Source organism: Elaeis guineensis, chromosome 1 (genome assembly GCF_000442705.2).
Source record: "Elaeis guineensis isolate ETL-2024a chromosome 1, EG11, whole genome shotgun sequence".
Taxonomy (NCBI): domain Eukaryota; kingdom Viridiplantae; phylum Streptophyta; class Magnoliopsida; order Arecales; family Arecaceae; genus Elaeis; species Elaeis guineensis.
In genome coordinates this window covers 152554861-152682633 of record NC_025993.2, presented here as the reverse complement: position 1 = coordinate 152682633, position 127773 = coordinate 152554861, and the positions used below count along the sequence as shown (strand labels likewise).

At 37.9% G+C, this 127773-nt stretch overlaps 6 protein-coding genes across 12 annotated transcripts in view; 2 read left to right on the top strand and 4 right to left on the bottom strand.

Annotated features, from left to right (window-relative positions):
• Positions 1-20883: 20883 nt before the first annotated feature.
• On the top strand, positions 20884-24201 carry LOC105039066 (uncharacterized). The gene is made up of 4 exons (XM_010915050.3): positions 20884-21136; positions 21304-21425; positions 23390-23445; positions 23636-24201. The coding sequence occupies exons 2-4, from the start codon at positions 21306-21308 to the stop codon at positions 23958-23960; spliced, it is 501 nt and encodes a 166-aa protein (XP_010913352.1). The 5' UTR covers positions 20884-21136; positions 21304-21305; the 3' UTR covers positions 23961-24201.
• Positions 24202-28035: 3834 nt separating this feature from the next.
• LOC105039065 (triphosphate tunnel metalloenzyme 3) lies at positions 28036-29148 on the bottom strand. Its single transcript, XM_010915049.4, has one exon. The coding sequence runs from the start codon at positions 28809-28811 to the stop codon at positions 28173-28175; it is 639 nt and encodes a 212-aa protein (XP_010913351.1). The 5' UTR covers positions 28812-29148; the 3' UTR covers positions 28036-28172.
• Positions 29149-36065: 6917 nt separating this feature from the next.
• Positions 36066-68279, bottom strand: LOC105039064 (probable anion transporter 6, chloroplastic). Of its 5 annotated transcripts, XR_012134691.1 has the most exons (17): positions 67753-68276; positions 65973-66118; positions 64927-65026; positions 64305-64357; positions 53150-53224; positions 51467-51547; positions 51151-51212; positions 46891-46991; positions 45768-45883; positions 42353-42389; positions 40344-40439; positions 38111-38252; positions 37976-38028; positions 37486-37572; positions 37190-37380; positions 36568-36903; positions 36066-36398 (listed from the first exon to the last, which is right to left on the bottom strand). XR_012134691.1 is itself a non-coding variant. In XM_073244144.1 (15 exons), the coding sequence occupies exons 1-15, from the start codon at positions 68128-68130 to the stop codon at positions 37285-37287; spliced, it is 1623 nt and encodes a 540-aa protein (XP_073100245.1). In that variant the 5' UTR covers positions 68131-68277; the 3' UTR covers positions 37189-37284. The 5 variants fall into 5 exon arrangements, 1 of the variants encoding a protein (XP_073100245.1); XR_012134693.1 differs by lacking the exons at positions 37190-37380; positions 37486-37572 and having other exon boundaries at positions 38111-38179; positions 67753-68279; XR_012134692.1 differs by lacking the exons at positions 37190-37380; positions 37486-37572 and having other exon boundaries at positions 67753-68278.
• Positions 68280-71257: 2978 nt separating this feature from the next.
• Positions 71258-82662, bottom strand: LOC105039063 (uncharacterized). 2 transcript variants are annotated; one of them, XM_073244141.1, is made up of 5 exons: positions 81713-82662; positions 80168-80233; positions 77804-78481; positions 77130-77720; positions 71258-71622 (listed from the first exon to the last, which is right to left on the bottom strand). In XM_073244141.1, the coding sequence occupies exons 4-5, from the start codon at positions 77616-77618 to the stop codon at positions 71512-71514; spliced, it is 600 nt and encodes a 199-aa protein (XP_073100242.1). In that variant the 5' UTR covers positions 77619-77720; positions 77804-78481; positions 80168-80233; positions 81713-82662; the 3' UTR covers positions 71258-71511. The 2 variants fall into 2 exon arrangements, with proteins under 2 accessions (XP_073100242.1, XP_073100240.1); XM_073244139.1 differs by having other exon boundaries at positions 77130-78481.
• Positions 82663-82808: 146 nt separating this feature from the next.
• Positions 82809-88630, bottom strand: LOC105039062 (pyrophosphate-energized vacuolar membrane proton pump). Its single transcript, XM_010915041.4, is given in 9 exon segments — positions 82809-83321; positions 83463-83522; positions 83607-83950; positions 83953-84016; positions 84121-84451; positions 84567-84653; positions 84746-85125; positions 85431-86005; positions 88274-88630. Coding segments are annotated over 9 exon segments (2295 nt in total). The 5' UTR covers positions 88521-88630; the 3' UTR covers positions 82809-83114.
• Positions 88631-122218: 33588 nt separating this feature from the next.
• The window catches only part of LOC105037686 (glycerol kinase), a 22756-nt gene continuing 17201 nt past the window's right edge, over positions 122219-127773 (top strand). Inside the window, exons 1-2 of one of the 2 annotated variants that reach the window (XM_073244126.1) lie at positions 122219-122509; positions 122728-122949. In XM_073244126.1, the coding sequence (XP_073100227.1) occupies positions 122364-122509; positions 122728-122949 (368 nt within the window). In that variant the 5' untranslated portion in view covers positions 122219-122363. The remainder of the gene's footprint in view (positions 122510-122727; positions 122950-127773) is intronic. The other variant, XM_073244121.1, reaches the window with a different exon arrangement.

Sequence of the window (127773 nt, the reverse complement as noted above, 5' to 3'; positions counted from 1 at the left end):
GCGGATGGATCAAGCTTTAAAATTTGATTCAAAAGTCGAAGTTTTCAAGAGAACCCAAAGATAATCTCGCTCTAGGTATCAATGTAACCTCATATGGATAAGAAACCGATATAAAGCCCCTTTGGTTTTGTATGTGGCACAAGTTGTTGGTCAACGGGGGAATAAAGTCTTCTGGGACTCTTTCGCACTGAGATTCGGAGGAACACGTATGCCTTTTGGATCTTTATTGGACTGAAATCTAGATTGACATATCATGCCCTACGGGGCTTTATCGGATTGGGACCCTGATTGACGTATCATGCCCTACAGAATTTTACTGGATTGAAATCCGGATTAATGTATCGCACTCTATGGGGTTTTATCAGACTAGAATTCGGATTAACATGTATCGTGCCCTATGAGGCTTTATCGGATTGAAATCCAGATTAAGATATCGTGCCCTACGGAACTTTATCAGATTGAAATTCAGATTAAGATATTGTGCCCTATGGGGCTTTATCGGACTAAAGTCTAGATTAAGATATCGTGCCCTACGGAGCTTTATCAGATTGAAATTTAGATTAAGATATCGTACCCTACGGGACTTTGTCGGACTGAAATTCGGATTTAGATATCGTGCCCTATAGGATTTTGTTGGACTGAAATTCAAATTAAGATATCGTGCCCTATAGGACTTTATCGGACTGAAATTCGGATTAAGATATCGTGCCTTACGGAGCTTTACCAATTTAAGAACCAAATCTCGATGCATGGGAGGATATGATTAAGATATCGTGCCCTACAGAGCTTTGTCGGATTGAAATTTGGATTAAGATATCATGCCCTATGGGGCTTTGTCGGACTGAAATTCAGATTAAGATATCGTGCCCTATAGGGTTTTGTCAGGCTGAAATTTAGATTAAGATATCGTACCCTACAAAATTTTATCAGACTGAAATTCAGATTAAGATATCGTGCCCTACAGAGCTTTACCAGTTTAAGAACCAAATCTCGATGCATGGGAGGACATGATGTACAAGAAAAACTCGTTAGAGCATTTTCATTGATAATATTTTTTGAGATTTTCATAATTTCAAGTGCGGAGAACAACAGACCCATCTAAATTTTTGATCCTATAAACCCCTGGGTGAACTACATCCGTGACTTGATAGGGTCCTTCCCAATTGGGAGCCAGTTTACCTTGCTCAATAAGCTTTAAAATTTCTACTCATCTCAAAATGAGGTCACCTTTCTGAAATGATTTCAGCTTCATCCGGGCATTGTAACACTTAGCGATCCTCTGTTTATGGGCTGCCATTCTTGTATAGGCTTATTCCCTCACTTTGTCGAGAAGATCTATGTCGGTCCTTAATTGGTCAGAGTTGATTGCCTCATAAAAATTTTTGACTCTATCAGACAATAAATCGATTTTCACTGAGATCGCAGCTTCAGTCCCATAAGTGAGCCTGAAAGGAGTTTCTCCTATCGAAATCCGATGTGTGGTTCGATATGCCCACAATATGCTCTGCAGCTCTTCAGCCCACAAACCTTTAGCATCAGTGAGCTTTGTCTTCAAACTATAAAGGATAGTTTTATTGGTTACTTCAGCCTCACCATTCGATTGTGGATGCCCAACAGAAGTGGTCGGTGATTAATATGAAACTTGAAGCAGAATTCTTTAAATTTGGGGTTATCAAACTGCCGACCATTATCAGTGATGATGATCCGAGGTAAATCAAATTAGTAGATTATAGATCTCCAGACAAAATCTTACATCTTTTTCTCTGTGATTTAGGCTAATGGTTCCGCTTTTATCTATTTTATGAAATAATCAATAGCCACCATCAGAAATTTTTTTTGACCTGCTGCCATCGGAAAAGGCTCCAGTATATCCATCCCCTAAATTGCAAAAGACCAAGAGGCGATGATAGAGTTAAGTTCAGCAGTAAGTTGATATTAGATATTAACATACCTCTGGCATTGGTCGCATTTATTGACAAGATCAGCTGTATCTTTTCGAATAGTTAGCCAGTAATAGTCTTGTCGGATTATTTTATAACCAAGTGACCTGCCCTCCAGATAATTTTCACTTATTCCTTCATACACTGTTTGAAGTGCGTAGTCAGCTTCATATGGCGTTAAGCATCGAAGTAGAGGAAGAGACAAGACTTCTTATATAAATGGCCTTCTTAGAGAACATACAACGGAACTTGTCTTTTAATGCTTCTGGCCTTGGTTGGGTCATCGGGCAAGATATTTTTAGATATATAATCCACGAGAAAATCAATCCAACTCGGCTCATGACCGACCTGAAATATAGATGGTACTTCAACATTAGGCCTATCTAACTATTCAATCAATATTTTTTGATTTAGTTTGAAAAAATTAGAAGTGGCGAGATGCGATAGAGCATCAGCCCAGATATTTTTCGATCTAAGAATTTAGAGCACTTCAAGCTCCTTAAAATTTTCGGATAGCTTTTTGACATTCTGTAGATAATGGGCCATCATAGAATCCTTGACTTCAAACTGACCTCGAACTTGATCGACCACAAGCTGTGAGTCTGTGAAAATTTTTAATTTTTTGACTCAAGCTCTTTTACCATTTTGAGATCCGTCGTTAGGACTTCATATTCAGCGTCATAATTAGAAGTGTTAAAATTGAACCTCTGGATCCGTTTAGTTACAAACCCTTCAGGACTAGCTAGAATTAACCTAACGCTACTTTCTTGAGAATTTGAAGCTCCATCTACGTGAAGAATCCAAAATGAATCATCACTTCTAGAGCTTACCGTGATTAACCCATCATCTGGGATAGTACATTCTGCAATAAAATTAGCTAATACCTGACCTTTAATTGTAATTCGAGGTCGGTATTAGATGTCAAATTCACTGAGTTCAATGGCTCATTTAGCAATCTGACCTGAGGTATCAACTCTTTACAAATTTGATCTGAGCAGTTGATCTGTCAATACTGCCACAATATGAGCTTGAAAATAAGGTCTGAGTTTTTGGACTGCCACGTTCAAAGTATATATTATTTTTTCAATCTTTTTATACTGGATCTCTCTGTCCCATAACAGTTTGCTGGTGTAGTAGACAGGTCTCTGAATTCTCCTTTCTTTCTGGATAAGAATCGAGCTGACTGCAAAAAGTGAGACGGAGATATACATGCACAATTCTTCGCCTTCGATTGGCTTAGAAAGAAGAGGTGGAGAACCAAGATACTTCTTCAGATCTTCAAAAGTAGTCTGACATTCTTCTGTCCAACTGAAATTTTTGATATTTTTCAATACTTTAAAGAATGAAAGGTATCTTTTTATTGATCAAAAAATAAATCGACTAAGGGCCGCCACTCGTCCAGTGAGCTATTAGATTTCTTTAATAGAAGTTGGGCATTTCATTTTCAATAAAGCTCTAATCTTTTCAGGGTTAGCTTTTATTCCTCTGTGATTAATGAAAAAGCTAAGGGACTTACCTGAGCCAAATACAAAAGCACATTTATTGGGATTGAGTTTCATCCGATGCCTTCTAAGTTCTCCAAATACTTTCTGTAGGTTGGTAATATGCCGATCCTCCTCAGTGCTTTTTACTATCATGTTGTCAACATAGACCTCTATGTTCCGACCAATTTAATGCTTGAAAACCTTATTGATGAAGTGCTGGAATGTAGCACCTATATTTTTAAGACCAAAAAGTATCATTTTGTAATAATGCAAACCTCTTTTGGTGATGAAGGTAGTATTTTCTTCATCTTCTGGAGTCATTTGGATTTGATTATAGCCAGAGAAAGCATCTATAAAGCTATGGAGTTTGTGATCAGAGATAGCATCTACAAGTTGATCAATTCTCGACAGAAAAAAATTATCCTACAGACAAACTTTGTTGAGATCTTTGTAGTCAATGCATATCCTCTATTTGCCATTGGCTTTCTTGACCATAACAACATTGGGTATCCACTTCGGATAATGAGCTTCTCTGATGAATCTAGCTTTTAAAAGCTTATCAGCTTCTTCATCAATGGCTTTTTGCCTTTTCGAAGTGAAACTTCTTTTCTTCTGCTAAATCGCTTGAAGTTTGGATCTATATTTAGTTTATGAATAATCACCTCGGCTGAGATGCCAGACATATCAGAAGCTGACCAAGCAAAAATGTCAGCATTTGCTCGTAGAAACTTAATTAGTCTCTCTCTTAAGCTAGGTTTAAGATTCATATCAATTTGGATCGTTTTTCCTGGATCATCTCTCAAAGAAATGGCTTCAAGCTTTTCCACCAGTTCATCCCAAATTTTTCCAACCTCATCCAATGTATCTGGTACATCTACTGGCATGGTTTCTCCCTTTTGATTTATTTTAGTAGAAATCATGAAACATTGTTGAGCAGTCGTCTGGTCACCACGTAATTCACCAACTCCTTCCTTAGTTGGAAAATATATCAGCAGATGGTAAGTAGAGATAATGGCCTTGAGGGCATTAAGACCAGGTCGTCAAGGATGGCATTATAAGTAGAGGAGATTTGAACTACCAAAAAAGTGAGCTGTATTATGGACTGTCTTGGTTCTTGTCCTACTGTAACTGGTAGAGTAATTTCTCCTTCAGTTGTCATCGAATTTTTTGAGAATCCGATGAGAGGAGTATCGATTCACCTAAGCTGTCTGGTCAGATTCATTTTTGAGAAAACATCGTAGAATAATACATCGACAAAACTTTCATTATCAACAAGAACTCTTTTTACATTATATTTTGCTATCATCATAGAAATGACGATAGTATCATTATGAGGGGTTTGGATCTTCTTTACATCATTTTCAAAAAAAAATAACATCTTCAATTCTCTACCTCTTGAGGGACGGGTCATCAGTGCCAGACAAGACACTGGATATCATATTGATAACACCGACGGTTGATCAGTTGTGATCATCAGAAGTTTCTTCTACTAGAGGTCTATATTCTCCAGGTTTAACCGGACTAACATATTTATCGAGATAACCCCGACGTACCAGAATTTCTATCTTATCTCGTAGCTGTCTGTATTTCTCGGTGTCGTGGTCATGATCTCTGTGGAAGCGGCAATATTTTTGCTTGTCTTTTTTCTCTGGTGGGGCCCTCAAAGGATCAGACCTTCGAAGATATCTCTCTCCTTCAATCTCCATTAGAATTTGAGCTCAGAGAGCGAATAGAGAGGTATATGAATTAAAACGTCGAGGTGGGCTCCTTGACCTCGGATTTTTTCGAAATTGATTTGAATTTTCAGCCCATTCATCACTCTTTCTTGGTCATTTTTTTTCATTCTTATCTTTCTTCATCTGCCTTAAGATAGCCTCTTCCTCCTCAACCCAGGCATATTTACGTACTCGATCAAGCATCTCATCGTAAGTATCTGAAAAGTTTTTATTCAGAAAAAAAATTAGATGATTGTTTCAGAGTCTCCTTTTCAAAGCAGACATAGCAACTGATTCATTAAATTTTTCATCTCTAAGGTGGCCGCATTGAAACAAGCCACGTACTTTTGAAGATCTTCTCCTTCATACTGCTGAATAGAGAAGAGACTATCCATATGCTTCAAATGAGATCTGTTAGTGTCAAAATAAGTGACAAACAACTTTCTGAGCTACTCAAAAGAAGAGATGGACCCTTGTGGGAGTCTAGAGAATCAAACCCTCACTGCTTTCTTGAGGGTTGCAGAGAAAGTAATGCATAATAGAGCATCAAAAGCCCCTTGTAAAGCTATAAGGGCCCTGTAGCCCTCGATATGATCCATTGGATCAGTAGAGCCATCAAAAGACTCGATGCCGGATATCTTGAATTAGTTCGAAATAGGTTCATCCAAGATTTCATGAGAGAAAAGAGATCGAAGATTAAAATTATTTTTATTCTGAGATCGATCTCCTACCTGGAGCTCCATCATACATCTTTCAAGATCTAGGACCTTGTGCTCCTAGTCATCCCCTTTTTGAATTTTCAGAGTGCTGGGGGCAAATTCATCGTCAGCCTCATCAATATGGTATTCGTCTTGATGTGCTGGTTGAAGGCTATGTTGAGATAAAGTATTTGGGGGAGGAGCTTCTTTCGATGGCTGTTCTTTTCTCTTTTGAAGCTGTTGAACAGTTGCCGTCAGGACTTGAACTTGCTGGACAAGAAAGTTGAATTGTTGAGGATCAATAGTGATTGGCTGTTGTAGTGGCACCTTCGGTACTCCTTCTGAAACAGAGGGAGAAGGATGTTGAGCTCTTGTTTTGACCATCTTTCCCACAAAAGAAATCAAGTGGCCCTTCCTCTAGCACCAATGTTGCAGTCAAGGGCTCAAGGCTCGGCACGTAAGATATTATCCACTTTGGCTCATAACCATCTTTGGACTTCAGTGGGTCTTGATCATTTAAAATCTTACGATTTTATCCTTCAAAAGATGCCTCATATGGGAAGAATAGTCCTTTCCTATATAAGCTAGATTCTTCCTTGACTCCAACCAATGTGGGACTAATATGTCCTTTCTTCTATACCACAATATAACCTCCTCAGTCAAGAAAAAATCTGTGTACTTTCATAGACTGTGTCTGTATACTCCCACAGAGTAGTGTTTAGGCGAAAGGAGCCCTATAGTCCATGGAGGGTGAGGCTCTCCTTCTAGTGCCAATCTGTTGCTTTAGGGCTCAAAATCTAGAGTAGAGTGAATCAACTAGGGTGAGATAGGGCTGGAGCAATCCTTGTGATCTGGTAAAAATTCTTCCAATCTACAAAATCAGTCAAAAAATCGGATGGAGATCCTTCGATTCTTGAGCCTCCGATGCTTATATAAGTTAGTCCGAGCCTTGAGAACAGAGGTGGAAAAGAATAAAAGAGCAAGAGAAATTAGATGGAACTAAAGGAGAACTGAGTAGGAGCCAAGAATTTGGCTTGATTTCCTACTGGCAGAGTTTCTTCTAGTTTCTGGGAGTTGGACTTACCGATGAAAGATCCCTGATCCTCTATTTATAGAGGAAATGATGAGACCGTTTTAGAGTTTGTTAAGCCGTTAGAAAAGTTTGTTAGGTGGTTAGAGAGTTACTTGTAAATAAACTGACGTACAGCTATACATACAGGCTGGACATGAAATCGTGGTCAGCTGTGGCCTGGTAGAGGAAACCACCGTGAGCATTTAGAGAATAGCCAAGTATATCATAAGAATAGTTTATCTCCGTAGAAGGCCGAGGTGAAATAAGGACGTCATAACATTCCAGTATAGAGAAGACCAAGGTTCAGGTCAGCATATATCCGACCTGAACATTTCTGTCAGGAGAGTCATCTGGGGAGTATAAGAATGTCTTTCATACAGATCGGTATTTATCGATCTAAATCCAATTTATAGGTAAGTTGGTATGCTGGGATCCGGCACTTTAAGATTGATATTTCTTTGATCTCCTATGATGATGCCGCGTGTCTTGAAGACAGTTTAATGCTTGTATATTAATATCATCATCATTAATATCGATGTCTACATAATGCACATATTGAATTTCTATTTAGATAATAAATGATAGATTAATATACATAATATATTAAATAATAAATTTTAATGATAGTCATCACATTAGCATTATCGCCATCAGTATCAACATCCATACAGTGAATAAAAAACTGAGCATTCATATATATATATATATATATAGAGAGAGAGAGAGAGAGGGAGAGAGAGAGAGCTCTGCACAAATTGGCTCAATATTTTAGATATATATAATAGATAATAGAGAATAGATTAATATCTACCATAGATTAATTAATGCACTTTAATAAGGATTGGTATATTAATATTTACATCTTTAACACTAATATCACAAATTTAATATACTTCAAAATGCTATGGATTTATGGAAATAGACCATCTTCCAGGACAAAGGCGACCTACAAGCTTTATACCCGTCAGATAAAAAGTGCAGGCATTGGACTTAGATTTTCATGTGTGGCCCTCCTAGGTGCATTTTATGGTTTCAAAACTTGCCTTCCAATATTGTTTCATTTCATGTAAAGTCTTCCTGATGTGTGATGGGGTGACTTGATACGCAACTCAATATCTCTTGAGCCACTACAAATATTGAGGTTCTTATTTCTTCTAATACAAAAGATAAAAATAAAAGAAATACTTGGGTTTGTTATGTGGTGCAGATTAAGTCGCAAATAGGTGATGTTGATTTTCTTCGCGAAATGGCCGTGGTAGGACGTAGAAGCTATAGGGACCGGATGGGTTCCATGCTTCAATACGAAGAGTCAACATAAGAATGATGTAGCAACTCAAAGATGTCCAATTATTATTTGTTGCCAGCTAGAATTGCAACTCAGGTTGATTCTTTTACTATGTCCACTTTGAACCAGTCCTCTCGTTGAGTCAAGTGATGTCAATTTTTGCCTGACTTGGGTTGTGTTGTTTGAAACGGTCAACAAGGACCAGGCAAACTAGTTTTGGGTTGAAATATTGGATATTAGATGATCCTACCGCAATCTAAATTTGTATAAGAGGGTTCGAGCAAAACTCCACAAGCATATACCCAAACCAATGAAGTCAAATCTAAATTCCAATCCAGCTTAGATCTCGCTGGCATGGACCACTTGGTCCAAGTTGACCTGACTTCGTTGAGAATCATACTTGGGTTGGAAAAAGTTTAGTGTTGCCAAACAATAGTAAATAAATATTTTTTGATATTATTTTTTTTTCAAGTTAGAGCCAATATATAGATACAATTACATAATAGTAATAGAAAATAATCTTATCCAAAAGAAACTAAATATTTCTATACACAAGATTTGACAACTATACACAAGGATAACTATACATAAGATTTGACAACCATACACAAGATTTGACAACTAATCTATTTGATAACTATACACAAGATTTGATAACTAATCTGATTCCTATAATTATGGAATGAATCTGCCAATTACAACCTACAGACAGCTCATGTCAACACTCCCTCTCAAGTTGGAGTATAGATATTTATCATACCCAACTTGTCAATGATATCATGGAATATCTTTCTTGAAACAGCTTTTGTGAGAATATCAGCCAACTGATTCTCTGACTTGATGAATGAAAAATGTATAATCTTTTGATCTAACTTCTCCTTGATGAAATGACGATCAACTTCAACATGTTTGGTACGGTCATGTTGTGCAGGATTTTGTGCAATTTTGATAGCAACCTTATTATCACAATAAAGATTCATAGATATTGCATATTCAATCTCCAAGTCTTTTAAAACATTTCTAATCCATAACAATTTACATACACCATGAGCCATACCTCAGAATTCAGCTTCTGCACTTGATCTTGCCACAACTTTCTGTTTCTTACTTTTTCAAGTAACAAGATTACCCCCCACAAAAGTAAAATAACCAGATGTGGATCTTCTGGTTGTTTGATCACCTGCCCAATCAGCGTTCGTGTATCCTTCAATGTTAGAGCCACCATTTTTTGAGAATAATAAACTTTTATCCGGAGCACCTTTCAAGTATCTCAAAATTCTATATACTGCATTCATGTGTTCTTCACTTGGTGCATACATGAACTGGCTTACGACGCTTACCGCATAGGCTATATCTGACCTTATGTGTGACAAATAAATTAGTCTCCCAACCAACTATTGATAGCAACCCATGTCTATTGGAACTTGATCTGAAAAAATTCCAAGTCTATGATTCATTTCCATGGGTGTTTCGACTGGTTTGCAAGCAAGCGTTCCGGTTTCAGTCAAAAGATATAGATATTTCCGTTGCGAAAAGAAAATTCCTCATTTTGATCTTGCTATTTCAATTTTTAAGAAATATTTAAGTTATCACAGATCCTTCATCTCAAACTCAGCAGCCAAATATTTCTGTAACAACTTTATTTCACACGGATCATCTCCTGTCAAGACCATATCATCAACATACACGATTAAAACTGTTACCTTCCCTTCTTTGTGTTTTATAAACAAAGTATGATCTGAATTACTCTGTTTATAACCAAATGCCTTCATTGCAGAAGAGAACCTCTCAAACCAAGCTCTAGGTAACTGTTTAAGCCCATACAATGATTTCTTCAATTTACAAACTTCATTTTTTCCAGAAGAACTACGTTTAGTTCCAGGTGAGAGCTCCATATAGACTTCCTCCTCTAAATTCTCATTTAAAAAAATATTTTTAACATCAAATTATTGCAAAGGCCAATCCTAATTTGCTGCTACAGATATGAGAATGCGAATTGTGTTGAGCTTAGCTACTGGTGCAAAAGTCTCTTGGTAATCCACCCCATACTTTTGTGTGTACCCCTTCGTAACTAATCCTGCTTTATATCTATCAATGCTTCCATCTGTTTTGACTTTCACGGTGAATATCCATCTACATCCTATCATCTTTTTTCCTTTGGGAATTGAAACAAGTTCCTAAGTAGAATTTTTTTGTAAAGCCTCCATCTCTTCATTCATCGCTTTTGTCCATTTTGGATCTGCCAATGCATCCTGCACACTACTAGGATTAGATACTTTGGATAATTGATTAACAGTAAGTGCAAATGATTTAGACAATTTATGAGTGGAGACATAATTGCTAATTGGATATTTAACATTGGCTTTAGGTTCAGGTTCATACTATTTCCTTAGGACACCCTTATTCGATCTTTGTGGGTATCTTGGAGATAAATTTTCAAGAGAAACATTTGTTTCAAGAGACTCATTAGACATGGGACTCGATATTAGACTAAAGATTACCTGAGGAGAAGAATTCTGGACATTCTGGGTTGATTCGTCAGTTAATAGTGTTAACATAGACAACTTGCAGCCATTGGTGATTGTGATTTGTCTTCGGAAGGAACTACCTCCTCATTCTCAAAATTTTGTGGACTACTTGTCCCAAACTTTTCATTCACTTTTTTCGGTTCAAAAAGCTCATCTTCTCTATTGCCTTCTTGTAACACGCTCTCTTTACTAAAGTTCTCCCCTTGAAGAGATGGTGTAGAAACTTTTCCTGAATAGTAAGATTCTGACTCACGAAAAGAGGTATCCAAAGTCACATGTAACTTTCGGGCTTGAGGATCATAGCACCGATATCGCTTCTAAAAATTTGAATAGCCAACAAATACACATTGTTTTGCACATGGATCAAATTTATTTCACAAAGTCTTGAAAATGTGAACATATACCGTACAACCAAAGACTCTTGGTTCAAGATTTGGGAGATGTGGAATTGAGAAAAAAAGATTGCATCTTTTGTTGAGGGGTTTGAAAACCTATCACTCGAGAAGGTATCCGATTGATGAGATAAATGGCAGACTTCACAGCTTCTCTCCAATAAAACCATGGCATGTTCATGCTAAAAAGGGAGGCACAAACCACCTCCATTATCTACCTATTCTTCCTCTCTGCCAAGCCATTTCTGTTGTGGAGTATAAGTACAAGAAGTATTATGTCGAATCCCATGTTGGCTTAGAAATTTTTCAAAAGAAGCGTCTACGAACTCCATTGCATTGTCAGATTGCCAAACACAAATCTGCCTCTGATACTGAGTGCCCACTTTACTATGAAATTTTTGAAATGCTATACAAACATCACTTTTTTTGTGAAGTAGAGACACCCAAGTCATCCTAGTGCACTCATCAATAAATGTAACAAAATAACGAGCTTTAGAAATTGAAAAAAATTTTGCAGGCCCCAAACATCAGAGTGTATAACCATAAAAGGTTTTGAACATTTATTCAAACTTGGTAAATAAGAAATACGATGGCTTTTGGCTAATTCACAAATATCACAATGAAAATATGAAGTATTAAAATTTGAAAAAAGATGGGGTTGTAATTTTTTGAGATGTCCAAAAGAAAGATGCCCCAATCTTCGGTGCCATAACCATATAGTTGCTCGATCTTTTTCTTCACTACTAATGTGATATGCATGACTAAATTCCTATCCTCCATTCTCTGTTAGTTCTAAGTAATAGAGTTTGCCCCATTTAACACCATAACCAATAATCTTCCTTGTCAGAATATCCTGAAAGACACAAAAAGAGGGCCAGAAAGTTACAGTATAAATAAGAGAGGAGGTTATTTGACTAACAGACAAAAAGTTATATTCAAGAGATGGAACGACTAGAACTGCATTCAGTGTGAGAGTACTAGACAAAGTGACAGATCCTTCTTCAGTAATAGGAGAGGTACTACCTTTAGCAGTAGATATAACAGATTAGAAAGAAGGACGAATAGATTGTAATTGACCAGAGTCTCTAGTCATGTAATCAAATACACCTGTATCAATAATTGAAGTACTATTCTTAGAAGTTGTAGAGAATATATTTGCTTTACCACCAATATCTTGGTGAGCAATGTTTGCTGTAGGCTATGATTTCTCCTCCACATTTGATCGGGCTTCCTCCATAAAAGTCACCATAGCCTTCCCTATAATTTTCTTTCTTGATTTTTTTGAAAAATCCCACCACTCAGGGTAGCTAATGATTTCATAACATCACTGTTTCGAATGGCATATTTCACCACAATAACTACATACAAGGTTGTTAGACTTTTCACCGTAATGACGGACCCGATTCTTTGCCAAGCCAGATGATGATCCTTGTCGAGTTTGGTTGGCTAGCATAGCCGAACTCTCAGAGATTGGCCATGAGACTCCCATTGTCTGTCTTTGTTGATATTCTCTCCTCATATATGCATATGTACTCTTCAAATCAAATTTTGGTTCTTTTCGTAAGATTTCTCCACGAACCTGATCAAACTCAGAGTCGAATCTACTCAAAAAGATATGAACTCGAAGCCTAGCCATCGCGGAATGCAACTGGATCACTCCTTCAACTGTTCCTTCCTGAGAGATAGTCTTTTGATCAATTTTTTGGAAAATAGCAACAAGCTCATTGTAGTATGTTGATAATGGTCTACCATTTTGTGTGGTAGAAAAAGATTTCTGATTCAATTCAAAGAGACGGGTTTCATCCGATCCATCGTAGAAGGTTTTCGACACAGCCTCTCATATCTCCTTGGCTGTGGAAAGACAGATAAATCATTGCATCAATGTTGGGCTCACTGAGTCAATAAGCCAGCTTTTCACTCTATGATTTTCGGTAATCCATGCTCCATAATTGGGATCTTCGGATGCAGGCTTTTTCATTTCTCCGATAAGATATCCAGTTTTGTTGCGAGCGCCAATACGCATCTCCATAAACTGAGATCATAATTGATAATTTGTCTCATCCAGTATGATACTAATAGGAAAAGCAGAATTATCTTGGTGGATGATGATAGGTGGTGTTGAGTTGTTCGATGCAGCTGGGACAATGGGATTGAAATCAGCCATTTAGTTTCAGATGGAGAAGAAGAGATGGAGATGGAGAACTTGGAGATGGGGATTTTCGTGTAGAGGCTTTGGAAAGCGAAATTCGATTCGGGTTAAGCAGTTCTTTTAGGATTAGAATTGCTCTGATACCATGTCAAACAATAGTAAATAAATATTTTTTGATATTATTTTTTTTTCAAGTTGGAGCCAATATATAGATACAATTACACCATAGTAATAGAAAACAATCCTATTCTAAGAAAACTAAATATTTCTATACACAAAATTTGATAACTATACACAAGGACAGCTATACACAAGATTTGACAATCATACACAAGATTTGACAACTCATCTATTTGACAACCATACACAAGATTTGACAACTAATTTGATTCCTATAATTATGGAATTAATCTGGCAATTATAACCTACAAATAGCTCATGCCAACAAGTGTCAACTCAAAAGTTTAGGATTTTAATATCCATGCTCGTTGTTAGTCCAAGTTGGGTTTTTTGGTCGGTTGAGCCATAATCGTACCTAATTTGTACCCTTGTTGCATATTTTTTTTTTAAAAAAAGGGAGCTTGATATGGGAGGGGATAAATATATTGCATAACTCCATATGCATATGGGGCATGATTCATTGCTAAATGATATCACTCTATCATCATTAGATGAAACTAAGTAAATTATACACCACAACCTATTTTTTGATCCAACATTGAGATAATACTTATGTGGCTTTCAATTTGATATTTTCTTCTAAAAATTTTTCGAGCAACAAATCTAAGTGAAAACCATCCAAATTTGAGCAAATTATATTTAAAATTTTCAATACGAGCCTATGGCTCGACTTTTGAAAACACAAAATTACATTCAATGAGGTATTTGAGTCATCCCTTGTATGCATTGATATTATATGTAGTCTAAAATATGCATACATTCTATATACTTTGAGCTTTTTTCATATATATTGTAATTTTATCAATATAATCTTATTCGTTCCATTAAAGAGACAAAGCTTGAAATGCAAGGTTAAGTGTATCGATAGCATATTATTTTGGTACATTCTCAATAACCAACTAGGCTAGCCTCAAATTACTAGAAAAAAAAATTTGTTATACATGTATATTCTTTCGTATATTCTCATCCTTCTCTATTATAAATTATAATCAGAAGTACTAAAATGTTAGGTGCAATCCAGTAAGTTTGGAAGATTTATTGAGGACTTGTTTATGATGCACATTTTTCATATGTTAAAGAAAATGTTTACAAAGCATTAGTTATGCTTGATGGGCCAAATAGGTAACTAGATTTTAACATATGCTATGCTTATGAAAGTGGAAATATAACATTATGCATATCATTTAAAGCTTCATGGATGCAAGATGCTTTGGATTTTCAGATACTATATAAAGAGTAATATTTGTTAGGAAAAATTACAAGAACAACCCCTTAATTTAGTTCAATTTTACTTACACCTCCTATATTTTAAAAAATATCAAATTGATCATTCTAGTTATCGATATGTTTTAATGTGATCCAACTATCTATCTCTATTTATAGAATTTTATAAAATGATAAAGATATCCTTATCCCATCTCCTCCTTCCTGTTTCCTTCATTCTCTCCAATTGATCCCCTCCTCCTCTATCGCTGGCGTCTTTCTTTTTTCCTCTTTCTTTCTCTTTTTTTTCTCCTCCTCTCCTTCCTCCTCATCTATTTCTCTTCCTCCATGGTGGCTTTTTTTTATCTCCACACACTTCTCTATCTCCTCCCCTTCCACCTCATCCATTTCTCCTTCTTATCTTCCTCCTCCTCCTCCAAACTACTCATAAACCATCCCCTTTCATGTCGGCCCTCTCCACCTCCATCCCTTCTTGCCAACAACCCATCTTTCTCCTCTTCTTTCTCTCCATCCTTTTCTTCTCCTTGTCCTCCTCCTCCAGCCCATTTCTTATCGGTGGCCTCTCTCTCCTCCTTCTTTTCCTCCTCACCACTTCTCCTCATCTTCTTCCTCCTCATTCTTTTCCACCTCCAAACCCACCTATAAGCCTTACCCCTCTATGATGGCCCCTTCCACATCCATTCCTTCTCACCGATAATCCATCCTTCTCCCTTTCTTTCCTCCTCATCCATTTCTCTTTCTCTATAGTGGCTCCCTCCATCTCCATCCATCCCTCCACCTTCTTTTCTTCTCCTAAACCTCCTCCTCCTCCAAGCCACCCATAAATCCATCCTTCTATGGTGGCCCTCTCTACCTCCATCCTTTTTCGCTGGTAACTTATCTTCTCCCTCTCTTTCTTGTCCATTCTCTTCTCTTCCTTGTCCTCTTTCTCCATCTCCAATCCATACTTTATCAGCCATCCTTCTCCTCCCCTTCCTCCTCATCCACTCTTATCTTTTTCTTTCTTTTCCTCGTCCAAGCCTATCCATGAGCAAGAGGTATTTTCATCCATTGAGAAAGAAAACTAACAATGTTTGTTGGTAAAATGAATGGATGGATCATATTAAAATAAATCGATAACTAGAAGGATCAGCTTGACACTTTTAAAAATATAGGGATGTAAATGAAATTAAACTAAAGTTGAAAAAATATTTTTATAATTTTTTTTATTTGTTAATGATGGTGGAGATACAACAAGGTAAGCTTAATTTTAATTTTGGTTGGTTGAGCCATAATCGCACCCAATTTGCACCTTTGTTACATTTTTTTTTTAAAAAAAGGAGTTTGATGCGGGAGGGGATAAACATATTGCTCAACTCCAGATGCATATGGGGCATGATTCATTGCTAAATGAAATCACTCTATCGTCATTAGATGAGACTAAGTGAATTATACACCACAACCTATTTTTTGATCCGATATTGAGATAATACTTATGTGGCTTTCAATTTGACATTTCCTTCAGAAAATTTTTCGAGCAACAAATCTAAGTAAAAACCATCCAAGTTTGAGCAAATCATATTTGAAATTTTCAATACGAGCCTATGGCTCGACTCTTGAAAATACAAAATTACATTCAACGAGGTATTTGAGTCATCCTTTATATGCATTGATATTATATGTAGTCTAAAATATGCATACATTCTATATACTTTGAGTTTTTTTCATATATATTGTAATTTTATCAATATAATCTTATTCATTCTATTAAAGAGACAAAGCTTGAAATGCAAGATTAGGTATATCGATAGCATATTATTTTGGTACATTCTTAATAACCAACTAGGCTAGGCTCAAATTATTAGAAAAGAGAATTTGTTATACATGCATATTCTTTCGTGTATTTTCATCCTTCTCTATTATAAATTATAATCGAAAGTACTAAAATGTTAAATGCAATCCAGTAATTTTGGAAGATTCATTGAGGACTTTTTTGTGATACACATTTTTCATATGTTAAAGAAAATGTTTACAAAGCATTGGTTATGCTTGATGGGACAAATAGGTAACTAGATTTTAGCATATGCCGTGCTCATGAATGTGGAGATATAACATGATGCACATCATTTAGAGCTTCATGAATGCAAGATGTTTTGAATTTTTAGATACTATATAAAGAGTAATATTTGTTAAGAAAAATTATAGGAACACCTCCTCAACTTTAGCTTAATTTCACTTACACCCCCTATACTTTAAAAAATATTAAATTGATCCTTCTAGTTATTGATATGTTTCAATGTGGTCCAACCATCTATTTCTATTTATAAAATTTTATAAAATGATAAAAATATCCTTATCCCGTCTCCTCTCTCCTACCTCTTGTTTTCTTCATTCTCTCCGATTGATTCTCTCCTCCTCTATCGCTGATGTCTCTCTTTCTCCCTCTTCCTTCTTTCTTTCTTTCTCCTCCTTCCTTTTCTTCTCATCTATTTCTCCTTCTCCATGGTGGCTTTCTTTACCTTCACATATTTCTCTATCTCCTCTTTTCCATCTCATCTATTTCTCCTCCTTATCTTCTTCCTTCTCCTCCAAACTGCTTATAAACCATCTTCCTCTACAATGGTCCTCTCCACCTCCACCTCTTCTTGCCGACAACCCGTTTTCCCCCTCTTCTTTCTCTCCATCTTCTTTTTCTCCTTATCCTCCTCCTCTAACTCATTTCTTATCGACGGCCTCTCTCCCCTCCTTCTCATCCTCCTCACCACTTCTCCTCATCCTCCTCCTTATTCTTTTCCACCTCCAAACCCACATATGAGCCTTACCTCTCTATGATGGCGCCTTCCACATCCGCTCCTTCTCACCGACAATCCATTTTTCTTCCTTTCCTTTCTCCTCATCTATTTCTCCTTCTCTATGGTAGCTCCTTTCATCTCCATCTATCTCTCCACCTCCTTTCCTTCTTCTCATCCTCCTCCTCCTCCAAGCCGTCCATAAATCCATCCTTCCATGGCAGCCCTCTCTACCTCCATCCTTTTTTGCTGGTAACTCATCTTCCTTCTCCCCTTCTTGTCCATTCTCTTCTCTTTCTTATCTTCTTTCTCCTCCTCCAATTCTTTCCTTCTTAGCCGTCCTTCTCTCTTCTCTTTCCTCATCCATTCTTCTCTTTCTCATCTTTTTTCTCATCCAAGCCTACCTATGAGCAAGGGGTATTTTTATCTATTAAGAGAGAAAGCTAACATTGCTTGTTGGTAAAATAAACGGATGGATCATATTGAAATAAATCAATAACTAAAATGATTAGTTTGATACTTTTGAAAGTATAGGGGTGTAAGTGAAATTAAACTAAAGTTAAGAGAATGTTCTTATAATTTTTTCTATTTATTAATAGCAGTAGAGATATAACAAGGTAAGCTTAATTTTAGATTGTTGCTAGGGCTGTTACAATGCTCGTATTGTCATGTCATATGTGCAGGTAAAAGGAGCTTTCAATAAATAGCTTGTTTTTTTTTTTTTTTTTTTAAGGGACAAAGGGATAAAGACCTGCCTATAATAGTTTATAGTTCAAAATACTTAGGGAGGCACTACATAGGACTTGAGCCTAGTTCATTAATCACATTAACAATGGCAATAACCATAAGTTGCAAATGCAGCATATCACTACTATTCTAGTATGTTTCAATATTTTTCTTGATTCATTCTAGTTATTATTGCAACATCAGTTGCATGTGCAAACGTTGGAGCATAGGTGGCTGAAAACAATCTTAGCTCTATAATTATTCTCTCAAGTGAACTGAACGAACTACATTATTTCTATATAACCATCGTGTGCTTGCTGGAATGGATACCCTAATTAGCACCATGGAAGGGTCTCAATTGGTCAGCCTTAGCTGTAGAGGGGTTGGGATAGATATAAAGTAGAAAGTAAGGATTAGCACCTCGTAATCTTAGAAAATCTATATTAACATGGATGTTGGGATTGCCTATCCCACCAATAATTATTATGGTGAATTTAAAGATTTACAACTAGGTTTTTACATGTAGTTCTTTTTTTTTTTTTTTTTTTTTGCAATAAAAAAAAGAGGCTACTTAATTTTCAATTATGATCTTGTGGTGTTAACATGGTATTGAAAAGTTCTTGTCAAGATAAAGGTTAAAACAACTCTATATTACAAAAGAGATAAATGATGCCAATTAGATGCGTGTTAGCCATGATCGTTGGCATATATGTTGAAATGTGTTACCCATTGGGGACATCTCATCTCAAAAGGCATGCAATTCATAGGGCACCTTCACAATGAAGCTCTTGAGTACTATCTACACATTATCCTACCTAATCACACCTTTATTTTTTATAGTGTCAAAAAACATTTTCTCCATGCATCTTGGATGTTACGCTAAGAATGATTGAGCATGGCATGATGCGGAGAATCACATACTTAAAGAGACCAATTGATTGATTGATTAGGATTTGAAATTTGTAACATAATCTCGTTAAATATAATTTTAGATTGCTAATTTCGTTGCTAAATTGACTAAAAATGTATCAATACTGATACATCTTCTCCATGTGTATTGGGCATCAGATTGGTTACAATGAGGCCTAACATGATGGGGAGAATCACATATTTATACAAACTAGCGGCTTGATTGATTATTTGAAGTTTGCAACATAATCCCATTAAATATAGTTCAATTTAGATTACTAATTTTCTTGTCAAATTCACTGATCAATGTGATGTCAATAACTATGACTGTATTTGTAATATAGTTCTCATGGCTCTAGCCTTCTGTCCACCAAGCAAGAGAAAAAAAAAACACTCTCATCTTATTTCAAAATCTTTTTAAATTTTAATAAATCAGTAATCCTTCACCTCACCTTATTTTTTTCAGAAAGTAACATAACTCATTAAAAAAAGATCATTACAGACAATCTTAGGCATTGTTGCCCTCCCAAGAAGACGAAGTCTTGCATGCTAACGTGCTGTGCTAATCTGATTGCGCATGGATCCCTGTAGTGCACCGCACGGTGCATGCCATCCATCATACAATGGATGGTATGCACGATCGCATTTGCATGTGTGTGGGATCATGTGCAGCTGTCCATCATGCGATAGATAATGGTGCGGTATATCACAATATCGCAAAGAATCTGCATCCAATCCGGTATCTTATATTTTCCTTCATTGATAGGAGGAAAGATGCATTAGAATTGTAACCTCTCTCCACGGTCGCAAGCTCTCCCATGCTTAGTATATTTCTACTTCTATATTTCTTTCTCTATACGCATTTCGGTTGGATCAATCTCTCTTCATATTTCTCATAAGACTCGTTTGGTTAACGAAAAGTGGAATGAGAAAGAGGTATTTCTTGAAAAGTGAAGAGAGGCATCTTATTTGGTTGGAGTTTTAAGAAGAAAGAATGAAAAAAGCTCTTTCCATGAGAAGTCACTTCCCATATCCATAAGGAAGATAGATTTTGATACTTCTCATGAGATGAAAAGTGGTGATATTTTTTTTTTTCTAAAATATCCTTTTAAGATTCACGATTAAAATTTTCAAAATACCAATAGATGGTTAGAATAAAATATTGAATAGTGATATAATATTATATTAATATTATCATAATATTTATATAAATATAATATTAATATTATAATATTTTATTATATTTTTAATATTATTTTAATATTTACACTAATATAATATTTTTATTAATATTAATATAATATTAATATATTAATATTAATATTATGTTATATTTATATCTATATTAATAAATTTATTATATTAAAATATTAATATTATATTAATATAATAAATTATTATAATTTAATATTATATTATAATATATTAATATTATATTTATAATATTTATATTTATATAAAATTTAGGATCAAAAAGATAAGATCTTATGCCTGTCAAAACGCTCCGAAATTTTTGATTCCCTCGTCTGCACAGACCGCAAAGTAATCACGTGGTAAATGATACAACCTGTCCGGTAAACAAATAACCTCAAACAAGCGTGCTTTTTTCCATATTTTCGACGCATACAGTTGGCATGCAAAGAGATTCCCACGTGTACATGCCCATGGCGATCACTTCATTTTTAGATCTACGCGTGAAGTCACATGGACCAGATCTAGCGTGTTACGTACATTTGTCTCATCTTGTTTCGTTCCTTTCTACTATTAATACTAATAATAAGATAAATAGCCACTGGACACCGAGTTTGAGTCCACCCACTTGTCCGTAGTTATAATAACCAGACGCCAACTTGCAAACCCTAGATAAACTGGGAGCCATCCTAAACCCTAACACCCTCTCTTCGCCCAAAACCCTAATCCAAAGCTCCTTTTTTTTTTTGCCGCTTTTTTTATTTTTATTTATCCATCTTTCCGTGAGCACGATTCTGAGAGAAACCCTACTCGCACTGTATTAATCTCGCCGGAGCCCTCCGCTCTTCTCTTCCTCTCTATCTCTTCGACTTAGGGTGAGGTTCTTTTCTCCTCTCTCTTAATTCGTAGCTCGAGTTTGGGTTTAATTCCTCTCTTCTTTATGAGGGTTTTGGGTCTAGGGGTTTTTTTTCCCATGTTTTCTTTCTTTTTTTTTCCCCCCGAAAAATAGCTCTGAGGGATTGGAATCTGGTGTTTGTTGTAGAGATGGAGGCTCTGTGCAGAAGCGAGAGCAATGGGCCTGCTATTATCTTCTCCATGATGGAACTCCTGGTGGCGGAGACCGTTTTGGCCGCTGAAAGGTCTCTCGTTTGGCTTCTTCTTGTGGTAAGGCCGATTTTTTTCCCTTGTGGTTTGGCTTATTTATGTGTTTTTTGTCTTGGTTTCGATTGTGGTCGCATAAAGTTGTGATTTTGTGATGTGGGGAATGATTTTTAGGGCCTTATAGGGTGCAGAGTTACATAGGTTGTGGGGAATTTGATTTTTGTTGGTGCTAGGGTTGTGATTTGTGATGGAAGGTTTTGGGGGTTTCTAGAATTAGGGATTTCTGTATTCAAGCGTTGGGGTTTGAGAGTTCGTTAGCCAATTCTCCTCTTCTTTTTTTTTGTCCAATTTCCCTTTTTTCTTCGAGTCGTAAAATGCATCGTTGGAAGATGTGAACAATTCGAATCTTATGTAACGTTTGTTTCTTCCTTTAGCCTTGGGAACGGGCATGTATCCATCCTGGGTTCACCTTAACTTGAAAGGCTGGATTTAGATTTCTTTTTTTTTTTTCTTTTTTTTTTTTTTAAGTTGCATCGTTAGAGAGTTTGAGATTGGGACTTCTCCTATTTTTTTTAGATATTCATTTGCTGGTCTTTGGACGAGCTTTCTGTTTCTTCTTTATTAATCTTTGAATCTTATATATATATATATTACCATGCTGCGGAAGTTCCAATCTGTATGCTGCAGAGGTTCCAATCTATATTTTCCTGCACTTGAATTAAGTTCTGTCGAATGGCTAGTAGCACCACCTATATTTCCTCAGAATTACAGGGGCAAGGATTGAGAAGTGAGCTGTTGCTATGTGATGTGGAGTTCTAGATCAACATTCAGGGCCACTGAGGAATTCATGATTGCTCTTCATATTTCTAAAGCTACATCGGGCCTTTTAAGAAAAAATATTAGACTTTGGGTCGAGCTTGTTGTATTCATCTTAACTATATCTGGTATTATATGCAAACTGAAACATACTTGCTCTACTTCATGGTCAATGGGAAGTTGGACACTTCCTTAGTTTTCTAAACTTTTTGGTGTTATCCAGATCTATTTTTCATGCTTTCAATTTATGATATACAAATATCGAAGAATAAGTTTTTTAATGTTATTTTCTTCTTTTATCTGGCAGGGCAAGTAAAGAATGCATTAATTCTCTTATTTTAATAATTTATAGCAAATCGATTTTTTAAAGAATTTATTTTGTAGACTAAATCAGGGCCTGTAGCCCATATGTTAGATAACAGTTTCCTGTTGAAAGTATTTTAGTTGTAGGTTGATGTCATTACTGATTCTGTATCTATGAATTGCTTGTGTTCTTGTTGGCTATTTTCATACTATCAACTGTTTTTTCTTTTTTATCTTCATAGGTTTTCCAGGGTTCAGCCTTTAATGGGTTGAGGCAAAAGGATGCCTTTTATTATTATCGTTTAACATATCCCTTATGCTACTTTCATGAAAAGACATTTCGGGGCATTGACCCATGACATGAATGTTCCTTGTGTTTGCTGTTTGTGGTCCTTTGTGTTTGCATGTAATCTCATGTACTCCAATAACAGGTTTCTGGTTGTTTCTTTTGGGTAAATTTGGTTAAAATCCTATGGTATTATTTCCCATCTGTTTTTAATTTATTTAACCCAGGGTCAAAAATCCTTTTTTTTTGGTAAGTAGAAAGCCATGTCCCATTCATTACTTGGTCTTTAGGTCCTTAAAAGAGTGCCATTTATATGCAAGGATTAATCATCTTTTATTTATTTATTTATTTATTTATTCATTATGGTGTTTTACAGCTAATACCCCTCCCCTTGTGTGTTCATGACTTGCCTGTTTCTTACTTTTATGGGCCTTTTCTTTCTTTCTTTCCTCTCTCCTTTTTGTGTGTGTGTTGATTTTTTTTTTTTTTTTTGTGGCGGCGGTGGCGGCGGAGGGGGGGGGGGTGTTGTTATAAAGTCTCTGGTTATTGATTGCTCTACAGATTTTCCTTCTTCTGAATCTTTCTCCATTTCATTGCTTATATAAATTGAATTTTGTCTCAGGCAAGCTCGTCAAGTGAAATTGATGCATTGGGTAAAAGGCCAGAAGTAATTTATGGGTAGGATCTTGATTTCCTTGCATTTCTATCCAATCACAGAATGAAGGCTAGTAAATTTGGGCTAGTCCTCAATTCTCGAGGACATCATAGCAACCTTGCTATTTAAGTTCTATATCCAGCTTGCTTACCTATGCAAAGTTGGTTCAATTTGTTTTAGATGTGCTTTATATTATCTGATGTTTTTCTGAAGGGCACTTGGAAGAAGCAAGGCTGAGCGTGAACCTGAGAACAAGGATGATGGTGAATCGGATGATGATGATGAGGAGGATGATGATGATGATGATGATGGAGACGATCAAGATGACGTTGGGGATCAAGATCTCTCAGGTGAGGAGGGTAATGATAATGAAGGAGACGAAGATGATGATGACCCCGAGGCTAATGGTGAAGGAGGTAGTGAAGAGGAGGATGATGATGATGATGAAGATGATGATGAGGATGATGAGGATGAAGACGAAGAAGATGATGAAGATGAAGAAGAGCTCCCACAGCCTCCTTCCAAGAAGAGGAAGTGAGGCAAGGTGATGCTACATTTAGTGCGTATAGCACCTGTTTCATTCGGATATCGTTTGTTGGTTAGAGGATAGAATTATGGGGGGAGGGGGTGGGGGAGTTTAGTTTGTGGCAGGGGTCTAGGTTGTCTTAGGGTAGGAAAAAGAGGAGTGACTGGTTGTGAATGAACTCTTAAAATTTTCTTCCTTTATGTGTTTTACCCCTGAAATATCATATTGCTGCTGGACATTTGATGTATTCCAATTGCGATCTCTCTCTGTGAGTTATGGTGGTGGGGTACATATGGCGACAGCCGGTATCCATCTAATTCATCGCTCTTAAAAGTGGATGCTTGAATGTCAGGGGCAGCTGCTATGGTTGGTGAGCCTATCAATGCAATCTTGTGGTCGAGCATAATGCTTTTCCCTAGTTTTATCTGTCAGCATTCCTTTCAGCAATTTTTGATTGTTTTGTGCAAAATATTATGTTAGGCCGTGCTTCGTTGGGTAAGCCATTTGTGGCGGTGAACTTGCTATGGAAAAGAATCTCCTTGATGCGTGATTACGACAACCGTGGGTAGCCTTTAGTTTTTTGTCTGTTCTCTGTTTTTCTGAACACTATCGCAATTGTCATTTTAGTGTCGTTTATGCTGGGGCTTTATATTTTATTTTATATATAAAGGTGTTTGGATTTGCTGATTGGACGACCAATCCTGGTGTCTCAGACTAGTTGCCTTGATCAACACGGCTGAGTGACTAATTGCAGCGTGATAAAAGGAAGTTGCCTTGATCAACACGGCTGAGGGACTAATTGCAGCTTGATAAATGGAAGCAGTCCCTTCTCTGTGTGTGAGTTTTGCCTCTCCGGCTACCAATGAGCAACTTATCTTTTCACAAATATCAATCTGTAATCAATGCATACCGTGTCCAAAGAATCATAGCAAAATGTTTTCTAATCCTCTGGTGGAATTAGCTTAGCAAATTATGAATAGAATTACCGAGTACACTGCAAACAAGGTTTCAATAAACCGTGCAAACCTTGCATTTCTTTCTCACTCGTCCTCGTTTCCTGTTATAATATAACTGATGGCCATTCCGTATCTCGAGCAGGCCTGTGAATTAGCTTTCTTGGAAATCAACAGTTACTGTTATCATATCCCTCGGGGGGATTAAAAAAAAAATTAATTATTATTTAAAAATAATAAAAAATAATTATTGTTACAACAAGACTTTTTAAAAAATAATAATAATAAATATTTAATTAAATTTAAATTTAAAAATAACTATCTATTTAAATTTAAGCAAAAAATCTTCCTCGTTTGAAACATACCTTAAGAGTAACTATTCAAATAGGATAAAATGATCCAATTATCCTTACAGTTATAAAGCAACATTATACTATTATAAAACAGTATCATACTATTGTAAAATTATACTATACTATTAAAGCAACATTACATTATTGTAAAATAATATTATACTATTATAATGTAATACTACGTTATTGTAAAGAAATACAGTACTAATATAATACAATAAAGTAATACTGCATTATTATAAAAAAATACTATACTAATATAATGTAACATTAATTTACTATAAAAAATATAGCATTAATATAATATAATAAAATAATATTAAATTATTATAAAAAATATTATATTAATATAATATCATATTATTTTATTGTAAAAAAATATTTCACTATGATAATATAATACTATAATATTTTAAAAGATTTAAAAATAATTTCAACAAAAAAATAAATAATTATTTTTAATTTATGTTTGAAATGGATAGATACTTTTACATAAAATTCATTTGAAAAGTTGCTTTTAAGCCGAAAGTAGAGCTAAAGATTTACCTCTAGTTCTCTAAATAAAATATCATCATGCAAAATAATATAAGGATGTCTGCTCCTATTTTTTTCAAAACCCAAATGGACAACGAGGTCTCTGGAACCGTTGTGACAACGACTGTACGATTCAAGGGCCTGTTGGATCATAGAGCAGGCTTGTATATTTCTCAGTTGCAAATCTTTCAGAAGTCTGCACAAGCACACGCAACCATTCAACTCAACTGTGATCCTACATCATCCATGAGTTCTTCAAATTACATGTTACCGTTACCAGGCCTTCTAAGCACCTACTAAACCAGCCAGGCTTCCACAAAGTACGTTAATATATAGGAGAAAGCAGCCAAAATATACATGTATGAGAAATAAGAGGATGTAAAAAACGACAGGCTTATAAAGTAAAAGTGTGTCCGTGTGTCATGGAAACCACAGCATTTCCACGGAATTTTGAGGTGATTTTCCATGATGTTTTCACCCCTTGAATGTGAGCTCTAAATTAATTGCTATTAAATATATGGCTGATAACACCAGGTTATAAAAGCAGGATTGAGATTGTGTGTTGATGGTAGACAGCAAAAGGCATGATGGCATGATTATGAAAGATTGCAGTGCTCAAGGTCCTCATAAAATTCAAAATGATTCAGTGCTTAATCAGTAGAAATAACCTTCTCGACTACCACTGGAGGAAGGGTTGTTTAACTAAAGTCGACTGCTGTGGGTTGATTTTCTAGATTTATTGGAGATGATCCACTAGCTATGACAGAAGAAACTAATAAATCAAGATGGGCATTGTTTGATTATTCTTTAGTAAATGATGCAATCATCTTAAAATAATTTGAATCCTGTTCTATGCTGATGTAATAGATCTTCGTAAGGGACCGACCAGATTGCCTGTTGCATGATTGAGGAGACAAGAGGGAGCATGGAGGGACCCTCTTATTTGGTCCCAAGCATGGTATCTGACACTTTAACATGGGTGTTGGTACAAGACTTGGGTAGGTGGCTGCAAGAAGAAAATCTTAAATGCTGAAAGAACCTGACACTCAAAACAACACATTTCCAACTAGATCAACCAAGAGTAATGAAGAACTTTGCCATGAATACAGCCCTTCTCGTTAGATATAACATTGACATAGATGGAGAAGAGGGCTGAATTGTGTTAGGATTGCAAAGAAATGTTTGCTCCCAATAAGTGGCGGACGAATTTAGCAATTATGTCCCACGATGGAGGAGGGGAAGAATGCATTCCAAGCTGAGAAATACTCCTAAACCAACAGCAAGTGTGTTGGCAGGAACTGTATTTTGAAGAACATATGCAGTGGAATACCATATAAGCAATGGATTCAAGGGAAAGGACCTGCATGATATGGAAGACTTAGAATTACAGAGATATTTTATCATACCATATGGAAACATTCAGATAACCAAAATTCCCTTACAACTCACCTTAAAGTCATTCCCTTTGAATTAGACAGACTATTTCGTCTGCTCTGAATTGGACATACTATTTTAATGTGGAAAGATCTACCTGAAAATGACTCATTCTGATTGCTTGTAAATGGCATTTGGGCTAGGATAAATTTTGGATCCACCAATTACAACCTTAATGTCCTTATGGCTGTAATGCTGGTTGTAAAATCTAATTGGCCTTGGAGTCCGCAACAAGGGCCTTGTGGTTGCAGATGAACATGTCCAAATGTTGTATAGAAGGGAAAAAAAAATCTTGCCCCTAACATGTAAAAGAACTATGGATGTATTCTGTTCATGTTCAGTAGGATAAAACCCTGCAAACATGGTTCAGATCAAATTTCTAATATCTATTTTGATATATTATAAACCAGAAGAATAATGAGCCCTAATCCTTTCAAATTCATAAAAATATTTCCACGTTCAAAAAATTGTAATATTTTCTACTCACTATTGATCTTCTGTCATCAAAATCATTTCCACAACTTCCATGCAGTTTCAAGACCAAGGAGAGCTGGTTAATTCAAATAAAAGAGCATAATTAGATATGCCAGCAGGGTTAGCTCCTTGCAACAGTTCATCTACGCCAATGGTTTAATACATGAGAATTCCAACTTCAAGAAGGTCATACCACACATGATCACTGATGAACAAATGACAAATGCTTGATGTTCTGAGATCACAACAAAGTTAATTTTTGAACCATATCGATACAAGTATCCATTGAAATGCATCAAGTCAACCTACTCAAAATAAATTTTTATCAAGAACTCTATATGATCAAAATATACAATTCATTTAAACCAACATCCACATTCCACAGAATCAAAAATTATTCAACATGAAGAGTTCTCTCTCAATTCAAAACAAACAGTTCACATATCTAAAATTTTTGAAAAGGGGAAAGACAAGACCTACGGTAAAAGCTTCCCTGCCCGGAAAACTGCGAACTTGGATGCCTCGGAGTAGGAGTAAGGGATCCCATTCTCCTTCAAGAAGCCCTCCAGCAACTCCTTGGCCCTTTCCGGATCGGCAGTCTCGCACTCCACCTCGTAGCCCGTACCGAAGTCGTAACGTGTCTCGTCGAGCTCCAGCTCGAGGCCCTCCTTCCACCCATACACCGCCCTCACGTTCCGGAACCCCCCTAAGCAAACAAAAGAGCTCCTTTCCTCCCCCTCTACCGCTTCACCGCCCAACCCGAACTCCTCCTCGATCCTTCCCATGATCCGGGAGGAGCCGGCCATGGTGGCGAGGCGCCAGGGCTCCGCGGCCCAGGCGCGGCCGAGGGAGGGGTCGATCTCCTCCTCGTCCTCCTCGACGCGGCTGATGCCATCGGCAAGGCGGGCGCGGGCCTTGAGGGAGAGGACGCAGCGGGAGTCGCCGTCGTAGAAGCGGAGGCGGAGGACGGCGAGGCGAGCGGAGAGCTGCCCGGCGGCGCCGTCGAAGAAGAGGTTCTCCTGGAGGTGGGTGCGGAGGTGGTGCGGCGCGAGGGCGTCGGAGAGCCGCTGGTGGGCGGTGGCGTCAGGGAGGCGGAGCTTGACCTCGACCTCCATTGGATTAGGGTTTCAGGGCTGGTGGAGGCCGATGCGCTGGGCTTTGGCGGCGGGGTCGAGAGGGGAGGGGTCCAGGTATTTATGGAGGGGATTGGGATTAGGGTTCGCGGAGTGATAGCCGTCGCGGGGGGCTTTGAGGGAGCGTTGGCGGAGGACTTCTTCAAGCTCTTCCCTGTCCTCCGCCTTCACTTCGATCTTGCTGGGTTTCCGCCTCAGCATCCTCCTATTATTATTCCTTCTCTCTCTACCGTGAGTCTCTCATAAAATCCCCTCCTCTCTTTCTAAAGTATACCATGGTGGGAGGAGGTGGCGTCACAGCGAGGTGAGGTCGCGGATGCCGGCCCTAGGGATGACCCAAAAATCTTTATAGTCAAAAAACAATTATATTTCTTTTAGAAATAAGGAAAAAAAAAAAAAACTAGTTTTTGAACCTATATTTTATCAGCCGGATCGCAAGTTCAGCATTTAGACGGCAAGGGATTTAAGTTCGGAGGGGAAGACCAGGTGAGAAGTTCTTCAAAAGTTTAAAAGGAGCATGGAAAATACATAAAAAGAAATTTAAGAAAGAATATGAAATTATTTATATACTAGTTTTCAATATAGCTAGTTAGGTACAAACAAACACAGGGAATGGTTATATAATAGGAATACTAACAGAAACAAAACCGCACAATTAATTTTCATTCTACCCTACTCAAGCATGTTATACCAATTCATGAAACCATACGTTTTATTTAACATGTTAAAAAATCTCAATCAGTTAAGACTCTTTCACGGCAGTTCAAGGGACTGATGAAGAGAATGACAAGCCAAGAGCAACATATATATCTATATCCGCATTTATATTTGCATGGATACATGCACGCGCGCATATATATATATATATATATATATATATATATATATATATATATATATATATATATATATATATATATATATATAAAATAGCTGATGCTTCACAATACATACATACATATATACATATTCCGAATGTTTAGAGAATATACAACTATGTTATGAACAAGTCTTAGTCGTGTTCCCTTTCTTTCTTGTTATCCATTTTATTATATAACCCAAAGCCTGGGGATAATATGATATCTGTTTTCTTCTTGTTGTCCATTTTTTTTTTCTTTTGTTCGTTATGATGTTTGTTTGAGGAGTACTTTAAGATTTGTGCTGAGATTCTTCCTGATGTGATTGCTGGAGATCCGATGGGCTGTTATCAACGTCAATGTTGGTGGTCATGATGAGCAATTTGCGGGAGCATCTGAAGAACACGAAAGGTGTTGAATGGCTAGAATCGAGCCAAAGGAGGGCAGTGCAGGGCGCACTGTTTGGATTTCGCTGAAGCCATCGTCAACGGAGGTGAGTGACCTGTCGCAGTGGTTTTCAGAGATTGTCGAGGTCCCAACAAAGGGCCTTAGGGAGAGGTCGGAGCTTTGGGTGGCCACGGCGGTGGTGGCAAAAAGTTTGGAAAGATGGATGGCGTCGAACTCGGTGGCCCGAGATTTTTGACTTCGTGTCAGAATCAAGGGATCGGTGGCGGCGTTTGGCCTTGAGAGAGGTTTCCTCCTCTTCTATTTTGAAAATGCTAAGGAACATGACATGATCTTCCGACGTCCGTAGATTGTGGTGGGGCAGCCGCTGGTGTTGGAACCATGGTGGCCAGATTTCTTTCCGACGGATGGTGCGATCAGCACTGCGTTGGTTTGGGTCTGACTATCGCGTTTAACTGCAGAGTACTGGGAGGAATCGACGATCCAAGAGATTGTGCACCCCGTCGGCGTTCTCTCCTCCATCGACGACTGTACGACGGAGATGAGATGGCTTGGGTTTGCCTGGGTGGCTGTGAAGATTGAGCTTTCCTAGCCATTGAGGCTGGAGGTGCTCATGAAGGAGCCGAACGGGCCCTTCTGGCAGCGGTTTGTGTTTGAGAACCTGGAGGGGGTCTGCCTGAGGTGCGGCTTCTTCCACCAACTAGAGGAGGGGCATTGTGCCGGAGGGCTCTCTAGGGTTGCAGCAGCAGATTTACACTCGGAGAATGTGGTCTGGGCAGAGGAGTCGGCAGGATGGCTGGGAGTGAATGGTCTACGCCTAGGACCATGGCTACTGGCTATCCGATGGTGCAAAGTGGAGGTTGAGATGGCGGACGAAGGGAGGAAGAGGACTGGGGAGTCAATCCGTCACGAGTCAACCCATATTGGCTGGGGCTGTGGCAGACTCGTAATGAGTCAACTCGACTGTGGGATCGGACAGCTGGATCCAGTCAACCAAATTCGCACGGCGAAGATCGCCTGCCAAGCTAGACGATGCGGATGGCGCTAAGATGCGTGCGGGGGTCGGGAGGCTTTGGTGCCGGGCACGAACCCCTTTGCTTCGTTGGGCGGTGGGGTTTTGCGCTATGACAAGGAGAGCCCGTCGGAACGGGCATCGAGCCTGACAGGTGGGTCGCGGGCGAGGGGCTCATCCCAACCCAAGCACGCCCGACCCTCTGAGTTTGATGTGGGTCGGGCGCCAATCAAGCCCAGTGAGAAGATTTTGGGTTTGGTTGGGCCCAAGAAGGGGTCTTCAAGAAAGATTAGGGTCAAAGGGAAGGCCCATGCTTCATTTGAGCCTTCCAAGGTACAAGCTGATGGCCCAGGGGAGTCTGGGGCCTTCCTTTTCTCTGCCAAGGCCCCAAAGGTGGTGGGCAAGGCGGCTTCGATGATAAGCAGAGGAGCTCGGGTGCTAGTTGTCCCTGACAGGGCAGGGATGTCGGTGCAGATGATAGAGCTATGCTCAGAGGATGACATCCGGGAGGACATCGTGGGAGGGGATCCGAGGCAGTCAGGCGAGGATATGGACGTCCCCCATGAGGATGTTGTAGTCAGATTGAGCAGGCCATCCAGGAGGAGAGAGTGAGCATGGAGCCACTTGATTCGATGGATGATGGGGTTGGGGGAGGAGTTCAGGGTGGAGAGGGGTCTAGTGAAGGCCCCTCTCTGATTGTGCCTTCTTCATGGGACTTCTGATCTGGAATATCGGAAGGGCAGGGAAGCTCTCGTTTCGATCGATCTTTGACCGATTGATCAAGCAACACAGTCCTAATGTTTGTGTCCTAAGCGAGACCTGATTGTCTGAGATGAGTCTTGCTCGAGTGAGACGGTGGAGCCCGAGGACATGAAGCTCCTATGCGGTGGAGTCCAGAGACCTGTCTAGATACATCCTGGTGATGTGGCACTGCAGCTCGATCAGAATGGATGCTTTCCATAGATGTAAGCAGCAGATAGCTCTGATCATCTCGGAGCAGACTGGCGGACCCTAGCTCCTGTCCGGCATTTATGCGGGCACCGACTACAAGGAGCGGAGGGTGCTTTAGGTTAAGATCTCCGGGCAGATGTTGCAGGGTCTACCGTCGGTAACTTCAACTGCATTGTGGGCCCTTATGAGAAGAGAGATGGTCGGTAGGCAGGGGAAGGCATTGAGTCTCGTGAGTTTTGGGACTTCATCAGTGAGACTGGTCTAATCGACCTGGGCTATGCCGGTCCCCGATTCACCTGGTGTAATAATTGTCAGGGGACGGCTTGGGTCTGGGAGAGGATCAATCGGGTGCTTGTTTCTTCGAAGTGGGCCCATCATTTTTTTGGGTATCGTGTTCAGCATCTACTGTTGATCGTCTCGGACCACTGTCCGATCCTTATCATTACGGATGGTCTTGATCTTCTTAGGGCCCATTCTGGTTCAAAAAGTTTTGAACTTTCTATCCGCAATCATAGGACCTCATTCGAGAGGTGTGGAGGTTGTCGGTGCATGGGAATGCGATGTATAACTCGAAGGTTGGAGCTTGCCAGACGTAGGCTCATTTGGTGAAACCACTGTGAGGTGGGTGATATATTCAAATGGGTCGAGCAGATGAAGGCAGACATCATGGAGTTGCAATTGAGGAAGGATTGGGAGGGGAGAGTCCAGGATCTGACATTACAGGAGCTTCGTGGCAAGCTCTCGGAGCACCACTCTCTGTTGAGATAACAGGAGACCTTTTGGAGACAGAAGTCAAGGGTTCAATAGATTCAAAAGGATGATAGGAATATCAAATTCTTTCACCAGTCTACTATGATTAGGAGGTCCACCAACCATATTAGACAGTTGAGGAACAGCGATGGCAGGGCTGTGGATGATTGTGAGGGGATTTGGGGGCAGCTTCTCCAGTTCTTTAGGGATCGTCAGTCGGCACCTTTGGGGGAGGACCGCCACATCTAGGGGGCCCAATCGGTGACTTGCATCTCTGAGCAGCAGAACTCTGCCCTGACTCATCCGGTGACAGTCGAGGAGGTGAGGGGAGCCTTCTGGTCCCTCGAAGAGGACAAAGCCTCGGGATCCGATGGTTTTTCTCTTTTTTTCTTTCATAGATACTGATCGATAGTTCGAGAGGTTGTGGAGGTGATTCAATTGATTTTTGAGTGCAAGGGTATTCTAACGGAGTGGAAGAAGACTCTGACCACTTTCATCTCGAAGTGGCCTCATGCATCACTTTCGAGCTACTTTAGACCGATTAGTCTCTGCACCATTTTTTATAAGGTGTGTGCTAGAATCTTGGTCAGCCGTCTGAAGCTGATCATACCTCGCCTGATCAGTTCGAAGCAGAGTGCCTGTTGGTGGACGATCCATCACAGACAACATTCTGTTGGCACAGGAGTTTATGCATCCTCCAATGTGCCCCTGATCACTGCAGTCTGATGGCAATCAAGCTGGATATAAAGCAGGCGTACGACCGGATGAGCTGGCCTTTTCTCTGATAGACTCTTCAGGAGTTGGGCTTTTTAGAGCGGTGGATGGGTTGGATCATGGATTACATAGTCTCCGAACTTTGCCATCCTGATCAATGGCACCCCGACGGAGTTTTTTCACTCTTGTTTTGGTCTTCGCTAAGGTTGCCCTCTATCCTCTTACTTGTTTATTTTGTGTGCTGATACTTTGTTTCGAGCTTTGAAGGCTGCTATTTGGGGGTTGAGACTAGAACCCTACTGGCCTGCTCCTGGTATCCAGCTACTCTCGCATCTTCTTTTTGCAGATGATTGTCTCCTCATCGATTGGCCCTCAGCTCAGAATGCGGAGTATTTGCCTCCATTGTCGAGGCATATTGCCGATCGTCTGGACAGATAGTAAACCTTCAGAAGTCCTCGATCATCTTCAGTCCCCAAATGAGGATCCAACTGAAGCAAGTGGTTGGGATGAGACTTGGGATCCAAGAGTAGAACGGGATGCTGACCTATCTTGGCATTTCAATCACGAGGAGGCGGCTCCGAAGAGTCGAGTGCAGACCCATGGAACAGCGGATCTAGGAGCGCTTTAAGGAATGGCAAGCCTCTACCCTCTCCTTGATAGGCAAGATGACCCTTGTGAGGTTAGTTTTGAGTTCTCTCCTGATTTATCTCCTGGCAAACACGATTGTGCCGATTTCTTGCCTCAGAGAGCTGGAGCACCGCCTCTGGGGCTCGGGTCATGACCATCATGGGATACACCTTCTGGCCTGGGAGGTGGTTTGCCAACCGGTGAGGGATGGTAGTCTAGGGATCCAGTCTCTCTTAATCAGGAGGGAGGTCTTGATCGTCAAATATGCTGTCAGATTTCTTATTCAGTCAGATTACCTTTGGAGTAGAATGATGAGGGCCCGAATAGGGAGTGGAGCCAGGGGTCCCTGATCTAGGCAGCTCATGGTTGCTCCTTCATTTGGAAGGAGATCTGTGCTCGGGGACCCAATGTGATGGATGAGGTCAGTTAGTTGATTGGGGATGGCCACTCGATTGACATGACTCTTGATGCTTGGATCTTGAGACTGCTCCTTTCACGTTGGCCGACATTTGTTAGTAGCAGGCGATTGCTCAGGGGCGAGTCTGTGACCTGATGTCCAGGGATGGTAGGAGTTGGCGAGTCCAAAAAGTCAACCGTCTGTTTGGAGGTCCGCTTGCTAATCGGATTCTTGCCACTCCGATCTCGATTCATCTCTGTGGGGATGTGAGGGTTTGGGGTCGGTCTTGCTGTCCGAAGATCCTCTTGCATGACCTAACCCAGATGTACAGACCAATGGCAGTTAGGAGGATTGACACAGCCTGGATCTGAAGAGTAGCTACCCACCCCAGAGTGAGGCTCTTCCTTTGGAAGCTTGCCTGGGATCGCCTACCGATGTGCACTCTTCTCAGAGGGAAAAGCATGGACATTTCGATCTCTTGTCCGGTGTGCAGGCTCGAGGAGTCGATTGAGTATGCCATCCTGCGCTATCCATGAGCGAAGCTGATTTGAAGACAGGCCGGTATCTACTCTGGGAGTCAAGCAAGGACTCGTGACTAGAGTCTTTCCTAAGCACGATCTGTCAGAGTATGACTAAGGGAGAGTACTCCTATGGCGGACAGATTATTTATATAGCTTATCAGATCTGGCTTTCTAAGAACTGTCTTGTCTTCAAGGGTGAGGTAGCTTCTTCGCATAAGGTGCTTGAGAGAGCCTTGTGCCTCACTACAAAGTACCTTCGATTCGATACTGCCACTGATCCCCTTGATACCCCCGACCACTGGAACTCCCATGCTGCTCCTACAGCTCTTCGACAGACCTTATTTATCTCCTAGGAGCCCCCTCCCTCAAGATGTGTCAAGATGAACTTTGATGGTAGTATCAGGAAGAGCAAAAATAAAGCTAATTTTGTCATCTGCGACCCTGATACTCGGTTGCTTGCAGCTGAAGAGTTTCATCTCTCTAAACTCTCAGTCTCGAGAGCGAAACTTTATGTTGCTTAGGCTGGCATCAACTTTACCGTACAAGAGCTTCGTGTAGAGAAGATCTTCGTCGAAGATGACTCTACTACCGTCATTTCCTGGATCCAGGATGGCTTGAAGCAGCAAGAGACTCATCCATTGATCCGTGACATTTAGACTTCCCTTCGTCATTCCACTACGTTGTTCATCTGACACGTCTATCGGCAAGCAAACGGCACAGCAAATTGGATCGCTGTCTTTGTGACAGAATATTCACAAGATTGGATTTGAAGGCCAGAGAATGTCTAATATTTTGTATCTTGATCATTTGGACTGCTCTCGCATCACAATGATATGGCCACCCACTTGTACCAAAAAAGAAAAAAGAAAAAAAAAAAAACCAGCCTTTCTTTTCCATACCGGCCATGCTGCTGGGTGCACCGTAAACAAGGGGTTTGGAGCCGGTTTGGCGACCAGTAACACTCAGAGATTGTTTTTAAAAAAGAGCAATGGAGACGGTGACTAGGCGAGAACACCAGGGCAAAGTTTCACGTTCTGGTTTATCTCCATTGTGACATTAGTGGGACAATTGATCATCTTATTTACAAGATACATACACAAACACCCTATGGAAATACAAGAGAACCAGCATTATTGTTTCAACCAGTCCTAAGTTTTTCAGAAAGTATACACATCTGAAAAGCTGAATTCGGCTATTCTGAGAACCTCAGATGGCAGCATCTATGGACTCCCATGATAGCTCATGGTGCGCCATCTACCTTTCCTTCTCACGTGTGAGAGAACATGGGCAAGCTAGCTGACCATCTAAACAGGCTGTTTGTTGGTGATGGTGAACCTGAAAAGTTAACAGGCTATAAATTAATCTCACTGTAAGGCACAAGCTAGAGGTAATTGATCAAGACATGTAGAAATAAAATCATGAACAGTCACCAGTCCAATATAGCAATTAACACTTCGTTCATTACAGTTCTCAATGAAGCAACGCTACAAACAGTGGAGTATACCTTGCTAAGACGCGTATTATCTGATAAAGGAATGACCGTCCAAGTCAATTTGTTACATATATTCTATAACAACCACAGTTGTGGAAGCAGCAGCTGCTGTAGTAGGGAGAGTACTAGAACAAAAGCAAGGACTGAAAAATCGTAACGAGCACCATAGTACATAATATTTTATCACTAGAGCGAAAATTTCTTCCATACAACCTTCAAGCTCTTTCAATACATAGATCCATAAATTTCCATTGGTGATTGATTGTTCCCTGATAAGGGAATAGTCTGCAGCCGAGCACCTGCCATGCTTCAGTTGCCAATTAGTTCTCCAGCAGATTGAGCATTTTCCTGCACCAACATCATGACAAAAACCAAGAATATGTTTAATTCACAGCATACTTGCAAACAGAGAACAGGTATTCACATGGATAAGCTGGAGTGAAAACTAAATATTTCATCAATCAATATTCCTTTTCTGTACAGAAGTATATGTTACGACCATATACATTAAACAATTGCATAAGTATACACATATCCTCATTTCCCCTTGTATTCTCTTTTTTCATCACATGCTCTCCTTCACACATCCATAATTAGAAAATGAAGACTGATGGATGTCATTAAATTCTATCACCTTCTCAGATCCAATGGTGCATCCTTTTTTCCATTGGATATGGTTAGTCACAAGTTCACAAAGAATGCTCCGGAAGAGTGTTGTTGTGATGAATCTCACTTAGAAAAGCTCTGAGGTTTACTGCTGGCAAATACTAGCCATACAACCGTACCAGTTAAATAGAAGAAGATTGATGGGGCAAACAATGATATCTACACAAAGAAGAACAAAGCACTAATGAGGTCCAATGATGTTCCAACTTGGCAAAATTATAGCATAGAAAAGAATCCATGTATATCTCCATCCTGATGACTTACACTCCATGAATGGGTCGAATCAAGAAGGTAGCCTGTGAGGGCAACACCGACTATCCCAGGTACTGCCCCTACTGTGTTTGTGATACCCTATACCAAGGTGTCAGAAACAGTATTCACGTTAAATTCCAATATAAACATAGAACTGTGAAAACAACAAGATTTGAGAGAGAAATCCATATCGAAAATACACAAGATATAAGACCTTATTAGATGGTGATATAAGAAAAATTACATGGGAAATGAACATTGGAATTACTTGCCAGACTAAAGGCATACTCATATGTTCTACATGGGCTTTGAACTGGCAAAGCCACATAATCTAAATGACTTTGGCATTTTCAACAATATATGGTAATGTTAGTGTACATGCTGATTACCTAAGTATTTGAGATGGAAATGACATGGTGAAACATTCTCTCAATGATATATCTCATATGAGGTGATATAAGAAAATCTAAATAGAAAACAAGCAAGGAGTTTCATTGCATACCAAAAGTATACTCGCATATTCAGGAGAAATGTCTTGATGGGTACAATACAGTCCTGCAGTGGCACAAAAGATGTGTACAACTTACACTAGGAAAAATAGCCAATAGTCACACAAAACGTGAGATTCAAGCAGTACCTGATAAAGCAAAGCTTGACAGTGCCAAGCCACTAGTAAGAAATGCGACAATTTCCCAGGGTGGCAGTCCTAAATCCAGAGAGGAAAGAGTCATGCAAACTGCAGGAGACATAAAGGCAATTGTCTGGCAAATTTTTCTCACCTACATATACAAAAGCAAATAATCAGAGCTTGATAGGCTCCTCGGTAAGACGGTCATTCAATATTTTAAGTAACTGCTGGAGACATAGAGGCAATTATCTGGCAAATTTTTCTCACCTACATATACGAAAGCAAATGATCAGAGCTTGATAGGCTCCTCAGTAAGGTCATTCAATATTTTAAGTTTCATGTCTCCTTGCATTAACATACATCCATGCATGCATATATATATATATATATATATATATATATATATATATATATAGAGAGAGAGAGAGAGAGAGAGAGAGGCTAGAATAAGGTCGATCGAATCAAGTCTTTAACTCTATAATAGGGGTCTATCAATGATCCAAGCCGTTAAATATGAACTACTACCTCAAAACTGCTTGCACACAAAAAAAAAAATCATATGATTTAGATATCCCTAGCTTATGCATCAAGTAGTCAAAAATTAGATAACCTAAATAAAATTAAATTAGATATATTTTTTGATCGCTTGATGCATAGGCTACGAGTCTTTAAATCATATGATTTTTTGTGTACAAGTAGTTTTAAAATAGTAGATCATATCCAATGATTTAGATCATTGATATAGGACACCCATTGTTTAGTTTTGACCTAATCGAATTTGAGCCCAAATCTGATCGACCTTATATATATATGTATGCGTGCACGCACGCGCGCGCGTGTGTATGTATGTATATATACATGTATTTGTGTATATACATATACATACATACATACATATATGTCTGTGTGCGCGCGCGCGCGCGTCGGTGGGGGGCAGACTTAGATAAGGTCGACCAAGTTTGGACTTAGATTCCGTCAGATCAAAGTTGGACAATGAGGGTCCTACATCAATGATTTAAGCTATTGGATGTGATCTACTACTTCAAATCTGCTTGCATACTAAAAATCACATAATTTGGAGACCTCTAGCCTATGCATCAAGTTATCAAAAAATATAATTAATTTAATTTTATTTAAGTTGTCCAATTTTTAACTACTTGATGCATAGGCTAGGGATATCCAAATCATATAATTTTTAGTGCATAAATAGTTCTGAGGTAGCATATCATATCCAACGGCTTGGATCATCGATGTAGGACCCCCATTGTAGAGTTCTAATTTAATCAAATCTGAGTTCAAATCCGATCGACCTTATTCTAATTTGACACACACACTCTCTCTCTCCACACACACACATATGTATGTATGTATGTATACACACACACACACACACACACACACACACACACATATATATACAAAAATATATCTATACATATACACACACACACATATATATATATACATATATACACATATATACATATACACATACATACATACATACATACATACATATATACATACACACACACGTATATATGTATACAGATATATATATATATACACGCACATATATGTATATATATACACACACACATATATGTGTGTGTGTATATATATATGTACACACGCATGCACGCACGCACATATATATATATTATGATAGCACATTAACTGGCAGCTTGAAAGTCTGGTGACCAAATTACCACAAGTCAGTTTATTTGTTCTCAACACTCGTCACTTGGCACACCTGTTTGACACCCATATCCCAGTTCTCATCATCGTATGATTTTTGAATATGAACATTTTTCTACAGAGGAATCCTCGGCATTGTGTTATGGACCTATGGTTGTAGGCAAAAGATAATTACTGATACCTACAACCCTGGAACCAGCAAAGAATTTCTTGATAAACATGTAAAAATTGGCTACATATGCATCTTGGTGTTGAAATTCAAACTCCCTGCTTATGTGTGCAAACTCGAGTTAGCTAGTTGTCTAACATTTTCTTGGTAAGATGTATGATATAAATATGGCATTCGTACCTACACTACAATTGTTTCAGCTGTGATCCTTCTGTAATATTTTTTCAAGAATTGGTGAGTGTAACAAAAAAACTCGACATATTAGATTCAGATTAATAAATAAACAAAGTGGCAGAAACATATCAAACCATAAGTAAGTCATATGATTTTTAAATGGAAATGTAGAATGGTCAGGATATCAGTGTCCCTCCTTACCACTGTCGTCTCAACTCCACTGGAGATCAGGTTGTCAGCAAAAGGAGCTGCAATGGAGGTAATAAGAATCGAACCCAAAGAAGGGAGGATTGAAACCTGAAATAGAAATAAAAAATTATACATAATTTTAATGAATTGCAAAAAGCTTGAGGCAAGTTTAATCTACCAATTGCCAAAGGAATAGTCAAGGAATATAGTCCTTGACTAGAGAAATACAAACTAATACTTGTGCATCAAACAAAGATCCTGTTATGACCACATTCGCTAAGTAGGTATACCGTAAAACAAGCATTCGTACATCCACCATATGAACTGGAAAGCCATCTGGATTCACTTTCATTATGTAAACCACAGTTGAAATTAGAAAGGAGCAATCTTTGGAAGGTAAATGTAGCACTACATGACACTTTGTAATCACATTATCAGTTCCTCATTTTTGTTTGTTATTCATCTCATAGATCATAATTTTGAGGATGTGGATTTAACATAAATACCATGCCATGTTTTAGTAATCAAGCGATCTGCACATATAGCAGTGCAAGATGAAATATAATTGTAATCCATCTGTGATCTAAATAGTGTTGCCCACAGCAAGGGTAAAACAAATTTAGAATACATCTTTTGCGTCACTTATGGCAGCATGTGGCACTACTTTTCAACTCACCAATCCCCAGTTTTGGTGCTTTATGCCCTTCTACAGAGTTTTGCATATGTAGAGAATGTTAGAGAAAAGCATTGAAAAATTCCTTATCCAGGATATACACAAATTTGATATTGGTATTCGTCTGGTCTTATATTCCAAGTGGAATACATAATTTTAACATGACACCATGTTGAATAGTTAGAGCAATCATGTAAGCAGCATGATGGGTGGAAGTCACATCACTAGCAAAAATTTCAATAACTCTTTTCTCTTCACATGCATGGATCTCAAGAATGGGAAAAATAGTCTCAGATAAGCATTAGCGACCTCCATGATGTGGTACAACAGATTGACTTCCACTTTCATGTACACAGCATGCAGAAATTGCGCAATGTGAGATGCCAGTCCAATGATATTTGAGATGGACAGACTTGCATCTAGCCCGACCGAAGCCTGCTCTACTTCTTTTATCTTTGATACCTCAGTCAACAAGCTTAATGCATTTACATTGGGGATATATGTCTAGATGGAGCATTCATTTAACTCAACTACCACAAGATTTCAAAAGGGATATCCCCCCTCTGATTTATAAAAGAGAAGATAGAGTCCATTTATTCTAATTTTTGGATTATGATCACAAATAATTTTCACAAGGTGGGGTTGTAAAGAGAAATGGACAAAGGTTGTGTGATGATTACCAGTCAACAGAAAAGGACATCAAAAGCTGCATAATAATGAGAGAAGAAAGGAGAGGATTGCAGGTATTTGAAAAATGGAGAGGTAAAGAGATGTTTGCCTGCAGTCATAGAGTGGAAGCAACTAAAGGGAGAAAATTGATGAAGGCTTCTCTAACTTTAATCTTAAGCACATTATGCATTTGACAAATTTTGATGGCTAATAGAAGTCAATTAACCATCAGACACCAAAGGCCCTGGCTTCTACTAATCAATTAACTTCTTTAAATGGAACATAACAGATTGTAGACTGATCCTTTTTTTTTTTTTTTTTTAATTTCACTAGCAGATAATGCATGTGCAGGAATTGTTCCGACAGTCTAAAGCAAGGTTCGGTACCGTACCATACCGGTACTTAGATAGTGAACCTTACTCTCAAGTCTCAACAATGCATAACTGATTACCACAATATAAAATCCAACATAACTAGCAGATAAGCAATCATATCAGAATATCAATTAAATTACAGCAGTTAAAATATATTTACTTTACAGCTCTCTTCTTTTTAAGCTAACAACATCTTATTGACTCTACTCTCAATCATTTTTTCCCATAAGAAGGTAACAATATAAATCATTCCAGATCATAATTTGAAATGACAATGTACATCAAATATGTCATCAAGGACTTACCCATGCAGCTTCCATCAAGTTTAAGTCCAGCTCCTCACTGTGATTATTGTACAACTGGAAAAATTAGTAATATTTCCAAATACCCATAAGGATATAATATAGTATCACAGCAAAAGGTTGCACCATAATCTAAACTACAAATAAGGCACTATCTATGTGGTCCATGTATAACAAGTTAATGCATGGTCCACATTCTACACGCCTAAACTTGCATAATGCATTTTATGGTACCTTAAAGGTGCTTTTGCATGAGATACCCTTTTAGGTGCGCGAGGCACCTTGAAGTTTGTGAATGTATTAATGTCAATTTGTTAGGTTTCCTTTTTAAACCAACTATATAATTTAGGATACTACAAATTTACAAAGTAAAACTTGGCTACTAAGAAGAGAGAGAAAGATTTTATGTTGCTCAATAAAATAAGTAGGTCGAATATGGTGCTATCAGGTCATTTCGTTCATTACATACAAGTTAACTAGGCTGTGCACTTAACTTTGGTGAGTGGAATACTTATCTTACAACTCATTGCACCACTTGCAACAAATAAACAAAAATAATATGCAGTTAACAACTAGTGTTTCATGAACAGGTTGACATATTAAGGTTGACTGTCACCATTAATTCAGTTCTAAGTCACAGTTGGCAGATGTGCTCACTTGAGTACTCCAACAAGGTAGATCAAGGACAATACCTTTCAGCAGAGCATGACCGACAGGTTGTTGGAAAATGAGATAATCATAGGCTGATTTACTTAAATTATCATTGGGCTGAAATAGGAAGTTGTATTGCTAATTATCTCATGGAATAACCGAAATTAGGCACATAAATTACCAACCTTTTAACAGCTTTGATCAGTCATTACTTCCCCAGATTTGTAGCCAATTTCCCTTACTATTGCATGACTGATATCAAGCCTGTGCAGTCCCCCCTTTCATTACTCTTGTTACCCCACACTCCCCTCTTTCTCCTCTCTCTTCATCTTTAGTGGAAGATGTGTCAATGACAATTTAGAGACTGAAAGGCAATTGAAAGTGGAAAGAAAGCTGGTTGACTCATTCAAGTACTGTAACTTGGACCTACGTGACAGCAAATTACATCAATTGGGTAGCTGCCGAAATTTATTTTAAATTGCAACCTAACAGCTAAGATTTTACATATTTTGCTGCTTACTTGAGCTGGTTTCAGCTTTCGTGAGTTGCAGTATCACAACATGATTGGCTTTCATTATAGTACCACAGAAGAACAGTAATAGTGTTGTTTTTATATCTTCTTTCATGAGCAGAAGAATTTATTGTTTTAGCCTGGTAGCTTTTCTCCTTTTTTTTTCCTTTTTTTTTCTTTTTTTTTTTCCTCTTTGACAATTTGTCAAGTTGGTTATGAATAGGAAACAAGTCTCACAAAGGGGCAGGAGGGCTGTAATGAGAACACCTTTTCATATTTAATCATACATTTTAATTTGACTTTCTCTTCTCTCTTGTGAAGACAATAGAACCTTGCTGATCTGTTAGCTTTGGAGATATTGGGCTTCAGATTTGGCTTAATCACCTGAGAAGACAGTGATCTTGTGTCTCTTCTCGCTTATGTTGCTGCTTATCTTCTTTCAACTTATCTTGATTCTATAGCCACTACAACAGTCAATTTTCAATTCTGAACAGAAGGATGTAACAAATAAACCATCAGTTCCTTACTGGTCAAGTACTAGAATACTAAATTTTCCTTTAATTTTTGTAAGTTGTAACATCTAAATAGCTTGTATAAAATGCTAAAGATATTACATTTGGAAGAATTTTAAAAGCAACACTGCTTGTAAATCCAAATATTGAAACTCAGACGAGAAATTAAGCAACATCACTAAGCTGATGGTAATGGTAACTGTTGAAAGGAAAAACTCAAAAGGAATTCAATTCATTAATGAGCTTCCATCTTTTTAAATAGATGAGAAATAAATACATAAGGAAAGAAATACATAGTTGGAAAGCAAGTACATACCATATTTAGAGATATACTAAATATATCCTTCCTATATAAGACCTTAGTAAATAAGCATAATTCTAATACTCCCTCTCAAGCTGGAGCATATATATCAAATATGCCTAGTTTGTTACACAGAGTTGAAAATACCAACAGACAAAGACTTAGTCAAAATAGCAGCTAACTGCTCGGATGATGGAATAAATGGTGTTATGATGGTCTTGTTCATCGCGGCATCTCTTATAAAATGGCAATCTACTTCAATATGTTCGGTCCTCTCGTGGAACACAGGATTGTTGGCTATATAAATGGCTGCCCGATTGTCACAATTCATAGGCATAGGACCAGAGGCAACCATTGCTAGAGATCTCTAACAGTAGAGGAAGAGGGTGATGAAGAAGGCTGACGAGGAGAGGAAAAGTGGCGGCGGCGGTGGTTTAAAAGGCATTGAGAAGGGTGGAGACAGGTAGCATTTTTTAGAAGGAAGTTGGAACTTTGGTGCGGCTAGGGCTTTGAAGGTAGCCAGCGAAGAGGAGGGGCTGGGACATGGGCCGCTGCGACTAGTGGTGATGCGGGAGGGTTGCTACGACCTATTGTGGAAGAAGGAGAGGCGGCGGAGGGCTAGGGTTGTGGAGAGAGTGCGGCAACCTGCTCTGATACCTTGTTGAAAGAAAAAGCTCAAAAGGAATTCAATTCATTAATGAGATCCTATCTCTTTAAATAGATGAGAAACAAGTACATAAGAAAAGAAGTACATACTTGAAAAGTAAGTATATACCATGTTTAGAGATATACTAAATATATCCTTCCTATATAAAGATTTACTAAATAAGCATAATTCTAACAGTAACCATTTCAAGAAATTTAACAGATGCCAGAATGAGTCCAAATGGTTTTGAAACAAAAGAAGAATATCAAGTAAGATACGGCATTTAGTTGTGTAATGGTATAGAAATACTCAAATGTATAAAAGAAAACAAGTAGGATGGTTGCAGCTTCAGATATTCCAGTTGACAAGATAATTCTGATACTGGAGGTCAAACTGATAACAAATTTAATGTCATCAAAATGCTCACAAACATTCTCAAGAAAATATAGCTATACACAATCAAACAAAAATTTTATCCTGTCGGGAGTAATTTAGCAAAGAAATCATACTGAATTATGTCCAAAAATTTCCATAAAACTTATTTAAATAACAAATACAAATCAAGTATGATCATGACTATAGCCATAACCCAATATAGAAAGGACATATAAATCAATAATCCATTTCATGTAAAATTTGCAGAAATGATATATGAATCAATATTTGGAGCTTCGGTTATTTATTTCAGGACTTTCACATACCACATTTAATAGTAAATAATACTCAAATCAATGATGATAAGCCATCTAAAGAGTCTTATGCATGAGGTCCGAAACAAAAGGCAAGAAGTGAGATACCTAAAATATGTAGGGAGCCAAGATAAACAAGTGTAGTGGCCCCAACTTCCACAGAAGTGAGCATATATCATTGCCCAAACTGCAGGACTCTTGAAAAATGCCTTCCATGGTACATCCTATTGAAACACAAGCTATTAGATAACCATGATGACTAATATTGGTTGACACATCTACTCTTGTCATTAGTGAACAATACAAACTTCATGTTTCAAATCAACAGAATTAGCAAAGATTAAATGCAAAAATAAAGACCATCAAGTATTAAAGGCCCACATTCCCAGACCACCCTTCTATCTCTCCAAAAATGTGAGTTGCAACCCATGTGTTTGCATGCTCAGTTGCATGGCTTATGTCTTCTTTTGAGAGGGGCATGGCTTACGACATATGACAATGTCTCCTATCATGAAGAAAACCAAGAGCAATCACCTTGATAAAACAAACAATTGGGAGTAGATCAAACTGATATTAGAGTAACTTTATAGAGTCTATGCTATTTAATAAGGCAAGAACCTGCAATTTCTGCATTCGGCTAAAAACGCATTAGCCTAAAAATGATGGTAGGTTAGAGATTTTTGTTAATTATTTTTACTATCCTCTGTTACTGATATTACTTCCAAGGCTAAATTATAAAGCCATAAGAGTACAAAAACCAACTAGCTTTCCCTTAAATTATAATGAAAGAATTAAATTCTTGATAGAAGGCACATAAGAAATCTAGAGAAGTTTTAGGATAAATATCAGGGTTATAAAAGTTGATTGTCAAGTTTAAATGGTTAAGAGAAAGGATGAGCTAATTGCAGGATAGAAATTCTAAATATTGATAACATATTTAGTCAGTTTAACCATACGCATTGGTAACATTTTTCTGTGGGAAGTAATTTTTCTTACTTTTCTGTTTCTTGGCAATTCCTGCACTGCAATTTATTTAAGAGTCATGACATTTTGTGCTCTTCATGAGTCAATTTAATAACTCTGAATGTGCGAACAAGCTGACCAGCACTTCTGGATGCTCATTAACACAGGCTATATATTTGATGTTAGCATTATCCTTTCAAAAATAAGTCACTAACACTATATACGCAACAGACATGCACCCAATCATCCTGTGGGAATGGCATCATACCTTGAGAGAGTTGCCCAATTCTTTGAGAGATGAATTCCATGAATTTCTTGCATATACCGATGTAAACAACGAGCTACTGATGCCTGATGGCTTTCTCAAGCCTAACAAGCAATGGTAAGCAAGAATTTAAATAAAATAATAATCATAGAAATTGTCTCATATTGATTAAAGTCGAGCTGATTGCAAAAGTTGATAATCAGAGAAATAAAAAGCATGTTAAATGCAATAGGATGCAATTGCCGAAGATTTTCTTTTTGGCTGAGATGCTGAAATTCCTAAGGTCTACATAGACAAAATGCTTTCAACAATTCAATTTTAATAACATAACCACAATTGAAATGTTGATTTATCTATACATTAAACTGGCTTTGTAAATTATCTTTTGTCGTTCCTACTAATGCCATATGTCAGCCAGAAGTAAATTTTTAAAACCCTTTGCAGAACTTTGATCTACATGGACATTGATCCCCTCGTCTCTCACTTCGCTTTCCAACTGTTCAAAGAAATCTGAGACCCTCCTAGATAATATGGTTTGGATTTGATATGATACAAGTATCGACACAAATTACTCCATCTGTTGTCAGCTGTATGAATCTGGCTTTGTTATTTCAAGCTATCTCAAATCCTTTCTGATACCTCCTATCCATAGAATCTCTCCATCCATCCACACCTGCCAGCTATAATTGTCAATGTTCTGCATTGCACATGACAATGCCATCTAACTTTGTTGCCGATCTCCATCCTCAATTAAAGTGAACCTCACAATTCTACCAAAAAAAAAAGGTTCAACACAATTTAACACACTAAATTCAACCATCATTAATATCACCACATGTAAACATTAGCATCTCCATCTATGCTATTCTTGTAGAAGTAGAATAACATTTAAACTTAAGGCACCTTTCACACTTAATTATATCTGTCTGTTTTCACATTCATATATTTGTTTCCATGCAGCTTGATGAGATCCCTTTTTTGAAATAAAGTTATTAAACCAATTATGACAGTGTGCCAGCACAACTACTAGGTTTTGCAAACTCTCTCACAATGAAAAATGGAAATATTTGTCTACTTTGGAAGTTTGCTACTTTGTTTTGGAATGAATATGATTAGTTTTATATGAGTCATCATTACCTGTTCCTTACAAGTAACAACAATGAACAGGAAGTGCCTTGGAAGTCACAATCACAACCCTACTCTCCCTGAGGGAGATTCTGGATTCAAGGTTCTGGATTCAAGTCATGGTGCATTGCCAATTTGTTGGACCAAGGTGATGTAACTTAGATGGGTCTCTCTCTCTCTCAGAAAAAAGGAAAAAACCTCTTACTTAAAACCCTTACAACAAATTTTATTTCTTTTAAATATGGTGACTTATCAAGTAATGATTGTTCTGCCCAAAAGTCTTCTGTTTAGTCAGGTGACTTTTATCAATTTGGCTCCACTTATCTTGGTTGTGTCTTCTGTTTAGTCAGGTGACTTTTATCAATTTGTCTACTTTGGAAGTTTGCTACTTTGTTTTGGAATGAATATGATTAGTTTTATATGAGTCATCATTACCTCTTCCTTACAAGTAACAACAATGAACAGGAAGTGCCTTGGAAGTCACAATCACAACCCTACTCTCCCTGAGGGAGATTCTGGATTCAAGGTTCTGGATTCAAGTCATGGTGCATTGCCAATTTGTTGGACCAAGGTGATGCAACTTAGATGGGTCTCTCTCTCTCTCAGAAAAAAGGAAAAAACCTCTTACTTAAAACCCTTACAACAAATTTTATTTCTTTTAAATATGGTGACTTATCAAGTAATGATTGTTCTGCCCAAAAGTCTTCTGTTTAGTCAGGTGACTTTTATCAATTTGGCTCCACTTATCTTGGTTGTGTCAGTTAATGTGTCTAGTGCAGTCCCATGTTTTTGTTCAACAAGCAAAGCAAAAAGCTTCAAGTTATCTCCTAAGGGAAAAAAAATCAAACCTTGGAACTGACCTGCCCTGTCCAACTGTTCATGACTCAAATGAGTTGATGTTCAATATAGAAAGAAATTTAAATCTTTTAGAATTCCCTCCAAACTTTTTAACATAAATATTACACAAACAACACTTCTAAAGACACTAATAGTCTTTTTCCTTAGTTGAAAAAGGAATAGTTAACCAACTAAAAGGTGGTTTCTAGATAAATTCTTCATTTGTGTCTTTTGGGATGCGTTCATATGAAGCCCAAAAATACATAAGATATATGAATAATATTTTGTTGATGGAGATGGATCGGTGATGTCCAATATAGACCTACAGAGGCGTCAATAAGAAAAGGGACACAAGTAGTGGGGAATAGCAAGAGGATGGTCCTAAGATTGCACAGTTAAGATAATGCAAAATGCTCTGAGAAGACCATTTGACTTGGTTTCTCATGGAACTAAATAATGGAGAAGAATCTAGAGAGCCATCTTGAAATAGCTTCAGTTCAGTGTTTGGAACATAAATAATCAAGGGGTTAATTAAAAAAGGAGATTACTACTATAAGTGATAGGACATGTTTTGTTTTTTCCACGTATTTCATGAATCCACCGTCATATTTTACTTATTTGATTTATTTTGTTCTTTCTTACTTTGTTAGCACTCTTTTCTTTCTCTCCACAACCTACCAGCCTTTTCCAATATCATTAGCATGATTTATTGGAGGCAAGCAACCAATTATAAGAATTTGCTCACTCCTAGGTCTTCAATCAAAGTTGTGCTTTGTAGCCCACCTTTCTTTAGTGAAAAAAGGAAACAAAAGAAAAGACTTGGATGATGACGATGATGATGAAGGCTATGATGACGATGATGATGAAGGCTATGATGACAAAAACATTTCTAATTTTCACTCTATTTTTTATAAATCCAAAAGTAAATTAAAAATATGATAAAATAGTTAAAATCATTGATCATACTCATCAAGCCTTTTCCCACCTACTTGAGGTTGGCTTTATGGATCCTTGTTCACCAAGAATTCCTATTTAGGGCCACCTCTGGTCTCATTCCAAATTTAGGTTTGCTCTATAAAATAGTGTAAACCTAAATTTTCGGAACTCTCTACTTACATCTTCTTGGATTGAGAGAATGTTGCAGGTTTCAGTACTAAGGAGCTTCATGATTCCCTCCTCTCATACTACAGGGGATGGTCTGAAACAATGGAGACGGGGTAATCCTAGGGACTTGGTGAACTCCTTTGCTTTGGAGGTTTACTTGTTTGTCATACAAAGAAGAAGGGAACTCTCGAAGTTCAGCATTTTTTTAGTGGTGTGAAGCGACGTTGTCTAAATTTCTTTAGACAGAAATGATCATATTAAAGACCAGGAGAAAGCATCAGTCATTTGTTTATATGGAATCTTTACACTCAGAATGTTTTAAAGTACACATTAGCCACCTTCTATATTGGTTCTCCTTATATATTTCTTTCATAAAGATGCTTAGTAAATGCAAGACAGCAAGTAAATATAATAATTAATTAATTAGTAAGATATTTAATTAGTTGACACGCTATCTGTCATAAATATGGATTAGGGAACTGCAAAAGCTTCAAAAGAAGACCAAGGAAACTGCAAGAGTAGTTGAGGAAATGGAAATGCACTGGGGTATGCTTTCTTTGGGCAACAACATGCTTATAAGCAGGGAAAAGAAAAGCATAAAGTTCAGTCATCTCGTCAACAGAACCATCTCTCATGTTTTATATTATGAAGTCTTGTTACCTTCTTCAAGCAGGTGGGATTTTGTTCTTATACTGTATGTCTGATGTGTGAAATGTAATGCCTTAACTTAAGATTAAGACAAGTATGATAAACACATTTGCTAAAGTCAATTGCAGCAATAACTTGAATGATTTGTTCTGTATTAGAAATGTTATATCATCAGAAGCTCTTTGTAATGAAAAAGCAGCTCAACCTGACAATGCATTTGGAAGTTGCATTTTAAGACTGCAACCATATAAGAGAACAGAATATTCAAATGCTGATTTTACGTAAGCAAATCTTTTCGTATAGCTGTAGATAAGATGAAATATGTGAAGATCTTAACATTTTAAAAATTCAGTTAATAAAAACAATATGACCATGGCCAATGCTATGATGGAAAGTCCACCAATCATGATGTCACATAAATCAAGACAGTAAACCAATAAAAATTAATGGCAAATCCTCAGCGAGAACCAAGAGAAAAGTGCTGAATACCCCGAATATATCAGGACACTTAGATTTTTTAAAAATAGAAAGGAATAGAACCGCACTTACCAAAAAGGTAGTCTCCATCAAATGGCGATCGCCCTTCTTTAACAAACTCAAATCCCAAACACCTTGTATAACAATAAAAGCAAATTGACATGCAAGTGTTAACTAAGATTCAAATCTTAGAAAAACATTGAGCACTTTGGAGATCTCTGTAATCTTTATAGCCATCAATAACAGTAAAACCAGTGATTAAGAACTTGGTAACATAAACAGTAATCTTTGCCAATCAATTATATTTAGCGTTGCAACCAAAATAAAGATTCATATAAAAGTTGGAAATTGTGAATGGTATATCATGCATTAGTGTTTGTTTACTCACCAAATAATCCCAAGAAAGCCAAATATGTAAAATACAGATTCCCAACCAAAATTTTGGATAATGGGAGGAGCCAAGAGAAGCCTGCAAAATTTCCAGACAAGATGAGAGCAAATTTCATATGCTATCGTACAGGTACAAGCAATCACAAGATTATGTTTAGTTTCAGTATACACAAATAAAACTGGTATATTTACGACGACAAAGAATAATGTTCTCACATTTTTTTAGTCATGATCTTACTTTTGCCCTTCAATTTGCATACTTTCCCATAGAGATGAGTGTGATTTCCTATACTGAGCTTGACTATTTTATCTTGGTGCCTACTTCTTGGCTAGGGCAACTCTGGGCAAGATAAACTCCTGTAACTAAATGTAAACTTGTTGGTGGATAGGGAATCCGACCAACAATCTTGTTGGTCATGCAGTTTAAGCTCATTCAATCAGGATGGACCTCCAAGAATCTTGTGAATTTGGAAAGAGTCATAACTTGATCCATAAAACCAACTTCATAACATAGGAATTAGGAATTAGTCTTGTTGATTGAGATTATAAATTTACTAGCACTTGGCACATGCAATGCACATGACAATGCATATGGGAAATACACATACGCATGGGAGAGGGAGATCTTGAATCTTTGAGATTGTTCAGACTCTAAAGAGAAAGCATGGAAAAGGAAGGAAAGAATAGAAGTGGCTCAATCACAGTATTTGAAAAAGAAATGAAAATGGACATAAAATCTCACTTGCTTCTGTATTTAGAGTCTGAAATCCTCAGGAAATTGAGTCTCCAGCATCGAGAAAATATTAAAATAATAGATTTGAAAAGGGAGAGTTCCCACCATGATAATAAGACATGCGCACGCATCGCACCATCATGATAATAAGATGCGCACACATGCATGTGCGCACACAACCACATCCCCCCCCCCCCGACTTCCACAATTAGAAAAAAAGAGTTCATGAACAACCATACATGAGTTAAAATTTTTCGGATAGATTATGATCAAGGGCATAAGCTTATTGAGCGAAAATCTTTCTGACCATGCATTATTGACTTTGTTCTTTTTAATGAACATACACATGAAGCCTAATTAGAAACAGATCATCCAATATATTACAGCAACACTTGTTTGGGTTTTGGAGAATCTAATCAGGAGGTAGACTGAATAACTGTTTACTAATACAATTGGTCTAAATTATCAACATGTAGATGTCCACACATTCTTCAAGCCAACAGATCAAACTTGATTCTAAATACTGTTTACAGTAAGAAAATGGTATGATCCAATATTTCCAGTAGCCCAGCGTGTCCAATGAAAAACACCTTCAGTTTGACAATACTGTGGAGCCTGGACAAGGGGCAAAATATTTCTAGTTTCCCAATAATTTTCTTAATAGCATTCTAGTACCTAAGGTGATCATATGCTGTCTTCTCTGAAAAAGTGTGGGCAGGTATTTCATCTAGCAACATTGAAATGCATGTAGAAAATCAACTGTCAGGATATTGTATTTATATGATAATACTGTGACATGCTGCTACAGCTAATGTGCTAAAAAATTATACATGATGAAAGCAATTGTTGCATGATATATTGATATGCAATATTCAAACTGCAGTATACCTGAAATTGTGCCTGAAACATATTTAAGTAATTTAACTACCACCAAGTTCAGAAATGTACCCCAAGATGCTTCCTACACTCAAACCACCAAAAACAAATGCAACTGCTCTCGAGCGTTCTTGCAAGGGAATAGATCTGCATAAGGTTGGATAACCACCCATGTTAAGTGAATAACAAGTTAAATAATATCATGTCAAACATTTAATGAAAAAAATTAATTGTTAGGTTTGCTAGAAGACAAAAGGGGAAATCATGAAATGAATCATTGTCTTAACATACTATATTATATTGAATCCTGAAGTCCTTATTTATGATTATTAATTTTGCCATTGATTCACAACTAATTGCATAGAGAAAAAAGCCATGATACACCCAAATTAGATCTTTTACTTAATAAGACCGAATGTTTAAAAACTTAGACATCTTGAAACTCATCATAAGATAGATTACTTTGTTGAAAGCTATAATTCATGCTGCATATTGAAATTTAATCTTGAAGACATCTTGGTCATAATTACAATCATGATAATCAAAATCGTCTAGCATTTTCCCAACTATTTGGGTCAGCTTTATGGATCCTCATTCGCCAAGTATTCCAGTCAAAGGCCACTTCTAATGTTATACCAAGTTTCTCCATGTCCTTCCTAATCTCTACCCATGTTAATCTGAAGCTTCCTCTTCTTTTCTTACAACCCTCAGCACAAATTGAAGTACCTCATCTAACAAGAGCATCTTCATATCTTTGTTGTACATATCTGTACCATCTCAATTAATTTTCCATCACTTTGTCCTTAATTTGTGCAATTCCTACAGCTCCTCTACTATATTCATTACTTAATCTATCCTTCCTAGTTTTATCATATATCCATTTTAGCAATCTCATTTCTATCACACCTAATTTGTTTTCATGTACTTTCTTCATTGTCCAGCACTTTGGGTCATACAACATTGCAGGCTTTATTACTGTTCTATAAAATTTCTCCTTAAGCATCCCAAGTATGTGCCTACCACATAAAGTTCCAGAAGCACCTCTCCATCTCATCCAACCAACTCTAATTCTATTATATATATCTTCATCTATCTCCCCATTATTCTGTATAATAAATCCTAAAGAACAAAATCAATCACTCTATGGTATCTCTTGTCCATCAATCTTAATTAATACTGTCTTCATTTTCATCCTTATTAAATTTACATTCCATGTACTCTATTTTTGTTCAACTAATTTTTAAGCTTTTATCCTCTAAAGTTTTCCCATGCAAGTCTTTAGTATTTGATCTGTTTTCTTTTCATCAATCAACATTATATCATCTACAACTAACATAAACAATTGTACATCTTCCTGAATATTCGATGTGAGTTCATCTATCATTAATACAAAAAGATATGGGCTAGTGCTGATCCTTGATTGATTAAGCCTATTCTAACTGAAAAAATCCTTGTACCAAAACCACTCCTAACACTTGTCCCTAGCATACATGTCCTCAGTTATTTCAATATATTGTTTAACGTATACTCTTCCTTCTTAAAGCTCACCAAATCACTTTTCTTGGCACCCAGTGATAAGTTTTCTCTAAATTAATGAAGACCATGTGTAGATCTTTTTTCCTTTTTCTATATTTTCTATTAACTGTTACATAAAATAACATTTAAAAAGAGAAAAAAAAAAGATAGCATCCATGGTTGCTCTTTCAAGCATAAATCCGAATTGGTTACATGACAACATCCTCAACAGATATAATATAAGTTGTTTACATGCTGTTGTTTATTTGAAGAGCATTTCCATTTATTTGTTTTCTGAGAAATATTTCAATGTATCAATCAATAATATGTATAGAATTTTGTGCATCTACAATGTATCCAAATTATAAATCAAATTGTTATGTATTCAGGCTAGGCTGCTTTTATCAAAAAGGTTTTAGAGATGGAGTCAAGCTCGGTTCACTTTCTAACTGAAGGGCCTTAAGCAAAGTAGTTATCGAGGCATCTTGAGTCCACTTATGTCAGCCAGAAATGTTATGTAACATCCCAATGTCATCTGGTAAGTATTCTTGGCTGCTGTTCCCATATTAGTGAGATCTAGGCCAGTGAGTGAAGGGGAAGGATTTGGTTTGAATTCTGAGAGAAAGGGTTAAAGGTTGTGGAAGAATTTCAGATAGATCTGAGTGAGAAAATTTGAGAAAGAAGAAGGAGAATTCAGAGAAGAGAGGTGATCCAGGAGATAGATCTGAGAGGGAGAAGAGGAAGGATTTTAGGAGAAAAAATTATCCATTCAATTTTGTTTCATATCTCACGATTACAGTCTATTTATATGCAGTTACAATGACTGAAATTAAAATGAAATGCTTGGGAAATGAAATGTAAATTGGCCAGCTTTTGTCTGTGTTGCTTCTTGATGGGTCGGGCTAATGGATCGGTTTTGATTTGATCCTCTACCCATTATCCTATTGGATAAATAGGGCAGAGAACTCTCTCGATTCTATCGGTCTATTCCTCCTTCCTTCTCATCTCAACAGAAACCCTAGCTGCCGCCATGGTTGAAGATCCAGTGTTGGTCTTGGATCTAAGCTCCTGAAGGTTAAAATCATCACCTTGCACCTCTCTTGCCTTCTTCTGATGCCCAGACGCAGAGATGAGTATTATTTTTATTTTATTTTTATTTTTATTTTTTTTCTTTCTTTTCTTCTATCAAAGCTCTCTCTTTTTCTTTTGTTTCAGGTGTTACATCCCCTCCTCCAAAAGATCCTTGTCCTCAAGGATCAGATTGAGGAAACTGACTCTTAAGAACCCAATAATCCTCCATATGGCTTCTTCTTCGCTGAGGTTACTCCATTTGATTAACACTTGAGTAACTGCCCTATATCCCCTGCGGATCATTTTTCGGTCCAGAATTTTTTCTGGTTGAGCTAAAAGTTGCCGTCTTCTCCTGTGAGGGGTACTATTGGTGATGCTTGCCATGATTTCTGAATCCCTCGTTTAAGCAGGGATATATGAAAGACGGGGTGTATTTTAGATCCTTCAAGAAGTTCGAGCCTATAAGCTACAGGGCCGATTTTTTCTAAAATCTTGAAAGGCCCATAGTACTGAGAGGTAAGCTTGAGGTTCTTACGGATGGCCACTGTGCTCTATCAATAAGATTGAAGCTGGAGGTATACCATATCTCCTTCTTTGTATTCTTTGTCTACTCTTCTCTTGTCTGTATTTTGTTTCATGCGATTCTGAGCTTCTTTGAGTCTATCCCTCAATATTTGTAACATTTTATTTCTTTCTTTGTTCCAATCTTCCACTGTACTTTGTTTGCCCATGTCCAGGTTGACCGCTGGATACATAGGGGGTGGATGACCATATAAAGCCTGATAGGGTGTCATCCCTAAGGAGTGGTGGTTGATATTATACCACCATTCAGCCAGGGACAACCATTTGAGCCACCTATGGGGATTTTGGAAGCACAAACAGCGCAAATGAGTCTCCAAACATCGGTTTACCCTCTCGGTGTGACCATCTATTTGTGGGTGGTCAGCAATGCTTAGATGCAGCTTGACCCCCCATCAATCTGAATAAGTCTTACCATACTTGGCTGGTGAATATCTTATCCCTGTCTGATATAATTCCTTATGGCATTCCATGCAATTTGTATACTGTATCTAGGAAGGCTCTTGCTACATTTTGTGCTAAATAGGGATGAGTTAAAAGAATGAAATAGGCATATTTGGTGAGTCGGTCAACTACCACTAGTATAGTATCTTTGCCTTCAGATTTGAATAGTGATTCTATGAAATTCATACTAATTTCTTGTCATGCTTGAGTGAAAATTTGTAAGGGTTGCAATAGTCCTGCATATGGAGTACTATCTATTTTATTTTTGATACAAATCTCACATTCTTTCACCCTTTTTTCCACCTATTATTTCATTCCAGGCCAATAAAATAATTGCCTGATCCTCTTGTAAGTATGATTCATTCCATAATATCCTCCCAAGGCTGATGCATGCATCAATTCTAAGAGTTTCTGTCTCAATTCCTCTGTTTTTCCAATGTAAATCCTTCCCTTGTACTTAAGCGCCCCTTGCTTATAAGTATATTCAGCTTGTGACTCTGGTTTTGTGAGTATCTCTGCTATGTCCTGTTGAACCTGCTAGTCCCCTTCATAACTGTTGGTAATTTCTATGCTTCAGGTAGGTATCACTGCTGTGATGGCCTACGCCTTTCCTTCCTCAAAACCCCATCTAGATAGTGCATCTACAGCCTCATTCTCTTTCCATTTTTTATAGTATATTATATAATCCAATCCCATGAGTTTCAACATCCCTTTTTGTTGAGCTGCAGTGGTTATTTTCTGTTCCAATAAGTATTTAAGACTCTGATGGTCTGTTTTGATGATGAATGGTCGGGGGCTAATGTAATGCTTCTATTTTGACACAGCCATCAAAATGGCTAAGAATTCTTTTTCATATGTTGAAAGTGCTCTGTGCCTCTCACTCAACCCTTTGCTGAGGTAAGCTATAGGTCTTCCCTGTTGTGTGAGTACTGCTCCAATCCCATGCCCACTAGCATCTATTACTAAGATAAAGGGTAAAGAATAATTAGGCATTGCTAAGATTGGAGCTGTTGACATTACCTCCTTTAGCCTCTCAAATGCTTCTTGAGTGTTTCATCCCAATGAAAATTGTCCTTCTTGAGAAGCTCAGTTAAGGGTTTATCGATTGCCCCATATTTTTTTATAAATCTTCTATAGTATCCTGTGAGTCTCAGAAATCCTCTCAGCTCCTTCAATGTAGATGAGGTAGGCCACCTTTTCATGGCTGCCACTTTTTCTGGATCAGTTGCCACTCCTTTTGAAATAATGTGCCCCAAGTATTCCACCTGTTGCTGCCCAAAGAAACATTTGGAGCTCTTGGCATACAGCTGGTTCTTCCTTAATAGATTCAAAACCTCCTTGAGGTGTTCCACATGCTCCTCTATAGTCTGACTGTATACAAGAATATCATCAAAAAAAACTAACACAAATTTTTTAAGGTAAGTAGAAAATATCTCATTCATGATGGCTTGGAATGTGGCAGGAGCATTGGTTAACCCAAAGGGCATAACCAGGAACTCATAATATTTCATGTGAGTTTTGAATGCTGTCTTATGCACATCTTTTGGGTTCATTCTTACTTGATGGTATCCTGATCTCAAGTCTATCTTAGAGAAGTATTGAGACCCTTCAAGTTCATTCAAGAGATCATCAATTAAAGGAATAGGATATTTATCCTTCATCGTTGCCTTATTGAGCTGCCTGTAATCCACACAGAATCTCCAACTATTATCTTTTTTTTTTTTTGACTAAAAGCACAGGTGATGCATATGGACTGGTACTAGGCTGAATGATGGTAGACTTGAGCATTTTCTGTATGTCTTTCTATCTCATTCTTCTGTTCAAAGGTATACCTGTAAGGTCTTATATTGACAGGATTGATACCTGATAACAATGGTATGCTGTGATCCTGTGGCCTGCTGGATGGCAACCCTTTGGGTTCTTGAAATACATCTGCATACTATTCCAACACCTTCTTCACTGAAGTAGGTATCTCTGCTTTGGTCTTATCCTCTTCAAAGTTCACCAAGTGTCCTACAGCACAGCAGTTACCCTTCAATCCAGACTTATACCACTGTGTGGCAGTGATCGTTTGGAGTTTAGCCTTAGTAAACTTCAGTTTAGATCCTTCTGTAATACCTTTTAGAGTCATTTGTTTTTCCTCTTTAGTGAAGTGACCGTATTATCCTGGTAATCAAAAGTTACCTTGCCATAGGCTCTCAACCAATCTATTTTCAAGATTATACTTGATCCATCCAATCTAATCACTCTTAGATCAGCTTGATATTGTTCTCCTTGCATAGTCCACTTGAAGTTAACACACTTAAGTTTACTCAAAACTTTGTGTCCATTTGCCACTGTTACTATTAGTAGGATTGCTGGAGTGAGAATAGCTTTCACTTCTTTGGCCACCTGATAATCAATGAAACTATGAGTGCTTCCAGTATCAATTAAAATGACTACTATTTTGTTACTAGCCTTTCCTTGGATCTTAATAGTTTCATTCTGATTCTGTCCCACTAAGGCATACACAGCAGTTTCTATTTTCTTTTCTTTTTCCTCCACAATAGTCTCCTCTTCTTCTTCACGCAATAATTGTTCATCAAATACCTCATCTGCTTCTATTGTGGCACTGATAGAATGGTTTGTTCTTTGTGAACACTGATGGCCTGGGTGATATTTTTCTCCACATTTAAAACAAAGCCCGTCAACCCTTCTCTGTTCCCACTGCTGCTTACTGTCCTTCTGAGGTAAGTTTGAGTTTTTGATAAATTGTGATTTTATATCCTCCTTTTGTGCTGTCGATTTAGGATTATGATAGCCTGCTGGTTGTGTGGTGATTGTTCTGTGATTCATCTTGCTTCTTTTTCACATCATAAGCAATGCCTGTTTATGTAATTTAGCTTGCTCATATACTTTCTCCAGTGTTGTAAGATGAGATAAATCAATGTATAGTATCAACTCTTCCTTTAATCTACTGATATAACTCTCTATGAAGTATCTTTCAGTTAGTGCTGGATTGTAATGCAACATTCTAGTTCTCATATCTTCAAATTTCTTATGATATTTTTCCACAATACTTGTTTGTACTAATTTATTAAATTCTCTGATCAGCTGCTTCATACTGTCGTTGTCAAATCTTCTGTTCACTGCTTCTACTGGCTCTTCCCAATTCAGATTTAGTTTATCTATTAGGTATCCTTCCTTCTACCTGTGTGCCTTTCCCATGAAGTGCATTGTGGCTATTTCCATCCAATAGGTAACAAGAATTTGATATATTTTGAAGTATTGCTCACATTTACTGCTCCATTCTCTGGGTTCTTCTCCATTGAAAGTGAAAAATTCCAGCTTTGGATAAGGTAAGTGAAATTGGGCTCTATTCTGAGTATCTTCCAGCCTGTCCAAATGATGGTATGGCATGGGCAATATCCCTTTGCCCCTATCCTCAGCTGCTATGGCTGAAGAACTAGTGCCAGGTTGCTCCATTACATTTATTCTACCATTTTTTATGGCTAATGGGGTGTTGTTTGCAGTGAATGGAGTGGGCTGGGAAACTGATGGCTGTAGTGCAATTAGCTTCAGCAACTGCTCGTGCCTACGGTTTTGTTCCTGCATCATAATGTCATGTCTCCTTGCTGCCTTTATTTACAGAGCTTCATACCTCTGTTTTTCCTCTATCTGCATCTCATCCAACTGTCTTGCTAGCACTCTTATTTTAGTGTTATATTCACCTGTTACTTGCGGTAACCTGTCTTCAATATGACTGTGGCATTCATTGGAGAGTGTTTACATTTTTTCTTCTAAAATTCTGAGATTTTCATTGATTCCCTTCAATCTAGTTCCCTCTGCCATTTTTCCTTCTTCTACTTCACTCCAATTAAATTGATTATAGTGTTTGGATCGGTTCTATTTTTTATCCCTATTTTTGCACTATTTTGAAACTTGGTGGGAAAAAATTTTTATAGTCTCCTGGCAACAGTAAATTCAATCAAGGTGGTCGATGATGATCTAATGAGGCCAGATTGCTATTCCTAACTGATTAGAACAGTAATCACTACAAAGAGACTTGATGCATCAGTAGCCTATTTGATTGGATTGGTAGGTCTGCTACCTATCTTCAGTCATTTCTTCTGTTGATCTGATCAGTTGCTGTTCCACTGATGATCAGCTGCAGTACCACTGGGAAGAGGTAATTTGGTTGTAGCAGGACACCATGCCCCAGGTTCAAGGCTCTATCCATGCTCTGATACCAAAATTGTAACATCCCAATGTCATCTGGTAAGTATTCTTGGCTGCTGTTCCCATATTAGTGCAGATCTAGGCCAATGAGTGAAGGGGAAGGATTTGGTTTGAATTCTGAGAGGAAGGGTTAAAGGTTGTGGAATAATTTCAGATAGATCTGAGAGAGAAAATTATAGAAAGAAGGAGAATTCAGAGAAGAGAGGTGATCCGGGAGATAGATCTGAGGGGGAGAAGAGGGAGGATTTTAGGAGGAAAAATTATCCATTCAATTCTATTTCATATCTCACGGTTACAGTCTATTTATATGCAGTTACAGTGACTGAAATTAAAATGAAATGATTGGGAAATGAAATGTAAATTGGCCAGCTTTTGTCTGTGTTGCTTCTTGATGGGTCGGGCTAATGGATCGGTTTTGATTTGATCGTCTACCCATTATCCTGTTGGATAAACAGGGCAGAGAACTCTCTAAATTCTGCCGGTCTATTCCTCCTTTCTTCTCATCTCAGCAGAAACCCTAGCTGCCGCCATGGTTGAAGATCCTATGTTGGTCTTGGATCTAAGCTTCTGAAAGTCAAAATCCATCACCTTGCACCTCTCTTGCCTTCTTCTGATGCCCAAACGCAGAGATGAGTATTATTTTTATTTCATTTTTATTTTTTTTTCTTTCTTTTCTCCTATCAAAGCTCTCTCTTTTTCTTTTGTTTCAGGTGTTACATGTTAAAGGTTGATTGTTTGCAACACAAGCCGGGCTCTGCTTGTTTTTTATACAAACAAGACAAGATGAGCCAATCTTCAAGTTAAACTTGACCAGTTCGTAAACAGATTGATTTGTTTCCAACCATTTTGTGTATCTTGAGGTCCATCAGGTGGCTTAAAATAGAGCCTCAATTTATTTTTCATATCAATCAAGTCCAGTCTCAGTACACGAAATGGATTTGGAATGCTTAGATGCTTTACCTATTTGAAATGAACCAAGGATGTTATATTAAAATGTCACTACAAAAAGTAAGAAAAGATTCATAAGTCAACTAGTTTAAACATACCCAAGAAGATGGTGGCATGCAGTGTCAATACATGAATTTTCTAAGGTGTCAAAAAAAAATCATGCAATAGCATGATACATGCAATATTGTGAATATTATGGAAGAGACAGTCCTTTTGGTTGGGTTTGGTAGCTAGCAATCTATCCAGATTGCCGGCAATTTAAAATGGACCCACCAAATTACTATGTTTGGTATGCTTTTTGGATGACAATCCAAATTGCCTTAGGGAGAGATGGTTATGCAAATTATCACTTGTTTGGCAATATTGCAAAAGAATTTTTGGACAAAATTACCTCTAAAAAAAATCACACAAAACCCGCCCCTCCACCCCCCTCCCCTGGCAGCTTTCACCTTCCTTTTCTTATCCGAACTCCCCCATGCCCCCGCTGCCCTCAACTGCCTCACCTTCGCCTATGCCCTCTTCATCTCCGACCATGACCCCCACTTCTACACCGACATCGACCTCCCTCTCTCGCCTCCATCACTGTCGGCCCCTCCTCCAATAACCCAACCGCTGCCCCCTCCTCTCGCCAAGCATATTTTGAAAATTTTGATTTAAATTTTCAAAATAAAATCAAACTCTTTTCTAGTAATTTAAAATTCTACAAAATTTTATGAGGATATTTTGAGAATTTAATTTCACATTACTAGTAATTTGATTGTCATACAAAACATGTCAATTAAGATTTTCAGTAATTTTACTACAACATTACCTGTGTGTACCAAACACAGTAATCAACATCACTGGCAATTCAATGATGGCAATCTATCTTGAAAGCTAAGTTTTTCAGAACCATCCCGAATCAAACGATTTGGGGCATGCCAAACTGGACCGACAGGAAATCGGGATAATTTCGCCTTGGAAAGCCGTGCATACCGGCATCGAGGGAGAAAAAGAGAAAAAGAGAGGAAGAGAAAGAGGAGGAGAGGGAGAGAGAGGATGCCGTTGAAGGCAAACAATGGTCTGCTGCAGCCGCTGAAGAGCCACAGAAGCCTCCGCAGCTCGGTTCACCCGATAGGGTAGTTAAACGAGAGAGAAAGAGTGGGGGGGAATGACTCACTAGAGGGAGGACGGAATGGCAAAAGAGCTGCCGGAGGTTTCCGAATGGCCACCATGGCCAGCGGACGGCAGAAATCGTGTGGGTGGAATCGCAGCCGCGGAATAGGGGTGACAGCCCCTATTCATGCGTCGGTCCTTTTTAAAAAACGACGATGAACAGTGAAGCCAGCAAACCATTTGCCTGCTTCACTGTTTAAGAGATTTTTAAAAAAAAAATTAAAAACAGTGAAGTCGGCAATTGGATTGACGGCTTCATTTTTTTGAATTTTTTTTAAAAAAAGCAAAAATAATGAAGCCGGCAAATGGTTTGCTGGCTTCACTTAAGTGCCATTTTTTTTAAAAAAAAATCTATGAAACAGGGGTGTCGCCCCTGTTTCACACCCGCGGCGCCGTGTGCGTGGACTGCACCGTCCGACGGCCACTACGGCCCGTCAAAGGCCGTCCGACGGCCCCTCTGACTCCTTCCCCTCCCTTCTTTTCTTTCTTCCTCTCTCTCTATTTCTCTCTCTTTCTCTCTTTTCCTCCCAATTCCCTTCCTTTCATTGTTTCGGTTTGCGCCGGTCCGATACAGTACGGATCCGTATCGACCATATCGCCGGCCAGCCAGCATGGGCTCCGGTACCGAGTCCGTGAACCTTGTTAAAGGCAAGTCACATTACCTTTCAAGATCACCTGACGATGCACTAAACACAACCTTAGCAATTACTTATCTCTCTATATACATATGCACACCAATATATGCAAAAAAATACATAATTATGTCTGAATATGCAAAAAGATACATAATTACATAGTTACATGTCATTCATCTAAAGGTCTAGTTATATTTGCATCTTGCACTCTATTTGTTGATGTCATTTTAATGGTGATGTCCAAGTCATCACACTCCAGATATAGAATTAGGAAACTCTGGACATCATCTACTATATGAAAATGAGAAGTTTTCATTTCAGATAATAAAGAAAAACTTTGCACTTTATAGTTTATATGAAAATTTTCATATAGAAATTTTCTTGGTGGAATTAGCAGTGAATGCATGCTTCATACTTATTGATGGTTATTGGATTCCCTAGGAGTTTTTGAGTAACTTGATTAGGTCTTATGTTGACATTTGAGTAGACTAACATATTTTGGGAACAAAACTCATGGATATGTACTGGGTCATAATCAGGAAATATTAAGCTGCCTAAGTAAAGAATTGTTGGAAGAGAAAATACATTCAGGGAAACTGATTTTACATGCAACCTATGGAAATAATTTACTTATGAACTGTGCTGCAGTCCTAATATCTTGCCTTGCAATTAAGTCAGTTGCAGCTGATGGAGAAACACCTTCTCCTACACCAACCTGAACAATGCAAAAACAAAAACCTGCTCAGTATTGTTATAGAAATTTTACAATAATATATGAAGTTGTGTACGGCATTATCTATAGTGATTGTGACAGTACAAACAAAGATCAGAATCAAGAATAAGTTAGCACCTTATGGGTCACCATTGTGCATGACAACAAGCAATTAAGTTGATCAAAAGTTAAAAGGCTTGATGGTGATTGATTAGCATAAAATGGCTTTTTCTAAATAATTATGCAGACCATAATATTTTTCGGACACAGTTTACAACAATCAAGTAAACAAAAAAAAAAAAAAACACATAATTTTGTAGATCGTAGTATTTAAAATAAAACAACATGGAATTAAGGCTTGGGACTTGAGAAATGTTATTGGTTTCTTTAAGGAAAATATGTTCATGGAGTAAAATATAATCCCAAGAAAATATTAAGCAAAAGGAGAAAACACTATATGGATGAAAATGTAAAACTTATTGTATTATCAAAGTCATTCATATACGAGTTCGCAAAAAGTTCAAAAGTAAAACATCAGAAAGTTAACAGACATGAGACAAGCAATAACGTACCAAAATCCTTGACAAAACCAGCCCTGGCATAAATCCTGCTACAAATGGAACAAGTATTGTGGCTAAAGACCAAGCAAGAACACCAACTTCAAGAACTTTCCTATATTTAGAAGATGTTTCGTCAGCATAGGTACACAACATATTAGTAAGTTACATAGAAACTAGGAGAACCATTGTACAATATGAATGAAGATAGACAAAAAAACATGCCAACAAATTGTAAATGAGAAGAAAGCTGAACAGAGAAGTAGAAGACAAGAGGAGAAAGGTTAGAGATTCAAAAACTGGGCAAACAATATGCAATAACTTTCCTACCTTAGTGAAAATAGGAAATCAAATATTGAAATTACCTTTTTATATAAATAAGATTTCAGAAATCAAAAAATAAATATTTAATAAAGTTAAACACAAAAAAAAAAAAAATCCACAAATTCATATCGCATAATCATAAGCTGCAAAAGAACATCTATCAATCTAATAATTTGATTTGTTCATTTAGACTCAAAATTAATGAAGCAATTTTAAAGAGCAATACTTTTAAGCTATAAAATGTGTTATGCTTTGCTCTCGAATGATTGTCATACATTTCCATTGGTAGAATTTAGTTTGTGTTGCTATTTACTGATTGACTTTTGGGCTCATATCAGCTCTCATCTTACTCATTCTTTCTAGGTACATGCATCAAAGAAATTCAAGAAAGCTATTAAAAATAGCTAGTATAAAGCTCATTTATTATTTCTAATATTTATTTTAATTTGATTTTTAGAAAAGGAAGGAGCATACCATTGAATTCATTTATAATAAAACTGGTAAAGAAGCAGCATTCACAAAAGAAGAGCATATCCGCTTCAAGCTGCAACATATTAAAACTTTTGCTTTCTACTGATCTACTTGTTACTGATTAGGATAGCAATAGACAATGAAAATTTTGACTTGATTAATGGTGATTATCCATTATTATCTTCTATAATAACAAGAATCTTGACCATGACCGACCCTATATTTTACTTATCATGGCTGAAATGGCTTTGTTGCCTAGAACCAACCTTCCACCAAATAACTTAGCAAGCCATCCCCCAGGCAATTGACTCAAGGCGTAGCCCCAAAAGAATGAAGACTGAACCATCCCAGCTGTTGATGAATTCCACCCAAATTGATGTGACATTGGAATGATGGCAATGCTCAAGTTAACCTAGACGAGAGAGAGAGAGAGAGAGAGAGAGAGAGAGAGGTTGTTAGTTATATGACATGAATGAGATATTTACTGCAATAGAATTTGGGTACCCATCTACAAGGATCCTAATTTAATGAAGCACAAAGTGCACATAAGATAAGCTAACCAATCTAAAATACAAGAAATAAAACAAAATGAGTACTGGCAATTTCAACTTCTAAAATATCACATATGAACATTTACAATACAATATGTTTTTTCTTAACTTGTATTATTAAAAAAATGATATCAGAAGATATAATGAATTTCAAATAATTTAGTCGGTTCTCCACAATAATTACTGATCACTAATAATTGATAAAGAACGAAGAAAAAAATGAAAGGGAAAAAGAGAAGGAAAAATAAGTGTCTGGAAAAGTGACTAGGGAAGTATGATGATTTTTTTATAAGCCGTTAAGTGCCAGGTCTAATGAAGAGTCAACTAAAATAAAGGCTAAGTAATTTTTTCCCTGTGTGTCAAGGACTTGCATCATTTCTAGTTATGTACTCACAGAAAACCTGCTACATCTGAGAGTCCAAAATCCATAAGGAAAAGATTAATCAGTTGCATCACCCATAGGGTCTTATAAGAACCTCTGTTTGTGATAACATTTTTGCCTTGGAACAACGGAGAAAAAATTTCCCCTATTCTCCAGCTCTCTATAAGTTTGCCAGTTGACTAGGTATAGGGATTAACAGTTCACTATCTATTGCAGACTCATTCAAAATTCCCTATCTTGTTATTCTTAAATCTTATCTAGAAATATGTCAAGGCCCAATGTGATTCAATTGTCAAACTGATACATGAAAATTTCGACTGCAACAGAGCTGTGGATGGAGTTTCATTGCAGTCAGGTGAATTCCTAGCTGTCAAAAGGAGAGAAACAAGACAGTGAAAAACCCAGCAATGGAAATATCCTGCAATTTAAAATATACAGAACAAAGATCCCATGAACAAAGCATGTACAATAAACAGATTCTAATGTCGAAATTTGCCTAGTGAAAATCAATACACCAGAGAACTTCCAGAAATCAATACCAACCATGGAAATGGCTTTAAAATAGACTAATCCTGCACACATACAAGCTCTGTGACCAGTTTGATCACAATAGGACAGTGATGCAATAGAGAACAAGATGCTTTGTGGTCGATGATAGAACTTAGAAGATAATCTGATGGTTTAGTTTTAAGGAAGCGCCAAACTTTTCCTTCATACACTAAGTTTGTAGCTGTGTCGAATACAGAAACCGTGCTAGGAAATATATGTACAAAGTTCATTAACCACAGAATAGTGTCACATCAGCTGACAGTCCAAGCTTAAGATTTTCTTGATTTGCGCATGTGTTGCAAATTTTTATTTTCAACAACATCCAAAATTCTAACATAGTATCTGATACATGTCACGTTAATTAAATCAAATAGAATTCCATATGGACAATATTTGGCAGCTTTAACCCGCAATAATATCAAGAAACAGATTAAAGACTCAAAATCACTACTCAAAACAAGAAAATTTTCGAATCTTTCTCGTCTGCCTCCATATCAAGTATTCGACATCAGACCAGCACACGACAAACAAATAAAAAAAAAAATCCTGCATGGGAGACGATACCTTGTCCATGTTGCAGATGACAAAGGCAAGAGATGTCGTCCCGATGAGCTTGTACCGCTGCGGCAAATCCCTCCAAGGTGGCCACTTCCACTCAAACCCTTCATATCTCCCATCCAACACCACACCCCCTCGTCGTCCTTCTCCTTCCTCCTCGATAGCCCTTCCAACTTGCGGGGTCCCATCCCGCTGGACGCCAGTGAGAACCCCACCCCTCTTCTCCTCCTCCCCTTTCCTCTGGCCGCCGGAGGAGGAAACCCTAAAACTGGACCGTCGCCGACCGGAGGGGAGAAGGAAGTGGGGGCGACGGGAGAGGGCGCGCTGGGGATTTGAATAGAGGAGGGGGAAACGGTCGGGTCGGAGTGCGAAATTTGCCGCCATCCGGCCCAGATCTTTTTCCGATCGGTTTCTTAACTGCCCTCCCCGCCTTTGGTACTGCTTCTTTCTTTCTTCCTTAGGTTTCTTTTTCTTTTTCGCTTTTTGATGGAGTTTTCTTTGTTTTTTTCCTTCTCATGTTTTGAAAGGAGCGGAAGGAGCCACGCGACGAACAGCCGCGGACTATATGCACGCCGTCGACAAGAGAGGCCTCCACAGCCACGCAAATGTTGCAGGTTTTAAATGAGACTAGGACTCCCAGAATATTGGAGGACACGTGTCAAGCTTGCCAAGTAGAAAGCAAGAAATGCTTCAAAGCAAGGAAATCTCTAGAAAATGCTGTTTTCTTTCTTTATTAGATTATACAAGGATGATGGCAGTAGCCACCAATTAGATATAAACTTCTTGCTGCGATTTGGATTACATCATAACTGAAGCTCTGCTTGATTACAAGTTTCTACAAACTCATTTGATCAACAAACAAAGATTAATATTGAGGTGTAAGTGAAAGATGTTATTAGTCCCACATAATTATGAGTCAAAAAGTACTTTGACTTATATAGGATATAATTTTTTTTCTCTCTTAAGACATTTTTTTAAAGAACAAAATCGTGAGATTTTATACCATAGTGCCACCATGGATTATGAGTCAAGTAGAATTTTAATTCATACAGGAGTGGAGATTGATCAATCCGAAAATGCAGCATGACCAAATGCCGTGTTTATTAAAATTTCTCAATTAAAAGAACATTAACTAAATTTGGACCCACTTACGGCTTAAGTAACCTTTGATATGACTCGATAAGCTAGAGTACAACCCATAACTCGGCTGGATTTTAGTCCTAGATTCAAGAGGAAATAGATGGTAACCTACAAACCTCCAACCTATCAGATGCCAAGATATACCTAAACTGCTGTAGCCTGTACATTCTTTAGCTTAGACTGTAGATATTTAACCATGAATTAGATAGTTGTACCACGATAAAAAGGGCCATTACCCAATTATGATCCTCGCAATCTGAGTTTCTGAAGGGGGCAGAATGAGGTTAGACATAACCTCTGTTTTTTTTTTTTTTTTATCTTTGATTATTTTTGCACAAAATCGGTACTTAAGGACTCGAGCACGTACAATCATGCATGTTAACCCAAGTTAATTACCGGTGCACCAAACAAGTCTTTCATATAACCAAAGGAAAGATATGAATTCCAGTCAAGAAACTGACTTAGTATCAGAGCAAATGAGCAATCTAAGTCAGGTACGGAGGCCACCTCCTGGTTCGTATATCTCGCAATGGATAGGAATTTTGGTAGTGGATAGAAGCAACCATGGCTATGCTAATGCTCACATCCACTCAATGTATTTAAGATCATTTTTTTTTTCCCATAAGTCATGATGATATCGGCAACGAATTAGCCATCCCACATTTGTATGCCGCAAAAGAATTCCAAACGAGTTTCTTGCAATATTTTGGATGCGAATAGTATATTAGATAAGAATCAAGAATCAACATAAGTACATAAACTCTTCATAAAATGGAAAAAGAGATGATTAACATTACAAGTGCAAGTGATGTTATTAGGTACCCACAGATGAAATATATCCAACTCGTACAACTATTACATATAGTTTCAAAGCCTAAATCCGGTTGCTCTAGCCATGTTAGTCAAGACAAACCCAGAGAGATTACCTTCCTTCTCACTATAAAATGAGAAGCATCTTCCTGAAAAAATTGTCGATGCTATTATATTTTGATGTAACCAATGCCATGAATGTTATATGATTTTATGATGAGCATGCGCAACATGAACATCATATCTAAAACAGAATCGAAATTAGAACATAGATGGAACCAGATATTGATGAAAATTTTATCTTATTTGTGTGGCCTTGCAAGAGACATTTATGATGAGCTGCTATGCATTTTTGTTCACATTATTTATGCTCTGTTTTTTATAAGCTTGTGAGATATATTTTTCAATCATGTGAGGAGTCTTATACTCACTTGTGCTAGAAACAATTCCATGGGATACGTATCTTGTTGGAAATATACCTACCAAAATGCATGGTATTGGAGAAAAGATGGAATTTCCAAATCATTGTTGATCCATGTGAACAAGGAATGATACTTATTGTGGTGTAGAAGAAAAGGCATCATTGGTCCTACATTGGTTGGAGTCAAGGAAAAATCTAGCTTATATAGAAAGGAACCATCCTTCCCACGTGAGGCGTCTTTTAAAGAACAAAACCGTGAGACTCTAAATGACTAAGACCCACTGAAGCTCAAAGATAATCATGAACCAAAATGGATAATACTTCACGTGTCGAGCCATGAGTCTTGACTGCAACATTGGTACTAGAGGAAGGATCTCACCCTCCATGGACTATGAGGCTCCTTTCACCTAAACATCAGACATCATTAGTCTCATATTGGTTGAGCTTATATAAGAAGGGACCATCCTTTCTATGTAAGGCGCCTTAACCATAAGGCTTTAAATGACCAAGATCTACTGAAACGAATTATATTAATTAAAATCAAAAAATAATAAAGAATTCTTAGTTGAAATTCGTATGTAGTTCAAGGCATAACATTTCTATACATGCAGTACCCATCAGACTAAATTAACTTTGTTAGCGTTACTCTTTATTTAGCATTTTTGTCACGTATATTTTAACTCAAAAATCTGACATAGTGAATTTTTTTTTTATTTTTAAATTGAGGAAATATAGAATTAATCGAAATTATGCAGAACTTAAGAATTATTTTAATTGCAGATAATTACTCAATTTAAAGAGTGGGTTTGGTAGAAGTTTGCTTAGGACATTGTTTGAAGTAACTGATGTCCATCTGTTGATGGTTAGATTGGATGAGTCAATATTCTGATTTGTGTTTTATTTCTTATCTTTGGGAGAACTGGCTTATCATTACATAATACCAACTAAATTAGTTGGGGAAGTCTTCAAAACGTAAGAGGTCCCAGTCTCTAGCTCACAGGAAGAATAAAAGAATGGTGAGCAAGCACCATAGAAAAATGACATAATCTTGAAGGTGTAACCATTATGACGGAGTCCCAAAGAGATCAAGTCAGGCTCTAGTTGTTACAAATATCTTCATTACGAGTAAATTGCAGCAATATATGCAATACTAAATTACTCTAGGAGATTTTAGATATGTGAAAATATAAAGTAGGTTGTAGAAAACAAGTACAGAATAAGTAAACCAAATCATATATTGAAATTTTGTCCATAAGTGGGGAAAATTTATAAGCATCTATTCTACCTTATACTGCAAAACCTTTGATCTTTGGATAAACAGACAACCCCATGTACACCACTAAAGTTATGACTGCAGTTGTACTTCTGACTAACATGCAAGTGTCTTCAAAACTTCAGGCTAGGACCTGGAACGTGTTCAAGTTGACCTTCATATCTCTAGTGACAACAGGTGGAGTTAACTCTTGGTGCAGTACTTCTGCCAAGCCAATATTTTTGCTTCCAAGCTGCATATGCAAACAGTGTCTCCATGAAGCAGGTTGAAACAATGCATTTAATTCAGTAACTATTATGCAATATTGTACAATTTTCTTGCTTCTTGAGGGATTGAAGCTTAATTATGGATGGCACCAAGAGAGCAATTTGTTTCTGAATTATCTTCTTTCATGTCTATTCGCTATTTTAAGTACTAGCAGCTAAGAAAAGCATACTATGTACATATTCTTTGCGATACCTAGTAACACTTGCGCTAGCAATTAATCCTTGACATGACTGTGCTTTTCATGATAAATATTGACAACTTTATTCTTTTATTATTCACACACATCTCTCAAAAAAAAAAAAAATGATGCAGAAGAAAAAGAATTAAAGGTCTATGAGGAAAGAAAAAGAAGAAAGAAGAAGATGCAAAAGCAAAAAATGAATTTCTTAGCTGTTGTATCTTTTCTTTCCCTAGTCTCACGTAGGCTCTTTTCTTTTCCTAGAATTCTCCATGGCAGGGTAATATTTTGATGCGTATCTCTGTCGATACAAAAAAGGAGCTGGTCTTTTTCTTGTTCTTTATCTTTTAAGGAAGCCAGTTTAAACCGTTTTCCTTTAAGACCGACCCACTAGCACATAGGTGGAGATCCATTCTTTAAGAGTCTTTTAGATAAACAATTTACATATCCACCCTATAAAAGAGATTATTCTTGGCCATCCCCCTCTTTTTCCATATGATAACACACATAACCTACGAAGAATCTATTCCTCATAACCTGCCGAGTATCTAAGATATCACTCTATCCACAACATTGACTGTCTGCATATCAATAAGAAATGGATGTCACCAAGTTTCATCCTTGAACCAACATCTCCAGAAAAATTTTGGCATTAGTTCTAGGACCTCAAATGTAACTTTACTGATCAGGCAGACTTTAGAAGCATATGAGCTATGTTAAGCTCCATACTGTCGACATTAGCCTCTTCATAAGTTAACCTATTATCAGTACTTTTTTGGAGAGCAATCTCCCCTTTCCCAACATGGACCGCATTGCAAGCACTTTGTACTGCTCTTTCCTCTAGCACCTAGCAGCTCCTCTGTGCAATCATTAATATCTCAGCAGCACCATTAGTTCACTCATGTACCAACCCACCTAAAGAACCCTATAATCATAGCATAGATACCTGCTTTTTGAATCATTGTCGACAACAATCACAGCAGGTTGGCAACAGCTTATAGTATTTGCATGCACATTCATCAGTTCAGACTATTGATTTCATGACCTACACTATTTCATGTCAAGACTCAAGTGATTTCTGGACGTCTAGCATCAAAGATATATCTGCAAGTGGGCATACAAAATAGGCCTATTGTGCTTTCTTTTTTTGGTTAAAAAGGCTATTGTACTTCATTTTTGCCATAATTCCAATCTCTGCTTTCTTTCATAATTTACCATATTTTAAAATGATTGCCAACTTGTTCATAAATTCACTTCCACCAAGCAGTATCAATCAGACATTCAGAGTTCCTATGATCCATCACGAACATATTGAGGTTATGATGGGTACCAAAGAATCAGCCACAAATATAAAGGGCTCATACATCAATGAGTCTCTGATTAACTGCTCCACTCTATGTTAAAACCTTAGTTTGTTTAGGTAAATATTTGCTGGCCATTGAACAAAAAGCCAAGCAAATTATGCATTTACTGATTGATAGCATAACTGAAAGAATATCAATGTCAACTTCCACGACAGCAATCTAATGAACTATATAGTTATCACATTTATTGGGTGAATGTTTAGTCAGGACACCACCTCTCAAGATCTTTTCGATACCGCACGATGCAGCAAGAAGAAAGAAGAAATAAAACAGAAAATAATCAAATATGTAGATCAGCCAAAAAAGAACTTGCTTCCACGGGGCATGCAAACTTCACTATGAAAAAAATATTACAAGAGGAGAACTCACCCTCAACCCTCGTACATCCAATTTCTCTCTTACAGAAAGTTCTCCTTGCAAAAACTCTCTCTCTAGGAAGATCCTCTAAACTCCTGAAGCGACCACTGTCCGCTGTCCAGGAGCCTCCCTGCTCCTTCTTCCCTCAGCGTCATGGGTCTCTCTCTCTTGGCGTGGGCTCTCGATTTTCCTGCGCTCTTCTATGATCAGCGCTGCACCAAGTCATCAGACCACCACCCCCTTCTCTGTTGAGCATCAGGGCCTTTTAAAGGCCTTAAACCTAGTTAGACCCTTATTAGGACTCCTAATTAGGTCCAAATTAAGCCTAGAAAACCTCCCAAGCTGTTGGATCATGACTGCAAGCTACCAGAACTGTCCAATCATGATCGGTCCACAAAATAGTGCCGTAGACCGCAAAAAATGCATGGAAAACACCTATATGGTCTACAGACCTCTCGGTGCACCGTCCGATCTATGGTGGACCAGGCAAACAGGCTCCCAGGGAGTGCGTGGGCCTGGGTCGGCCCGTGCACTGCCATGCCATCGCTGCTCCACCGGTCCATCGCCGGCTGCCAGCGGTCCTCCACCACTCCGGATTTCGTACCGACTTCTCTCGCGCGTATCTTTTTCGTCTGGACTCCGTTTGGGGTGATCTTGATCTCGTTGGATTCCATTTTTCATCGCAGACCTCACTGTGGGCTCAATATGGATCAAATCTCGAGATGTCAAATTCTAACAATCTCCACCTCGACTCGATATTCGACCTCCTCCTAACTTCGAGAGCTTCTGGATCTCCTCGCCCCTATGCCTTAGGACAATCGCCTGCTGATCATGGATGGGCAAACATGGGAGTCGAGCCAAGCCGCTCGATCCCATCTCCGTCGAATGCTGTGCTTCTTCTGATCTGAGATCTGCTCGGGGCATCATCCTGCGATAATAGGAATCTCACCTTGTGACATCGCTTCTCGTCTTCTCGAGTCTCCTGTCTCGTGCCCGATCCACCTCTACCTGGAGCTCCACCTCACTTTGGGCTCCTCCTGGCTCCTGAAGCTCCACCTCGCACTGGGCTCTCCGTCAGATAGTAATGTCCTTCCCTCCCCTTCTTCTCCTCCAGAACAATTCTATCACCGCGTAACACCTTCAGGATTCCTCCATCAGCTACCATCCTATAACTTCTCGAATCCGTCTACTCAGTGAGATAAGATTCCATCTGAAATCGGATATGTATTGGACCTCCCCCAATCTTCTCACTGCACTATCATGTGTCCTCCAACTGACTGTCTCGATGTCTCTGATCGCACAGCTCGATCCATCCGACAGATAAACGGTACCCTCACTGTTCTCCAAAGAGTCAAACTGCTCCTCTCTACAACATACATGATAGGTACATGCAGAATCTAAAATCCACTGCTGGGAAGAAGTAGATACCTCGTCAGATATCTCTAGGACATCTTTCTTTGAATCGCTACTGGCTGTCGCCACAGCAGTCATCGTCCGATTTTTGAGTTAAGAGCAATCTCTAGCTAAATGTCCCAACTCGTCACACCGATAACACCTGATCTTGCTTAAGTTCCTCCTGGACTTGGACCGCCCTCGTCACGATCTCCTGTCGCTCCATCTACCGCTTCTGCTCCTCCAGAAACCATCAAAGTTGAGCTACCGCCATCCGAGCTCGAAGTCGGGTTCTCCCTCCTGAGAACCTCGTTCTGAAGTATCGCCGCGGTGATCTTGTCCATCTTGATGGTGCTCTTTCCCACTAGAAGAGTAGTTACTAAGGACTCGTATGAAGGGAGAAGCGATGCTAGCAAAACCAACATCTTGATCTTCTCCTCAACTTCTCACCAATGCTGAGGAGGTCGGTGAGGATCTTCTGGAAGTAACTTAGATGCTCCTGCATGCTCTGTCCCTCAACCATCCGCAGCTAATAAAATTGCCTCTAGAGGAAAAGAGTGTTGGTAAAAAATTTCGCCATATACAACTCCTCGAGTTTTGACCACAGCACCGTCGGAAAAATCTCACTAAGCACATATATCACCACCTCATCCGTTAGATACATGTGGATGGTACTCACCGTCTGCATCTGTAGCCGTTTTCAATCTCGCACCTCCATGATGGTCGGCTTCTCCTCGCACAAGAGAGCATCAATCAATCCTTGTTGGATGAGCACGTCCTTTACCCTTGCCTGCCACAAAGAGAAATTGCTCTTTCCATCAAACTTATTAATCTCCATCTTAATTGATCATGTCTTCTCCACCTTCAGTCTTGCTTACCATCGTTGCAATCTGCGTCTTTGTACAACCTGGCTCTGATACTACTTGTTGGGTGGATGTCTGACCAGGATATCACCTCCCAAGATCTTTTTGATACCGCGCGATGCAGCAGGAAGAAAGAAAAAAATAAAATAAAAAATAATCAAATACGTGGATCAGTCAAAAAATGACTCGCCTCCACGAGGCATGCAAACTTCATTATGAAAAAAAAAATATTACAAGAGAAGATCTCATCCTCAACCTTCATACATCCAATTTCTCTCTCACAGAAAGTTTTTTTTGCAAAAGCTCTTTCTTTAGGAAGACCTCCTAAACCCCTGAAGCGACCGCTGTCCAAGAGCCTCCCTGCTCCTTCTTTCCTCAACATCACGGGTCTCTCTCTTTTCGCATGGGCTCTCGATTTTCCTGCACTCTTCTCTGATCAACGCACCAAGTCACCAGACTACCACCCCCTTCTCTGTTGAGCATCCGGGCCTTTTAAAGGCCTTAAACCTAGTTAGACCCTTAGGACTCCTAATCAGGCCCAAATCAAGCCCAAAAAACCTTTCAAGCCATTGGATCATGACCGTAAGCTACCAGAGCCGTCTGATCGCGATCAGTCTACAGAATAGTACCGTGGATCACGAAAAATATATGGGAAACACCCACGTAGTCCATAAACCTCCCGGTACACCACCCGATCCACGGTGGATCGGGCAAACGGGCTCCCAGGGAGCGCGTGGGCCTTGGCCAAGGCCCACGCGCCTGGGCCTGAGCCGCTCCCCGTGCACCCGAGCCTGGGCCGGCCTACACGCCCCATGTGCCTGGGCCGGGGGCCGTGCGCTACCGCTCCTGGGCCGTGCCGCCGTCGCTCCGCCGGTCCGCCACCGGTCGCCGCCGGTCCTCCACAGCTCCAGATTCTGTGCCGACTTCTCTCGCGTGTATCTTCTCCGTCCGGACTCTATTTAGGGTGATCTTGGTCTCGTTGGACTCCATTTTTCGTTGCGAACCTCGTTGTGGGTTCAATATGGATCAAATCTCGAGGCATCAAATCTTAACAATATTATATTAGTTGATTAAGCCATCTAAATATTTAGATAAAAGTGAAGTTAATTACAAAATGGGACTGCATAAAGGGAAGAAGAACAACATTAGTACATATCCATGCATTGTTTATAAGATACAGCATCTCATTCATACCAAACTACTTGGTACAGCAAACAATCTCGACACAAAAGCTGCAAAGAGAGAGCATAATTTGATAGAGTAAATGTGATAAATGGATTCATGAAAATAATGTATCAAAGGTTCTCATGGAGCATACCTTGTGATGAATGGCAAGTGAATGATCCATGAGAGAAATACCATCAGGATTCAGACTACCTAAACGTTCTGTTATCATGTGGAATTGCTGAACTACCTTGCTTATCAGAACATCTCTCTCCTCCACGTGCTGCAAAAGGATCTTCTTCAGATGCTGTATATCTTCTTCAAGTGATTGCAGTTTATATTGGATTTGTTTGAACAAGTCATGCTGCGCCTTGATCTTACGATTACCACCACCAATCCCTCCCCTGTTAATCTTCTTATATGGAACCATAGCCTTGGTTCTCGGAACACCCTCCCAGTTTCTTTCACTCTTCCCTATATTTGACGTCCCCTTCTCTTTACTTGCTTCTTTTCCAGTTCTCTGTTTATACTTGTTTCCCTGAGAGACCCCTTCGACTGAATTGATCTTGCAAGACCGAATCCCTGAATCCTCTCTTCTCATTTTATTCATTGAGAAGATCTCATCTTCCAAGACTCTCTCCATTTTTTGTATTTATTATCCTCCAAAAAGCTCAGATCACCAAAAAGCATGTAAGATATTCTTTATTCTTTGGATAGAAACGCAAACTTTGAAGGCCTCGATTATCTATCCTCGTGCAGAAAGCATAAAAGAAAGCGAGCTCAGAGAAATATTTTCACCACCCAAAACGAACATGGGAGAAGACTTACTGAAAGAACTACGAGGACCGAGAGAGCTGATGGACAGCCTCAACTTTACCCAAAGGTATTCGGCTCACAAGACTTGAGTATGAGAGCTTAGTTTTCCGCCTGTGAATGGACAGAGAGGAGACATGTTTGTTGGAGCAGAATAAAATCGAATACTGAGTACTTGCCTCATAGAGGTAGGGAGGGAGAGAGAGAGAGAGAGCTTGCTTCGTGGGAGGAGGTTACACTCGTTTGACCGCTTGAAATCGTGGAATAAATAGCGATTGGCTGTCTAACACGGTGATGTCGCAATGCAGGGGAGAATCCGAAGCAGTGATAGGGTGACGCAGAAATTTCCTCACACTTTCTCATCCAGATCTCCTCTCTGTTCTAAAGTAGTATTACGGTAATACAGACCCACAAAAGCTATAAAGATGATATATCATTCTCATTATTAGAGCACAATCGAAAACCACTTGGCATTTAGTAGTAGTATACTGTACGAAGTCGGATATAAAGTGCCATGCCAGCTGATCCAGATATCCGTGTTACTCGGCATTTTCAAATTCAAAAAATCTGAGGGCCAACGCTCTGCTAAAGTTTGGAAGTCGGGCCTTTACGTGATGTGATTGTGGACAAATCCTAGGCGTGAAGGATCCGAGGAAGCACGGCGGTTATAAAACTTCGGTTACTGTCCATTTCCTGCACGAATGACACTGATCAGTTTGGCACGTGGCATGGAGGCATCAATTAGGATCCTCCATCCCACCTCAGAATACTATGAAGATGGACGGCCATCGAACAATACACATCGTGTATGGCATACTGTATCAATAGATTATCTTAAAAAGAAAAAAAAAAAAAAAGAAGAACACCACCCTCAAGATTAAGTGTGTTTCTTACATTATGACCCAAGACTTTGGCATCTAGTACCAGCTTATTCCAAATCACCTTCTCAGTAAATGTTTTAAAGAAGCTCGCATTTTCTCCTTTCTGGAGCTTGTTGATGCCTTTGCTCATTATAAATATTTGTAGATAGTAGCATATTCTATGCGGTGAGACTTTCGGCCATTGCATTTTCTCTTTTCCAATAGCTTGGCAATGCCTTTGATCATTATAAGCATTTTTGGTTTGTAGCATATTCTTGTGGTGAGACTTTCGGCCAGTACATTTTATCATTCCTGTACATCTTCTTCTCTTTTGAACAGGAATTCTATCATCTGGCACTTCCAAATATATGTTATGGTTTCCTTTCTCCATAAATATCCATTAGCATTTCTGTTACAACTGTTTATCACTTCCCTTGATGCATGGAGACAACTTCTATAATAAGGTAACTCATCTTAAGCTGCATTTGGGCATCTTATATCGAAATCATGAATTTGAGATTTTAAAAACTGAGATTTTCTTTTACTTAGATGTTTGGTTGCTAAAAGAAGAATATTTAAAAATGGAAAATTATAAGATGACGAAGGTAACAGTCATGAACTTAGAAAATTCTGTGAAATAGAAATTTCTAATCCCATGATTTGCAGGGCTTCGTGAAATTTCATTTCTACTACCAGATACCAAATCCTTTTAGTCTAGACTAATGATCCGGTAACTTTTTCTATGAAACTGCATTTAGTTTCACAAATTAGTATGCTTGGTAGCTCGCAAAAATGTCCTCCAAATCTCAACAGTCTGTGACCATGCAATAAAAGCTATTTTTATTGGTATAAGGCTAAGTGTCAATAAGCCAAAAGAAAAGGTTACTGATAGTAACATAAGAAACCAAGAAATAGAAAAGAAGACATATGGAACAAATCATTCCATCCATTTATCCATATCATTCTATTTTTCTTGCATATTCTTTCTTGTTCTTACATTGACTCATTGATGAGGCCTATGCCTCAGACCTGCAGACAACAAAGTTCATCCACACCTATATCAAATTACCTCAAATATGAACATTTGAAAAAATGAAATTACTATTATGTTAAGCAAAACAATATGGAGCGTCATCTCTTCTCTATCCCCAACTTCCTTTAGTTCTACTTTAGCATATACTTAGTTTTTTTTGTCTCCGTGGACCATCCAGAAGGTCCAAAGGACTCTCGACAGCTAAAAAATCTAGCAAGTCCTAAAGGCATCTCTAGAGAAGATATTGACATCAAGTCACTGGTAAGTTCAACAAAGAGAGTTGTAAAGTGCTTATTAGTTGCTTGTTACTCGCATGACAAGTGCTTTATTAAATTATAAGCATGGACTACAAGCCAGTTCGATTAAGCATATATAAGAAAATTCTAACTTCTTCTGATACTGAGTGATGTATTTAGTTGACAAATTGGATGAGTTGATCGAATAGAAGAACAGGTGTGTACATCAACTAAAGACTAGAGCAGTCACCTCATCATCAACATCAGTGAAGTTCCCCGCCCATAACAGACTTCATGTTTCAAGTACTACAAATATCTGCCAAATTAATCGAGATAAAATAATGATTACCAATCATTTCAAACAACATGGATCGACTAGCAAAAAATAGGCATGTGCCCATAAAATCAGGTATATAAAATCTAGAGCACAGCATAAGAACAAATAACTGAAGCAGTTTGATGCTTGACTCTGTTATATGCAAATACATGAGTATAAATATTATGTTCTTTTTTCAGCATCGAACAAATCACGATGTAGTATGATATAGTGGAAGAACAGAGGAATCAAAATCAGCAATATGACCTCAAGATAAACTAAACAGTAACATTACTTAAAAAAATAATAATATATAATAACATGTACAGACACAAATTTTGCACCACAACTACAGACAGATATCATGGAAAATACATATTCAGAACCTTGTTTCCATTCTTGTCAAGTCTTTGTAGTGTATAATCATTCCAAACTTTTGAGTTATTAAAGTCAAACTTTTGAGTTATTAAGGGATTCGGGCTTGCATCACCCAAAATCATCTCGGGCAAGAAATCGGCACCGACGATAACTAATTTCATTCTACATGTAATCATTCACTTGGCAAGTTGGCTAATTTTTCTTATTAATTATCCAACATAATATAAATTATCATTTTGGCAATCCACTGGCCACCAATTCGTTTATGCCTCAGAGTCATTACCATTTTCAGTAAAGCTGCATTTAAACATAACTTATTCTAATTCTACTAATTGTTAAACACTTGTTCACCAAAGTATTACTTCAAAAAATTCCAACTTATCATCAAACACCTTTCTCGTATAAATAAATATGACACAATTTGCCAAAAATTTGCACCAGGGTGACTTCTCTGCATTAGCATTGTATTATTCACAACAACATAAAGTTATATAAGGCTGGCCTTCAATTCTCGGAATGCCCAACATGACTGCATATTATCTTTCCTCGACTCACGACTCTTTTGTACATGTAAATAATAATTCCACACAAACTGCTGAAGTACACCTTTTTTCTTTCTACCCCAAGTTGGCCTTACAAAAGGGCAGCTTGGCTTTCCATTTAAAGTTAGGAATTTCGGATAGTTCAGTGGAAGCAAAAGAATTTGACAGGGCCAGGATAATGAAAAATGCAACTTGATAGAAATTAACGGTGAGGTAGGATGCAGAAATCTTCTCCTAATGATTAAAAAAAAGCTCGGTGATCATGTTTCAGGTTACACAAATAAACGATATCACATTCCATCCAACCAGTAGCAAGATTCCATCTTTATCAATACCCAATCCAACATTCAATTTCTCACCAAAGGAAAAAAAAAAATCAAAAGAGAACCAAATACAAAACTACAATATAAATCATCCAACCATAAAAAGACAACTCCAACCACTTCCCTAGCAGTTCATGAATACCAAACAACTCAGAGGAACAAAAACTCTTTTAAATCAGAGGGATGGGCCTTAAAAGATTTTAACACTAAAATCACCAAATTGCTTCAGAACTTACGGGTAGAAGACGTCGAAGGTGACGTAGTACCGCGCGTGGCCCATATGGCTGAGGTCGGAGGCAGTGACGCCGCACACGTGCATGCCCACCTTCCCGGAGACCCGCGGCCGGAAGAGGAGAAGCAGAGGGGCTCGGGAGGAGGAGGAGGAGAGAAGAAAGGAGGGAGGAAGCGGGGAATCGGGCTCTCGTCCTCGGGGGAAGAATGGGGAGGGGAGGAGGAGGCAGTAGCGCTTCGACGACACTGTTCCCATCCACGCTCGCTCGATCTTTGGAGTTACGATGGAGGGGAGGATCGAACAACGGGGAGCACGTGATTTGCAGGCGGGCGGAGGGGTTTTTTGGTATACTGCATACATCTTCATTTTCTCAAAAAGGATCCTTTCTTTTGTTTTCAAATTTTAGTTCACTATAGGTGTTCGGACTAGTCATTTGTAAGAATCAATTTAAGTTCAACTAGAAAAGTCTTTCAGAATTTTATATCACCCATTAGATCATTAACAAAATCGGCATCCACTAACTTAAGAAAATGCAGAACCCCAGCTAAATCTAGTTCCGCATAAAATTTAGAAAAATCCCACACCAACAGAACACAGAGCAATGTTAAAAGAAGTTAGTGAGACTCCTGCACGTAAAGACCAGGCCTTTTTTTTTGACAAGCGATCAATCGAACCTAATATAAGGGCTATAGTAACACTAAACAGTCAAAGCCTAGCATTAGCAAGCAGGCTACGGTATTGCAAACAAGCCAGTTATAGCTCTAAACTACCAACTCTAGAAACCCTTCAATGCTTTACAGGCTCCTATGCTGCTGCCCTATTGAACAGGCTCCTATGCTCCCTGACACACGACCCACCAAGGGTAGGAAATCGAAAGCAGCCACGAAACTGAAAACCTCTTGCATTCCTAGTTTCAGTTGGCTTGTCCTCACACCAAACATACCAGGGCTTTGAACTACTCAATACGTATGTAATACCTAATAGGAGATCATTCATGCCCTTGGCACCGTAGCTATCTGCCTTTAAATACTCGAACAAATGGATTAATCACTCGGAAGCTTGGGCACACGAGAAACATGAAAAGCAGGCAAACCGCAAGATTTTATGAAAACCGTCTATAATCTCTTTCTGAGGATCATCATTGTCATCATCATCACAATTTATCTACCACAAGGAAAATTTAACTGCTCATGCCCAGCAAAGATGGGCACTCGAACGTAACACCGTGAGAACCACCTGAAACTAAGGACCAAAGATAAAAATAAAAATCGGAGTTCTAAGTATAGAAGATCAGGGGGGAAGATAAATAGAAAGAGGATGTGATCCGATGATGATGTAGCGGTGCGGTGCTTGAGGGGTAGGATGCATTTTCTGAAGTGTGATGAAGCAACTCTTTCTTTTATCCTTCAGAAGATCTTGAAGAGAAGACCTCCATGTGTGGCGAAGAAAGGAGCAAATACAAGTGACTCCACAGCCATGAGCTTGATGAGAATGTTGAGCGATGGCCCTGATGTGTCTTTGAGAGGGTCACCAATGGTGTCACCGATCACTGCGGCCTTGTGGGGATCTGATCCTTTGGGACCAAGGGTCCTGGCATGCTCCGAAGCTCCAGCCTAAAACAAGCAGGAAAAAAGGGGATATTTTTTAAGGACTTGGATCTCTCGCCTCAAACCCTTGGTGAAGGTTAAAGGCTCGGTTAATTCACCCCAATGTTTGAAAGGCCGGGAAACAAAAACAAATATGGAATAATTTACCTCGATATATTTCTTTGCATTGTCCCATGCCCCACCAGTGTTGGATGCGGAGATAGCAATCTGTCACATATTAAAACAAATTCAGTACTGGACATACCATATTAAAAGTATGAACAGCATTGAATATAGAGAATCGCTGCTGACCTGAACACCGGAAACAAGAGAGCCTGCAAGAACTCCTGACAGAGTTTCCACACCAAAGAAGGTTCCAACGATTAGAGGGGTGAGCATGACAAGAGCACCAGGAGGAATCATTTCCTTGATAGAAGCATCTGTGGATATCTTGACACAGGTGGCATAGTCTGGTTTCGTACTTCCCTCCATGAGCCCAGGAATGGTGTTGAATTGCCTGCGGACTTCTTCAACCATCTTGAGAGCTGCACTACCAACACTCTTCATGGTCATGGCTGAGAACCAGTAAGGAAGCATTGCACCAACAAGCAATCCAATGAAGACTTTAGGGGTAAGAACATCAACGGTTGAAATTCTGCTCGGCTCACAAAAGCACCAAAAAGTGCCAGAGATACCAAGGCAGCTGAACCAATAGCAAATCCCTGAAAGAAAAAAAAAAAAAAAAAAAGACAAGGGATACATTGAAATGCACAACCAACACAAGTTATGATGAAGCGAATTATTTTATCACAAGTAACAACAATACCTTTCCAATGGCAGCAGTAGTGTTTCCAGCAGCATCTAGAGCATCAGTTCTCTCACGAATTCTGTGGCTCATTCCAGCCATCTCAGCAATACCTCCAGCATTGTCACTGATGGGCCCATATGCATCAATGGCAAGCCCAGTAGCAATGGTGCTGAGCATTCCTAGAGCAGCAACTGCAATACCATACATAGCAGCAAAACTAAAACTAACAAATATGCTGACAGCAATCGCAAAAATTGGAATGATGACAGATTTGTATCCCAAAGCAAGCCCGAAGATAACATTAGTGGCAGCTCCAGTTCTACATGAATCGGCAACATCTTGCACAGGGCTGCATAGGGGGAAGTAGAATTAAAATAAAGATAACCAAACTAGAACATGAGGTCACAGAAGGTATTTGACCCATCATAATTTTTTTTAAAAAAAAGGGAAACTAATTAGCAGACCTGTATGCATTGCTTGTATAGTATTCAGTAACAAACCCTATGACCAGGCCAGCCCACAAACCAATTGCCACACAGAAGAACAGCTCCCTGTCAAATTCCAACACAACAAAATAAGGTGTTGATGAAGAAACAACAGAACCTTGCTAGGCAAACAAGAAATAAAGTTACATGCAGCTTACCAGTTCTTCACTGTCTTCTGGGCACCGAAATTGAAGATTGTAAAGGTTGATGGGAGAGCTATCCAACTAACAATCCCAATTCCCACAGTCATAAGAGCAGTGGAGATTATGAGCTGCCTCTTAAGTGCAGGCTCGATCTCCTTCACTGCCTTTATCTCAAAGAAGTCAGTTGCAAAGAGAGTAGTGATCAAACAAACAATGATACCAATGGAGCTAATGAGCAGGGGGTACAGCATGGCAGTCAGTTCATGGTTAACTCCAAAGGAAGAGATTGAGGCAACCACAAGGGCAGCACAGGAAGACTCAGCATATGAGCCAAACAGATCCGACCCCATACCAGCAATATCACCAACATTATCACCAACATTGTCAGCAATCACCTATAAATCATGTCAAAAAATACATCAACCTCTACAGGAAGAACAGAAAAATATCTGCAGTTAAACAAAAGCCAGAATGTGTTGGAAATATAAACAAAAATTCTGGTAGCTAAGATGTTGGTAATAACAAGGAGTTAAAATGATATGGCATTGAAAAAAGAAAGAAAAGTATCTTATCATCCTAAAACAATGTAAGAGATCCGTGGCAGAACCTGTGTCATGAAACATAATATGCAACCAGGGATGAAAAATGAGTGTACCAAAACTAGGTGTTTTCAATTTTCATGAAGAGCAGAGGTTCTTACAGCTGGGTTTCTAGGGTCATCCTCAGGGATGTTCCTCTCAACCTTTCCAACAAGGTCAGCACCAACATCAGCAGCTTTTGTATAAATGCCTCCACCAACTCTCCCAAAAAGGGCCATGGAAGAACCACCAAGGCCATAACCAGTAATAGCCTCAAAAAGGCCTTCCCAATCTTCTCCATAATACAACTTGAAGAGGTTGATTGCAATGAAGAGTACCAGAAGCCCATTTGCAGCAAGCAAAAACCCCATTACTGCACCAGACCGGAATGCAGTAATGAATGCCTTTCCAACACCCTTCCTGGCCTCCAAAGTAGTCCTGGCGTTTGCATAAGTTGCAATCTTCATCCCAAGAAAGCCAGAAACCACAGAGGTGATTGCACCAAGCAAGAAAGACACTGTGCTAAAAATGGCATTAGCAAGGGCAGGCTTGCAAGTCTTATCCTTGCTATAGGTGCAGGGCTGACTCTTTGTGCTGAAGCCCTCCACAGAGCCAAGGAAGAGGAAGATCAGAATTGCAAAAGCCACCATGAACACCCCAACATACTGATATTCCGTGAAAAGGAAAGATGTAGCTCCTGTGAACATGCATAAACAGGCTGAATGTTACATTCCAAAATGATATGCCGCACTAAGAATAACCTTTTTTACTTAACACCATGAACAAAATGAAACGAATTTAAAGAAAAGGAAAAGAAAAGAAGTACCAAAACAATTTCATGGATCTAGACAGAGTTCACAACACATTTCACAACAACTTAATAATGAGGTTGTTAGGTGCGTAAATAAAATCAACACAAGTTAACTATATAGTAATTTTATAGTGGTATCAACAATAATATCCATAGTACTACCACTATTGATTAATAGTAGTTATAGGCGGACATAGTTTCAATTTACATAAACAAGAATTTGAACTAATTTGAGTTTTCATTCAATGCAATCAGACCCAAAGCAAACAACAATTTGACCAGCTGGTGAACCATGATTAATAGACTAAAAATTGAGGTCAAAATAATGGGAACAGGCAGTTATAACCTTCAAAAACAAATTAGTTTCCACCTCTGAATCCCAATACAGGTAGTAGAACACCTACCTTCACAAAGCAGCTGGTAAATCCAATACAAAAATCTAATCAGCAATATATACAAAATTAGACAAAATACTAATGGAAACATTCATTAAAAGACTACACCCCTATAATGAAATATAAACCCGGGTCCTTGCAGAACAGCTCAGGTCATAACAAAGAGTGAAGAGGAAGACAGGGGTTTGTGGTCTTTTCTGTTTCACAGGATAATGGATCTCGATGGTAATAACTCCATAGATCTGCATTTTTTTCAGATGCCATGCACATGCTTCTATTCACAATTTCATTAAAAGAATGTCTAATCTCAGCAGATCACATACGTTTTCACAAAGTATGACTCATAGATGGATACAGATAGAAAACAAACATCAGTCAGCCTAACATGAATATCAAAGCAATTATGTGTTTATGCAAGGTCATTGGTCAAAAATCACTTTTCTTCCATGGCCATCCAAGAAAGTTGAGTTTTTATGCGAAACACACTACGTTGCTACCAGTAACGATAAGACATCGGGTTAATAAACAAATTTTTGGGATGATTAATTTCACAATGTATTTTCATTCATGTTATAAGCAAGATCTAATTGGCAGTGCATAAAATCCAGTAGTTGATTCCAAAGAATCACTAGATAGGAAGGTCATGCAAGTGGAATCTACAGATGAGAGAATCAATCTAGGATCTCATTTAACAAAATTCTTTGATGCTCCTCTCATGACGATCTAATAAAGGCCACAATTTTATTTTAGCAAAGAGCCACCCTAATAACCATATAAAAAAGAATAATTGAGCATTTTTATAAGGATAACTAACACTAGGTATGAGAACACAAATATTGTATTGACGCCATAGCCCATCATTTCTGTGAGAAACAAGAATAGTTGAGGTAGGAAGGCTGCAAGAGTAAAAAAGAATTACATAACGAAGTCAGGACAAATCTAATCTGACAAACATTTCGGAGGACCACAATCAACAACTGCTTATCTCCTTAAAAAAGTGTCCAACATAAACCAGCGCTTCCTTGAGGACCACAGCACGCAACTTTTTCCTTTGACCACCGAACAAATATCCATGGAAGAAATTCGGCAAAAATTCAAAAACTTAAAAATTTACTTGGTGACGGGAAGAAATATAAGAAATCGAAAAAAATAAAACGGAGAAAATAGTATAACCGAAGACCAACACCAGCATAATACCAGTCATACATCTATTAGAAATCTCAGCAAAGAATGGCTTGAGAAGGTATAAACGAAGATGAAAGTAAAATTTTATATAAGATCTGGCTTATGTCTGAAGCACAAATTGTAAGCTATAGAGGCCATATGGAACGCAAATGCAAAAGAATTGTTTCCATGAAAGTAGGAAAAAAAAAAAAAACTATAACATAGAGATGACGGGAAAGCTTTCCTGGAATAATTATACTCATAAAAACAGAAATCCTAGAGGGGAAAAAGTGTTTTTCTCTGCCAAACGTCAGATAAAAACTACAAAAAAAATAAATGTTACAACCAGAAATATTAGTTAAAATTCAAAAAGTACAAGACGGCTCGTAAAATTAACGAGTAGATCTAATCAAGACCCCAAAAAAGGCAAAAAAAATCCTTTTCTTTCAACTGTCGGGGAGATCTAAACGAAAGCAAGAAGCTACACCGAATCTTTATTTTGAGCATAAAAAGCTCAGACCGCAAAACCACCAGATCTAAGAGAAAGAAAGAAAGAAATATCGAAACGCAAAAGATCCAATCAAATATTTCTCACCCTCCGAAATGGCGCTCTGAATGTCGGCGCACTTGACGACGATGTTGTGGTCGTTGAGGCCTTCCTCTTCCTCGATGAGGTAATCAGTGTAACCGTTCTTGTTTCCGCTAGCCGGTGGGTGCTGCTCTGGCGAGAGCTTCACCTTGGAGACCAACATCCACTGGATCAGGGCGAATACGATCCCGACGACCGCGGCCACAGGAATCAGAATCTCCGTCAGGAGATCGGAGAGGATCGCCGTCCCCATTGTCGTATCCGGCCGGAAAGAATCGCCCAACGAGCAGCTCAACTCCCACTCCCCAAGAAACGCGGAACCGAACGCCGAGGGTTTCAACAGCTCCCTCTCTAGCGCCTCTCCGATACGAGCTCCGGTTCTTTATATAGAAGCGAGAGAGCCGAAGAGAGAGAGGTTTGGTTTTTTTTCTAAAAAAAAAAAGGGTTAAAATTAACTGTTAAAAAAAAAACCGTTTTTTTGAATAAAATTTTTCCATTTCCAAGGCATTACAGGGACGGTGGTTCGTATTATCGTATTGTTGACGCGAGCTCCATCATCCCATTGCTGCATTTCTGGTGTCCCTGCGGAACGGTTTTGGCACAATCACGCACGCAGTGCAGGCGGACATCTTGGTTCCCGAACGGGCTTTCCATGAGAGCACGTTAAGTAAAGTCATCTGAAGGAGCACGTGAGCGGGGAGCTTTTAAATGAAGTTGCCGTGTTGACGCGGCTCCCGGATGGTGATTACTGATTGATGTACAACTTGAATAAATCCAGCTTACCGACGAAATTAGCGACCAATTATTAGTGACAAGTGATAACTAACGTGGCATAAAACACAGAACAGACTCCATCGGTTTTAAGGTCCAGATTGGTGAACTAGTGTTCGAAATGGACGGTAGCGATACGTCCCGTCGCAAAATGCGACACGCTTGCTTAACCGAACAAGCTAAGAGACGCGACAGAAATAGAAGTCAAAATAGCATTAGTTGTGGAGCTGAATTGGAAACGTGTGAAGGATGCAATTGGACGGTTTGGGTCGTATAGAAATATTGTGTCAGACTAGTTCCATATACGGATTTGTGTATCTGTCTATAAATCTTACCATATTTAGATATCCGACTATTTCCATATTTAGTTCATACCAGATTTATATGGTAATTTCCATATTTGATCAAATATGGATTAGGATATATCATGATTTTTTAAATTTATCCCACTATCTGTTTTATTATCTGACTCAGACCAAATTAGGACATCTACTTATAAATCTTGCTAAATACTCAATCAAGAAATTTTCAAAATAAATTCTTGATGATGACACGCGTCCAATGAAACCAACAATCAGCTAAATATTTGAACAATCATTACGACCAACTATAACTAAATATGATTGCAACATGTCTAAAAAGAAATATCATAACCAACCATATTAGTAGATAAGAAAAAATACATAATCACAATGTATATGAAAAGAAATATTTTAACGGCTTAGATTAGCAGATATGAATAGCGCTCAACTACTTGTCCGCTAATTATATAATTTAAATCACACATATTTACATACTTTTTTATAAAATGAAAATAAATTTGAATACTATATCCTTATATTTCTCTTTCTCTTTCATTTATCATGTTTTCTCCCGAATCTTTGTTTGACTGAAACACCGGAAGGTTCCTTGGCCGAACATGTTCCAATGACACCTAATCATTTTTTGTAATTACAAAATAGCTCCAACACCATGCTACTAGGATTAAATAGATTAGATATCAATATATCCATATTTATATCTATTTTATTTAATAAATATAGATATGAGTTTGAATATTAGCCGGATATAAAAATTTATAATCATATTTATTTTAAACAAATATGAATACGAACCGGATATTGAAAATATATCTATAAATGTGGATATAAATCAGATAATTAATTTTATGACCATATAATCAAATATATTACTAAATAGATGATAAATCAAATCAATAGCATATTAATATAATTTTTTATTTTTTTATTTTTTTTTTGAGTGCTATATAAAATTAAATATGACTATAAATAGAATCGGATATTTACATATATATTGGATAGTTATATGTATATATCCATATCTATTTTTCTTTAATTGATGTAGATATAGATACAGACATTAATTAGATACTCAAATTTTTATTTATATTAAAATAATTTTGAATAAAAAAATATATCTGAACAGATATTGTTCGATTTATTTTATCCCTATAAGATATGTTCCTCCAACTCAATCAATCGAGCTCATCTATCTGCTAGATCAGGTTTTGAGCGACAATTTCTAGCAAAAAAAATTCAAATCAAATCGTTGTCCAATCTGAATGTCTACTTATAGAGTGTATCAAATTGAGATATCTACTTATAAAGTTTATCAAATCTAGATATCTATATAAAGATCGTCAAATATGAATTCAGATGATCCGAATTCATATTTATACAATCAATCTTGTTGGACTCTGATAGAAAGCTATAAATGAATCTTTGTAATGAAAATGTTACATTTTTTAATTTATTTTATTTATTTAAGATGTATTCGCATTGCTATATAGTCTTATGATACATATTTTCATACTTTATAATTTAATAATTATTTTTTGAAAAAAGCTTTTAATAAAAATAAGATTGAATATACTTCATTAAATATGATTTTCAAATCTTGTTACTTTTGTTTAGGAGTAATAGCCGCTTCTTTTTATTCCTAAATTTATATATAATTTTTCTTATAAGCTCCCTCATAAAATATACAATCCATGATTGTTTTTACTTATACTGCATTTAGGGAGTAATGGTTGTATTTGATGTAGAATTTTTTTTATATTATACATCTTTTTTTGAATAATATTTGATTTCTTGATATTGTTAATGCAAATTCTTGTGAATTAGTGACTTGGAACTTTAATTAAGTCAGTTGTTGTGGGGGTTGAATAATTAATTATATCTTAGGCTCTTAATTACTTATTCATTGTGAATGATCTAAATAGAGGATTCTATTTGAATCATTGTATAGTTGGTAGTAGCTTCATTATTGAATTTATTATATATATATATATATATATATATATATATATATATGGATTAAAAAATATGGACATATCTAAAGTCTGACTAATATCCATATCTATTCAGTAAAATTATTAACATATTTAATATATAATTTATATAATATTTATTTAAAAATAAAAATATGTATCTATCTTGATATCCATCATAAAAAAATATAATTATAAATATATTAATATCTTATTCATATCTTTTCTTTTTTTTATCCTAGATAAAATTTTAATATTAAAAAAAAGAAATGAATAACTACGATAAAAATTATAGTCTTTCAAAAATAAAGATGGTACTATTTAAACAGTTTAACTTAAATCGTTATAGAACGCTTGAATTAGTTTTTTTAATAAAATAATTATTTTCGGATATAAATTTTTAATTTATTTAATAAATATATCAAATCCCATCCGACCCATATCGAACGTTATCCGATCAGTTTGCCATCCCTTGTCACGGATAAAATAAAAAGAAAAGGGAAACAGGGGGTTTCCATTTTCTTTTAAAATCCAAGATCTCTGGAAAAGCGGGGTGGGTGACGTAGAAAGGGACAACCATTTTATGAAATGGCGTGTTGCCAGCTCTTTTACCTTTTATCTTGGATAACACTGAATCAAAACTTTATGATTATAATTCTTTTTTTTTTTTTTTTTTTTGCGATGGGCGTACTGTCACCGCGTTTTGGATGCCGTACGACTGACTGGCCACTGGAAGAAAGCCACGTAACCGCACAGCATGGACCAGGTTATGCGACGAGCCAATTTTTGCTTATTTCTTTGCCCTTGCTGCCGGTCCTTTGGTTTGCCTGGTCCAATTTAGGAAACAGCATGCGTGCGTCCACAGCTGGCCGGCCGTGTGAGAATAGATTATTGGTGATGGTGACCACACCGCAAGTGAGTGGAACCAGATGTCCTACAGGCTTTTCCCTATTCCGTTGTGGGACGGAGGGATGCGGCACAGCGGCAGCGCTGTTTCAGACTGGCGCTTCCGTCTGAACATGGATTTGCGATAGAAGTTGGCAGAGAATAATATTTTATTTAGGATGGATAGTTTTCTGAAATAAATATTATTTTATATATAAAAATCTTAAAGTTCATATCAGATTAAATTAAGTAAAGATAGCGATAAATATTTGGTAGATTATATAATTCCTCTACTTCACCAGCTAGAGATATGAAAACTCATCATTGTTCTAATGATTCAACCATCTAGTTAGCTAGTATGGTTAGTAAATCAAATTGGGACATCATAAGGCAACAAAGAGAATCTTTCTTAATTCTAGTGTGTTCGCAATATTTCAATTTTGCGTGAACATTAATGTTATCAATGCTTTTTTTTTTTTTTTTTGTATAAATCAATGCAGGTTTAAAGAATTAGACCTTGATGTAACATAACTATTTCTTCTAGTGGGTTGTGTGGATGAAATAGTATGCGAAATGATCATTCAAACTAGTAAACTTGAGCATTGCACCACTGATGATATTGTAGAATTTATCATATAATAACATGTTGAATGGTAATTTGCACTCCATGACCTTCACTTCTTATCTACTCCATAATCTAAATTCTTAAATTGGTAGCTTCCATTAATCCAGGGACATTATATATGCATGAGGGTCACTATACAACCAACTTTTAACTCAACGTACGTTGAATTGGATAACAAAACTCTTAACAGTTTCCGCTCTTCATCTACTTCATAGTCTCATGTCCCAATTGGAACATTCTCCTCGGTCTCTCCTAATCCAAGTTCTCTGGTACCCACATCTCAAGCTCTTTTGTAGACGTGTCTCTCACGCCTTTGGCAATAGGAGTTTGTCTATGAATAGACGGGTATGAGGAAGGAGGCAAGCGATGGGATGCGAAGAAAAAAAAAAAAATACACCATAGAGTTGCTTGAATTGACATCAACCATACTCACAAGTGGAAGATAGAAACCATGTTACTATGGCCTTTCTTTATTCATGCTAGGGAGGCCCCTTTTATTTTATATCTTTTGCTCGTGTCTAGCACACTATGTTATGCGTTGTTTATCTATTTTCTTGGTCAGATCCAACCGAGCAAGATGTGGCGATACATGGAGCCATACTTGGTCTAAGACATGTACTCCAATGCATTGTATATCTTAAAGTCAAACAATGAAACATATATGACTATATATTGTACTTCTGTTTTTATTTTTATTTTTATTTTTTTTGTGTGTTTGGTACAAATATGTAGAGTGGTATTCCAGGATGGCGGAGGAGATCATCAATATTTATGTGACTCAATTCAATTTTACAAGCTATCGGCTGGTTTAAAAGAACAAAAGGTCACGAAGGCGAAGGCAAAAATATGTACAGCCTCTCTTGGTGCAATCCTCAGATGAATGGATTTCTACTGCCGATAGTGCGGAAAACAACAGCAACCTACGACCTAAGGTGGTTGCTGTTGTGAATCATCAATTTAGTATTTAGTATTGCGTAACGTAATAATAATTATTGTGTATTAGAGTTTATTATTGAATCTTACTGTCAGCATTTTTTTTTACACACTTTGTCCTGAGCTTTTTTATGCATGTATCAAAAGCTAACAGCACAGGCTTGTAATTTGGTTATTGATGACCACCTCGTAGCCACCGGCCATTTATTTATTTAAAAATAAAGCCGGGGAAAGTGGGCTCACTGTGCCGACGATGATCTCGCGAGTGCCGTTCGATCAATTGGGCTCCCGATATTTTTCCCAAAAATATAACCGACCAGAACATTAAAATATTCGCATCTCCTTGATTCTCGTAGGATATAGAAGATATGGCGCCGATATATATCGCAAGAGAAGCGGACTCATGGGTAGGCGTGATCACGGGATTGCAGATGGTACCAATCTCCAGCCTAAAGTTTGAAACAGGGTTTTGAAAACGGTGTGGTAATCTTGGTCTGCCACCCCTGTTACGCCACTGGGATGGATCACTAATCACATAGAACAATATGGGTTATTATTTTGCATTATTTGCCGTTATAATGGACTGTTTTAATATGAATAACGATCATTAATTTATCTTGTACCTGCTTCTGGATCAAATGAAATTTTTAAAATTAAAAATTTTAATCTGAAATACTATCAAAAAAATACTACTATCCATCTAATAAAAGTAAAAAAAAAATATATTATTATTTATTTGTTATTGTCTATTATTTCTCATTGTAACATCAATAAAGATTATTATTTTATTTATTATTTTAATATAAAAATAATTATTATCTTTTGATAAATAGTGACTGTTTCCTTTGTTAAACATAATGATTTTGATGAGATCTCTTAGAACGTAACGATATCTTATCTAGAATCTTTATCCAAAGTTAGAATGTAGATTGGCTCATTTTGATTGATTTAGATCATTAATCACCATCACATTTCTATATAATAGATGTTATTATAATTTTTATATATTTTAATCTTATAATTATCTCACTAAAATTAATTAAAATTTATTGCCCAATGAATATCTGCCTAAGATTACGTTAAAGAATTTCTAATCTATTCATTTGGATCCTAAACCAATAAATAATATCAATAAATACAATACTTGTTTGTACTATAAATGCTATACAAATCAAATAATAACTATTGTTAGATATTTATATGCACGACAAATTTAAGAATCTCTATGTTATATAATATCCAAATTAACTTTGATGAAAATTACTTTATGCTATCAAGATGATATATTCGAATTATTTAAATGTATAAAACTTTTCTCAGATACTTCGCGTTCGGCATGCTTCGATGTCGGTGTTTTGCCTACTCTCACGCATACCAGGAAAATACTGAGCAGGACAGAAAGATGCCCTTGGGATGGTGTGAAATTTAATATTTATCCGCTGGAGGCATCGCTTCCAACCATCCAAAGTTTCTCGAGGGTTGGGAGGCATCACCGATTCCAGCGCAAGTATCGCGTGTACGACACGTGACAGTGGGCTGGTTTGAAACAAGATATTAAATGAGGAAATTAATAGCCGTTGAGACGATGTTGCCATTCAGAAGATGCTGGGTGATAATAACAAATGAAATGTTGGAAGAGACGACTACTTATTTTCATTTTTGCGGAAAAAAATTTTATACAAGTAATTTATTTTGCCCCGAGAGCGAGTTCGTTCGGTTAAACAACTCAAGTTTGACTTGATTTCCACAATCCCTGTGATGTGACAAACAAAGCTTGGACTTTTTTTTTTAATTTATTTTTTTATAATTTTTAATCGTATCTTCCGTGAGCTCTAGAGTAACCATTCATAGTTATTCTGATTTTTTTAAAAAAATAAAATAAAAATCATGTATATAGTATAGGAGGGTATTTGAAGATCATATATATATGTTAGGTGTTTTTGCTGAATTTCTTGATATTTTAGTTTTTGATAACAATGGATGTATTTGTTTTAGATTGATTTAATAAATTTAGTTTATCAAAAAATAAATATTTGTTGAGCTTCACATCAAGAAAGGCAAACACTAAAATAAGACATTGTGCAACACGGTGTCGATATTTTTTTTTTCCTTTTTGGGAGATGGAAAGTTCGCGTCACATGCTGGTGCGTGTTGGTTTGCAAAGCCCTTTCATGGCAGCAGGTAATATTAGATTGATGTGGAGAGGTATCCAACTTAATAGGCCTAAAAATATTATTTTACCAGCAAGTAACTCACTTTTAAAACATTCCAAATGTGTTCCAACTTCCAAGGTGTATCTTTCCACGGCTCAGCATCCCGGCTAGCAGGGCTGGTGGGAATTATGGGGAGCAAATGGATCCCTCAGCATGTGATAGGTGCTTTAATAATAAGATCTCGAGGGTGTCTGAATTAATCCTAATAAAGCGCACCCATGACTACATTATGAATGTCAAAGTTCATGGTCAAACCATGCCCTCTCTTTGCAAATGGACAGACAATATTGGGACAACACCCAACCAAATCCCTTGTTCTTCCTCATCATCAACAAAAGAAGTGATTGGTTTTTTCCCATATTGCTCCGAAGAACTTCAAATTTGTAGTATCTCCTTTCCTTTCGCTTTCCAAATAATTTCTCATGAAATCCAATGTTTGCAAAAGGCTACCATTCTTGGCTAACAGACTAATTTCTTGTTTCATCTTGAAAGCTAGAGCCAGAGATCGTTAATTGGGTATTTTATGGGGAGAAATTTATTCAAAAAGTTATACAAAAATGCATCTTTTATTAGATATAAACACACATCTTTATAAGTTTTCTTTGTGAATTGTCCTCGCATGTTTAGTGAATCACCACATGCATATATTTTTATTAGTTCTTAATGGAGGACGAGGAAAACCATCAAAAAAAAAATAGAGTACTTTTAGAAAAAAAGAGATGTTTAAAGCCCCACTCTAGAAAATAAAGAAAAGGATGCATAATTGGAGTTCTCGTATCAAAATTTCTCAAATTGCCTCTAAAAGTTGCTTTTTATTATGCAACTATAATATAGTCAATCTAATCACTGTAAATTAGTTTCTAAGAACCAAAGTTGTACCACGAGAACTCATGCAGATAAATATTTAAATCCAAACTGACTATATACTAGATAAATCTTGAATACTATGTAGAATTAAAAAAATTAAATAATATTTTTTTGCTAATTTTTTTGAATGAGATCATAAATTATTGCAATGATATTAAAGCAGACTCAACTATCCATATTGACTAGGAGAAACTGCATCATGATTCTATTCGGATTGACCGTAGATTGATCATAATGTTTGTTTGGATTTATGATATTTATGATTGAAGTTGAATGGATTTGAATTATTAGCTTGGCGTAGATGTCTGAGCTTAAAATGAAGAGTGTATGTGAGGAATTATGCATATGTATATTTAGTCTTACATCAATTATGCATTAAATAGATCTTAAATATTGATATAGAATTAAAATATTTAAATAATATTTTTTTAATTAATTTTTTTTTGAATGAAACTGTAGGTTATCACGTGAACTACAAATTTAAAATTTTTTTAGAGGCATTGGAGAAAACCATACTAGATGCTTTGTACTTAAAGGATGTAACCCACTTCTTGCAAAGGAGACAATAGCCTCGTCACAACTCAGATGGAGATCACGCACCACACTTGCAGACCATGGTCCCAAAGTTTGCTTTATAAATGATTTGATCGGTTGTCGGGATGGTTGTGAAGCATTATTCTTCTTCTGGTAATAATAGTGGGACAAACAAACAAAGAGGTGGATGGGCCTAGCAGAATTTTAGATCTGGCGCCACAATAATTATTAGAGTGTTTTCCATCGGAATGGTAGGCTAGCTTAATTTTTAAAGGATACATGAGATGGCGCACATCTTCCACCTCTTGTGTGCCTTCAGTTTCCTCCTTTCACGGGGATTGCTCAACTTCCTGTGGTTGGGCTCAACGGTCAGCTCCAACACGGTCACGCAACCGGAGATTTGGTGGGCTTTCACATCACTTTGCCCGAGGGAGTCTCGCAGATCGTGGGCCAAGTGATTTTTCAGGCAACGGCAGACGCAACGTCGTACCGGTGGTTCTTGTACTGTATCTGGCACGGTACTTCTTCTAACATTTTCTGGCGACGCGGACATTATTTCTGCGTCATGACAGCTATGATGGCATGATATTAACTTCCACTTTTGACATGGCAGCTGTCGCCGCTGAAAGCCGGCTTGAATTGGGCGCTGAGCAAATTGGATGGTTGGAAAGCTCAATCGGTAAGACTGATCTGAGCATGCTGTTGATCTCCGAGCTGACGTAGAATGGCTAGATGACCGATGGTTTCGCATGTATGGGATTTCACACCAGATCCAATTCGAAATTATTGGGTAAGTCAATCGACTCTCGATTTAAGTCAAGTAATTGTCGACGTCCGACTCAATAAAAATTGATCAATTAAATATATAATTTTAACTATAGATATCGACTTATAATCGACAAACTGATTGATATTCGACTACTACCAATCAACAGCAGAACAACTTTTGATTTGAAACCATCGATATATCAAAACTACTAATCGATGGTCATTCAGATGTTCTATCGATATACTAAGATAACTGACGTATAGTCGGTCAAACTGTTCAACATGCTGTAATCATTATAAACGATTATCGACTACGTGTCACGACAATTACTGAAAATTAATAACCCACTAACTCCACAATTATGGTCCGATAATTTAGCGCCATAAAAAACGGGACCACATGCTTGACGGTTAATCAGATTCATTTATAAAAGGAGTGTAAGAGAACAGTACCGGTAGGACGTTTCTGGACAGAATTCTGCTACATTCGATATTCAAATCTATTACTGTTCACCAATTTTCACTCTGACTTAAGCATCAGAGGATCCTCGCCGGACACAACTCTGATCAATGAGGACCCTGTTTTGCAGGTGCTCATCACCGACGACAGGCGATAGGGAGTTGGCCGCAATAGATTACGCATCAGGAAGAAGAGGTAAGAAAGTCTGCAATCAATCATGCTGAAAATTAGAGCTCAGCTTTCAATTGGTTTGGCGAGGCACTCTTTCTACCGGAAAGATCCTCCTCCCCCACCTTCAGTAGCAGAGCCTAGTTCTTCGCATTCCGTAGTCACCACGGACGTCCAGATCACCGCACCTGTGCAGCAGATAAATATTTTGATGGAGACAGTCAAAAGCCTCCAACAGCAGCAAATCCAGTAGCAATAGCAGTCGCCGGTAGAACAACCGATGGCACAGTCAGTGCCCTCTAGGCATAGCCGCCATCCTCCACAGCGATCACCTTCTTTCTTCCTGGAGCAACCGTCTCGACACTCCCACCGAGATGAACAACCATACTGTCGGCACTCTCACCGTGCCACCCATCACTCACGGCGTTCCTCCTCCCCTTTCCGTCTCCATAGTGTTAGGAAGGGAAAACGGCCGCGGACGCCATCTGCTTCTCTTTCAAATTCGTCGGAAGGTTCCACCCCTGGAGTCTCCCGACAATGACGATTGGACGACTATGAACATAAGTTTTGAAAAATCGAGCGCCAACTTGTCCGGCTCCAGGTAGAAGGTCAAAAATCCTCCAGCGACTACGACTTCCACACCATCTAACCTCTCTCTCGGCACATCTTGGACGAGCCGATCCCTACTCGATTTAAGATGCCATAGGTGGAAGCATACGACGGCTCCACCGATCTAATCGACCACTTAGAGAGCTATAAAGCTCTCATGATGATTCATAGGGCAACCGACGCCCTCTTATACATCGGCTTTCCAGTAACACTTCAGAAAGCTGCTCGGGCCTAATATTTCGGGCTTTAGTCAAGAAGCATCAATTTTTTCGAGCAGCTCGAATATTCTTTTGTGGCTTACTTCAGCACTAGCCGAAGGCTGTCACGAATATCTGACAGTCTCTTCTCAGTCAAATAAGGAGAGACTGAGATTTTGAGAGACTTTGTACTCCATTTCAATACGACCATGCTTGAGGTCTAGGACCTCAACGAAGATATGGCCATATCGGCCATGAAGAGGGATCTAAGGGGATCCAGATTCTCCTACTCTTTGGACAAGACTCTCTCCCAGACCAATGCTGAACTTCTCGAACGTGCGTACAAATACATCCGCACGGACGAGGCTGCTTCTGATCGGCGTCAGAAAGAAGGTAAAAGTCAGAAGAAAAAACAGAAGAAAAATGGAGCTCCGATCAAATCAAGTTGAACTCCTTCTAATAAACGAGTTTCACCTCAACGACGGAGCCCAAAATCGAACTACGACAAGTATGACTCCTATACTCCTCTCTCTGCCCTTCGTGCATAGATTCTCATTAAAATCGAAGGAGCAGAATACCTGCGACACCCCCCACCGATGAAGGCACTCTTGAGGAATCGTAATTGGAGAAAGTACTATCAGTTCCATCATGATCACGGTCACGATACCGAACAATGCATCCAGCTCAGGGATGAGATAGAGGTCCTAATCCAATGAGGCTACCTCGAAAAATATTGAAGAGATCTTCCACCGACTCAACCTCCTGCCGACTTACAACCTTAACCGCAAACTGAGAAGACTATCAATAATCAGCTGACAGCAGGAGTAATCAATATGATCTCTGGATGACCGAACTGAGGGGCAACTTCCGAAGAAGAGTTGGTGAAAAGGCGATGACTCAATGATGTAATAACTTTTTTGAAAAAAGATGTTTGGAGAATTCAAACTCCCCATAATGATGCTGTTGTTGTTTCGACAACAATAGCAAATTATGATGTAAAAAAAATCGTTGTAGATAATAGAAGTTCGATTGATATTTTTTTTACTTGAATTTCTCCCAAATGCGACTACCGACTGATTGACTCAGAAGAGTCTCGACGCCATTGGTCGGATTTATTGGAGATACTGTGACTGTGGAAGGAGAAATTTCTCTCTCCTTAACCACGAAAATTAAACCACTGTAGAGCACTATTTTTGTGACATTCAGGGTTGTCCGAGTTCTTTTGGCCTGTAATGCCATACTCGGATGACTTAGCCTTAATGTATTAAGAGCGGTGGTCTCAATATACCATTTATTGGTTTAATTCCCGACAAGAAATGGAGTCGGAGAAATGCGTGGAGACCAACATTAGTCCAATGCTGCTTCTTAGTCTCCACTCAAAATAATAAACCTGAAGAATCTTTACCCGTCGACAAGTTAGACCAAAGAGAGAATTAGGAGAGGGGTGAACCAGCTGAACAACTGGTTTCCATCCCACTAAAAGAAGAAGATTCAGAAAGGATGGTCCAAATTAGATCGCAGTTGTCCGATCCAGAGTGACAGCAATTAATAAATCTATTAAGAGCAAATGCCGACATCTTCGCTTGGTCGGCCACCGACATGCCAGGCATCTCTTCAGATGTAATAACTCACCGACTCAACATTAATCCAAATGTCAAGCTGGCGAGACAGAAGAAACGACCTTTGCCCCCAAAAGACAGAAGGTCATTGATGAAGAATCGACAAGCTCCTCGCAGCAGGCTTCATCAGAGAAGCCACTTATCCCGACTGACTTGCCAACATGGTAATAGTGAAGCAGGCCAATGGAAAATAGAGGATCTGCATCGATTACACATATTTGAATGAGGCTCATCTAAAAGACAGCTTTCCATTACCAAAAATTGACCAACAGGTTGATGCAACTTCAGACCATCGATTTTTAAGTTTCATGGATGCCTTTACCGGATATAATCAAATTCGGATGGCGCTTGAAGATGAGGAGCACACAGCCTTCGTAACCGATAAAAACATATACTGTTATAAAGTGATGCTTTTCGGTTTGAAAAATACCGAAGCCATCTACCGATGACTTGTCAATAAGATCTTCAAAGCCCAAATCAGGTGAAATATAGAGGTATATGTGAACGACATACTAGTAAAAAGCTCTCAAGCTTCGGAGCATGCTCGAGGACTGAAAGAAGCCTCTAGCTTCGACGACATCAGATGAAGTTGAATCCGACTAAGTGTGCGTTCGGGGTTGAAAATTTTTTTGAATTTTTTGTGTCACAATAAGGAATAGAGGCTAATCTCGAGAAGATAAAAGTTATCATCAATATGAAGCACCCGAGCTCCAAAAAAAAATACAGCAACTTAATGGAAGAGTCGTCGCGCTCAGCTGATTCATTTCTAGATCGGTTGAAAGATGTTTGCCTTTCTTCCAGACTTTGTGGCAAACAAAGGACTTCTCATGGTCAGATGAATGCTGACGATCTTTTGAAGACTTAAAACAGTACTTGGCTTCTCCATCTCTGCTCATAAAATCAAAGATCAGAGAAACACTGTATCTCTATTTGGCAATTTTGATTGAAGCGGTCAGTTCGATGCTCATCCAAAAAGATGAAAATCAAATCCAATGATCGATGTACTACACCAGTAAGGTGCTACATAATGCCGAAGTGAGGTATTCAAGAGCAGAGAAGATGATCTACGCTTTAATTATATCATCGCAACGGCTTCACCCATACTTTCAAGCACATCCGATTGTGGTCTTGACTGATCAGCCGTTGAAGGCAATCTTACATCGACCTGATACTTTGGGTCGAATGACAAAATGGACAGTAAAACTTGTCGAATTCGACATACAATATCATCCACGCACGTCAATGAAGGTGCAAGTTCTAGTTGACTTCATCGTCGAATGTATAATATTCGATAATAAATCAGAGAATGAAACTGATGATACAATAAAGCAGACCGTGACTCCCTGACTCGACCTAAAGTCGACTTGGGTGCTGCACATTGATGGAGCATCTAATGCGTAGGGCAGTGGAGCAGGTCTCATTCTTATAAATTCTGAAGGAGTGGTCACTGAATATGCCCTCTAGTTCAACTTCAAAGTATCGAATAATCAAGTCGAATATGAAGCACTCTTAGCCAGCTTGAAAATCGTCAAGAAACTTGATATCGACAGTTTGAAGGTCTTCACCGATTCGTAATTAATTGTCGGACAAGTCAAGGATAAATTTGAAGTCCGAGATCCAATCATGATGAAGTATCTTCAGAAGATGAAGGATCTTATATCAACCTTGAAATACTCTGAGATCTTTCATATTCCAAGAACTGAAAATTTTCGAGCCGACATACTCTCCCGACTTGCAACTACTTCTTTCAACTCGCTGGATCGAACATTCGTTGAATGTCTTGAACAGTCGAGTATCGACAAGGTTGAGGAGGTATTATAGCTCACTGTTGAACCAAGCTGGATGGATCCTATTGTCTAGTACTTAACAAATAGAACACTTCTTATGGATCTCTCAGAAGCCAAATGACTTCGATGGACGGCCTCTCAATATATTATGATAAATGGTCATCTCTATAAAAGATCATTCTCTTTTCTCTTACTAAAGTATTTGAGACCAACAGATGCCGATTATGCACTTTAAGAAGTTCACGAAGGGATTTACGAAAATCACTTGTGGGCAAATCATTAGCCTATAAGATCTTGCGACAAGGATATTATTGGCTCACCATGAAAAAAGATGCAGCTGAGCTTGTCTGAAGGTGTGAGCCATGCTAGAAATATGCGAATATCCAGCACCAACCGGCCAGCCAGCTTACACCGATTGTTGCACCATGGTCCTTCGCACAGTGAAAAATTGACATACTCAATTTTTTTTTCTAGACATCTGATCAGAAAAAATTCATTGTGGTTGCTATCGACTACTTCACCAAATAGATAGAAGCTGAATCTCTGATATAAATTATCGAAAGTAAGATGAAAAACTTCATTCAAAAATCAATTATATACAGATTCGATTTGCCACACACCATCATCACTGACAATGATCGACAATTCAATAATCAAAACTTCAAAGAGTTTAATGCAAAATTTTATATTATGCACAAACTCACATCAGTCAGCCATCACAATCAAACAGAGAGATGGAGGTAACCAACTGAATGATCCTGCATGGACTTAAGACCTGACTAAATGAAGCTAAAGGCTTCTAGGTGGAAGAACTATATCTAGTCTTATAAATATACCGAACAAGTCCTTGCAAACTGACGGGAGAGTCGTCATTTAATTTGGCCTATGAAACAGAAGTGATGATCCCGCTCGAGATTGGATTGCCATCAACAAGGGTTGAACAATACAGTGAACCAAGCAATTTCGAATGTTGGAGAGCTGATTTAGATCTACTCCCAGAAGTCCGACAGCAAATTCAAGTTCGGATGGCTATATATCGGCAAAGAGTAGCCCAATACTATAATGCAAGAGTCAAACCGAAGGTCTTTCAATCAGGAGACTTGGTCCTAAGAAAAATAGAAATCTCAAAACCTTTGGATCAAAGAAAGCTATCTCCAAATTGGGAAGGACCTTACAGAATAGCTGAACACTCAGACCAGACGCATATCGACTGAAAATGCTTGAAGGATCGGCTATTCTTCGAATATGGAATGTCGATAATTTAAAGATGTATCATCAATAAAATTGCTCATGTACATATTGTTCGGAATGAAATACAGAATTTCAAAATTTTAAAATCACAAGTACCGATCGACTTCCATCAATCATCGACTATATGTCGACTTTCACTGTAAAAGCCGACATTAATTACACTGACTTTCATTATAAAGGCCGTCGTACTGACTATGTCTCGAAACTGAATATATTTCGACTTTCTGCTGTAAAAATCGAGTACCGACTATATCTCGATATTAAATATATTTTGATTTTCACCGAAAAAACTGATCGTAGTTGAAAGACTAGCATGCCGATTTAGTCTTACCTAAGCGAAATATTATGCCAATACGACAAAGGTCGGATTGGAATTATACTGACTTGGCTACGGCTAGTCGAAGAATATTCGACTTGTCATCGATTATCAAACGACATGACGTACAAATCGATTAATCGTCAGACTCAAGATATTTGACTTATTATCATTTATCCTAATTTTTAAAGTACGTCAAAAGAACTACGCGATTAACAAATGATTCTACAAGTTTCTATTGAATGAACGATTCGTCGATTAGTGTTCGGTAGTTAAACAATTTGCATTGCAGACACGCACAATCAGACAGAAGCTTAACTTAGAAATTTTTTTTTCATTCATTATAAAGAGGTTGCAAATTGGACCGAAGTCCGATTACAAGTGTCTGATTATAAAAAGAAAATAAAACTACACCGATCAAACTTCATCGTGTCCTTATCTCTTTGCTCTAGAGTAGCTTTGGGGATTTGGACGACTTCTGGTGGTGGTGTCAGAGTTCTTCTTCCAGCCGACACTGTATCTTCTTCAGCAGCTTCATCTTTCGATCCTAGACGTACGATGCTACTCAAATCGAGGTTCGGGTATAATTTTTCGATTGCGTCTTGACCATCTTCATACTCGATATAGTAAGAGATGAATTCATCTTTGAGGATCTCTTCCTTGAATTCTGCTGAATCCTTGAAGTCCTCGATTGCTCGACTTAACGCCTCCCTCGTCGATTCTGCTTCCGCCTTCGCCAGCTCAGTATCGGCTTGTGCGGAAGATGACTCTTCTTCGGCCAGTGCCAACCTTTCAAGGTTGGCCCGATGTCGTCCATGTTCGGCTTCTAATTCAGCAATACATCCATCTCGTTTCCGTCGAAGCCGGTGGATAGAGTGTTTCTTGCTCTTAATCTTCGACTCAAGAGCTGAAATATTTTGACGAGCCGACTCCAGTTCGGCTTTAGAAGATTTCAAATCATTAGTCAAATGGAAGATCTCCTGCTGAAGCTTGTTCTCCTGCTCAGCTGCTGACTTAAGCTGTTCAAGGGTGGCCGCCTTCTCAGCATCGACGATCGCCACTTTATTCATCCACAACCGATGAAAGTCACCAAATTTTTCATAGCCGACTCTATAGTAGACATGTCATAGATCAATTGCAAATAGAAAATGAGTCGGATCAGATATATATTAAAAAAAAAAGAGAAGAGGTAAAATAACTTACCCCGACTATCATCAAGTAGAAAGATGAGAACATTTCGGCCACCATCCTTTTTCTTCGATTCTTTCGGTTAGTCGGGAGAATTGCGGCGTGGAGAAGCCGCTTGGCCAATGTCGGATTGACCAAGGCCGACTCATCTTCGGGCATTACAAGATTAAAATGGACCATGTGGCCCTCCGATGCTGCATCATTCACCGAAGTCATCGGAGCTTTTCCTCGATCTCCTGTCGGCGGCCCCACATTTGAAAGCGTGGTGAAATTTGAATTGGATTGCGTCAGAGAAACCCCTGCCAAAGGCGCAGCTGCTGATTGCTCAGATTCGGCCGCAACCTCCACTTCGGCCTGAATCTCCTCACTTGATGGAGCTACCGGCTCTGCTACGGCAGTTCCTTCTCTCACCACCCCATCTGTGGACGGCACAGTAAGAAGTGCTGTCGGGGCTGACAGCGCCAGGACCGGCTTAAAAACCAACGGTATCTCAGGTTCCTCAATCATCGTTGAAGCAGCAGCTCGAGCTTGCGTTGAAGCAACAGCTGGAGCTTGCGTTGAAGCAGCAGCTGGAGCCTGCACCGAAACTACAACTTTACTCTTCTTCGATGGTCGGGAAGATCCAGCCTCAAACGTCGCCCTCTTTCTGGCGATGTGCTGACGAACATCGGCAAGCGACACTCGTGCCCTCGGTTGCATGGCTGCAATCAAAACAAAAGTCAACACAGTTCAGAAATAAAAGAAGAATAAAGTTGAAAATTATCGAGTATATTATACCTAAGTTGGCGACCGAACTAAGACCGGCATCATAAAGAGCCTGTTCGATCATAAGCTCCTTCTGTGGCGGGACCGCAATATCCTTCAGTCGATGAAAGTTTTTTCGATCATCGACCTCCATCCGACTGTTATCATTGGAACCGATTTTTGGATCGCCCCAGCGAGAAGGAAAGCCCCAAGGAAGAGAGGAAGAAAAAAAGAAGAACTAGTTCTTCCACCCATGGATGGATGATAGAAGATCGGTAATAAAAGAAAGACTCTTTCGGAGGTTGAAGAACCACCAACTCCTGGCTTTGGGATGAGGTCGAAGAACAATAAAAGCACGAAAAAGAGAAGGACGAGATATGGTTGGCAGTAATCGATACAACAAAGCAAAACTAATAATTAGCCGGGCTGAATTCAATGTCAGCTGAGCAGGGCAAAGATCATAGTAATCTAGAATATTTTGGATGAACTCCAGAATCAAAAATCGAAGATCCATCCGAAGATCTTCGATATAGAAGGCCACCTGGCCCGAAAGAGGGGCATTTACCCGATCATCGGGACCAGAGGCAAAAAGCTGATACTGCTTCGGGATGCGATATTGCTTCCAGAGCCATTCGACGTTCAGTTTCAAAAGTGAAGAGACCTCCACTTTTGGGCCCGATGGAGAGTCGTTAGTCGGATTCTCCGACTGATCGTCCCAAGAAGAGGAGCCCCTAGCCATTAAAAAGAAAGAGGCTAAAGGAGATGAAGGATGATTCGGAAAAGACAGAGGACTTAACCTGAAACTCAAAAGGAAAGATAAGGAAGGAAGAATCTTCAGGTGCTGGAATGATCCTCTGGCAGAGCTTCCGCAGCAAAAGAGATAAATGAAAAGTAAAAGTTGGCTGAAAGCAATCCTATATATATAGGATCCCTTAACAGCCAGGATCAAAGCACTCAAACTAAAATCTCACCAGATGTTAACACGTGGTGATATCTGGACCAACCATTGATCAGACGGTTCGACGCACCTACTTCAAATCGAGCCACGTCACCGCTATCCATATAAACAGCTCCGACCCATTGACATTCGGACACGTGACAAAGATCTACTAGTAGAATCATATCGTCCGACGTCGATTCATCTTCTCGAAATGACACCTGACACTGACATCTGATACCGAATCGTCCTATCACTGTGATAGTCTAATGATGATTCTGTACTCACCAAAATGATAAAGCAGCTGATGCTCATATCCCAAAGAAGCTAACAGCCAAATCGATGTTCGATATCGCATGAAAAGACTCCTCTCATTCAACGTGACAAACCGCATAGTGGCACACGTCAGATCACCTTGGATTTGGGAGTGGGGGCAACTGTTGGGGTAAGTCAATCAACCTCTGACTTAAGTCAACTAACCTCCGACATCCGACTCAACAAAGATCGACCTACTGAACATATAATTCCGACTATGCATCAGCGGACACCGACTCATGGTTGATAAACTGATTGATACTCGGTTACTACCGACCAACAGTAGAACAATCTCCGACTTGAGACCATCAGCATATCAGAACAACTAGCCGATAGTCATTCGGACATTCTATCGACATACTAAGATAACGACATATATTCGTCAATCTGCTTAACGTGCTGTAACTATTATAAACGGTAGTCACTAATTACTGAAAATTAACAATCCACTAACTCCACAATTATGGTTCGATAATTTAGCATCATAAAAAACGGGACCACGTGCTCGACGGTTACATCAGATTCATCTATAAATGAAGGATAAGGAACAGTACTGATAGGATATTCTGATAGAGCTCTGCTACACTCGATATTTAAATCTACTACTGTTCACCAATTGTCACTCTGACTTAAGCATCGGAGGGTTTCCATCGAATACAACTTCGATCTGTGAGGATGCTGTTTTGTAGGTGTTATCACCGACGATAGGCGATAGGGAGTTGTCATAATAGAAACAATAAAACTATAAAAGTTTATTTGCCAGAAAGTATCTAATATAGGATCCTCTAATACTGAAATCAGACGTTATTTTCAGGAATTATTGGAGATTTTGCAGGGTGGTAGAATGTAATGGAGTCCGGAGAACTTACTCGAGGAATGAGGATGCTCTTAGGTGTGTTTTATAGAGATGAGGATCAATATCCGTCGTAGAGCAAATCAAGCAAGTGTGGTAATTGTTTTAGTAACAACGTGAATATCTCACTCGAGCATCACGTATGCATATCTTGTTCGTGCAAATCATCTGTATGTCACGAAACTGCACATGATTTTAAGCTGAGCTGTTGTATTGATACAGAAATATTAGAAATTTAAATGAGTTTGTGCGTGCTTTTATTACCAACCACATGGCAAGTTCTCGTTCATCAGTGTGCTACATCAACTATGGTTCGTTCCAAGATGTATCAGAAGTCACTAATAAATTATAGTGTGATTTGTTATTAATAGTTTGTATAAACATAATTAACATTTCTGACTATAGTGCACCATACTTATTAATTGCAACCATTCTAAATTTGTTAATGGTATATTTTGGCATCACAATAGAAGAAAATTGTTTGAATCTTATATCTGTTATATACATAAATTAAAACAAGTAAATTTATGTGACTTTCACAGCACCTATCAAGAATTTGAAGCTAGAAAAAGGTAATTCACAGTACCTATGAAGAATTTGAAGCTAGAAAAAGGTAATTCATAGCGATATATATTTTGGAAGGCAGCCATATCCATGGTGCCAATGCACCATATTCTAGCACCACAGCTTTCTAGCCTTCAAGCTTGAGTTTAAGGACACCAAAGCTTTTAGGAAATATTCTTTCATGAAATGCATGTTCAGTCACATATAAAAAATCCGGGAATTGAAGCTGCATATAAATAGACAAATCATGCATGCATGCTAGATTTATCAACGACGTTGCTCCGGATTTCATGGTTAACACTTGTAAATGGTTCTTTTAATCGATAAAAATAATCCTTCCCATCGAGAAAACCATGAGCCAAGATTGGCAGCTCCAACACGAATCTTTGCTTATGAATGCCCACAGCATCTTGCACAGCGGTGCAAGAAGATTAATTTGATTAGTTTGCAGAGTGTTGCGGGTCGCAATATGCCAGTGGAGGACTGTGGATGAAATGGTTCTTATGGGATCACACTGTGAATGGGGAAGGCAAGGGACACCTCCTGCTGCGCGGACCCAATACCTACACCAAGTTTATGGGCCTATGAACAATTGGCCTAAGTGGACGATCCATCTCAACTCTTGAAACTATCTACCGTATTTTATTTTTGTTGAACAAAGATCATCTTATTTGACTCATTCAAAAGCTACAGTATGACTATTTGCTATCAACAATAGCATAGTCCAAAAGATAAGTCGCACTTTCCAATTCATAGGAACAACCTCCACATCATAATTTGATATTCGTCAGGTCATCCTGTTCTTTCCTAACTTCATTTCAAGCCTACAAATGCTGAAGTTATTTTGTCCCATAATCTCATTGACCAAATGGTTATAGACCACCATTTTGGAATTCAATCAGTACAAATACAATGACACAAACCTTACAACTCTTGACTAATTGGTGAGGTGCGAGCATGTGGCTAATGTGATACCTGCAAGGAAAGGTGGGGAAAAATTCCTAAAACTATATAAAAAAAGGCTTGATAGGTATAGAATGATTGAAATGCTACCATGTTGTATATCCATGCCATGCATCCAAAGCAATCAAATAAAAGCCAGACCAGCATCCCGTCCCTTTCTAGACAAAGTAACGAACTTAAGAACACAGGTTAATCCAAGCGAGTTCGTGCCCTATTTGGGCCAGCCTATAAACAAAATGGGCTGAAGCATTTGAAACTTAATCCCCAGCCTGACACACTGCTGATACTCATGGAACCAGGATAGAGTAATTTTTTATACACCGCATGCAGTGTAGAAAAAATACCCCACCCCATTTGATTGGATCACATAGCTATCGCTTTCTAACGCGCATTTAATGCCTGTAGTTTCACTTTTTCGTTTGAAATTTTGAATGACGAAAATAGTCCTCTTTTTCTGAAAAAATTATGATACTTGTGGCTATATTATGACATTCTACGGATAAATTATGACTTTCTATTCATAATTTGACCATAGGATATCATAAAAAGAGAAGAATATTTTTGTTATTTAAAAATTTTATAATTTTTTAATGACGAAAATGTCCCTTCCTTTTTATGACTTCTGAAAAAAGTTTATGACTTTTTATACGTAGAAAGTCATAATTTGACTGCAAGATATCATAATATGGCCATAGGATATCATAATTTTTTCATAATAGAAGGGATATTTTTATCATTCAAAATTTTAAACGAAAAAGTAGAACTGTAGATATTAAAAATGCTATTAAATACACATTGAAAAGCGGTGGCTATATACTCTAAGATGATTGGGTGATACGCTCCACATTTTTTTTATTGCACCACATGCAGCGCACAAAGACTTTCTCACCAGGCTGCTAAACTTATTACTATTTTCGCATCATGATCCATGTCCATGGTCTGTAGTGGCCTGGCCCAGTGATGAGTTTGCTCTTGTTCATCCAAATTCACTTCATCCATCGCAAAGACAAATAAATCCTCCCATATTTCCCCAGAAAATAATGAGTGAAAAGCTGCAATATTATTTTACTTCATTTTATTTTTTAAACAAACACCTAGAATGTAATCGGGGCACTGAATATTTCAAAGTGGAATGCAGACAGAACTTGTTTTTCCCAGCCTTGTTTCCAAAGCTTCCCATGGAAACCAGGCCGTATAGACTCCACTTAACCACAAGCTCCATAATGGTCATCTCTCGTGCAATAATGTTAATCACCTCATGCAATAATAATAAAGAATGATAAAATCAGCAAATAAAGTCATGAAACTCCAGTAAAAATGAAGCTTATCTTATGCGCTTGTAAGCAATTCGATGTTGAACTGCAGCAAAAGAAATTTTAGAAAACAATAGAAGAATTAAATGGAACATGAATTAGCTAAATCTCCTCCCTCCCCCAGAGAGAGAGAGAGAGAGAGAGAGAGAGAGAGAGAGAGAGCTGCTATATATGGCAACAAGAAGTAATTGCAAAATCTTAATATCAAATTCTAGTTCTAATTAGCTTTCAATTATCAAGTACTAGGAATATCAAATACAACTACTCATTCTAGTCCATCTGCTTCTATATCTATTTTACATTTTCTCCCATTTGTCACTACCATCTTCATCGTATCAAGGTTCAAGTAGTCTATATTGGAATTTGAGGTTTGGGGCATACATGTGTGTTTCAAAATTTTATTTTTTAAACACCGTAGCGGAATATATGATTAAAATACTTTTAATCTAAATTATATATGCATAAAAACATAAAACTATAATGATCTAATTCATGTGTTGAAATTGACATATGCTGAATTTAGATTGTGATCAAATCGTATACCTGTTTCGCAATCCTTTTCTTCGAATCTGGATCTGGAAGAGAAGAGATTTTCTTCTAGCCACATAAGTGTCCGGCCTCTACGGGTATCCACTCAAGATCAGTCTAGAACAGCCTTCTTCAAATTGAATTTTCTTCTCTAAGAAAATTCAGCCTGCTAAATCTGAACGAAACCTGAATCGCGATTAACACTTGATCTCTTTCTTTAATCTTCTTCTTCTTTTCTTCTCTTACTTTTCTCCCTTGTATTATACTGCTACCAGCAGATGGAAACCAGCACAAGGTGGACGCTCAAGTGCCATTGGGCGTGGAAGAGAGAGGATGCCCAAGGAGGGCCGTGTGGGACGCCCAAGGGAGAGGAGAGAAAGGGAGAAGAAGAGAGGGTGTGGGGGGATCTATGAGGCATGGAGGGCTACTGGTTAGATGCCCTAGGGACCTTAGAGGAGGTCCCTTTAAATAAGCATGAGGATTGAATCCTATTCAATCTCATAATACAAGTCCTACTTATATTAGGTTTCCTAATAATTTAAGTTATTTAATTTACATTAGGAATCCTATTAGGCGTTAACTCTTGGAGCCTTTGCATCCAATTATTCACATCCTTTTTTGTACCCAAGGGACGTCCCATATGAGATCCATAAGCCTTCTAATCATAGGACACGCCCAACTTAATCAAATCAAGATGGCGCCCCATAATAACTATCAAGAAAATTAATAAGGGACTTACACTCTTAATTCATTTGATCCAAAACTTTAGACACCCAACAATTGGAGTCCAATGAATCTAATTCATTTAGATTATTAGTAGATAATTAAGTTTGAAATATTTTATCAAATAAAAAATTCAAATGGAAAAAGGAATTGGGTCCAACCATGTGTTAGCAAGATTACTTTGAACTCAATCGGATTTCTCTAAACCCAATTGATACTTCATAAGTTTAATTTCTAATTTCAGATCTAATCTCTTTGTTGTGTGACTCCATAGGTTCAATTATATCTGGTAGTGAGATATATAATGATCTCTATCAAAGTATCATTGAAACTCTTTTCAATGGATCGGAACAATTCTATTTTAATTCATCAAGGATTGTCGATCCAGGATAATCTTAGTGAGCTCTCACAATCCACTAGTGACACCTAGCAGTATATAGTGACAACCCAATAGAACTAAAATGAACCTCTAGGTGTAGTTAACGTGTGATTCAGTCTCTTTATCGTGAGTTCCGACTAGATGACAGGTCATGGATAAATCGTCAAATCTCAACATCAATCATATGGTAAATTTGATTAGCTCAAATCTAATTATGACTTTTATGAAAACTCTTTTTCATCAATCACACTACTGTGATCATAGATTCTCAGATTTAGCCTTCCAAATCTGATAGGACTACTTCTTTCTATCAAGGTTGATAGATTCCATCTTGACGCACACCTTACTTCTATAGTGGACCAACTGTCGTCAATATCCAGTATAAGGACTCATTGAGATCCATGTTTATGTGTCAATCAAACTCTAACAGTCTCACTGCGAGTAGCAGTGCCATCTCAAGTCAAAGGACCAATCACACAACTACAGTATCGAGATGATCACTGATGATCGAGTAGAAATCTAAGTGATCTCTCGTATGGTCATGCTCAATACTAGTTGTTCTCTAACAACTATCCACACTCATCACCTAGTGTCTCTACACTGTAGACTAGAGACCATCTATCCTGAAGGAAGTGATTTGTGCACTAGTCTATCCGGATCGATCATCGCCCTCATGATGATCCTATGATCGGAAGTATTTAAGAATTAAATATATATCTTTGATTCTCAACACCTTGAGAATATATATCGAAAACTAATTTCATGGATGATTTAAGGACATATCATACTTGAATAAAAAATAAATTTATCCTTTTATTGATCAAATCAATGTATTAAGTACAAAATTGTGTCCTAGATTTATTACAATGTGTCAGTCATATTGACTTCTAGGACATACATCTAACAATCTCTCACTTGGACTAAAGTCAATTGGCCACAAATTTAAGTCCTATCTTCTCAAGGTGGACTTCCATTTTCGGTTGGCTCAACTATTTTGTCAGTGGATCTGCCACATTGTCTGTGGAGTGTACTCTTCACGCTTCGATATTTTTTTTTTTGAGGTAGTCGTGTATGATATGGTACCGCCGCTCGATGTGCTTTGATTTTTGATGAGATCTTGGCTCCTTAGCAAGTACTATGGATCCATTATTATCACAGTAGAGTGGTATGGCATCTAATGTCATAACCCCAAATTCTACAACAAACTTCTTGAATCAGAAGCCTTCTTTTGCAGTATCCGAAGCAGCTATATACTCAACTTCTGTGGTCGAATCCGCTACGATGGATTGCTTGGAACTCTTCCAGCTAACTGCACCATCATTGCAAACGAACATATATCCTGATATAGACTTTCTATCATTAGGATCATAAATGAAGTCTGAGTCAGTATACCCCTCGACTCACAACTTAGAATCTCTTCCAAAGACTAAGAACAAATTCTTAGTTCTTCTTAAGTACTTAAGGATGTTCTTCATAGCTATCCAGTCCTCATCGTCTGGATTCGACTGATACCTGCTCGTGACACTCATAATAAGGGCAATATCAGGTCAAGTACATAGCATGGCATACATGAAACTTCCTATGATCGAGACATAAGGAATCCAACTCATGCACTGAACTTTCTTAGATGTGGTCGGATACATCATCTTGAAAAGATTAATATCATGCCTAAGAGGTAAAAGTCTTCTTTTGGAGTTTTCTATGCTGAACCTCTCAGTACTTTCTCTATGTACAGCTTTTGTGACAGACCTAGCATTCGTTTAGATCTATCTCTATAGACTTTTATTTCAAAAATATAGGATGCTTTTCTTAGGTCTTTCATGGAGAATTTCTTTGACAACCATCTTTTAATCGTGGTCAGCATGGGAATATCATTTCTAATGAGGAGAATATCATCCACGTACAATACGAGAAATGTTATCGCACTCTCACTGACCCTTTTATATACACATGGTTCCTCTTCATTTTTGATGAAATCAAACGATTTGATTGCCTCATCAAAATAATGATTTCAACTCTGAGAAGCTTGCTTTAATTCGTATATAAATTTTTGCAGCTTACAAACTCTGTAATCACCATCACCAGATGTGAAACCCATAGGCTACTCCATATAAAAATTTTCCATAAGATATCTATTCAAAAAAGTAGTTTTTACATCCATCTGCCAGATTTCATAATCATAGTAAGCTGCAACAGCAAGCAGGGTGCGGATGGATTTCAACATAGCTATGGGCGAGAAGATTTTCTGATAGTCAATGCCCTGATGTTGACTATAACCTTTAGCCATAAGCCTAGCTTTATAGGTTTCTACCTTACCGTCGGCATCTTTTTTTTTTGTAGATCTATTTACACCTAATGGGTACAATACCCTCAGGTAGATCTACTAAAATTCATATTTGGTTCGAGTGCATCAAGTCAATTTCTAACTTCATCGCATCTAATTATTTCTCAGAATCGATATCAGACATCACCTCATCAAAGGTATTAGGATCATCACCATTATCCCTATCTCCCATAAGGGATATTTTTTTTACTTCATCTGTAAGCATATCCATGTACCTTTCAGAAGGTCGGGAGACCCTGCTAGATCTACAAGGTGGTAGAGGAACATCAACTACTGGCTCATGGACAATGAATTTCTGAGGATCTATAGCTCTTTGCTCTTCAGAGATATTCTTTTCGAGCTCAACTAACCTCCTACTGCCACCATCCTGGATAAACTATTTTTCTAAGAATATGACATTCCGACTCACAATCACATTGTTATCTTATGGAAAGCAGAAATAGTATCCGATGGATTCTTTTGGATACCTTATAAAATAAGCTATTATAGATCTATCCTCTAGTTTATCAGCCATCTGTCTTTTGACATAGGCCGGACATCCCCAAGTCTTAAGATAACCTAGACTCGACTTCTTATCAAATCATATCTCATACGATGTGGTAGGAACGGACTTTGATGGAACCCTATTCAATAAGTGAATGATGGTTATAAGATATGTCCCCAAAGATATAAGAGTAGATCAGTGAAGCTCATTATGGTCCTGACCATATTCAATAGGGTCTTGTTCTTCATTTCGGATATCTCATTAAGCTGAGGTGTTTCAGGAGGAGTTCATTGAGAGACTATACCGTTGTCCTTAAGATATCTCAGAAATTTTTGACTAAAGTATTCACCTCTTTGATCAGATCGAAGAATTTTATTGGGTTTGCTTATTTGCTTTTCTACTTCATGTCTGAATTTCTTAAACCATTCAAAGGCCTCAGACTTGTGTTTCATCAGATACACATATCCATCATCGGTAAAGATAATGAAGTAGGTATAACCACTCCTAGTCTGCACATCAAATGATCTGCAGACGTCGGTATGTATCAGGACAAGTAACTCAGTGGCCTTTTCCCATATCTTATAAAGGATAACTTGATTATTTTTTCTCAAAGGCAAGATTTGCAAGCTGGATACGACTTCGGGTTAAGAGAGCCAAGGATCCCATTCTTTTTCAGTTTGTTTATCCTATTTTCTCCAATATGGCCTAGTCTATAGTACCACAAGTACTTCTGATTAATTTTATCTCTGGATCTCTTTTAGCCTACGGTACTTACTATTTGCTCATTTAAGTTCACATTCGCATCAATATGTAAGTAATAAAGACTGTCAATTAAAAGACCTCGTGCAACTAATTTATTTCATAAATAAATAGAACAAAAATCTTTATTGAAATTAATTTTAAAACCTTCCTGTGCTAGCACAGACATGAAAATCAAATTATGACTAGCTACAAAAATATAATAATAATTTTTCAAATCTAATCTAACACTAGATGGTAATCGAAGAGGGTAAGTACCAACGACCTCTGCAGTAATTTTTGCTCCATTGCTGACCTGAAGGATCATGTCATCTTTCTTCAACCTCCTACTTTCTATCAGACGCTGCGTTGAGGTATATATTTGAGCACTCGAGCCAGAGTCTAATATCCAACTAGAAGTAAAAAAAATCGTAAGGTTAGATTCAATTACGAGCATACTTTCAAAAGGTTTATCATTCTTTTTGATTTTTAGGCTCTCCAGATATTTTGGATAGTTCTTCCTCCAATGGCCTTCAGCATGACAGTAAAAATATTTTTCTTTGCTTCGATTTTACTAGAAACTTCTTTCTTTGGCCTATTCTCCTTTTTTTGCTTCTTTGCAAATTTTGCCTTCTTCTTTTCAATAGATTTTTTCTTGGAAGAAGTCCGCTCCACAGTGAGAATAGTGTCCCTTGAATTCTTCAAAGTTCTCTTCGTAGTGACCAACACGTTGACCAGTTCGGATATAGTGCAATCAAGTTTGTTCATATGAAAATTTATAATAAATTGACTATATGAATTTGTAAGGGATTGAAGGATCCAATCCATCTGTAATTCTTTTTACATTCTAAGCCCAAGCTTCTTAAGCTCTTCAATGTTCTTGGTCACTATCATGCAGTACTCATAGACAGACTGTCCTTCGCATATCTTCAGATTGAAAAGTCTTTTAGACATCTCGAAGCGCGCAGTACGGCTCTGCACACCATACAACTCTTATAGGTGAGTTATTATAGTCTTGACAGTGAGCATATGCTCATGTTGGTTTTGTAACTTGTTTGATATAGAAGTCAGTATATAGTACTTGATCCGACTATCTTCATCCGTCCACTTCTCAAAAGTAGTCTTTTGCTCAGCAGTAGGATGGTTTGGTAACACTATAGATTTTTGATCGAGTACATGATCTAGTTTTTCTAAGGTCAGGACAATCTTGAGATTTTTGAGCCAGTCTTTATAATATGTACCGGTCAAACGATTGGTTTCAAGGATGCAGGGTAGAGGGTTTGAGGCTGACATTGTTTAACTGCGAAAGTAGAGATTCACGTTAGACTTTTATACTTAATTGTTATATTTGCTTCTAAGGACTTTAAGATGCAAACAATGACTCCCACTAATTTATCAGATCCATCCACTCTCCAAAAATGAAACAAAAATCCTAATACGATAAAGGATTCCTAATGGATGCTGCGGTCCCACCGATGTTATGCACCTCACCTAACAGTTATTAGTAATATGCATACCAATGCATAGGCAACTCTTTGTCCAGATGCTTCTCTAAGCATGTTGCAGCAACTTGATCTTTAAGTCATGTGGGCTCACTTAACAGTTATTACCTACACTCTTTAGTTAAGTTCGACCCATCATTCACAAGCAGGTGTAAGACCGTCATTGGGTCCCTCACTTAACAGTTATTGAGTCCAATCCCATCCTTATCCTGAAGTAATTCTTTACTAATAGAGTGGTTGCGTGTTTTCGATGTAACTGAACTACTGTAACCAGCCGAGAACAACTCTTCTACAATGATGGAAGACTTATGGACTTAATATTTATGGAGAAATTTAGGTTTAGATCTCATCTAATGCGTCATCATATGACCAATCTGATTGGCATGGACTAAACCAAACTGCTAAGCAACCTTATTGAAGATCCAATCTTCCAAATTGGTCAGATAAGTGGGAGATTGGTGGGGGTCCCCCGTTGCTTTCCTTAGACACCAATAAATTGATCAGATAAGCGAACGAAACTAATTAAATAACTACGTCTCAATTACTTGCCTTAGACACCAATAGGTCAATTGATCCAAACAGGTTAACTCAAGCGAACCAGGCTCAAACCATCGAGCCAAATTAGATCTTTAGGTTAATCGATTCTACATATAGGACTCAATCAATTTGATCAATAATAATTGTATGATCATTTAACTTAATTGATCTAATCCTAATCAATACTTGACACGATTTGATTAATTACTTGATCAAATTAAACCCATATGACTCAAATCAAAAATTTTAGATGCAATTCTATTACATGACCTAATTTATGATTTTTTCATAATCAAAACCCTCATGCACAAACACAAATTTCAGATTCTAAAATCAAATTTCAGATCTAAATTCTTTGCATGAAAGTAAATTTTAAATCATAAAAATAATTTTTAGATTTAATATACAAATATATATCACATATATGCATGTAAAATTCAGATCTAAATAAAATTCAGATCTACTATATGATATAATATATCTCATATACTAATCATAGATCATATCAAAAATAATTTTATGACCTTAAGTATGCAATTACATATCTCATATATAAATTATAAATCAGGTCATAAAAATTTTAAGTTTATGCATTCATCTACATATCATGGGAACATGATCAACTAGAAACTATTCTAGATCAAAATTTAAATCTATACATGCTTTTACATATCAATTATATATTCTAAAATTAAATTTAAATTTAAATTTTAAATTTTAAAATTTATCTATACATCTCATGTATCAAGAAAAAATCAGATTTTGAAATTTTTTTCAAAATATGTATGACTATTTCAACAATATGAAATCCGTGGCTCTGATACCACTGTTGAAATTCAAGGTTTGGGGTATGCATATGCGTTTCAAAATTTTATTTTCCAAATACTGTAGTGAAATATAAGATTAAAATATTTTTAATCAAAATCATGCATGCATAAAAATATAAAATCACAAAGATCTAGTTTATGTGCCGAAATTGACATATGCTGAAATTCAGATTGTGATCAAATCGCATATCTGTTTCACAATCTTTTTCTTCGAATCTGAATTTGAAAGAGAAGAGATTTTCTTCTAGCCACACAAGTGTCTGACCTCTACGGATATCCACTTGGGATCAGTCTGAAACAGTTTGCTTCAAATTAATTTTTTTTATAAGAAAATTCAGCCTGCGGAATTTGAACGAAGCCTCAATCGTGATCAACACTTGATCTCTTTTCTTGATCTTCTTTTTCTCTTCTTTTCTCCCTTGTATTATGCTGCTACCAGCAGATGGAAACCATCATAAGGTGGATGCCCAAGTGCCCTTGGGTGTGAAAGAGAGAGGACGCCCGAGGAGGGGTGTGTGAGACACCTAAGGGAGAGGAGAGAAAAGGAGAGGAAGAGAGGGCGTGGGGGGATCTATGAGGTGTGGAGGGCTGCTGGTTGGATGCCCTAGGGATCTTAAAGGAGGTCCTTTTAAATAGGCATGAGGATTTAATCCTATTCAATCTCATAATATAAGTCCTACTTGCATTAAGTTTCTTAATAATTTAAGTTATTTAACTTATATTAGGAATCCTATTAGGTACCAAGTCTTGGAGCCGTTGCACCTAATTATTCACACTCTCTTTTGCACCCAAGGGACATCCAATATGAAATCCATAAGCCCTCTAATCATAGGACATGTCCAACTTGATCAAATTAAGGTGGCGCCCCATAATAACTATCAAGAAAATTAATAAGCGACTTGCATCCTTAATTCATTTGATCCAAAATCTTAGACACCCAACAATTAGAGTCCAATGAATCTAATTTATTTAAATTATTAGTAGATAATTAAGTTTAAATTATCTTATTAAATAAAAAATTCAAACGAAAAGAAGAATTGGGTCTAACCATGTGCTAGCAAGGTTACCTTGAATCCAATCAGATTTTTTTAAACCCAATTGATACTTCATAAATTCAATTGCTAATTTCAGGCTTAATCCCTTTGTTGTGTGACCCTATAGGTTCAATTCTATCTGATAGTGAGATATACAATGATCTCTATCAAAGAATCATTGAAACTCTTTTCAATAGTTCGGAATAATTACACTCTAACTCATCAAGGATTGTCGATCCAGGACAATCCTAGTGAGCTCTCATAATCCATCAGTGATACTTAGCAGTATGTAGTGGTAACTCAGTCGAACTGAAATGAACCTCTAGATATAGTTAATGTGTAATTCAGTCCCTCTATCGTGAGTTCCGACTAGATGACAGGTCATGGATAAATCGTCAAACCTCAACATCAGTCATATGATAAATTTGATTAGCTCAAGTCCAGTTGTGACTTCTATAGAAATTCTTTTCCATCAATCACACTACTGTGGCTATAAATTCTCGGACTTAGTCTCTCAAATCTCATAGGACTACTTCTTTCTAGCAAGATTGATAGATCCCATTTTGATGCACACCTTACTCCTATAATGGACCAACTGTCGTCAATATCTAGTACAAGGGCTCATTGAGACTCATATTTATATATCAATTACACTCCAGCAGTCTCACTATGAGCAGCAGTGCCATCTCAGATCAAAGGATCAGTTATACAACTATAGCATCGAGATGATCACTGACGATCGAATAAAAATCAAGTGATCTTTTGTATGGTCACGGTCAGTACTAGTTGTTCTCTAACAACTATCTGCACTCGTCGTCCAATATCTCTACACTGTAGACTAGAGATCATTTATCTTGAAGGAAGTGATTTGTACGTCAGTCTATCCGGATCGATCATCATCCTCACGATGATCCTATGATCGAGAGCATTTAGAAATTAAATACATATCTCTAATTCTCAACACGTTGAGAATATGTATCGAAAACTAATTTTATGGACGATTCAAAGATACATCACACTTGAATGAAAAATAAATTTATCATTTTATTGATCAAATCAGTGTATTAAGTATAAAATTGTGTCCTAAATTTATTATAATGTGTTAGTCATATTGACTTTTAAGACATATATCTAATAATCTAACCTCCCAATAGATATGAACTAGATAGGTTGGCTAAGGATGAACTTGTATCATGATACCGAAGTAGTACCAATATTTTATATTCTCTTAATCCAAAGCCCAAGCCAACCCGATCCATTGTCACCTTTAAATGGAAGAGGAGGAAAAATAATGCATCCAAGACACGGGAATAAAATTAAAAGTCGTAGAAACTAGACACAAGAAACGATTATTCACTACTTTTATTCCTATTTCACGTGTAATTCTCCATAAATTAGTATTTCATGTCACTTATGTCAAACAATATATTGGCTATAATCCGCTTTGTCGTTCATCATTGATCTCTATACTTTTTGCAAATACAAGTAAACAATTAAATTGTCCTCACCATTCTATTCTATATCTTTTTGACAATTACCTGCCTCTAACAAAATAAGCTGTTCAATCTTTTTAGCATTAACGTCTCACTTTTTCATTTACCGAAAAAAAAAAAGTCTCACATTTCTGCACAAAAAAAGCTCATATATACGTCGGAAGAGCAATATTTATTTATTAAATAGTACCAGTGGTTAGTTATCACTCTTCCCCATATCCCTCCCATTCTATCGGGAAGATCTCTTTTGCTCATATGTACAGCTTCACAAGGATCCCACTTCTTTCTCATCTCTTTTTTTCTCTCTGAAACTCACGGAGAAGCCAAGGTAGCGAAGATGGCGGAAGAGAAGGAGAATGAGGAGGTCTACGTCGGATCCATCGACCAGGGCACGAGCAGCACCCGCTTCGTAATCTACGATCGAGAGGCCAACCCCATTGCTTCTCACCAAGTGGAATTCACCCAGTTCTACCCCGAGGCCGGGTATTTACCCTTCCTTCTCGCTACTCTTCTCTGTTTTGCTCTTCAAGATCCCTTTTTTTTTTTTTTTCTCGTTAAAAAAATTCGATCTTCGGGCGTGTTCTTTTAGGCGAATGGAGATTCTCCGCTTTGCTCTCCAAAATCCAATTTTTTTTGCTTTTTTAAAACTTTCTCATTAAGAATTGGATCTTTGGGTGCCCTTTTTTTTGGTTCTCCAATAGGTGGGTTGAGCAGGACCCGATGGAGATCTTGGAGAGCGTGAAGATGTGCACGGCGAAGGCCCTCGACAAGGCCACGGCGGACGGGTACAATGTGGACAGGGGCTTGAAGGCTATTGGTATTGCGAATCAGAGAGAGACCACAGTGGTTTGGAGCAAGTCCTCCGGTCTTCCCCTCCACAATGCCATCGTCTGGATGGACGCCCGAACCAGCTCTGTCTGTAGGTTGGTGAATCTTTGCATCGTTGGATAATTAAGTTTCTCGTCCTTGATTTCCTTTTTTGTTCCAATGAGCGATTCCTTCTATGCGGATACTTGATTGATGGACGAAAATGGAGAAAAAGAGTTTTTTTCTTGAGCGTGGATTTTTTTTCCCCAAAAAAACTGTGCTTTGGATTCCTTGATTGATGCAGAGGAAAAAAGGCTTTTAAAACCATACATAAACTGGTCTTTGTCTTGAAAATTACTTGTACTTAAAATTACAGATAATGGATTGTTTTTAGCTTCAACGTAGATATGAATCCAGGAAAGTGGAGAGGAAATGTTTTTCTTTTTCATTTTTCTAAAATTGCTGTAGATAAAGAAAACCATTTTTTTTTTCCTTTAATTCTTTGACAGAGGAAAAGAAGGTCTTTAGGTCTATATATAAAAAGACCCATGCCTCTGATGCTCTAGCTCTTGTTACTGTGACTGCCCAAAACCATGAATGAATTTTTTGGCTGATCCATGAAATATGAGAAAAAGGACTTCGACTTCTATTTTAAAGAAAAAAATTGGTTGAAGGATGTTGCGGCCAATCCCCCCCATCGTCCGATCGTCGGCATCACGCACCTGCAAGAAGAGTCCACACAGACCGAAGATGCCTCCGGCGGGGACCCTCCGACGATCAAGTCAGAGAGGAGACTAGGCAACAGTAGAAAATCAGGGGCTCAGCGGGAGAGAGAAAGAGCTCAAGAGCTTTGAGGCACTTCAGAGAGCCAACTTAGGGCTTAGAACTTCGGAACCCCCCAATACTGTTGCCTTACTCCATTTTTATAGTGGAATGCGGTATGGTCCTATCATTAATGGTGCAGACAACTGAGGAGTTATCAAATCACCGGGGACGGTCAAGCCACTGGGACCAATCCGTGTCCTTGGCAGGACAATGACCAAGAACGGCCATGCCGCATGTCCTTGTCAGGACAACTGCCCATAACAGTCATACGACGTTTGGGTGGGCTGGCTGACTATATGTTGGTGTTCGGCTGCCTGGACGTCGGGTGGTGACCCAGAGACACCGTCGGCTGGTCTGGCGCCTTGCGAAAGTCGGACGTCGGCTGTCACTGCCGACAGTGAGTCGGTGATTTGGGCTCAGCCGCTTGGGCGGTCGGAAACGGTATGGGCCTGTTTGGCCGACATACCTTCGTTCGGGCACTGTCGGTAGCCATTGTCGGCACCCATTGTCGGAGTCGTCGGTCGGTAGAGTCGGACGTCGGTCGGACAGGTCTAAGGGTAAATCGGTGGAGAGGGGTCAGTCGGTATATCCCAACAGTTGTCCCCCCCACTCCTGAATCGGATGTCGTGTTGGCCAGTGTTTCCATGTAGACGACGGCTTCAGGTGAAAGGAGTGGTTATCCATCACGTCATGCTCCGACTCTGACGATCGTACAGGCAAACGATCCGGTATCAGGCGTCCCATTGGGAACGTGAACGGCCGTCTCCTTGGGAACATGAACCGCTGTCGGTTAGCGAATTTCGATACGCGATTTTTCCATCACGTGTCAGGGGGCTTGATACGATCGCGATGCTGTCGTTAGGACACCGTGATTATCAATTAAATTTCGACTTCAATAAAAAATAAAACTATATAGAAAGTAGTGAGTCGGATCGAATCCACAGAGAAAGAAAGATTTTGATTTGAAATCTTTGATTTTACAAAAAAAATAAAAGTTTGGAGAAAGCAATTTAAGTCGGAAAATAAAAATTAAAAGTGCAAAAAATAAATCGGGTACTAAGATCTACTAACTAGATCCTAGCATCTACTTGTAATAAAAATAAATAATAAAAATTTAAAAAGCATAAAAATAAATTGGTACTAAGATCTACTAATTAGATCCTAGCATCTACTTACAATAAAAATAAAAAATAAAAATTTAAAAAGTATAAAAATAAATTGGTACTAAGATCTACTAATTAGATCCTAGCATCTACGTACAAAAAAAATAAAAGACAAGAATTTAAAGTACAGAAAAATAAATTTTACATTAATTAAATTTGAAATTCAAGTACAAAAAATTTAAAAAAAATAATAAAATAAAACTATAACAAAGATCTGAAGTTGATCAGCCAAGCCTCGTCGGGAAGATGGTTGATGACTTCTCCATCTTTCGTCGTACTCCGTAGAGCGAATCAACTTTTATTCTTCTTTTTCTTGGGTCCCTAAAGCTATTTTATTTTATTTTTTTATTTTTTCTATACTTTCTACTCAATTTTTCTGCTCCCAAAGCTTATTCTCAGACCCCCTATTTATAGATAAAATTTTCATAATTTTTTAGTAGGAAAAGGAGTCCTAAAACCCTTAGAAATCATATTAATCTCCTTAGGAATATTCCTGACCGTCGGATCAGCTTTGGACCGTCCAGATCTGCTTAAAAATCAGAGTTATAATCCTTATCAGGGTTGGATCAAATGTCAGCCGTTGGATCTGGGTTCTGATGAAGTTCTGACCGTCGGATCGTGCAAAAGAGTCCTATTCAAAGTCGGGAATGATAACACCCGTTGGATCGCGTGATGGATTGCTTCTGGGCCGTCGGATCGCGCAAAAGAGTCCTATTCAAAGTCGGCAATGAGTCTGAACCGTCGGATCTGGGTCTGATTGAATCTCAGCCATTGGATCGCGGTCAGATCTTTCTCTCGCTGTGAGCCGCGCCTATGGACCGCGTGAAATTTTCTGTGAACCGCGCCCTGGCACTGTGGACCGACCGACCGGTCCACCGTGCACCGAAGGTAATATTTTTTATTTTTTAAGGTATTTTAGCTCTATTTTCGCTTCGATTTTCACCTGAAAAATTGAAAAAAATATGCATTAAATTTTTTAAAATTTTTTCTTCATTTTGGTGCTTAAATTGCTCAATTAAATTAACATCTAATTTTTTATAAATATATCTAATTTCATATTTTTTTCAAAATCACTTATTTTTTAAGAAAATTCAATAAATTCATGAAATTAGGATTTTTAAGAAGATGTTAGCACCATAAATTACCAAAAATGTCTTCAATAAATGTAAAAATATACCACTTATCACACTCCCCAACTTGAACTTTGCTCGTCCTCGAGTAAAGAAAGAATTTAGAATTAAGTACCGTTTAACTTAAAGTTTCGAATTTCACCAAATAATTTTCAAAAGATCATTGATATTCAATAGAGTGTAAATGAGGTATGTCATTGGGGTATTAATACTAATCAATATGAGAGTTAAACTAAGAACACTAAATTTTTTTCTGAACTTTTTCAAATTATCCCTACCTTTATCTCCAAATCATTCACCTTTATATAGACAAGTATATTGTTACTTCCGTCCTTCATTTATTAATTAATTTTTTTTTTTTTTAGCATTGTACTGCTATTGAGTGTCTTAACCCCTTAAGCTTTCTGTTTGACCCATGTAGTGAATTTTCAGTCAATGACTCCAAACCAGATGGCTTTAGGGCACTAGGTATAAAATACCCCTCGAACCTACTTGCTCGAATCAAACAGACTACGAGTTAAAACTAGCTTTACAATAAAGTTTCTTTGCCCTTCATACCTTTTGATGCAAAACTCAATGCTTGCTTAGGCAAAGAGGCCCGATTACTCAGCATGAAGTACTTGAATTTTTTTTTTTTAAAATATATGAAGAAACATATAGTTACTTTACACAAGCCCATAAGAAATAAACTCTTCTTTGATGCTGGTAAAAAAAATTTAGAAATACTTAAAGAAAATTATTTAAGTTCTAAATTTAACTCTTTATTGAGTTTTCTTAATACTTGATCCCTCAATATCTCATAAACTCTCTGATCTGTACATCAATTTTCTTTTAAAAATGCTTGGTTTAACTTAATTCTTAAGTATAATTAGATGCTTAAATATTAAATACTAACTTACTTGAAGACTTAAAAAAAAAATTTATTCTCCCCCCCAACTTAATCAACATTGTCTTCAATGGAGTAGGAAATATGAACAGTGCATGTAAAGAGAAAGAAAAGGAGAGATATCACCTGATCCATAAGTCTTTTTAAAACTGATTATCCTCCCAACTTAGCCAAGATTATTTTTAAATCCCTACAAAAAATGCTAAGTAAGACTCGATTAACCTAAACAAAATACAAAAGATAGCAAAAAATACAAAACTGAAAATTAAAAATTAGGTTGCCTCCCAGAAAGTGCTAAGTTTACTGTCTTCAGCCAGACCATGCTGATTCTCTCACCTATCCCGTGTCGAATATTGGATTGACAAATTTCAATGATTTTAGATTGCCAATATTATGAAGATGGCCTATGATAAATTTCAGTATTTTATTGCCAATCTTCAGAAAATATTTTACATCTCCATTCTTAATTGTAGTAAGATAATTTTCAGATCTTTATTTGTTGAGAATTTTTTCTATTTATTCTTCTAAAATACTCATGAATTGAATTTTTAGTTTAGGAGTTAAGTTCGATGTAATGGGTACTGGAAAGATGTCATTTGATTCTAAACATGTATTCTCAAGTGTGATCAAAGATAAGTTTAATTCTGAAGGAGATGGTAATTTTAAAGTGGAAGAACTGGCTTTTAAGGCTGAAGAAAATGAGACTCTTGATGGATATATCTTGGGTAACATATCCATTCTCTTCTTTTCTTCACTTAGATCAGCATCAGTACTAAGCTCAGATTCTTCTATTAGGTTAGTCTCAGTACTAATCTCCTCTTTTAAATTCTCTTTTTGGCTAGCATCAGTACTAGCCTTATTCACCTGGTCTTGGTATGAGTCCTTAAGAATCCTATCACTTTTAAGTTCAGTAATTGCTTTGGCATTTTCAAATTG

Coding starts and splice junctions, on each gene's coding strand:
- LOC105039066 (XM_010915050.3), top strand. CDS start 21,306: ATGGAGGCTCTGTGCAGAAGCGAGAGCAATGGGCCTGCTATTATCTTC. Junction 21,426..23,389: donor TCGTTTGGCTTCTTCTTGTG/GTAAGGCCGATT, acceptor ATTTTGTCTCAG/GCAAGCTCGTCAAGTGAAAT. Junction 23,446..23,635: donor AGGCCAGAAGTAATTTATGG/GTAGGATCTTGA, acceptor GTTTTTCTGAAG/GGCACTTGGAAGAAGCAAGG.
- LOC105039065 (XM_010915049.4), bottom strand. CDS start 28,811: ATGGAGGTCGAGGTCAAGCTCCGCCTCCCTGACGCCACCGCCCACCAG.
- LOC105039064 (XM_073244144.1), bottom strand. CDS start 68,130: ATGGCGGCAAATTTCGCACTCCGACCCGACCGTTTCCCCCTCCTCTAT. Junction 53,225..64,304: donor GCAACTGACTTAATTGCAAG/GCAAGATATTAG, acceptor AACCTTATGCAG/ATCTATTCCCTTGCAAGAAC. Junction 45,884..46,890: donor AATTGGGCAACTCTCTCAAG/GTATGATGCCAT, acceptor GTGTTTCAATAG/GATGTACCATGGAAGGCATT.
- LOC105039063 (XM_073244139.1), bottom strand. CDS start 77,618: ATGGAGAGAGTCTTGGAAGATGAGATCTTCTCAATGAATAAAATGAGA. Junction 71,623..77,129: donor CACTTGCCATTCATCACAAG/GTATGCTCCATG, acceptor TTGCATATGCAG/CTTGGAAGCAAAAATATTGG.